Below are 144,179 nucleotides of genomic sequence, written 5' to 3' on the forward strand. Positions count from 1 at the left end.
AAAACGAATCATGTATAACTATACTAAAAACAATCTGCAATCTGAAGAGACTATAAATACGTACAAATTACGTAAAATCAGTAGCGTAAGAAAAATATGTTGGATCTCGAAATTAATATGAAATTGGGTGTTGCATATCAAACAAATTGATTAAATGAAGTGTTATGTTTAATCGGCTGTTAATAGCCATATCAACTATTGTGATATGTTATTGGCGACTTAATAATTATATTTTATTAAAATTTCTTCAGTACTGTTTTATAGAAGAAGAATTAATATAAATAAGTGTATGAATGAAATTTATTTCTACTATTACAAGGAGGTTGTTACATTTTTATTTCTAGTTTCTTACACTTTATTTCTTACACTTATACATATATTCTCACATTGAGTTCTTAATTTCTATATTACATTGCTATGAAGAGAAATTAATATTAAAGTATGATCTAGTAACAAAACATTTGTTTCAGGTAAGATGAAGCGATGCACAATTTTTTTCGTATTACATGTATGACATAATGGACCTTTTTTTCAAGAAGCACGAGTGAGTTAATCTTGTGCGATTTATCTTGATTCGTGAAATTGCCTGCACCTGCCTTGAAAGGGAATTAAATGTGTGGCGGCACTCGACCGCGGGAATTTCCAACGGCTTCGCGACACAAAGCGCTATATCTTTAAAGCGTAAGGCCGACAAGCCTAATGTACCATCGATATCCCTACGATTCTTTCGCCGAATATTTGGAAGAATGCATACGCGGCATCCGTCGCGGACTTCTAACAAACGCGCGCGTAGTGGGGATATCGAGGGGCAACAAAGAAAAGAATCGGTGTGGTTTTGAATCAAAAGATTCATTCTGCCCCGAGCTGCGAAGTGCGAAAGTCTAAGCGAAGCAAACACAATTAGAGAAACAAATAGTCGACTCTTGATAGTTCAGTGCCAATCGTTATTTGTTGTTAATTGTTAAGAGTTTAATAAACGTTATTGTTGAAAATTTAGAGTATTTCTTGTGGACACCTTCACCGACGGTCACCTCAAATGTTAACTTGTTTTCATGAAAATTATATGTCATAATTAAAAACGTGGGACATTTATCGTTACAATAGTCCCTTCAAATTGCTTTTTTTTTTAAATGGCAAATTTCATATCTAGTTATCCTACATTGTGATACATTTATTTAAAACATCGATATTTACAATTATGATCAAATCAACCGTTTCAAATTTATCAGAAATTTACAAAATACATAGTATTGACACCATAAATCATAACCGCACTTCTATACCTATCACGTACGTTAGCCTGGTAACAAATATTGATTTACGCTCTAGAATGCTAAAGGGAGACTATTGTTTGAATTTATTGTATTGAAAACTCGAAACAATAAAAATAAAACAGATATATATATTTAAAAATCGGACGCCGTTCAGTTTTATTTCGTTCTAAGCAAACAAAATCGTATATTTTTACCTTTTAAAAATTATTATTTTTACAGTATGAATAAAGAAAATATTAACAAAAAATATATTTATAATATTTATCGCGAATACAAACTTACAAAAATGAATAGTGGTTAAATGTACAATTAATGTCAATAAATACTGTGACTTATTAGTATAACGAATAATTGATTGTTTAAATAGTATAATGCCCTTTGCAATACTATTGCAACGCTATTGAAGTTTCAAAATATTTTGTATTACGTACGTAAATACATAATAACGGTGGCTTGCTGTACAAATATCGTGTATTCAATGTAATGTTTTCAGGATATAAACAATTCTAAAAATTCAATGATACCTCATAATTAAATACGTACTTCTTGCATTGTATTTATCTTTATCAATGCTATTATAAAATTAATTGCAAATTGTGCATTGATCCCTTTTAGGAACATAAAATGTCAAAGATAGACGGTTCTCGAAAAAAATTCTATACATATACATTAAATGCAGTAAATTGAAATATTATTTTTGCTAAATTTATGAAGCAGGCATACATAAGTATCATTTTTATACATCATAAAGAAGCAGTCAAGAACTATTTGCTGCATAGAAAAACTGAAATTTTACAAAATTTGGATATAACATTGTGTCATAAACCATCGATATTACGTAATACATATATACCATTCAAGTGTTCTTTTGTGAGTCACTGTAAGTTTTCGATATTATTTATCCGTTTCTCAAGCTTTGTAATGTTTCTAACGAATTCTTTCCATCATTTCATCAATATCCTGTATTTCATATGTCAACACAATCAAATACTCCTTTTGGAAAGCTACCACAGGCTAGAAACACCTATCTTACTACTAGCATCTGCAAGGAAAACTGGCGGCTTTTGAGCAAAAAATTCACGAGAAAAAGCCACCACCTTCACCGAATATCTACAAAAAATATCTAAAACCAAAGAATCAAATACACTCGCAAATAGCACAATTACGAACCTACTCGCGGAAACAACCCCAGAACATTCATAAGACATAAAAAATACTACAGTAAAAGAAGTTAAGTTTTGTCTGCGATAGACATTAAAATTAGAAACATCTCCACTTGGACTTAATTAACGATAAAATTATTAAAGAACTTTCTTCGAAAGCAATCAGGATGCTTATAATATAATCAAATTTAATGCTATACCTGGAATTAAATATTTCCCTACCTACCCCACGCTGCCCTATTATATGGACAGTTTTGGGGTTAATGTACCCTGTGGAAAGGACAAATTTTGATGGAAAATCCAGATGGCGCATCAAGTAGGAATCTGCAATTTATTCTTATCAAAACAACGTGTAGCATAGAAAGTAAAAAGCAGATATACGTGTAATATATACAAATTTATTAACTCGTTATAATTTATTCATTTATTACTTATTTAAAAAAGTGTGTTACAACCGAATGTTACAACCTTCCGAGTGAGACAAAAATTCTGTTCTATCCGTGTTTTTCGCTCGTGAGCTTTTCGTTCGCAGTCGGACCATGAACCTTTGCACCATAACATACCGCAGCTAAACAATGCAATTTTACCATGACTATAGATTTTATTGAATTACGCGAATACAGTGGCTACCGATATACAACGATTAAAGATTATGTTCAATTCTATGAATTGGCAATGTAATTAATTACAATGGTTATATAATAAATCACTTTATGTGCATCGCCGTGTATGTGTTTGAATACATAGGATTGGATATTATTCAGCTTGTTTTGAGACCGTCGGTCTGACAAGTCTCTGAATCCTGCCCGCGGTATTGGATGTTCGTTGTTCATTGGTAAGATGCAGATGTTGGCCATCAGCCGTTTGACAATCTCAGTGGCTGTCCTTATTGAGATGATTTTGGTAACGCCATCCTTGCCTTGAAGCATCTCGGTGATACGGTCGAATCTCCAACGTGAAGGAAGAAGGCAATCCTCCTTGACCACCGCTATAGTGCTCAGGCAAAAATCCTCTGGAGTAGCGATGCGAATAGCATCCACGAAATTTCCACCGTTGTTAGAATGAATTTCTCCAATTTATATAGGATAATTTCTAAATTTCTCTGCATACAATGAACCAATGGAAAGAATTTAAGAATGCGTCTGTGGACTCGTAAACATCGACCGACTGCAAAGGATCATCTCTCCACAAAAATGATCGTTGCTCGCGTGTTATAAGAACTTGATTATACGATTATACACGTCTTAACGCAGTGCTCTGTATAAATTCTCTAATTTATCGTCAGCTGTGCACAATGGACGTTTGAGCCTCTCAGCGCTAACAAACGATACAAGACGCGATTGTAATTTCTGAAGGTCGCACTTATTGTTAGTATGTTCGTTCGAGAAACGCCTCCAAATCTACTAGTTTCCATGCGGCATTATAGTTGTCGTCGGACATTGCCAATGCTTTAAGCGTCCAGATCATCCTCTCTTTACTGTAGACTTTAAATATAAATAGTGAAATTGCTCAATGTTGCTCAAAGATTCGTTTTGATTGATCAGCGATTCAAAGTTATTGCGGAAGTAATCGCAAATGATGCGTAAAAGACAGTGGAATGGACGGTAATTTTATAGTAGCCGGCTGCGGACACTGCAGGAGACGCACTCGTTTCTAATTGCCTGATTCGCGCTGTTAATTGCGAGAGTATCTTTGAAACGAATAACCACCTAGATATTTCCGAGTCTCGTACATCAATTTAAAATAAAGATCTTGAAACTCTTCCGTTAATAAAATGTGAGATTCCTCCTCCTCACTTCCCTCTTCGAGGTACGAATGAATTTGTTGCTGAATAAACAGAAAGCGATCCATCAGCGGTGCACTCTTAACGATCCATTTACAAATGACCTCGATAGGCGCAATCTTTCCTTGCGTTTTCCAAAAATTATCGAATCTCGCGAGGGCTGATCTAATATGAAGGCGTTCAAGTTTCAGTAAATCGAAACCGAACCCCCTTCTTAGTGTAGTCATCGTTCAACGCAAAACAAGCAATATACAAAACTCGACGATTCACTGCAATGCAAGTTCGTGAAGATGTTTGTTTGTCAACGACTGCAGGCTCCACACCTAGCTACTGCGATGTGCCTCGTCTTGAGTTTCCAGTACGCTGATTACCGATTAATATCCCTCTGTCAACTGATCTCTGGATCCGGCATGTGCTTCCTTCGGATCTGACTCTCGAACTTCTTGCACGTGGTCTCTGACTGACTTTGCTTCTTCTTAGCACACTAGCACTATGAACCAGACTGACTCGTCACACTGAGTATCGACCTGATCGCGTCCGAACAAACTGGAATTGTGAGCCGGTTGACGAAGGAAAGTAGTTTATAAACCCACCCCCAGAAAGTAGTTCTTCAGTCCCACTCCATAACCATTAGTTTTCGTAAGATGGAAAACAATAGTTATGAACGACTGATTTCCCCTATTGGCCGACTACCGATCGCTTAAAATGAGGGTGGGGGAGGATAAAGATTTCCTTAATTCACCGAGTGGTTTACGACACTTTTGAGCCTTCAGGAATTTTCAGGCCTACACCCTTCTTACACCCCATTCAGCAGAGTCATAAACCCTTACCTTTCCAATTGTCTTGAACAATTACCGTTCAAATATTGAGGAAATTAATCGCATATTCATAAAATTAGGATTTAGCATTAAGAAAGTTTCTTATTCTTGTAACGGCACATGAGACAGAGGATAAATAAAATTATATTGTTGTTTTGTATCCGGACTGCAGATCTTGTATCAGATTGCAAGTAATAGTCTGGTCAAAATAGAAATTTCAAAGAACAGAAATTCCAACGGAGCTAAATTTTGGTAGAGAACTTGGGTACACCAGTAGAAATGAAGGGTGAAAAGTCCCCATTGATCCCATGTGTGCTAAAAAAGTTATTCAAGGTTAAAGTTAAAATTTTCTGATTTTTTAAATTTTTCTTGAAAACGGTAAGTTTTATCGAAAATATAGCCCAGACAAAAATTGGAGATCATAAAATTATCTACAAAAATGTTCCGCATATTTTTTTCTTAAGAATCACCATTCCTAAGATATCGCCATTCTAAGAGTTGAAAGAGTTACAGTCTACATGATATGCACATAAATACCACATATATACATAGTCAGGCACTTAATATAAATAAATATGCCTATTCGTATCTCTTATATCTTCAAACCATACAATTCTGAGAATATACACTCAAAAGAAACTCAGTCCCTTAGCCAGTCCCTTCTATATACCCGCATGGCCTTGATCAACGTCTGCCTACTCTATTGTCCACGTGACGACGCTCATGTGCCTGCTTTTTTAAAGTGGCTTAAGTGAAATACTTTTGTGTTGAACGTTTCTTTCGAGTGAATACATGTATTTATTTCTAGCGTCTACTATTACGCTTTGTACCCATTAATATTTTGAAGAAATGTCACAATCGTGCTTTATTTGCAATAAACTTTTGACGGAAGATGAAATTGTTACAGTTAGTCGTGAAATGAAAACTTTGATCGATGCAAGTATCGAAAGAGGCGATGGATTTGTTAATTATCTGAGAAGTGCAAAGTCTGTAACAGTTCACGTGGATTGCCGAAAATCATACATCCAGAAAAGTTCAATTGCTGCTATCAAAAGACAACATGAGGATGGACAAGCTACTACATCAAAAGTTAATCTACCTCGTACTAGAGCACGAGTAAGTAAATCCGACTTTTGTTTTAAAAAATATTACTTATTTTGTGGCGATGAAGCGGATGAAGAGGCTGAAAAAAATCACTGCATCGTCGACAAAAAATTTATAACGTTGCTACACTTTCATTCAAAGAATCCGTTTTGACAGTAGCTCAGGATCATTCTGATGACGTGTATGATTTAGTTGTTGCTGAGGCTAAGTATCATGACAAGTATCAAGTTCAGGCATGGCTAGGCAATTAACTAAACCTCGAAGACTGGGATTGGAAATTAACAGTCAATATTTTATTACATTTTATATTATACTTATAATACTATACTATAATATTACATATAATATTATATTTTATACCGATTCAAACAATCCTCCCACCTGCTCCGGAAAAACTCCTAAACACTATTTTTTTGCAATTGTAAAAAAGGTTGTAGTGTTAAATGTGGCTGTAGAAGAGTAGGGTTGTCGTGTTCACCAGCGTGTACTAATTGCCAAGGCCAGTCTTGCTCGAATGTTCAGTCGAATCCTATAGACGAAGATCTGTGTGATATCGATGAAGAGACAGCTGATTCATGTTCAGTTGAACAATTTATGGATATCCAGCAAGAAGAAGAGGAAGAAGAAGAAATCGAAGAAGACATGGCTGTTGAAGTCAAATTTGAAGAGTATGAATCAGATTAAAATATTAACATAAATTAGAACTACAGTTTAAAATAATCACCTATAGCACAATATCAATATCACTAATCATCTTGCGGTAAATACAGTATTTTCCCATAAAGCTCCGTCATAACAGATCGTGGAAGAAAAAGCGCCAAGTACACTACCTCATAGGTCGTGTGGAAATGGGTGCGTATCATGTAGAATGTAAGTCCTTCAACTTTTAGAATGGCGATATCTTAGGAATGGTGATTCTTAGGAAAAAAGTATGAGAAACATTTTTGTAGATAATTTTATGATCTTCAATTTTTGTCTAGGCTATATTTTCGATAAAACTTTACTGTTTTCAAGAAAAATTCAAAAAATAAAAAAAAATTAGCTTTAACCTTGAATAATTTTTTTAGCACACATGGGATCAATAGGGAATTTTGGCACTTTATTTCTACAGGTGTACTCAAAGTCTGTACCAAAATTTAGCTCCGTTGGAATTTCTGTTCTTTGAAATGTCTATTTTGATCGGACTATATGCTATATACGCAACATAAGAAGAATGTTGAGTTGGCTGTATCGTACTGACCTATCTCATTGCTTCCAATAATGTCAAAAGTGCTTGAGAAGATGGTATTATCTAGAATACTGGATATCATTTCATAAAAAGGTCTTTTTACGCATCAATTTGGCTTCTAGAGAAATCATTCTACGATCAAACAAGGTAGGTAATAGAAACAAGATTACTGAAGCTATAGAACAGAAACAATATTCTACCGCCACATTTCTCATCATCGAAAAGTTTGATAAAGTAGAGGCCTGCTATATAAAATAAAACTAAACCTTCTTATCGCCTTTTATCATGTAATAAAGTCTTATCTCAAGACCAGAACATTTTTGGTGAAAATACAAGGCAGTATCTCTGACATTCACAAAATCAGACCTGGCGTTCCCCAGAGTAGCGTCTTAGGCTCATTCTGTACACCTTCCTATACCAGTCGATAACTCTAGTGGTCCAGATAGTGCACTATTCACATTTGCAAATGACACAGCCATAATAACCACTTACGATAAGCCCGTGGCAGCTTGTCATTTACTTCACAAACACATCGAAACTTTGGACTTTGGCTAAATCAACGGAGAATAATATTAATTCTGAACAAATGCAATCATATTATTTTCACGTTAAAGAAAGCCAGTATACTTCCCATTATGCTCAACCATACTACACACCATACTACAAACTAAAATAGTCATTTAGGTTCATATCTGAACTCCAAATTTACCTGGAAAAATCACATTTACGAAAAGATAGGACAAACTCAAACTAAAAAGGAAAGTATGCAGTAAGTAAGTAGTATTGGTTTACTAGTAAATATTTCAAACTCGATTAAGCATTCCGCACACGAAAACACACCGTTGCTATATAAATCAATCATAAAACTTTCAATCTATAATTCTTAAAACAGTAGTCAATGCAGGTTTGTTTTCGCAGCGTGAAGGTTACATGTGTGGACTTTTTTTCATTAATTTTGAAGCCCCATTTATGGAACCACTTTTCCATAGCGTCGAGACCTCGCTGGAGAGTGGATGAGGCAATTATCGGGTTGGCGTGGGACGCTAATAGCGCTGTGTCGTCAGAAAATGTTGCTATAGTTATTTCTGTTGATATTGGTAAATCGGCAGTGTAGATGGAGAATAGAAGGCGTCCGAGGACACTGTCTTGGGGTATGCCCGCTTCTATTGGGAAAATTGTGGTAATGGCGTCTGCGTATTTAACCATGAATTGCCTATTGGTTAGGTAGGACTTTAGCATGGAGTAGTAAGTGTGTGGTAGGACTTTTTTAAGTTTGTAAAGAAGCCCTTCGTGCCATACTTTGTCGAATGCCTGTTGAATATCAAGAAATACCGCTGAGCAGTATTTTTTCTTTTCGACGGTTTGGCTGATACTGTGTGTTATTCGGTGGATTTGCTCTATTGTGGAATGCTGCTTCCGAAAGCCGAATTGATGATCTGGCAGAGTTTTCAGATCCTCTAGAAGTGGAAGGAGTCGATTCGTTAGCAACTTTTCGAATAGTTTAGACAAAGTGGGTAGAAGGCTAATTGGTCGATAGGAGCTAGTTTCGTGTATTGGTTTTCCGGGTTTAGAGATGAGCGTAATTAGTGACGTTTTCCAGGTTTTGGAATAGTATTCAAGGCGAAGAATTGCGTTGAAGATTGAAGAAATGAGTGCAATCCCTTTTACGGGTAGTTCCTTAATTGCTTTATTACTTATTTGATCATGTCCCGGTGCTTTCCTGGGGTTCAGACGATGGATTAATTCAGTAACCTCTAGAGAAGTGAAAGGTTTAATGGGAGGAAACATTTGGAAGGGAGAATGCAGGTATCCTGTTATTTCCGGAGCGGTATTGGAGGAATGAGGTTTAAAAACGTTGGATAGGTAGTTGGCGAACAGGTTGGCTTTTTCTATAGAGCTTCGTGCCCATCCGCTTTGCGGACAGCGAATTGATGGTATTATTTGCGGGGGACGCGTGAGTTTCCTGGAAGCCTTCCATAGTGAGTAGTTGGAGTCGGCAGAGGGGGACAAATTGATGAGATACTTTTGGAAACAGTCATTTTTGTATTTTTTAATAATTTTGGTTAACTTCCTGGTTGCGTTGTTTAGTTTGTATTTGTCGTCCGGTGTTCTATGGGTTTGCCATACTCTTCTTAGTCTTCGTTTTTCTGTGATTTTGTTTAATATGTAATGGGGATATTCGTGTTTGCTGATAGTAGTCTTAGTAGCCTACTAGCTACGCTAAGAGAAATATTATGTCGGGTTGTGTAACTAGTACTTTCGAATTGATAACTGACAAACACATAATGGAACACATAAAAGATTGCACTGAAATCGAGGCACATCGAGTTTTGAAAAAAGACTGGTCAATCACAGTTGTTGAGTTACATAGTTTTTTAGGAATTCTATATGCCCGGGGCGCATATGCTCAGGCAAGCTTCTTATCTATGGTCGAAAAAATGGGAACCCGCTTTCTTCGCAAACACAATGCGCAGAGATAAATTTACAGAAATTCTGTAAATACGCTTTGACAAAAAAAAAAAAAAGTAAAAGTCCTCCTTCTAAGCACCAAACATACAGGTGTACGAATAGAAGATAATTATAAACGTGTTCCAGAAACCATTGCTTTTTACAATAAAACAAAGTATGGTGTTGACCAAATGGCACGCAAATATAGTTTGAAAGCAAGGAGTTTCCGATGGCCCCTTCAAGTCTTTTTCAATATTTTGGAATTGGCAGCGATAAACGTGTCACGTAAAATAAAAAAGGAGTAGCTCAGACGAAGAGAAAAATAAAATGTAAAAAAAATAAAGAAGGGAATGTATTTCTTGACACTTAGTTTACACTGATTACGATTTGGTTCTGAGCTCCAGCCGTGACTTTCCAAGACTGAACTTCTTACAATTTGACTTTCAGTGGGATCTTTTTCTTTGTCACCCCAATATCAATGTCAATATCCCCACTACGTCGTAGGCATACGTGACCGTTGCCATGCACCCCTTTCTTCTAGAACATTCGGCGGAAGGACCGCTGGAACATCGATGACTCACTAGGCACTTCGGCGATATACATTGTCGCCAAGTGCCGCCACATCTTTACCTCCATCATCGGTCCATCGGATTTGAAGGGTGCCGGTCGTGACAAACGTGTAGATATTATATAAAGAGTGCGCCAGACCGAAAATATCCAGAAAGGAGTTTATATTTTGTTTAGCCGAGGGATTAGCCGGAGAAAACAAGGAGAACATTTGCCAAAGATCAGACGCTTCATTTCTGTCACCTTCAACGTCAGGAGAGCGAAAAAGTTGCCAAGTAGGCTTCTGCAAAAAAAATAGAAGCACTAATTGTTGTATATATTGCAAAAAGATCGTGTGCGGAAAATGCACAAACAAAATTCAGTATATTTACAAAAAATGTGCTCAATAAATATGATTACCCTATACCGTTAATATTATCGTTATCTTTTTCGTGATAATTTTGAAAAAAAGACTTTTTACTTATTAATAATTTATTTAAACGTGAAGTCTAATAATGTTCAATTTAGACTTAACTTGAATAAATCGATTTTTTAAAGAAAATGCGTATTTTCGTTTACCCGTCAATTTGACGGGTGCTCGTAGAGATAGGTATATAAGTAACGGCCATAAACCGAGTGTTAATAAAGAGATTGAATATACACAAACTTACAATAGTTACGGTATGAACGGCTACAGTTAGGTGTATAGCGGTTCATAAAAGAGTTTTATCGTATATTATATGTCGGAGATGGAGAGACATCGGAGCCTTCCGTCGAAACCAGGAAAAAACCCCTAATATTGTAGTTTGGATTCCACCATAGCCGTAGTTAAACAATCACCATCCTTCAGCCCGATTGTAATTGCCTGCAATCTATGAAAATGAGTTTGGGTTCGAGGTGACAACCAGTCACCGAACGTAGCCGCGATCAAGGGACGAACATTTTTCTAACAAAGTCATGAAAAAGTCTATAGCCCTCCATAAAAAGAAATAGTTGTAACGGCACTCGACAGTAAGCATACTAACGGTTTCTGTCTCATAGCTCGTCATAAGCAGACCCTATTCTATGGGTAGGTCGATTGCCGGTTGTCGAGACATATTCGCAAAACATATGCAGCCAGCCTAATGACCCGTCATAAACCTTAAACCTTAATTAACGAAAATAGGCAAACAGTCTTTTCGGCGAATGACACTTCCGAAGACTGACCAATTAACAATAACGGCAATTTCCCTCACTCTCCGAACGAAGACTTGTCTCCACGAATATAAAAGACCTGGTGCCGCTAGAGAGTGGGGCAGTTTTCCTAAACAGCGTCACCGTGAGAGCTTCGAGTACGATTTCATCGACTAAGGTATCATTTCGATAGAGTGCTTACTTCGCGTGCTAACTGAGAGTACCACCTAGGCGTTGCCGACGAGTAAAGAGTAAAAGAGTCCCGTTGACCGCGGATTCGTTATCGAACCTAAGACTATTGTCATTCGCATCGCGAGTACCTAACCGCCGCAGTTTATTTGTCAAACCTCACATCTCCATACTTGTGTCAATAAACTCTGGATCATACCTTGACAATGGCTACTACTGGTGAAGATTCGTTGCTTGCCCACACCTCCAATCCTACTGCCACTCCGACATATATAACAACAGCAACAATGATAATAATATATTTTACTATTTACTATATATACTACTTTATATGTTTACTATTTTTGGTAAACATTCATAAAAAAAGTCACGTGTAAAGCTCAATATTTTGAATAATTGCTTCCTATACGTATAACCGGCGATCAGCCTTAGTTATCGGGTTATATCCAAAATTATCCTGCTGCTTAGTCTCAAGTTTTCAGGCTGGATTTGGTTAATAATAATATTAATCCAACGCTTTGTGCATCTTATCGATATTGTCGATATTAGTTGGAATATGTTAATGTCACTAGCAAAGGTGTTAATATAAAAACGATCGCATAAACAGATCTCGACACTTGCTAGGGAAAATCGTTCGAAAATTGGATCGTGTAAGATCAACATAGAGATCAATAAAGTTCTCATTCTGCGAGACAGACAGAGATGAGTAAGGTATCTCTGTCTGTATCTGAAACTTTCATAACACATCACGTATACGCAGACCGAGTACCTTGTCTTCTATGTAGATCTTTATGATCCATTTTTGTGACGGTTTCTTCTATGCTTTCGATACGAGTCTCGAGATCCGTTTATACGATCGTGAATATAAATAATGTTGGCCGGATTAATATTACTACTGACCCAATCCAGCTTGAAAACTAACGCCGAGCGATATTTCTGCATATAACTCGAAATCGAAGAAGAGTCTTCTCTTATCAGCTTGCAAGAAAATTCTTAGCTTATAATGTAGAAAATTACTTATAATTTAGAAATTAGTAAACCTGAAAATATAGAAGTTGTCAAATAAAACAGTTTTGCAAAGCTTGACAATTCTATTGTCAATTCATTATTGTCTCATATTTACTTCTAAGAGTCAATTTAATTGCGTCGTAGCATTCTACTATACATATTATGGCCTGCGGATTGGCTTTGTTGCGTATAAGCCTTCAGTCAATGTCACTGATCATTAAGCATAACAAGAAAGAAAGAAATGCTATATTCTGCAATGATGCGGATATCCATACACGGCAAAACACTTTCTTTATTCTTCCTTTACCTCTTTCATTCCGTTCAAACTTCCAGATTGTGCTATAAAAATAGAAGAAGATAAATGCTTCCACAATTTTATACTCTGATCATCACTCATCTTTTATGTAATCAACACATATTTTTAACTTTAACCCATTAAAGCATAATAAGTGCAGGTTGAATAATACGTTGCAGCAGTCCACTATAAATTGAAAATAGAAAGGAAGTATTGTAATTTGAAAAAAGGAAGCTTATCCCAATGCTTCGAAATATGTACACATTTCAATATTTTCAAACTTTACATAGTTATAATATCTAGATGAAAGAAGCGATAGTAACGAAAAAAGGATTAGCTTTTCTTTTTATAATCACAATATAAATTCAATAGAATTCAATTATGCGATTTAACTAAAAAATAATTGCAAATAAAACTTTTATCCTAAAAATCTTTGTTACCTTGAACAGATCCTCATTCCTAATTATAATTAAGACGGTATTAAACAATAAGTTGGAGTTATGAAATACATTTGAATGCGAAAAAAGATGTAATTTTTTAAGTATAACAGTAAATATGTATGTTGGAAAGCAAAAAATACTGATTATCAATATAATAATATCGCGTTTCGTCTCACTTTAATCAAGAAAATTTTAACAATTAATGGAATGTTTATTACCAAAGAAATTTTAAATTAAAAAATTTCGTCGTTGTATTAGTTTTTTATTTCACTGATGCAAGGGCGAAATGCACGACTCTGTCGTGTGACCCTTTCAAGTGACCGAGATAAAGTCACGGGAACAGGGATGATACAATGACACAATGGTACAATGGTGAAGACTGATGACATTCACAAAACAGTCTTATCGTATCCTGCCGGAGACGGGAGACCGAAAGTATCCACGAGACCAGATAGTATCTCTCCGACAAATAAACAAAAGGTAGCCGACCTGTCGCAACGCAACCTGCCGCTCTAATCTAACAACGTTCGACCCGCTTTCATGGGTTTATACGAAGTCTGAGAAATAATGAGAATGAAATAATTACACTCTTTTGGGTTAAATAGGGAAACGGATGAACAATTCTTAGGTGTGCTCTGATCTTCACCGAATCCATATGGGTGTTTTTGTATGTCTCTTTTTTCAGTGCTTCGTCGCGAATTCCACGATAATGCACCAAGCCCTTCATGCATAGTTATAATATAAGAGATTTCCCTGTTAAAAAATTCATTGCAATCCTCCAACGCCCACTTTAAATCCCGGCCTGACACCTTGCGACTCTTTTTTATCCCCAAAATTAAAACCTGAATTAAGAGATCGCCATTTCGGCGCCGCGATAAACGCCCAAAGAGCTGTGACGAAAGATCTGAACATGATAACACGGGAAGACTCCAAGCATTGTTACGAAGAATGACAGAAGATTGTGTGCGTTCTCATGGAACATACTTAGAAGGGGATAACATCTGTGTGAATATTTTTAATAAATATCGTTTTGTGGTGGATGATTTAACGCGTTGATTTAAATAATGACGAGACGAATTGATATTTGATATCGTCAAATGTATTTAAAATTATTTTAAGTACAAAGTTAATCGTCGTTCGCTAAATATACTCGCTAAGGACGCTCGATATACGTATATTAGGTAATGCTTACGTTCGTTCAATACTGACTGTCCTAGAGAGCATGTTCGTTTATTTATACTGGTCGGGGGAGTACCGGAAAGTTTAAAATCGACTTCAGTTGACGGCTGCACGTAGCGGCGATATTGTTTTGTCCGGAGTTTGTTTATCGTTACGTTTCGTACGTCAAGACGGTGCCAATGACCCGAGGCAAAACAACATGAGTCACCCTCGATTCGCCTCGTCCTACGACTCATGTGCCGCTACAATTTTATAAAATAATCCTTATTGCTTTCCAGACAGACCTTGTATCTATAATTAGTATTAAGAAATCTATCTCCATCTGCTGCACGTCATTCGGCTACGACTTCTCGAGAGAGCATAAACAAATTGACATTTACGGCCAGCTACCTACATCATCGAGTACAAGGTCATAATTTAGGTTTAAATTAAAATTTATGATTCCCATCTTACGAATGAAAAGATTCGCTTTACCTCTGACTGTCGCAAACACGTGGCAGACCAGTTTAAGGTGGTGTTTGATGTAAGGTGCCCAAGAAATACTCGGCGTCGTTCAAAAATATAATGTATTTAACAATCAACAATCTTCGCCTTCAACTAGTTTCGTACAAAGCATATCTTACCGAGCATATCTTTCCGCAACTAAATTTTTAACAAATTCTTCGAACTTTTACCTTTATTCTTTCGCTATTTCTGTCTCGCCTTTTTGTAAGTCTGCTTAAACATTCTTCGAATAGGGAAGCTAAGGTGTTTGATTTGAATGCTTTTGAATTTGCTGTGCAAGAGAAATCCAAAATACACATTTGTGAAATGAATATTAACTTATATATGATTATACTTATCAATATAAATTTTAATAAAGTTCTCCTAGACCCATCTTTATGATTTTGTGTTTGTATTTGTATCTAAGGATTAGTATCCAAGGATGCAAAAGATCCAAAAATATAAAAATAATTGTTCTACTGAATGTAAAGGATTAAATTTTTTTTAATGGAGGGGTATTTAAAGACCGATTACCAAAACCAATGAATTTCAATGGAAAAAAAAGAAAACTTAATTAAGAAATTGAAGTAAATCATCTTGTCTCGTGAGAATCATTAAAAGTGTCTAATAATAATAAATTATTACGTTTATAAATTGTCTGAAATGTTATATAATTATACAATTAGGTTGTTGTAATTGGAAAAAATACGTCTCATTTATCACGTTGGTCTTGCTGCGAAAATAAGCTGTTTTCGATATTTTTATTATCATCATTTATTGTGCACTCGATAGCCAAAAATGTTGGCTCAAATACTTTTTTCGTTACGCCACCGCAAGTGGTTGAAAAACTGAGTCGCATTAGACGGTACACCCTGTATATTAATCGTTATAAAACTAATAATAAGTGTCAAGATAACTATGGAAAAGGCTACTGAAATGCTATAACTTTTCTGACGTCATGTCCCATTTTCTTTCTCCCGATTCTTGATTATATCTTTTTAAACATGAGTATTATAATTTGATATATAATGTTATTGAGATTTACGAGAGTATCAGATACGTGCCAATGTAGCTATAATGTAACGCCTCATGCGTTTATAGTTCACATTTACGTGTTCTATTATTTATTATTATTATTATTATTATTACGTGTTCCTTTTCCCCTCCTTCTACATGAGTCAATAATAAACTTGTTTTTTTACCCAGTTTATTGTTAATAAAAATTCAGCGCCAAAGCATCGAATAATTTCGTCATAGGAATTTGTACTTGAAATCGTTTGAATGTTTATAAAAATGTTAGGCGGACGAATAAAATGGATATTGCTGATTCACAGATTTCCAAAGTTTATAGTACAATACCTATTCTCAATTGAATGTAAGACACTTTGAAAAATTCTTTACAATAGTAACAAATTGTTCTATTGTTTTCTGCGAACAAAGGCAACTACTCGTGCTTCGCACAATCAACATTTCGCAAGCTTCGAGAGATGAGAATTTAGTGGAATTACAGTACAGCACAAAGCAAACTGGTCTTACTATGCTATCTCATACAGTTACGTTGAATATGTTCATATATTGTACATACATTTATGTCATATAGAGATTGTATTTTCGACCAATCGCGGGGAGACGCAATCGCGAGGACAGACGTCAACGGGAGTTGTAAATTCCCGTTACGATTATAGCAATCGACACTACGAATTGATCGATCCCCTGATTTCGGTTAAGACAATAGGGGTGATTCAGTTAGTATAACATTGTGATTCACAGAATTATAAATTATATATTTCCAACACTTAATTTACACTGTTGAGTAGGTATAAATAGATAACTTGTCGCACGAAGATAAGATAGATACGCACACTAGAGCAAGGCTCTTATAATTGAATTTAGTATGTTAGTGGACGTAGCACTGTAGGATATTTAATAGAGGAGGTGAATGTTCGACAATGCCGAAAACCGACTTGGATAGTTGACGTGAATTACGCTCCTCTGGCGTTGTGCTTAGACTTAGACGTTAGGTGTTAGATTTTGTACTATGCTGGTCGCTCTTATGTTCATACGGAAGAAAGTTCGGTGTGGGTGTACCCCTTTGCATGAAGAACGCGGATTCGTTGTTCACACTTTTCATTAGGAAGTGAGGGTAGGGATGCTTGAAGGGATGAGTAGGAAGCCTCCTACCATCGTGGTTGGTAGGTGACCTTGTTCATGAGAAAAACCAGCTTGTTTTGTTAGATAGCTGTTCGATTTTTCCTAATAGATGCGTACCCGCTTTCTCCGCGTTTTTAAGTGCGCCTAATAAACCCAAGGACCTCTCTAAAAACCAGATGTGCTTCGAAAATATTTTTTGGCTTAAGAAATTCTTCAGGACAAAGGGATTGACTGAAGACGCCTGTTGATACAATACAGTGACAGCGAAAGAATATATTGGGTCCTTAGGTTTATTGAGGGTCGGAATGACGTTACGCAGGCCGTTGGCTGCGTCCGGTCGCGAGGGCCGGAATGCATACGTTTTAGGCGACGCAATAGAGATTATGATTTTAGTGGCCTCATAAATATTGGAGAGACGAGGAACAAAATGTAGAATGAACCAATTTATTTATAAAATTAAAGAAAAGACTGCTATTATGAAACAAAGTGTTTAATTCCTTCCTTAGGCTTCATAAATGACGATGACAGGAGAAAAATATAATAGCTACATTTTTGTTAATTTCCTAATTTTAATGTCGCTTTATGATTAAACAGCATTAATATGATATAATTGAAAATGAAAGTAACTTGATAGATATAACGACGTAACTCTTAAAAATAGCTGGTGAGTTGATGAAATTTTATGGAAATTAAGATCGCAATTTTTAAGAGAAATATTTTAGCACTTTCGATATCGTAATATTATGCCTGGCAATACTTCTAAAAGTAGATAAAAGAATACATGTTTAGTGTCAAAATCAAATATTAAGACAATTTCGGTAATATGGGATTAATTGTCGACATAGTGAATTCTAAAACTGCTTATAAAATGTAGAAAATGTGACTTATCATGTTTGTCCGTTCAAAGGAACAAAAATTTTGTATATTCATCATAGTTTCAATTGCTGAGAAACGGCTACTGTTATTTATAAATGATGACTACTTAGTAGATTGTAATGGTCCGATAGAGCGTCACCCGGACGAAGCACCGCGACTCAATAACATCGAAGCCTTACGCTCTTTCAGGTATCGCTAATGCTCATCCCGCCTAGGATCTTCAGCGTTTCTAGCGTACAAAAGTGCAGTGACCAGCACTTTGCGAGCATGCAGATTGGCCATTTTTTTTTTGTTTTGCGTTCGCTAAAAAGCAATCAGCGATAAGCAGGAAAGCGATATTTCTGGATCTCCTTTTCGGGCCTTGTTAGACGCTCGATCGAATCCCACGTGGCGTCGGACAGACTGGTACGAATCGTTCAACCGTGAATATCAATCAGAGAATTAGCTTCGCATGAATCATTCAAAACGACTAGCTCCGCCTCGTCCGTGCCTTCGAATCGTTAACATCTCCTCCATCGGATGCGAAGCGAAGAAACATTACGACCTTTCGGTATTTGGAAGGAGCAGATTCATCTGTATTTCTCGACTCATCAACATCTCCAATCATTCGTGGAGATATAATTGTCCAATCAACCGAAACGATCAGTTGACACTTTTGTGCGAGTTCTTCAATTATAAACATTATCTTTAAATATTTGTAAAACGAAGCATCGCTTTAATCAGTGAACGATCAATGAACGGTCTCGTGCGAGTCGTCGATACGCGTTCACGAACGAGTATCGTTAACCATTCAGTCGTATAACGTTCAGTCGTATATCGCATCGCAGCATCTTATCGTACAATCATTCGTAGTAAGCGTTCGTAAATCTCGTCTCGGTAGTCAGAGATAATTTGAAACCTTCTCATCGGTCGGAGACGTACGACGCTTGATTGTTCATCGCGCATTCAATCACTACTCTCTCTCTCTCTCTCTCTCTCTCTCTCTCTCGTGAACCAGTCGTCCAGGGTTATTAATTCGACGGATGACAAGTTACAGCGCACTGTCATCGATGTCGAACACACACGCACGTAATACGCACGCGAAACATGTTCTTCCCTTGTAATTTTCAGATATATTAGCAATTTAGGTGACAGCTGCATATAAAATACAGGTAGATGAGAATGAAAAAAAGTTATGTCTGTAAAGTTATCAAGTTTTTAAATTGCAGATCATATAAAGTATTTGTAATAAAACTGTTCGTTTAAATTTCAACGCTTGCCAAATTTTCAAATCAATTTTTACGAAAGTCTGGATCAAAGATTTTATTCAACGCTTTTGATCTATTCTTGTATAAGATATCAACCCCTATATGCTGCTTACGGAACAGTTCCAGTAATCTCCTGTCTAATATTAATAATTTTACACAAGATCTGATCAAATAGCATGTACAGGGTGTCAATAAATTATTTGTTGGCTTTTAGAGGTGATTCTACACTTTCTTCGGGTCGGTGGAAATCTGTTTAAAAGGTGAATCGCAAAAATGGAAGTATTAATTTCAATTACTTATTAAATAATCTATGTACTCTAAGAATTTATAATAAATAAAATATGTAAAATCAATATTAGTTTGATTATATTTCTACTTCCATTGTCTGCCCACATATCTTTGTCCCAACTGTACATGAAAGTATTTTTAACATGTACATACTATGGTAAAAACGCAGAATGGTAACTCCGGAAGTAACTTCAACTAGTCGAGCAAAATTCGTGTGCAAAAAACTACTTGAACTCGATTCGCTGGAGGAGTTTTTCAGTACGGTGATCATCTCTATTGGAGTCGATAAAACGTAATGGTTTCCGACCCATCTGACCGCGTATGTGCATCATCCATCACTCATTGTCAGCCACGCGCTACTATATATATACAAATATATCAAGCGGACTAAGGATTCGCACTAAGACCCATGGGCAAAGTCCTGATAAATTATCTCGACGACTTGGAGAATGTACCTTTGACCGGTGCTATCTATCTTGAGATTTTGTCAGATGATGTTTGAGGCTGAAGCTTTATGTTTCGAAGAAATCTTGTGCCACTATAAACTACAGACTTCTCTTTGGAAGATTATCCATTAAGCTTTTTATGACACATAATTTGGCCATTTTATGCGTATAATAAATTTACCGTGTCGTTGTCATATCTGATGGGTCATGTTATGATTATGTAAAGTAACAGATATAAATCCGTTATTTTTTACGATTATTCTACCACTTTGGAAACTTTTCCATTACACCTTTATATGAAAAGAAGGGTTTTGATTGAAAAAAGAGAACTGAACTGTTTATGTTCTTTCCATTCAAATAATTTTACAACGACCGAAAAATGCAGGAATTAGATACTGTAACTTTATCTTCATTGTCTCTTTAACATCAAAGTAAATATTCGCTTAAACCATAAAAGAAATAGTGGTTTAGATTATCAGGTCTGTAAGTATGAAACCGGAATTTGCCTATAAATGGCCCTAGCTGATAATGTAGTTATGACTAAACTGCGTCATTGATGCCAAAAGTCTTTGTTGACATCTTAAAAACATTTTCGACTCAAAACAATACAAGTTTCATACAACAACATAGTTTGTAATAGCGTTGAACATGTCGAATTTTGTGCCTGGAAACTACGATTTGCGGACAGCATTGATTTTCTGTTACCATTTGAAGGCCGTAATAAAACCAGTCTGGACCTACGGAATCCAACTATGGGGAACAGCAAGTAATTCCAACATTGAAATACTCCAACGCTTCCAATCGAAAACGCTAAGATCCCTATTAAATGCACCCTGGTATGTTACCAACGAAACAATCCACCGTGACCTCAAGATACCTACAGTCAAAGATGAAATACACAAGTCCAGAAGCAGATATAACACAAGAGTCAACAACCACCACAACCCATTAGTCACCCAACTACTGGACACGACGGACCAGATCCGCAGACTAAAAATAAAATACCCTCTAGATTAAATCCTTAGTTTCTACTAGAACCAACAATATAAAACTATTATAAGCCATGTCATTGTATCACGCCAAATTAAGTTACTGAAAATTCTCAACGAGAATTGATTGTAAATATTCTAAAAAAAAAAAAAAAAAAAACCGCCCCTGAGAGAAAGTTGCTAACGGAAGATACCGAACGTGAGAAAAACTAACTTTCCCGTATCTTCCCGTAGTAGACAAAAATGTAAAGAACACTCGAAATAAAAGATGCTTGTTTGGTCTGAAGGACCTTAACCATGAAAATGCCAAGATTTATGGTGGATCCTTAAGAATATTGAGGATACGAAGCAAGGATGTGTAGATATCTGGTTGCTATCTTGCCCTCGGTGTGTGGCCTGATTTCTGATGTGGATTGACATGTGGTTGATGTTACAATACTACAGCAAAAATTCTGAATTTAGATATACTAGTAAAATTTATTGTACGAATCCAACAGAGTAACTGTTCAGAGAGTTATAATAAAAAGGGCGCTGAGTGCTGATTAATTTTAAGAGTTCTTATACTAAGGTTTGGTCCCTGTGGAGGGGTTATCGTCGGGTGTATATCAGACGCGGCTATTCCGTTACTATCTGATTATTGTTTTGATGACTGTGGTATGCAGGATGTTTTGTCTACCGTATTACTGTTTCTGAGCTCATGACAGTATCGAAGGGCATATAATTTTATGTGATCATATGTTTTGTAGGATAGAGGACATATGGAGATCAACTTTGCTTATTTAAATGACATTATATATTCTCTATTACATGTGCGGATTCTCTGGAATATTTTGCGTAAACAGGTTTAAGGAACGATATTAAAGAAATTAACAATTCGTGAGATATTTTAAATTGGTACCTTCTTTCTCCTCCACTGAATTATTGAATAATTTCTAGTTTATTTCTACGTTTTTTAATTTGACTGCTACTAAAACATGTACTTGATGATTTCGTGTTACAATATATTGCAATGTAATGCGATCAAATATTAAATTGTTGAGTGATACATTGAAAAGGTTGCAATATGTTTAATATGCTATTTAGAAAGCGAATGAATGATTCTAACCGTTTGTGGCGGCACTCGCCGCGGAATTTCCCAACGGCTCGCGATACAAAGCGTTACGCCGTCAAAGCGCAACACCAACGTGCCCAATGTACCATCGATATTCCTACGCTTCTTCCGCCGAATTTTCGGAAGAACACACACGCGGCAGTCACCGCGGTACATCTAATGAACGCACGCTAGTGGGAATATCGATGGGCAACGAAGGGAAGAATCCGTTCGATCTGGAACAAAAGGACAGGCTGTCTTGAGCCGTGAAATAAATAAGTCGTTAGTGCCATTGCGTAGCAATTATTTGTCGATCATATTTGTCAATTGTTATTTGTTGACTCTGTCTGTTAAATCGTTTGTTAATAAATTGTTGTTCATTGAACATCAAGAGTCGTTCCTTTAAATGCACTATCACCTACGATCCACCTCACGTTGTTGCATGTGTCTAAATAAGATATAAATAAAATACAAAATATTCTGTACTTCTTAAAATATTTCTGAATCGGAAATATTTTTCATTTCACATTTTTTAACGTAACGATCAATATTACACTGCCAAATCAAATAAAATTATTTTTATTGCCATTGAATTTATTTCGATTTATTTCTCATTTATTCCAATTCTTAATCCTTATTAATAAATAAAAGATTGTTTGGGTTGTGCAGCCTCGCATGTACATAAGAAACAAACTTGTTGCATTGGACCACCGACATTATGCTTTGAACAGTAACACAGAAGGATATTTCTATAACTTAATAGCATGTTACATTCGTAATAAAAGTAGATTTATGTCCGAATTCGCAGAACAAAGTTTCTTGTGACGGAATCGCTAGTTGAATCTTATATTGAGAAATGCAACCGCCGAACAGTTTGCTTATGCAAATTATTCAAGCAAGACTTATCCAGGCTGTTGATTTGAATGCAATATACAAAGAAGCGATTAATAACGAGTGTTCGAAAGATCCAGTTATGATTTATGCCGATGAAAGTATAATACGATGACCAAATAGATTCATACGAAGACTTGCGTTACCGTCCGTCGAATATTGCGGAAAATTTTGCGTTCCGCATTTTCCTTGCCCCTTGAGAAAAGCACTACCGTGACTCATCAGCGAATGAGAGAAGAAAGGAATTGAATGAGAGACGAAAGTGGCGTCATGTAAGCTACTTGATTATCGATGATATATCAATGGTATCTTACGAGAATTTGCGAATAATTCATTTAAGAACCTAAAATTTATTTGGTGGCATAAATGTATTTCTTTTTAGTAACATCATGCAATTATACTCAGTGTTCAATGTCAGAAGGACATTGGTGTTTCGTGTAATCACAGTGATGTGCCGTAAAAATTAATTTACGACATCAATTTTTACGCTGCAAACTCATCATTAATATGAGGCAAACGAGCGATACAAAGTTTATCGACCTATTAAATAATTGATGCTTTTGTGATGATACAACTTCTCAACTAGGAATAGTATACGAGCGAAGGCGAGCTGCCCTAATCGTAGAATTTGAGGATAGTGCGGATAGAGGTAAGTACATTCCCGACAGAAAAATTAGTGGACAGATATAAGACAAAAATATTCAATGAATTAGCGAAATCACGTCGTATGTACATTATTAATTCAGTAGACTGGCTACTATGGCAGCAGATGGCTACGTTCCAATATCTCTGGTAGTAGCAACATTTCAGGCAACGAAAGGTTATAGGTTACCCATTATCCTAAGTTGGGCAGTAACCGCATATGCATTACAGGGGACTACGCTAAACAGGGCTATAATTGATCTTGGTAAAAAGAATTTTGCATAGAATCAGTGTGAAAAGTTTAGATGTGCGAATATACTTTACCTTTGAAGTAACCGCATAAAAAGGAGATTTAGGTTGAAAGAGCGTGATACGATTGTAGGATTACAACATATTCCTTATTAGGAATACTACTTATGGATTACATTTATACAACACAAATCAAGTGTTGTTGGGAGTATATGTAGGTACGTAATTAACAATGAGTAAGCATGCATACACTGAGACTTTTTAATATTCTTTATTTTTCCATACAACCATTCCTAGTTTCTTCGAAAAACGTATGAACGCAATACAACAGTGCTACGAAATCTTGACTACCAAATATTTGAATAATCCCTGAGCACGCGTTCTCTCCTCCTTTTTTTTATTTCCTTCGTGAATTCATTTCCCAATATCGACAAAGGTTACAATCGGAGCAAATAAATGTGTCCATAAAATATCTCAGTTAATATTATATTAACATTACGCTTTTGCATAACATTCGAATGAACGTGGAATATATTGATGATGCACGCTATCATCTCTGTCGTTAAATACAGTGACTGCAAAAGGTATATTTACATAGCCGTATTTTCGGATTCCATTTCCATAATAACAGATTTTTCTAATCATATAAGTGCTACTAAATGATACGAAATTTATTATAATTAGATGTAATTAATAAATATATAAAAGCAATAATAAAAGTAGTGGTGTACAAACACTTTTAATCACTATACGTTGGAAATATCGACGATTCGAATAGAGTATTCAGTATTGTATTGAAATATGTTGTCAAGGCAAAAATTTGGAACAATTTTCCCTATAGCGTCGATTGATCTTATTTCTCAAGATACTCGCACGAAAGTTTAGTCCAATTTACGTTACTTTTATATTTCTCAACCTAAGTCATTTTCAATGATCATGTCTACTCACATGAAATAGAGAAATCAATGAGATTTGGTTTAGATAATTATTCGCTAACCTTATAACGCTACTGTGAAATAAATTAAGGTATTAAATGATAAGACTGGTATAATTCATATTAAGCTTTATATTATATTATCATTATTCGAAATTGGAAACACTCCAGCTATGATATTGAAAAATGCAACTATTCGATTATCAAAATCATACCGTTGTCGAAACAGAAACTTTGCGAATATCTCGAAAATTAAAGCCGAGTGATGGTAATACGTTGACCTTGACAATACATTCCAACAAGATCATTGAAATCGGCGAGGTCGCCCGCTTCATAAATTATATTTGATTCCTAAATTTACAAGAATATATCATCTATACTAACAACTGGTCGTTTTGGAAGAATAAAATAGTTTGTAAAGTTCACTTATTAGGGCGCGGCCGAATAACATACACGAGGAGTGGCCAAAAAATAAGAATAAGATATAGAATAACATTTTTTCGTCCGAGCCTGAGTTTTCGAGAAGATTGAGTTGGAAAATTTATCAAATATATTTTAATTATGGTTAATTTCGAATTGAACAGGGTTAAATAATCGGCAGGAGGATATTCTACGCGTGAAAATAAGTTTAAAACGTAGAATAACATTTTTTCAGAAAACGCTTTGTTTCCGATGGAAATAAATTTCAAAATTTGTCATGCGAGTGTTCTAACAATAAGTCAATTTTTAACTAAACGCATTCAAACTTTACTGTCTTGAAAACTGAAGCCTTAAGCGGAAATATTTGATTCTACATTTTCTACTTATTTTCGTACCTAGAATAACATCCTATTAATTGTTTTCTCATATCCAGTTGGTAATTAGCCCAGTTTAAGTACACTGAACAAATTTTTAAACGACTTTCTTGAAAACTAAGCGATGTATGAAAACATCTTATTATATGTTTTCTTTTTACTTTCTTATAAGGAATCATTTCACACCCGTTTCTAGAATAGAGGGGTAAAATAGTTAAACACGTCTACAATTTGCTATACACATATAATCTTGTATAAGGTTAAAAATTAGAAGGGACGATAAAAGTTGACTAAGATGATAGACGAAATAGACATTATCCAAGGGAGAGCTAGGTACTATTCAAATTTTTCGAATAAATATTTATCCAATATAATTATCCGAATCAATTTCCTTTAATCGAGCAATTCATCCGAACAGTATTTACGTACTATTTTTTAGAGGCCCGAAAATCACAGTAGTGTAAGTCGTTAGTCCACTACTAGTCTTCACAAAATAATGGTTTGGATCTACTACTACAACAAATTTGTTATATTCTTTCAAGTTATGAAAATGTATCGTGGAAGAGAATCGAGTTATTTAATCGTAAAACATAGTTACTTGTGAAAATAAGGGGATGATACATTTACAGATTGAAGTACATGACTAAATTCAAATTCTCGAAATCTTGACCTATATAGCGAATAACAGAAGTATTCATCGTGTTAAAATTATACATGTAATAATTATGCAAATAATCATTTGTTATATTACAAAAATGAAAATGGAACTTAACATTTTAAGAATTGTATTTTATACAAAATATCCATCATAGATCGCAAGTATTTTTATAACAGAAATCATAATAATTTCTTGGTTTATATATTTTTATCAATGAGATCTTAAATATCGTTCTTTTTATCTTCGTATAATGGAAATTCTTCGTATTAATAATTATTCGGAAGTAGCATAAATCGCATCATTATCAAAAATATATCGTCTAAAATGGTACAACTTAAAATATGAACAAAAAGTTAACAATCGTGACACACCTTGCATCATCATCTAGAGTGTGCTTCTTATTTTAATATTCTTTTTATCACTCGTTTTTAGCCACAAAAATAGAATACGTATTTAGATTTATTTACCAATGGTAGCATACCCAAAACATGCTAAAATCATTTTTCAAAAGTGGCATAATTCCAAATATATCGATAGTTTGCACTTGCGTTTACATTCAACTGAAGTGACAATAGTCGAAATGGAATTGCTCCATCTAGATCTAACTGAAATCTAAAGAAACGACGTAATGCTAGATAATATAATTTTTAAAATAAATAATTATATCAACGCGGACGCGTTAGACCACCCAATAAGTTTGTACCTTGAATAGACATTTATTTAGATCTTTAAATTCTACAAAAAGTGGGATCATCCCTCGCTCCATAATACTTTTCTATTCTTCTAGCAAGGACGTGCCATCATTACAAAATCTCTTTGTTTTTTCATAAAAGTTTCTTTTAATCTTGTCTTTGTCTTAAATGTAACTAACTTTTAAGATCAAATCATTATCTTTTTAAAACCGATCAAATCACAAAAAATAATAATCAAAATATACCTCAAACGCGGTGCGATTCAATTTTATATATCGTTAATAATAATTTGTTTATTCAGAAAGATCGAAGAGAATTTAAAGTATTATTGTCGATATCATTGCTCGTATTTCAGCCATTTCTATAAACTAGAAACTATAATTCTGATCGTTAAAAATTATTCATTCCAACTACTAAAGTCTAAAGTGTTATTTAAAGTAGGAGAAACAGCACCATAATCACTGTCGAGCATCATAATAAAATTATCAAGATAAAAGAACAACATTTTGTGTTTCTGTAACGTTCTTATAGCGATAACACAAAAAATGCGATTTTTTTAGTTTTTTCACTTCTGAAGCAAGTTTGCGATATGTATATTGGTACTTTGTTCATTCACGATGTGATATAAATAAACGTTTGTCCGAATGAATTATTATAGAAATACGTTTTTATGTGATGATAAATACTTATACGAATAAATTCTTATTCGATTGGGTATTTATTTCTTAGTTCCAAAAAGAACTTTATTCTTTATTTTTATCCGTTATCTGTTATCGGAATAAAAATTTACCTAATACTGATTCGAGGATAAGCTTTTCTTTTCTACAAGTATGTTGAGCGTTTCTTTCAAAAACGACGCATATTGGATAGGATTTTATACATTATCCAGGGTTTATGATAATGCAATGTTAATTTTTCATATTCTTTACTGTTCGTGATAATAGTTAATGATTTATACTAGAAACTTGTAGCTTTTGTCTATTGTTAAGTTTTTTAAGAGTCTGCTGGTTCCATGAGAAAAATATGAAATATTGCTTTTAATAATTAACTTATCATTAGTTTATAAGCTTTAATCAAATGAAATATTAGATCATCCTACGTAGTCGTTGTTTTTCATATATCAGATGAAAATAAAAAATTACCTGTTCATAATCGATCGGTGATGAATCTTTCCGTACTTTCCTATTAAGATTTTGATTCCAATTTTTTAAAACTCCGATAATAAGAACTCCCATTGTCGCGATCTGAACTCTAGTAACGATACTGTACTTTAATAATAATGTAAATGGTACTAAATAAAACATGTGTGTAATCGCATGTTAGTGACAACGCATTTTTGTGTCGATATAATGCTATTAACTTATAACGCTATATAGTGTTATATAATAATATATAATGTTATAATTTATAAATGATTTTAATATAAATAATGAATATTATAACGAGGGAAAATTTTCTATCGTAATACTACACACATGTTTGGGTGTTAATATTGGACAGAAATACAAAATTTAATGATTTTATTTATATTCTTCAGCTTTTCCAAAAATTTGTTTGTTCGGCACTAATACTTTTTAGGCATAAATAAGTTCATAGATTGTTGTAGGAAATGCTATAACGGGTCAATTACTTACAATAAAGTTGATGCTTGTTCGGTTTCATTAATTCTCGAAAATTCAAACTGGCACAAGATTTACGACACGGTCGGAGACGATTGTTTATTTTTGAGAGAAAACTTTAACTTTTTACCATCTGGGTAGCAACACTCAAATAACACTAAAGTTTAAAGTAATTTCGATAAAAAGCATATATTTTCAAATTTTGTATTTTCGCCTTTCTTTGCCTCGATAGAAAATTAGGAAATAAAAATCCAATTGCAACAGTATTTCATGATCAAAGAATTTGTCTCTCAGAAATTGCAGATTCGCGCGCGACTGTCAGTTGTTTAAAGTGACTGGCTACGTACCGAATAACTGCATAGCACTTAGCCCAAAGCCTCGAAACAGCAGAGTTATCTCGCATGTGTCAAAAAGAACAAGTAGTAAATAGTAATCCGTCAACGTCACAGAAATCGTTCTAATTTCTTAAGATTTTCATATTTTTGGAACAGTTTTTAATGATTATTAAACATTAATTTCATGAACAGTAGAAAACATTATCTGAAAAATAAAATTTGCCGTTTAAAGAGTGCCATAATTCGTTGAAATGCGTGTATCGTCCATTTTGGAGTTTGGAATGGTCGATAAATTTAAAATGCATTGTTAACGAAGCGTTGCCGAGAATAGAATGGGGACGAAATCAAGCACCGATTTGTATTCACCGTAAAAAGCACATGTATCATTCATGAAGGGACATTAAGCTAACCGAATATGTAAAATGAATGTACAAAATGCATTCGATGTAAGCAAAGAAACTTTTATATCAAACTTTTGCACAGATTTCTATTAATTTCCAAGTGTTTAAACGATGCTGCATTTCACCGTGTTTGTTATACATGTATGCTATTGTGTATGTATAGCATGATAGCATTTAGGTATGCGAATTCATATTCTTATGAATATAGTTAAAAATGAAATGAAACCTGGGTAGAGAATTGTATTACTTACTAAATATCATAGTATGTATTTTATATATTTGTGCATGTCATGTGCGTTCTGTATATTTTCCAGACTTTGAATATAAATGCATAAAAATTTGCAGTATACCGATGAATATTTGAGACTTTTGATGAATAAAACATCAAATTTCAACAAAATATCATCACGAAATATAATATTTATTGCGAAAAGAAGCTGTAATTAAACCGTGAACGTTGCACATAATATATACAAATATATAATATATTCAAAGTATAGTATTCATTATAATGATTGATGGATGATATAAATCTCTGGTTAGATTCTACTTTTTAAATTATGTTCATAAAAATATGAATTTGTATGAACATTCGCATTTTGACTAGCTATGATATGACCAATAACTGAAATATATCCAAACTGAATGATGTTATAATTATTTATATTAAACAGTTGGTAGATAGTTTATAAATTACAATACTGTATATGCAATTATCTTTGAATTAATTGAAATTTTCTCATTATAAAAAGATATAAAACGTGTGTTACAAATGTATTCAAATTAATAAAGTAATTTTATAAGTGTCGCAGAACTATACATATAATGAATAAACTTCGAATAATTACAAGGAATCTTACAAGGAAAGCTTGTTAGAATGATAAGTTCTTGAGTTTCTTTCGTCACAAATTCCCATAACAATAATCACGGAAAAAGTATTTAATTTTCTTTACAGCTTTTTTGTTTTATTCGCTTAGAATTTGAAACACAAAAGTAATAAACGACTAAACAATTTTATTTTCATTTTTTCAAAGTGAAATTTCGTACCAATATATATCGTTCAGTCTACATAAAATTTTCCTGTGTTCATCAGAGAAAACAATCGATTACAAATGGAAAATGATATTATCTTCAACGTACAATGAATTGTAGGTATATCATTACTCAAAAGGAGGTGAATGCTTGCTTATTTTTAACGAAATTTAGTTACGAGACTACAAATAGAAAAATCAAGAATGAATTTACTGTTTATTAGAAGATAGTAGAATGTTATGATACGATAAAATTTATGTTTAAGAGTTAAATACGTAAGAAAAATATTGACATGCGTAAGTGTCAAGTGTTATGCATACAATAGTTTTGTTATTTATTTGGCAATTTATTATTCTCAGGTTGTTTGAGTTATAAACAAGATAAAGAAGATTTTCCCAAGCTGACAGAAAGATTATTCTGATTAATTCGAGCAATAATATTCAAAACTGATTGACATTTCAACGAATCGTACATTTAATTTTAATATAGTATTGATAAGGTTTTAAATAAACAATTAAAATTTTATATAATATATATCTCTTGGTTCCACGAAAAGATAGTATTACAAATAATAATATTCTTGTATTGATAATACAAATCGATCAAATTCTTCATATGTTACTTAAGACCCGCAGTGTACACGTAAATTTTTTTATAATTATTATTTAAACTATTGTTTTTCAATTTAAAAAGAACGACAAATTTGCAAAGTTTACGTAAAACGAAATTTTCAAATCCAAATATAGTTGACTTGATGCAGAGAGTCATTGAGTGACAGAATGACTCAGACGCTAACACTATTTATAGAGTACTGATAAAGGGTGATAGATGTCATTATTTGCTTGAATTGTCTCATTATTTTTTCTGTACTGTGTTGTCTATGGTTACGGTTTCAAATAAAAAAGTGAAAATTGTAAGAAATGCTATAGTGTATCAAACGTCTAATTATAGTACAAAAATATTACGTTGTCCGAAAAGTTTCTTTCGTTTCATAAGATGATAATAGATGAGCAACAATTTCTGTTTTATATTATTTTATTGAATTAAATACGATCCATTTCGTTCTATTTCTATTACTATGTTCGTGCATAATTCGATAAAGTAATATAAAATAAAAAACATTGTGCGTCTATTATTTCCTTATAAAACGAAAGAAACTTCTCGGACAATCTAATAGAAATTAGCTTACACGTTGAATGTTACGAAGGTTTAAAGGATTAATGGAATACTTATTGAAAAAATTTGAAAACATAATCTAAAAAAGAGTAGCTAACAATACGTGCAGGTGTAAACCTTCCTTTTACAGTTTAACTTTTCTCCCGAGTGTTATGATTTTCATAATAATACAGTATTATGAAATATACATAATAATACAGTATTATACAATACTTCCTGGACAAATGATAGCATTTTCTTCCGACTCATATTTCATGGAAGTGTTCTCTGACATTGTTATTCAAGAACGGAGATTTCAATTGGTATATTTTCCGATAGAAATTCATAGTACATTTGATTTATATATGCATAATTTTCGCAACTCACTTAGGAAGAGTTATACGTTTAATTTAAATTGACGTTAACTTAAAACGAATAATAATTTATCTCGACGATAATTGTAAATTTTAAGCGAATAAGTAATAATCGTTTTAGCAAAAACAGATAACCGAATAAATTGCGATCGGGTATATTGACGATACGAATCGTAATTACACAGAATGTCGTTTATGAAAACATTTTGCAACGATAGAGGATGTAAATATCTGTTCTTATGGGACACAAAACACAGTTGATATGAAAATTGCATTGACTTCTCTGAACATTTAATGCGTTCTCATAATCCGCGATCGTGATAATGGATACATAGCAATTAAATTGGCAATGAATTTTCAGAAGTATTTACGACAACCAGTTTATATTGTCCGCGAATACTGCACAGGCGCGCGTAGTCTGCAAAACTGAAATACATCTGTTCTCTTGGCACGTGGAGTTAAATTAGAATATATTTTTATTTTAAGATTTCATTTATTTGCGACAGCACACAATAATAAACTATATACGTTTTAACGAACTAGCTAAAAACCCGACACAAACTTCAAGAGTCCGAAGAGAACGAAGCCATAGGAGTTACTGGGATGAAAAATAAGGAAATAGAGTGGAAATACTATCGAACATTATCTACACGCACATGATATCCACACTAACAAATCTGCTGGTTGACTCAACAGAGGCAGTTGTAAATGTAATGTAGTCTTTAAAAGAAAAGATTTCATTTATTGTAGTATTGTAATATCGCGAGGAAAAAGCCTAATTAGAAATCGATCAAAACAATGTCGTCTGTCCCTCGGTTATTAGTTTACATAGGAAAAAAGCCAATGTGACTAAAATCACCTAGTTCTTGCGGAGCGTTAACAGGATGGGATTAGAGAAAAGAAAAAAATAACGCTAATGGAGGGGGAGAAGCGTTGAGCGGTTGATCGAGAAGCGTTGAGCGGTTGATCGAGAAGTGAGAGTGAGTCGAGAGGTCAGAGTTAACCGAGGAGTCGAAGAGAAGAGTTGTGAGCGTTGTCGAGTTGCGTGAGTTACTAGCGTAGCTGAGAGATTGAGTTGTTGGCGTTGCTCAGTTGCGAGAGTGATCGAATTAGAGTAAAACTGTTACATTTAGTTCCATATTAAATAATCATTGTTTTCTGTCTCATTAATATCTGTATAACTAATTTATTGTAAATAAATTACAAATTATAAATAGTATCAGGATAAGTTTATACCTAATATTTTCCACGATACTACAGTATCGTAAAAAAAAGTCTGATCAGAGATCGATCAAAACAGTGTCGTCTGTCAGTTGTTAGTTGTTAGTTCAGTTGTTAGTCTACATAGGAAAAAACCCTATGTGACTAAGGTCACCTAGTTTTTGCGTAGTCGTCATGAGATTAAAGAGAGGAAAAAGATCGCTAAAGGAGGGGGACGATTTTGGGTTCAAAGAGCGTTGACCGAGAGGTCAGAGTGTGTGAATCGAGAAATGAGAGTTAGTCCAGAAGTCAGAGTTAGTCGAGAAGTCGAAGAGTAGAGTTGTTAGCGTTGTCGAGTTGCGAGAGCGGTTGAAGTAAAATAAGATTGTTGCATTTAGTTCAAGTTAAACGACTATCGTTTTCTGTCTAATTAACATCTGTTAGTTTATTTATTGTAAATAAATTATAAATAGTATCAGGAAAAATTTATACCTAAATTTCCCCGATACTACATTATGATATATACCTAGCTAATGTAAATGGAGTTGACTGTAGGCTTTTATATTCATAACCGAAATAACAGGAAGTTTAAAACTTACTAGCAATTCTCCATTAACTAAAACAGTTTGTTTGGATATCATTCTTAACATTGATACGTTCTTTCGGTCATTTTCGATCCAACTGTAATTTTCTAATGTTAGAAAATGTGCCAAGTCTGAACAAAATATAAAAAGATTTTTATTGGTATACACGATTTTCTGTTCCAATTTTATGTTGGAAATCTTCTTCAAACATTACAAAACCTTAGAAATGAAAGTAAAATGAAATATTCACACGTTTAAACATTAAAATAAAATTTATAGGAATCCTGTTTATCGTCTACAATTCTGTAAAATCTTCCTTGTATTATTATAAAAATTCAGTAAAGTGGAACTGCTTTCTCGACTCTCATAACTCTATTAAGTGATTGCAAGTATTTTTTCTGAGATTCGAAATCAGTTTGCGAAGATCTTACTTGGTGAATACATATTTGGCAAGTAGAATGAATGAATGATTAAATATGTATTGTAGTATTCAAAATCTATGAAGTGGACTTAATTTGGGATTCGAAGTATATATCGAACGTTATATCCTATCACAAGGTGGCGCAAACCTTGTAACGGAGATAATTGTCCCTGTTTCGTGTTCTCTTCAACGCCGTTTTTGCCAGAATGCTTGGTAAATTCTAATATCATAATAGGACCAAAATTGTAATACGTGTTAATAAATTTATATCTTTTCAACAGTCGTCTAAAAAATTACAATTCCTGAAAAAATAGTTCGCATCTTCCTTTATAAATTTCTTTTACTACTTTCTTAGATTATTACAATTGTTTGCTTCAACTCTTTCGGTGTTTGAACGTCGAAAATCGTTGTTTTCAGCCCGAAAAGTATGTGAAATTATTCATTTCTAAAATTCTCGTGGCGTTGACAACGCGTACACTTTCAAATTCTGTTGTGATTATTTTGTTACACGGTGTAAATTTATTCAGACGATTCCTTCACACAGAATGACATGACCGAAAGAGCCAAGTATAACATTAATAAAATATATTTTTTATCATAGAATTATTCTCGGAATCAGACGCCTTTGAATCATTATGTACACGGAGTTTGGTTCTTTCGGAACTTTATGAGTCGTACGTTTTAAAGGAAGGAGTATTTTTTAATTTCATTTCTGGAACATTATACAGTCGGTATAAGTGTTACACTTAGATACGATTTTATATAAGAATTTCTATTTATTACCATATTGTGATTGAATGCGTCATATGCATTCAAGTACCCTTCGATACCTTGAAATTGAAACGATGATTAATTTCCCTAAATTTCAAGTATAGCATACATATTCTCCCTTGATAAGTCATACGTTTAACTTTCTCACACTACACGCAAGTAGCCTTGTATCCGAACACAACGTCAGGAGTTTTGCTGCAAGACGGTTGGTCCAATTGATAGGAAGCATTTTTATTTCCTTTGGGTGTGCATTTGGGAAATATCTGCTGCATCGCCGTTTCACATTCCGCTTCTTCGACGGACGCCTCCTCTTTCACGATTTTCTCAATGTTGTTGCTGCTTAAACGCCGTATCATTTGATTGCCTTTCGCTGCTTCCTCGTCTTTCTCCAGAAAGTTACACATGCTGACGCGCCTCTCCCTCGACAAGGATTTGCCAAAAGAACAATTTGGCCTAGCCAAAACGTCCATTCTGTCAAAATGGTAGGCGCTGCCTGTGCGATCTCTCTGCAGCGGATTGGCCAACACGTCCATTCTGTCGAACTGCCAGATTCTTCCGCCACGGTCTCTTTGCAACGGTCTGGCAAGTACCTCCATCCTGTCGAAGTGGCAGACACTCATTCCACGATCTCGTTGCCACAATTTCGAGGAAGCATCGAATTGACAGACACTCATTCCTCTGTCTCGAAAGACAGGCTTGGACGTTTCGATTCTGTCTAACTGACAGATACTGGTCTTTCGTTCGCGTTGCAACAATTTCGTCGACTCGTTGGCTGACTTCAAGTTTTTTAACGTATCCTGTTCACTGCACGAGTTGTTCTCCGAAAACATCAAGAATTGAAGATCGAACGCGCTTTTCGTGCGACGTGGCATACCTTGAGCGCCAGGGAGCAACGACGTATTAGATCCAATGAACACGCTGTTTTGCCTTGGTCGTACTTGACCCGAAGCGTAATTTAATTCGTGTCCCGCCGGATAGTCCCCACAGGGTATGTTACATTTCGAGAACGTGCGCCGATTCTGTGAACAAACGAACCAATGATTTACGAATCGCTTTAATCAACGATCGGAGCAGAAAAATTTTGCTCGATCGAACGTATTTGCGTATTCTGCGTTTACTGAGATTTTGCGAAACCTTGAAACATGTTGTCAAGGTCATCATTCTGGACAACATTTCCCTGTACATGTTACCGCCGCTCAACCTCAGTTTCCGAGATATTCACAGAAAGCTTCGATTAAATTTACTCTCCACTACGCTATGGTCCCATTTTTATATAACACAACCTAAACTTAACTCATTGATGCTAATCTTCTTTAATATAAATAACAAAATATAGATTTATATTTGGATTATAGGGTTATAGATTGGGTTAGTTTAATATCTAGCTAGCATCATTTCATTTTTATTTCATTCGATTTTATCATAAATTCGATCACTACAATTTATTATTGCTTATATATACCAATAAACATATTTTTGTATATAATTCAAAAACTGAGACCGTGCGTGGTAATCACTAGGTTGCGTACGGTGGATCGTGTATATGCTTTGTACGCATTACTTTGGTTAATTTATGATGAAAATAAAGTGTCCTATTTTATATGTCAATAAATTCATTCTGTTTTTATGTGTATACAATATTAAAAATGGTTATCTCTCTCATCGATAAATCAAATTTAGGTTGGATTATAAATATAGAGATAAGTTGTTTAGAATGATGACCTTGGTAACATATTTCAAAATCGTTAAACTTGGTGTGATGCGTCCTAGGTCCTTGGGTTTATTACACGTTCTTAAGAATTACGGAAAAAAAGGGTAGTGGCCTAACGGGTAGTGGCCTAAAAGGCGGAGATCTACCTAACGGAAAATCTGAGTTTCCCTATAAACAATGTCGCCTAGAACCCAAGTTGGTAGGAGGTTTCTTCCTCCTCTCTTCCTTCCTAACATTGGTCCTAACCAATCGACATCGCGGATCATTGCCCTCACTTTCCTAACTAAAAATGTAAGCAACGAATCCGCGTTCTTCGTTCAAAAGGCATACCCATACCGAGCTTTCCTCCGTAATCACATCAGAACAAACTTCAGAGTTTTTCCTATGGCTCTCACAGTATCCAGAAGTCCGACAACTCCTACAGTTCTCACGGGCCTAGAGTTCCTTTGGCTCTTACAGCTCCTATAGCTCTCACTCTTTCATCTAAGAATAATCCTTTTCTTCGTTACCTGTATCGTAATCAACGGCGTTACTACTTTGTGTGATTGTATAAAGTGTTGGAAATATATATTTTTATAACTCTGTGAATCCCAGCGTTATACCACAACAACCACCCCTATTATCCTAACCGAAATAAGGGGATCGAACTATTCGTGGTGTCGATTATTATAATCGTAACGGGAATTTACGACTCCCGTTGACGCGTATTCTAACGACCGCGTCTCCCCGCGATAGCTCGAAAATACACCTTTTCATCTTTGAATATTTTTCATGTTTTGAAACACTTTCCAAGTGTTTATTCGAGTTTTGAATAAACGAACTCAAAAGTAACTCACTTTTTACGGCAGTTGTTCACTATCAAATTTTAGTTTGAGTTCAATTCAATTTTTACCACCTTTTTCATAATGTAACTTTGAAGTTAATCGATAGTTTAGAAATCTAGCGGATCGCCAAGAAATAAATATCGCCTATCTGTAGTGTAGATACGTTGTACGTACATGGACTGTACTGTATGAGATGTTCGGTCCTCCTTGAAAGAATTGTTCTTATTTTTAATTGATTTTCATTTCATTATAAATAAATTGGTGTTGAGAGAGTATTCCATCCCTATAAGAACCTTACAATTGCACAGGCCACCTTATTTTAGCGTCTCAAATCAATTTATTTTCCATTCTAGTTTTCTTTGAATGACCTTGTAAATATTGAAAAGAAATAAAAGATACTTGAAAAGCTAAGAAAGAAGTGTGAAACTGTTTGCAAAAATGGAAAAGCTTGCAACGTTTGAAGATGTACGATTAATAACATTAAAACACAGAAACATTTAATTGAAAATTATTCAGGTGTTTCGTGAAGTAGAAAAACTTTAATGAAATTGAAAGATAAATATCTAGGTTCTGATGTATAGTAGTGGTTTCCATAAATCAGCAATAAAGGGATGATATTATCTATGTGTGATATTATATTCATATTACGTAACATAAAGTCTTGAAACTTTAATGAATATCGTTATCGATATTTTAAGTTCTCATGCTGAAAGAAAGATCAGAGTGAAAGTAACGATGCCTTCTTATTTCGAAGCGTTTATGACATTAGAAAGATGACTTAGGCGGTTTGATGTCAAACAGAATACAATTCAACGCAGCTCAATGTATTAACACATTTGGATAAAGTATAGTATTCCGGGTGTATCTTAGGTCAAAAATGAGAGTTATTTTTTTCGCGAAAATAAACGCTTTTGAAAATTCAGCTGCACGAACATTTGCTCGACAAAGATCTTAATTGTAGAAATCTGCGTAGGAACGTGATCGTACAGAGAGGTAAGCGGTATGCGGTTAAAGCAAGTGGTGGCACAGACAATGTCAATGCGCCAAATGCCAATTTTTTCGCTTACCGTTTTCTACTTTCTGTGCGGTCACGGAAGATAAAAAATACCCCGAAACTAATCCAATACTCGCTATTCAAATGCATTCAAAGTAATCCATACCGTAAGTTAAGAGAACGAAATTTCAAAAAATAAAACGTAAGAACCCACGAGGAAGTTACACGTCAACAGGTTGATCGAAATTTTGTATGCCTTATTTTCGTGAAAAACGACCTTCGTTTTCGGCTTCAGCCACCTCAAAACCCCTAAAAGGTTTCATTCCAGCCGAATATTTTGTAATCCGGACACTATACCACAGCTACAGATGTATTTAATTTAGCAATAAAAAAGATATAAGATGCCTAAATAATTAAAACAAAAAGTACGTTTGTATTATATTGCAGTATTTTTTGTAATTGTTTTTATATGATACATAGAATATTAATTATACGAAAAGACGTGCGTCCTACTGTCCAGAAATTCCCTCAACGATCATGTTTCCCTATTAAATCGGATACTGGAGATTCTACTGTAACCAAAATTATAGCGTACCTTATTACACGAGTATAACATAGAGTATCATAAGAAAGCATAATATGCTTTCATACGTATGCTTTGATAGTATCTGGGGCATCTCGTAAGATATTTCTGCTGCAAAAAGTGAAAAACTAGCGCTGACAAATCTGAAGCTTCAGCTACGCTACGATATCATTTGAACGTACTATTCAACTGAGAAGAGGATGTATGCTACGTAACTCAGTTGATGCTACTTGCCCATAGGAGTAATATACCATACAAGCTTCACGGAACACGAATAGGGCGTATAATATGGAAATTTCTTCGGACGTGTCGAACGAACCTTCCGTTGAAACTAGATATCAATAATTTACATTCCACCATTTCGATTGAAAAAAAGACGGATGTTCTTCCTCTATCGCAACTCGGATACATCAAGTCCAAGTTAAAGATAGCCCGTAAAAAACCTTGTTCAGTAATTAAAATAATATTGCTTTGAAAAAAAAAAATGTATTTTTAATTGTGAATTGTGTTCACTGTGAATTATTTATGTAAAATAGAGTAAAACCTCCCACATCCGAATCTGTAGGAAAGAAAACAATTTTTTAATAATGAGACTTTCGGATAATAGAACAATCGCTTTTCTGGTACTTTCAGATCAAGAAAATTGTCAGCTTGTTTTAATATCTAAGGAGTCCATATTTTTTGGCTAGTAAACTATATAAGTTTTCATCGTGGACAGTTGTTAATATTTATACAAATTCATGTTCTTATTAATATAATTAAAAAACTGTATCCCAGGTAGACATTTGTCTCACTTATCAAATATTGTAAGGAGTATTACACTGAATATTTTATATATTCTCGCATACTAGGTACAGACATTTTATTTCTCTGTGCCTTCGAATTTCCCATAAACGCATAAAAATCTACAGTCTACTAATAATATTTGTAGTATCGGAGGAAAAGCCTGAGTAATTAGTAAGGTCTATTTGACCATGATATACCGGAACCAGGTATAAAAGGTAGCCGTTAGTGAGTTTAGTGTCGCCGACGTTGTCGGGCTTTAGTGTTGCCAGCGTGGTTGGAGAGTGTTGTCAGCGTTGTCAAGGAGTGTGGTCGGCGTGAAAGAGAGTCGTTGCGATGAGAGGAGTTAGTGACGAATGATGACTGCGTGTATATAGACTGACGGAGCATCGTGCTTGATTTTGTATTGGCGTGAACGATATTGAAATAAACCTACCGTTACCAAACTTACTAGTACGCTAATTCTTATTTCCTATATATATAATAATATTATACTATAATATATAATAATATTCTGATACCCTTAGGGTTACAGTTGTGGTATCCGTCACCTTACTGTCAACTTGAAGTTTTATCAACGCACTCGTCCGATTCGCCTTTCATTCGCCGCTTTATCGAAACGGCTCTTAAAATATTATTTCTCTCTAATTTCTATAGACAAAACTATTTACATTATCAGTAATATATCATCCAAACAGGAGTACTTGTAACAGAAGAAAACATTTTTTACCATTCGTTTAGATAACGGAGAATGGAGGTTCGGATATGGCAAGCTGTATTCTATCTTCAAGCTGTTCTGTTTAAAGATTAAAGTGTCTTTAAATTGTGGGAAATGATGAAATTCTAAGACAGCACAAAATATACACGGTATATACACTCTATTATACATATGCTTCTACGAATTCTAAATGTATAAAGAATACAAAATGTACCTAATAAATGTACCGTTAGGTTACAAGTAAGAACAAATAAACTCCGGGCAAAGCAATTTCGCCGCTACAGGCAATCGTCGAATGAAGATGAATTTGAATTTTCCGATTCTCCCTCGACCAGTATAAATAAACGGACGCGATCGCTAGCGATTTAGCATCAGAGAGTATCGAAGAGTATCGAACATTATCTACAGAGTATCTCCGAGTATTTATCGAGTTACGCGACGAACATTAAGGAGTATTTATTCCGCATTTTATATTTTGTACTAACGACTCACGTATACGGCTGTACATTTATTTATTCAAAATATATTTGACGGGTTGCGACAGCAATATCTCACTCTCGTTATTTCGTACTATCTATCCTCGACTAATCCTCCGCATACATAGATACAAAATATCGAAAGTAAAATATACATATATTCTTGATTGTCCTAACTCTATTTAAAACAAGCATATAATTAAACAATCATATATGTTATTCGTATAAAGAATAGAAATTCATGATAATGATAAAAATCACTCGTAAAGCAACAAATATTCAAACCTTTTAAGTTGTAACTACGCAAACTTCATAAACTTTAAACTCAGTTTTTGACGATATGTTACAATATTTAGAGGTTAAAAGCATCTCTATTTAACATTTGTTTGGTCTAGTTATGCTTCCGAAAATATGAACGTGTAGAAATCATGAAGCATGATAGTTTTAACAGGAATATTACGCACGATAACGTTGACGCGATTACTGCAAGCCGGCTTTGACGCAAGCCCACCGTCAGGAAAAGCCGGCTGACAAAAAAATAGAATATTTGTGTTAACTGATTACATAACTATAGCAGACTAAAAAGTTCTTTCAAATTTATAGAGAGACTTTGAACGTTAATGTTAGCACGATATTTATTATTTGATATTTGATTCTTAGTAAAGTATTTACAAGTCATAAGTCATATTTAAAAATAGTAGATTATAGTAGTTTAAATGTACGTAGGAATATACGTACAAAGGAGAAAAATATATTATTACTACGTTATCAATAGACACTACTTTAGATGCATAAATTACTAGCTCCATAGGAAACATAGAAAATTGAAGCTATGGTTTTGAACGTGTATTAAGAATACATCCATAATCAATAAATCCATCTTTTAATCCGAGTAATTCCTAACATATTTATATTTCGTGTATTTCGTGTGATTATTACTGCACGATGACATACCCGTATTGCAAGTAGCAATATATAAGAAACGAATATTTATATGATGTAATATAAGATTGTAGATAATTATAAAAAATACATCATTTCGGTTAAAAAAAGACTAATCAAGTAATCTGTTTTGCTATGAAGAAGACTAGTGTATTTACACCTTCTGACAATAGGCGTAAACGGTTCCTTTTCGTCGTAACAATATTTCCCCACTTGGAACATATCATTCTATCATAACTTACGTTGCTAGTATAGTTAGATAATTTTTAGCAAGTTCTGAAATTGCTGCATATCTATTTTGCCTTTCGTCACTTATACAGATCCAAATCGAAGCGTAATTCTGGCTTAACCATTTGTGTTTCAAACTTAACATTTGCATCATATAGTGGCTCACCAAAACAATATATACTATACAAAACATTTTGAAATTTCATTAGCACTGTAATAGGACACGACTATCGTCACTATATTGGTAAAATTTGAAACGAATCTGAAAATAAATATAGAATTTGGAAAATATCTATTGCAAAGATGACCAAAGTATTTGGACATTCAATTATTCACTACATTAATAAGCCACAATGTGTAGTAATGAGAGGACCTTTGGTATCAATTGAATGTTTAAAACTAATATTCATGCCATGTATTAATATTTTGTTGTGAGCGACTGTTTACAAACGTCAGTCCTGTAACTCCAATATACATTTTCTAATTGGTTTCAAATTTTATTATTATAATAACGATCATCGTGTCTCGTTACAGTGCTAATGAAATATCAGAAAGTTTCGTATAATGCACATAATTATCGTGAACCGCTGTGTATTTGTTTCGCAAATTATTATACTTTCTTAAATATTCGGAAATTTTGTTATACGTTAATAATCACTCGAAATGAAATACGAATATGTTAATACACGTGTACCTGTGTATTAAGAACACGGATATATTAATCACTTTATATACCCCATATAATATAATATAATATAATACAACATAATTTAATATCATTATATATAATTGTATTTACAATTCCGATATACGTAAAATAGAGATCTCCAACAGAGAGGAACAACTGCTGTTTTTTAATATTTAATTCGCCATTAACTTATACACATTGGTAATGTTCACATATCATTTACTTTATTTAATTGAAGCTTTCGAATGCTCGAGAACGGTTATCGATCATATGATCGAAAACACATACCAAAAGCAAAGCATAGACCGAAGAAAGAAAATGCGATGGTGCGATCGTAGGTTTCCGTTACTTGGACGTGTGTTATTGACGAAATCTGTAGAATCCAGTTTCTTGGAGCCGCCAATTTCAGAAATAGCCCACTAGTCTTTTCTATCTGAGGTTATATTGGATAAAGCTACTACTGCCACGTACACCTGATTGGAGATCGCAGAGGTTGCGAGGAACTGACCTTTTTATATAAGGTGTCTCCGCAATCGTGATGCTACCGGGAAGAAGTGATTTCTCACGAAAAATAAGTCGAAGAAATTGAGTAAAGTTTTTGAGAAAAATGTCTTTGAAAACCTAACAAGATATACGTGTGTTGACTTTAAGTTTCAACTCGAAGGACTTCTGTTTACAGGATTGCAATAAATCAAGGGCGTATTTTAGAGTTGACAGGAATATCGAGAATATCGTTTTCCTCTTCGAAAAATTAGAAAATGCAAATAATAAGCTGCGACGACTTAGTACAATTTAACAATTTAGTTGTAACAACGCAACTGTGCATGCAATATCATGATCCATATTTTCTATATTATTAAAATTAATATTAAAAAGTAATAATCTTATGCTTTTATTTATGAAAAGAGCCTAATTTATTATACGTGTTACATAAAACATTTTAAAACCTCATTAGCACCATAACGAATGCAATTGCAATAACTATATTAGCAAAAATCTGAAGATATATACATATAAAAAGTAAAAAATTAAAATATAATATGAATAGTCACTTTAAGCATACGATAAGTGTTGAAGATGGACCTACTGAGCACCGAAAATTATTAATTTTCTGTTTACGTGTTTTTATTCTCTTTCTAAAATATATACTTCTACTAAATATTTTGTAACTTTTATAGTTAAATAGATTTATTATATTAATTAACATTATTATTTTATCTATAAATATTGCAAAACATTTTGGAATCTCATTAACACTGTAGCGAAACACAACTGTAATTGCGGTTAGTAAAATTTGAAATGGACATAGAAATATAATAGGTTATAAGATATTATTTATTGAATATTATACGAATAACCGATTATTTACTATATTAATAAGCCACAATAGTGAGACGATCGTTAGCACTAATTCTATGTTTAAGACTATTATTTATGCTGTATATTAATTTTTCACTCAGTGTATGTTCGCAATAAACATCTTGTCACTTCCACATACATTTACTGAATGACCTCAAATTTTAATATTGTAGTCACGATAGCTGTATTTCATTATAATACTAAGGAAATTTTAAAAAGTTTCGTACATTGCACATCATATATTCATGAACAATTTTGTGCCAAGTATTCCTATACTTTCGCGAACCACTGTACGTGTACAGGGCGAAATGATTTCTTTAGAAAACAGACCAACATGTGCAAAAATTTTATTCTGCAATATTCCCGATTTATTTTTCACGAGGAATCACTCTTTGCCCAGCTGTATTATTGTAGCCTATGATACCTCAATGTAGCTATATATGATGTCTCAATTCTTTCGGGATTGTCTAAAATGATCCTGCCTTTTCTAGCGTGAAATGGAGTGAGGTAATTTCCACCACCCCTATGTTACTGCGTAATACTTCTTGCTTGCACTTTTTGGTGTTTGTATCGACGATAGTAGTAACAAAAATATTCCGGAGGCATGCATCTATTGAAAATGAAACACGTAAAAAAAAGACGACAAATCTAAAGATAAAATATGCCAGATCCAAAGACCGAGAACATATCAATTCTTATTTTCCTTGAATTTGAGCGAAGATTTTGACTTACTTTTTTTTATCGGCATATATTTTATATTACATTTTATGGAAAATATAGCGAGGAAGCTAATTAATTAATGAGATACGAGTATAAAGTATAGATAATATCAAAAATTAAATAAGTTAATTTTGTATGCATATATACTTTTTCATTTTTACTAAAAGTTTCCTATTAGAATCATTGTATTAGGTGATAGTTCTGTTCTTGTTTGTAGCCTACCCCTAAATTCATATATACATATATTTATACGCATATTTCAAGTACTTTCGAAAAGAAATATGTAAGAGCGAGCGGAGGTTATACGTACATATGTGTAGGAAAAAATTGTTCACTTTGATAACATAATCCAAGGCCATTGAAACCGATGAAGTCGCCCCTTTTCCCAACAATTACCAGTTTCACAAATTCGCACGTCCGATGCTTTATTGCAAGCTTGCCTCATTCGTAACATGCAAATATATGAGTTCCTCAATTAATCCGGAAATCATAGTTATGCATTAACTTATATATGATACACAGAATTTTTTAATTTCTTCATCGTCAGTCTCGATGACACGAAATTCATATAATGCGAAGCGTATCTCCTGCGTAATAAGAAGTCCTATCGTATTTAAAGAGGTTAAGTAATTACGTTGTGACTTGACCTGTATTTCGATGTGATCTCTGATCTCTTGCTTGAATAAATGTGAATCTGGATACGTAGCTGACTATGATTTCTACTAGTTACTTGCCCATTTACAGAACACCAATCATTCAAGCTTTAAATTGATATTTAATAAATATTGAAATAATATAAATATTTAGTAAATATATAACAAATATAAATATCTCACCAATTAGGCACGACTAATCACCAAATTGCTTGCATAATTTAATATAACTGATTGATTTGGCTTTACTTCTGCCTATAGCGAATAAGAGATCGTAATCTCGGTTATAATTCAAACTGTATGAACTGTATCAAGTTAATTGATTAATCATAAATGCCAATATGGTAACACGTACACAAGGGCTTCATAAAGGATTCATCGTTTAATCCTAATCCGACATAGCTGGTACATTGTTATTACGGACATCGAATGTTTCATTTTATAGCGACCAATCAAGGAGGCTAATGATAAGTTGTTAATGATAAGTGGATTTTTATGCGTTTATGAGAAATTCGAAGACGTAAAAATCAACGCAATGTACACAGTCTACGAAATTACATAAAATAGTTCAAGAAAAGTATTTATTGCGATATTTAGTAGATGAAATCAATCAATCAATTTTTTTTTAATTTAAAAATGCATGAAAGCATAAAGATAAATTATCTTTACGCAGAAATGTAATCTTTCCCTCGTGTTACACGTTGCGATCCACGACGATCTATGCCAAATTTTGTAGAATTACTAAAATAAGATAAATTTTATGGACTAAAAAATTGTTAAGAATGTGAATGATTTAGAAAACGTAGACAAAAAAAGTGAGCAAATACAATATAATATTTTTTTCTAGCATTAAATGATAGATTTTGATATGATTTTCTTTTTTTTTTTATTTATTTCTTAATATTCACAATTTGTCCCTTTTGGACATTAGGTCGAATTTTTTAGTAGTTATATTATCATGTAGGTGGGTACCCCCAGCGGGGTACCATCCTCGAGTTTGCTAGGTCATATCCTTTATGAGGTCTGCTGGGTGCTTCCTTTTTAGCCTTCTGTCCATGTTTAAACCCTTAGAGTGCTGAATACTCGCGGCCTACGCGATCCGTACGGACGGCGCGCAGCTAGCGCTGACGATCGCTGTGGACGGAATACTTTTACGTTAGATTGAACTCTATTGATTGACTATTCAAAGCGTAAATCGTAATAAGTTAGAGTAATTCTTTTGCACGAGATTAAATGATTCAAGAGCGTTATTTTTTAGTATTAATTATTTATTATAAACATTGAAATTTCCAATTAACTAGAAATTGGGTAATAAACTAGAAAACAATAAACTAAGAAACTAAATTTAGTAAATATAACACAAGTCAATAATTCAGTTGTGTGTGCAAAATTTCAAAACAATTATCGATACATAATCCGACATCGCATTTTCTGCATTCTCTTATTTTTCACACAAACAACACATTTTCTTCTTGATAATTAGATACGACTGTCCGCGAAACAGGTAGACAACTGTTATAACGAGGCATTATTGGCATTTGTTTACTAAGGAATGCATTTATATTTATCTCACACAAACGTAGTGGTATTACTTCTGCGTAGGTGTTCGGAAAAATTGACAAACGCATACACGCGTCCTCAGTCCACGCCGGGCACTTACAGAAAACGTATATATGTGTCCTTAGTCCACACCGATAGCTTTCGCCAGACGCGCATATGCGCCCATAGCACTCTAAGGGTTAATCGTAACGAGAATTTACGACTCTCGTTTACGCGTTATCTCGCGATCGCGTCTCTCCGCGAACGGTTAAAACAATTCGAATATTCGATTTTAGATTCGACGAGCAATCGTCAAATGGCGAAAGAATGCTTGTTCATACCTTCATTTTGCTAAATTTTACTAAAATAGGGAGAAGCGTTTGCTTGCTTGGTCTAAAGTCTAAAGTGCTCCAAACACGCTTTAAAAGCAGAGCACTCTGAACTTTGACATATTCCTTCAGCAAAACATTTTGTTTCTTCAAAAATCACTTTGCCATGGGAAGCGGTTGCTTTCTTACGCTTATTCAAATCCTTATTCTATCGACGTTTATTGGACAATTCTGACTTTATAGTAAACATGATAAATGACATAGATTCTCAAGGAACCGATGAATAGGTCAAAATTATATAATCATACAAAATAACGATTCAGAATACTGCTATAGGAAAATAATGGATTAGCAATTGTACGTAGATTAATGTTTACAATCGTTTGCACTTAACGCCATGAAATTGTATTGTTATTATATGTTGAATAGTATTGTTATTAGGAATTAGTGTTGTTATTGAGAAAACATTATTGTTGTGATATTGTTGTGGTGTTCAAGAGGACAAAATTCTCGACGTTTCTCTGAAATTGCAGTTATGTCTTTCGAAGGCCGAAGGTCGTATTGATACATGTTAGTGTTAGATGTGACAATCCGAGCCATGAAAGCCGAAAGATTTTTACAGTCCTCTGATTTACATATCACTGAGTAAGTTTTAGATGAGTTAGATGGAATTGGTAGAAGATTCATAAGTTCATACGTTAAAGCTATTATGATTGTTTTCATGACTCGTAAATGGTTTGTGATAACTTTCCGATATTTGGCGCTTTTTTATGGTTATACGACTCTTACTGATCCTAGTCATTTCTGACGCAATCTTAACGATTCTACTGACCAAAGTTCACATTAATATATTTATTAAACAGGAGAAACATTTGTTATCCTTCATCTTCTTCTATTATTCGAAATATTGAAATATTTGACAAACAAATTATTTGATAATAAACCATTTCTCAAATAAGATTTTGGAATTTATTAATAACTTTAATTTGGTGTTACTATTTGATCCTTTTATTTATTACATTTTTTCAAATAAATGTACTCAAACCCGGATGAAATCAGTATTTTTCCAGAGAGTTAAAATAAAATTTGGATATTATTCAAATAATATATCTGAACAATGATTATTCGAATAATAGATATATTATCTTATTTGGTTAGTTGTTATTTTCAAATAATTGTGCGTTAGTTTATTTGAATATGAAGTAATTTTCCCTAGATTATTTTATCACTTGGCTATCAAGTGAAATAATTATCCTTTTATAATTTTGTACTCGAATAAATTTTTAATTAAGTACTTTTCTAAATATTTTCTGATCCTTTTATATATGAATATTTCGGACTGCGTTACGAATACAGATTTCGTTACAACGACTCACACAAATTATTTAATATTTAAACAATTTAAAGAATTTAAAGAAACAAATAGAAAGTAGGAAAATGGAAATGCTGCAAAACTATCGAAATATAAAGGACATTTTTGTTAAATGTAATATTATGCTACTGTGTGCGACTCGTGTAAGGAGATTCTACGTATAAGGATTTATTGTGACCAATTAGAAGTTGGTTCGTTCAAATAAAATACGACGAAACGCCACGACAATCTCTTATGTCAAGTTATTTATTACTTTATTTAAATGATTTAATTATCTCAAATAAGGAATTATTTGAAAGTGTTTTATTGGAATTTTACACAAAACAAAATTGCTTCTTCTATGTTACTTCTAAGATAGAGATAATAAATTGGTTGTTCATAATAATTACTGCTTTTTATTTTATTTTAAATAAAATACTTTTCACGTAGATAATTTCCAAGAGTCACAAGTACGTTGCAATAAAATTCGAATAAAACTAAATATTGGTAATATGTAATTGGTTAATAAGATAATGAATTTTGATGTTGCTGTCATATAAAAAACAAAAAGCTGTAACTTATAAACCCTTCCCTTATAGTCTACAAGTAAAATATGTGGGTTACCTGGAGTTGATTTTGTTCAATCGTAGTACAACTTTGTCTGTGTTGTTGAAATTTCGGTTGATACGGCTCCAACATTCTGATCTTGCCCCATCGATTGAAAAATAACGCAATCGCCGCAGCCCAAAGGAGAAGGACCAAAACAACAATCAAAACCTCTTCAGCTCTGACTATAACAGCGTTTGGTTCCGGAATGCCTGTAGCAACATCATACAGTATTATTTTAAGTTTATTATTGTCTTTATATATTGTCTATTTAAACAGAATGTATTCAAGTTATAAAGGTACAATGCGTTACGAAAGTATTCAAACATTTATCACAAAAAACTTGTATGAATATATTATGAAACTTTTTGAAATTTCGTTAGCATTCTGACGAGACATTACCATCGTCACTATAATAGTAAAATTTCAAACCAATCTGAAGATGTATCTGAAGATGTATTTACAATTAATGGAGAATGAGTATACTTTGACTTCGCAACATATTGTGATTTACTAGTATAACTAATATAACTGACTGTTCAAATATATTGTTGATCTTTGCGAAACATATGCTTCGAATAAATATTTTGTACATTATCCATTTTTAGGTTCGTTTCGAATTTTACTAACGTAATCACGATAATATCTCATTATACGTAATGCTAATAAAACATTTTGTGTAATATGTAGAGGGTATAAAGAAAGTAATGTGATCCTAAACATTTAGTCCAGTGGAGATTTGTAAGAAATTTTGTGCAAAAACAACTTGACATGGAAATTCAATGTCAAATTCCTGGAAAAAGTTTCCTCCTGGAAAAAATGTTAAAGTTTTAATAATTCTTAAACTGGCTTTATTCACTTTATTCACAATGTGTTTACATTCTGTAGTCAGCAAGAAAAGTAGCATCTATCGATGCAGCTTTATAGTTCAAATCGGATATCCTCTTTTCTTCTTTGTTTTCTCTTTGACACTTTCTTTCTTTTCTTTTTTTTTCTCGCTATTTAAACAACCCCGAACTCGCATTTCTCGCTTCAGTCAAGTTTCTCCCCAAAGTTACGTTCTATGTAAATTCGTTAGTAAATATACACGACAAGGGCAATAATTAAGGGCTGTCTTTCTCTAAGAACACGGGACCGATTTCATCTTCAACGTGGAATTAAATGTTGCAATATTAATTCTTGATTACCAAAAAAGCTTAATCGCTGAAAACTGTATTCCCGCGAAACGAACGTCTTTTTCCGAACGTAATTATTGTTTTATTACATTCTTTTGATCGTTCTTCCTTTAAATGAAATGGATAGATAAATATATATTTCGATATTTGCAATCGCACTCCACTATCATTCGCAAATAGAAGATGCTTATCACGCACACACACACACACACACGCCTTATACTATCAAATAGAAGTGTATCGAATCTGTAGCAACCCATTGGCGTTGAAAGAGCACACGTTTGACTTTTTGGCTCTTTTCTGATAACTTAATTTGTCAAAACCCATTTTTGATACCAGCTATAGCACAATAGTTCTTCCTAGTTAACTTTTCATTTACTGCTTCTTGTGGTTATTTCATAATATGGACGGTGTATTTCTTCATTTAGATTCTTAGAATCTGTTGTCAAATTTTCAGACTTCCATCTGATTTTTCCCTAATAATTAGATTGCTTACCTTGCTACTTCCATTGTCGTATGTGCTTAGTTCTTTCTCATTTTCTAGCTCTTTTAAATGGTGTCGAAGTTTATCTTTTATAACTTTTGATACCTTTGCTGGTAGTTTTGAGATACGCTTCCTCCCTTGCGTTAAAACTATATCATAGGTCCGTGGAAATTCTCCTGTGTCTATGAAAACGTGTTCGTTTTTTTAAATAAATTGCTCTATATCACTGTTTCTTTCCTTTATGTTGTGCACTGCATTTAGTATACCTAGCTGTTTGCATGTTTCTAATCCTAACAAGTGTTTTATTTTCTCTTTTGTTACTGTAAATTCTAATGTGTACTTATTTCTTTTGTATCTATCCTAAATGTAATCTATCTGTCTTTTATTTGTATTTCTTCTAATCAGTCTTCTACTTTATATTATTTATATTTAAGTTGCTTATGGTAAAGTTACTTCCGCCGCCCGCCTGACTTCTATTATTTATCTTTACTGTTGTCACGCTTGCTCCGCATGACTGCGCGAAATGGTTGTATTTTCCACATTTTCCACTTTTTTCCCATATGCTGGACACTACCGCGGTCATGTATCCCATTACACTTGTTCTGTCACGAACTCGTGTCTCTAACCTGCTGCTTACTCGTTGCTCCCTAAAACTTCCTCTTCCGTAACTAATTTTTTCCTCTTTTCTTCTTTTATTACATCTCTCATTTGTGTAGTGATTCTTTTGGTATATCTTTTATGAGTTACCTCCTTTTTTTTTATATTTTAATGTACTTAATTAAGATTCCCAGTTTTAGACCCTGACATTTTAATACCGACTGTTACAGCGCTCTGTCTGCCATATGATAAATTATATCGTCTCTTATCATCGAATTTATTAGCATATCATAATTATAGTTATCCCCATCTTCTTTGATTGAGTCACATAGTATTGCAGTGAGTGTCCTTTTTCTCTCTTTTCGCTATTAAAGAGAAATCTCTCATACGCCTGGTTCCTTTGGAACTCAACATAGTCCTAGAAAGCTTTTATTTTCTCAGGTTCTTCTTTGTCATCCCCTTCTAGGTTAAAGATTTCAAATGCTTCCATTTGCTCACACTCTATTAGGTGGAGCAATGTTGCTGCCTGTGTCGTTATGGCTTTTGTTCGCCTCCTTCTCACTATCATGAATAAGTCAAAATCTCTTTCAAATTTTCCCCAGCTTTCTGCTATATTTCCTCCTTAGAGGAGTGTTTCAGGTTTATTTATACCATCCACGGCTACTTCTGTGACGAGTACACCCTCTTATTCCTTTAATGGTCACTATGCTTTCTGTGTTTTTTATTTCGCGATTAGGTTTGCCTTATTTCAGCTTTCTTTTGCTTTTTTCGGCAGCAGTATTTATTTATTTTCTCTTCCTTTTCTATCTTTTTTATTTACTTTTTCCTTTTTATTATTTCTCTCTTCTTCTATATTACTACTATTTGTTTTCTTATTAGCACACGTTTATGTTGTAATTATTTTTCTGAAATACGTTAATTTCTACCTTTCACCGACCGTTCCATATTCTGCCATGTCCTTTCGCTCGTTCTTTATAGATGGATTGCAGAAATAAACGTAGATTTTGATATTTCCAGTTACACTCTTTATTACTCGTTCTAGACGCACGCTTCACGCTCATTTCACTCGCAATTCACCACGCACGTACACACGCACAAGTACATCTATTACATTTACGGCAAAGATATCCTATGGTGTAAGAGGAGTGAAATATCTTTCAAAGGTGTAGAATCACGTTACGAGCCTCTTTATACCCTGTGCATAAAAAGTTTCTACAAGTGTCTGAATATTTTTGTGATCATAGTGACGTAAAAATTTGCCAGGTATATTCGAATACAATGTATACACAAGATCATCCACCATTCCAAAACTTTCCTTCATAAGCTTTAAAGCTTCTCTAAACATTATTAAGAAAATTATTAATGAGTCAGAAAACTCGATAAACAAAACTCGATCAAACACCCTTTGAGAATAATTTTTTTAAAATTGAACCAAACGACCAGATTTTTTTTTTTTTTTGGAGAAGTTAGAAAGATTAGTTTACTGGATGACGTGTAAAAAATTTTGAGAAAATTGCAATTGTTGTGCCTTTTTTACAATTTCACCGAAGGGTGTACTATAATCTATGTACTTACTATCTACTATATACAGACATTTGTATTTATCTTGATAATTATAGTATGCGCGCGTGTTTGTGTCGTTTGCTTGCTTACACCTATTATCTGTCAAATTAATATTTGCCAACAGATTAAAAGAAGTGGCTTAGCCCCGAAGCGATGGATTATCTACGAAGATCGTGCGATGTGTCCGATTGAAGGCAATGTCGCTCCGGAAAAGCTCTTGACTCGAGCGTCGTAACAAAGAAACAGAAGTACGAATCGAATACTCAAATATAATATAAGCGTTGCTGAATAATGTATTTGATCTTCTCCGAATGATAAAGCGATGTTAACAAGTTGATTGTCGAAGCGATTCGATGCGAACGGCTCAGAAACCCGAGCGATCCTGCGTTGCTCGATTCGACCGATCGTTCGGCAAGACTTGAGTGAAGTCCAAAAAACATGTATCTTGATTGATTGGTTTCCTAACGCGAGGAAGGTTCAATCGGTATACTCGTTAAATGGCATATACTCGGCAAACTCGTTAACACATACAGCCGATGTCTATGCGTCCGAAGCGTGGACAGCTCTTGGCGAGAAGCTCACGGCGAGAAGCTCACGGCGGGAAGCTCACGGCGGGAAGCAGATAATCGATACCTGGACGAACGTGAGGCTTCAATTCGAAACAATTAGGTAAGTGTCACGGAAATTCCTGCGAAAGGCCCTCGACGGATCGGGCCATTACAATTCGCTAACGACCTTTCGGAAATAACCGCATTTATGACACGTTCGGCTGTTGGGAACACTGTGGCTATGGAAAATTACAAGTATTGTTACGATTCCCGAAAGAAATTGTTTTAAGTGCTAACGTCTTGGCTCAAAAATTGCCTCGTGTCTTTGAAAGCGTGTGTCGTAAAATTGCCTACGAGATTCTTTATGTTTTTTGTTCCTTCAGACGGAACAATACACGGAAAGAAAGTACATGTTCTTTGCTTGACAGAACGTTTGTATAATAGAATATTCCGATAGTAAATCTGTGTATATCGGAAGTTCCATTATATTTCTAAGACGAAACACTGCAGCACTACGATTAAGGAAAGGATTTACTTCTATCAACAGAGACTTAATAAAGTCCAATATTAGTTTCGCAAGTGTCGTAGTGATAAATTAATGGCGTGTGGTATACGTAAAAGACTTTCTCGTACATTTATTATTACTAACAATTATAGTAAAATATCATTATAACCTAACCATATCACTTTTTCTTATAAATTTTGTCAACGACATCAGTGCGTTAAAACCTGCGAAATTTGGCAAACGAGTTCAGCACAACGATCCGGATCTGCGAGATAGAATACTGCATCGTATTCAAGAAAATGTGCACCACCACATTCTATCAACGCGGTGCAAAAGCACTTAGCCAATTTGGCTGTTTTGGAAATAGGTGGATACTCGCGGTCGGGACAATTGCGGTACGTGTGTGATTTTGCTGTGGACACTCGCGGAGCCAAAGGATTAGAGGAAACATTAATCCTCTCTACTCGGAAATTTCACAGGGCGGTTTTCCGTATGCTCTTATGGATTTCCACGAATAAGCAGATTTAATCTTCGATCTACCATTTGTTCTGCAAAACATCGCTCGGGGTAGTTTACGTCTCTGAATACCATGGTTTTTTTCTCTATGACTTGTACGAGGTAAGCTGCCACCCATGTGTCGTTCGAATTGAGGATCGCTGTGGGCCCTGCTGCTTAGGCTGACCTCCTTATGTTCGTAAGGAGGTTTGCTCGCGTGGCGGGGTACTTCGGCCGATTTTTAATTGTCTATAACTAAGAAACGAAGCCGAAAATACAATTTTTTTATTCTTCGTTTCCGTCTTATTTCGGCGTCAAGAATCACTTTTCAAATTGTGAAAAATCCGTAAATACTCTGTATTTAGCTACGGACCTTCTAATCGTCCGACCAAATACATTTCCATGTTTATGCATTTATAATTTTTTCAAAAACTGCAATCTCCCCAACTATCGAAGATATTACAGACAAAATTTATCTACTCTTTATCTATACAACTATGAAACTGTAATCATCCAACCAAATATATTGCTTTAACTTTATTCATATATTTAGAAATTTCTAAAAAGTTGCAAACTTTAAAAATTTAATACACTAACGAAAAAGCACCACGGAAAAGCACGGAGTGATACGGAAGAAAGGTTTATAACTTTTAGGTTAGATAGTACTTGCCAAGTGATGAAAATATGTCCTTACTAACATAAGTCAAAAAATTATTAACTCCAAAATTATAAACAGTTTTTCGTTTCAGTTGAAGCGAGTGAATTTCTCGCTACGGAAACTATCGGAAATAGAATATGGAAACAATGGACTACCTTCTGTTCTCATTTCTTTTTTCCTGGTTGCAGAAGGTTTTCTACACGTCCTTCTTCCATTTCCACGCACGCTTGACGCCTAGACGTGTAGTAATTATTTCACTCGCATTTTATATTAAGACAGAAAATCCATCGTTTCCATATGACGCGATAGCTTCCGAGACGGAAAATTTACCCGCTAAAGTCGAAACAAAATATTGTTCATAACATTGGAACTATTAATTTCGCGACCCATGTTTATTAAGACCTTTTTCATCATTTAGCAAGTAGTATGTAACCTGAAGTCAACCTTTCTTTATTTCACCCTGTGTATATAAGGCAGTATTTTTCTCAAGCACAGAAACAAGGTTATGACAAAACGTAATATGTACAGTTCTCTTTCTCCGATGAAAAGATATTACGAGTGAGGTGCCTTTACGCCAGTGGCGTCTCTCCTGAGTTTATTCTATTGTAAACATTTATATAACTGAAAGAGGGACTGAGAAAAGGAATTCTCTCTGGGTTTTAAAAGAGTTATGTTCGAATTTATATGTTTCGATTAAAAAAATATCGTTTATCTTTAGGGGTTTCTTTAAAAAGTGTTCTCATGAAACAGAATTTTTTGAATCTGTATAATAAAAGTTGCATGAAAAAATAAGGTACTTTAGAACGTGTAAAAAGGATTTCATAAGATAAATAAAAGAACCAAATGCAGCGTCGCTGGCGCGTGTAGTTGAGAAAATATACACGTTGAAAGTTTGCGTTATTCGTTGTCGAGACTTGTATTATTTTCATCGATATTTAACTTCATTTGGCGTGATACAATGACATGGCTTATAATAGTTTTATATTGTTGGTTCTAGTAGAATCTAAGGATTTAATCTAGAGGGTATTTTATTTTTAGTCTGCGGATCTGGTCCGTCGTGTCTAGTAGTTGGATGACTAATGGGTTGTGGTGGTTGTTGACTCTTGTGTTATATCTGCTTCTAGACTTGTGTATTTCATCTTTGACTGTAGGTATCTTGAGGTCACGGTGGATTGTTTCGTTGGTAACATACCAGGGTGCATTTAATAGGGATCTTAGCGTTTTCGATTGGAAGCGTTGGAGTATTTCAATGTAGGAATTACTTGCTGTTCCCCATAGTTGGATTCCGTAGGTCCAGACAGGTTTTATTACGGTCTTATAGAGCGTAATTTTGTTCTGCGTGCTTAGGTTGGAGCGACGGCCAATGAGCCAATAAAATTTTTTGAGTTTGTCCCTGAGTTGTTTAGATTTGTCTAGGATATGTTGTTTCCAGGTTAATCTCCTGTCCAGAGTTTTGTTTTTTCTATTTAGCGTGATAATATTCAGTAACGGCCTTAGCCTCTTATCCGTTCATTTCAAATAGGAACTATTATATATAGAAAATATTATAATTAATAAATATTAGAAATAAATAACATATTAAGAATATCAATTTAACTGTAATAATTATTTAATATTATTGCAGTACTATTTATTGAATACTATTCAATATTTGTTATAGTAATTGGGAACTTTTTTTTATACTGGTGAACAAACTATCTGTTCTATTTAAATTAAAACATTTTATTTCAAGAACTTTTTTTTAGCTGTCTCATCGGAACTTATAATGTGGGAAAGTGTTCTAAAAATGTTTCACGCCCATGTTTTAAATAGAACCTATTAAAAAGTTCCATAATTCTTTCGATGCTTAAACTGAAACAAACCTCACACAAGGTGTATTCACAAATGCTTGATAACAAAAGAAATAAATATTTCTCATCACGGAAAATACTATCGAATTACATGCAGTGGTTTGAAATGGTATATCTTCATATATATTGTAGTATGTACTGTAGTGCGCCGTGATGCTTCCGTTAACAAAGACCTTGCTAAATCAGCATGTAATTTCATGGCACAGGAGATAACAAAGGTGTACTGTATAGAACATCTGTGCTTCCCTGAATAATTCAACTTCCGATGGTAAACTAATTTATCGTTAGACGATCGATACAAATGAAAGATGCAACGATATTTAGTTGATTACAATAGGTAATGAAAACCTTATATGGAAAGGTTATTATATTTATTTCGCAATGATTCGTTATAGTTTTATAGTTTTCATTTATAAAAGATTCAAACGATAAGGTTATTAGACTGTTTATGCATTTATAGAAAATTTAAAGAAAACACTAAATATGCAAAAATGTATAAAATATCCAAAGTATAATATTTATTACAAGATTTAATAGATGAAAGAAATTTCTGCTTAGGTTCTATTGCTTTAGTCATGTTCATAGAAATATGAATTTGCATAAACATTTGCAATCTGTTTATCATATACATACATATATTTAAATACGTATTAGTATAGATAATATTCCAGTCAAGCAGCAATCGGTATGCAGCTTCATGTTACAGTATAAACTATGTTATACACACAACGTTTCTGCTGCGAATTTAAAATTAGAATAAACAAATTTTAGAGAAGCGATAGATCTTTAGAACATAATTTTTATGTTCCGTAACTTATAAGCAGTTATTGTTATTTTAGAGAAAGAGGAACTATTGTGACAGCTGACAATTAGTTGGTGGGACACTAACGATCAAGGTGACCATAACTTTTTTAAATGAGATCATATGATCTTATTTGCTATTAAAGGCAGTAACCAGGCAAATTTAAGTATATCACATAAAATAGTATTTCTTCGATAACTTCTTAAGAAAATCAATCTAAAATGTAACAAGCTTCCTCATCAAGTCGATTCGTAAAATTCACAAGTTCTGTATAAATTTTTTACACATTGACGATTTAAACAGAATATATCCAAATTTTAAATGTACAGTGGCTCATGAAGATATTCGTAGATTTATCACAGAATTTTTTATGAATAAGTATTTTGTGCATTATGTGAAACTTGTTAGAATTTCATTAGCAGTACTAACTTAGCACTGTAATGAAACACGTCTATCGTAATTATAAGAGTAAAAATTTCGAATTACATTTGTATATGGTCTTGTATAACCGTGTCCGAAAAATATACATGATGTAATCGAAAGTTATGTACAAGTGGGCATGGGGTAACTTCTTACGAAAAAGTAAAAAGAAAATATAGAAGAGAATATCTTCGTTCGGAGCTTAGTATTCGAAAAAAATCGAGTTTAAAAATTTATCAAATATACTTGAACATGGTTAATTCCGGACTGGGCAGGACTAAATAATCGACAGGAGGTTATTCTACGTGAAAATAAGTTGAAAATGTGGAATAAAAATTTTCCATAACATTCGTAACAAAACATGTTCAAGCTCTATTTTCTTGAAAATGAAGCTTTAAATAGAAAAATGTTATTCCACGTTTCTTAGTTATTTTCGCATCTATTATAACATCCTATCGATGATTTACTACTATCCAGTCGGTAATCAGACAAATTCAAATATACTTAACAAATTTGCGAACTTGAATTTCTCGAAAAGTAAGCTTCGGAGGAAAAACTTTTGATGTATATTTTTGCCTTATTTATTGTATATCCATTGATGTGTTTGCGAAGAATATCCTGTCGAGAGGAAAGATTTCACGCGAAGCAGTGAGAAGAATAATGCGCGAAGAATGTCAACGTTCTTACAAGATTAATCGTGTGTAAGAATTTCGTAGGATGAATTATGTCGCCCGACGAAAATTTTGTCGCTGTATGCTGAAAAAGTTAAAACGTATAGAACGTTAGGAAGAAATTTGGCAGAAATTCTCACCTCATGACAAAGAGGTTCGATCAGAACTGCTTGGACAGACCCGAGTTACTTCATAACTGACTTTAGCATGTAAATAAAATCAATTTGAAAATTAAAGCGATAGACATTACGCGTTCACGATTATGTACATATTAACATTGACGTTATTTTGTGTCTGGCTTTAAAATATGAATAATTTAAGGATTAACGAAGCTTTAAATATTTTTTCTCTTGGAGAACATGTTATTTGCGACGCGTGATGAGTTCTATACGATGCGATAGAAAATATTTGACCTTGAAAATCATGATCGAGATCAATTTTACTGTCCAATTTTTTAACAGGTCTCCACCGATCCGACAACGTAGAATCACCTCCCAAAGCCATGACAAAGACTGTTTTGACACCCTGTACATATTATAGTTAGAAATTTTCTATATTTCACCGTGAAAGCTGAAATAGATTGAAATTTACAGTCGGATCGCCTATAACGTGGGTTAAAAATTGCGCCACTGTCTCCGTATAACGGGACTTAAGAAGTTTCTGAAAATGGCTCATTTCTGATATGAAAACGTGTTGTTTACAGCGTAGTATATTGTAGAACAGTTTTGTCATATTAAAAAAAGACTTCATATTTATTTAGTCATAGCTCTTTGCGCTCGTGTATTCGTATAACGCAAAATCCGTATAACACGAGACGTATATGTCGCGTCATGAGGGACTTAGCGTACTACTATGCCCCCCTCCCCTCTCCCTCCCCTCCCATCCCCTCCCATCCCCTCCCTAATAGGCTAGCAAACTGTCCTGTTTTTGCGTCCAGGTTTTCAGGACATAAATTAAAATATCGTACATAAGCACAGCGCAACAGCGATTTAAATTTAAGGCACAATAATAATCTTAAAAAAAAAAAAAGAAAAAATGTAATAATGCATGGCTACGTCGTACCGTCGCGTATCGGTACTTTTGCCTGTACCACCCTACAATTAGAATTCAGCGTTTATTCTGGAAAAAAAATCATGTAAAATAAAACAAAAACATGTAAAATCCTGGAATTAATAAACAAAGATTAAAAAAAAAAGTACTACTATGCCATAACATTTAAATTTTGTATTTGTGTTTTTAACGATATTATTTAAATTATCCATAGCGTTGAACATTTTTTAGCCCATGAAATTTATTTCACGGTAACCACTCTAAAAAATTACTTGAGTTAATCATTCCGATAATCATCGTGGCTGTCAAGAATGTTGGGAATCGATGCATATGAGCGACATTACAGCGTACGTATTCATATGTTCTTAATCGTGCAATGTCACTCGTGTGCATTGCATGATTAGAAACATATATCTGCCGAATCGCACAGCGATTCATTACATGCATGCTGATTATCGTGCTAGTCGTCGCAAGACAAATGAAACGTGCCATTTCTCCTAACACACGTCGACATGTCCTTTCTGTAATTTCATATTTTTCCTATTATTTTAGCATGAATACTGCGCGCATTAGTGTCTGGTATATAATGACACGAAAGAGGACACGCGCATCAAGCGTTAAGAGGAAACAAGAGATACTACAATAGTTAGGATTTTCTGTACGATAGATACGCACCTGTCTACACATTCACGTATAGGGACACATTCGCTTATTTAAACGTGCTGATTCAATAAAACGTGAAAAGGTCAATTTCCCCACGGTAAAATTTAAAGATATGTACACTTGTCTCTTCGATCTTCTGCAATTTCTCAATTTGAAATAGCGAAGCGAATCGCGGATCAAGCATGATTTTCGAATTATGTACAAATAACGAGGGTTTGTCTCTTGGGTTTTTGAACTCACCATCTGGATAGGTCGAATTTATTTCACCGGTGACGTCCAATTTGAATGGTGTCGATCCGACGATCATGTCGTCCGGAGCTTCCTTCAGCTCTAGTTCGATTTTTATCACGTGCCCTAAACAAACCACCACGATAAGATATGTGTACAATCGTTAACGAAGTAAGCTTTTAGATCAAACTTTTACGATACTTGGGTGACATTTTTTAGGTTGCCCGGATTTCAATCATGTTTTTATTAGTATGTTGCGCTTTGGCCCGAACATTGCACATTGGTTTCATCAATATTCCAGCTTACTTCATTATCTGACTAGCGAACCGCATACAGTGGCAAAAGTATGGCCCGCAAAAGTATTCGTATATTTACCGCAAGAAACTTCAATGTGTATATTGCGCGTGTTATATAAAACACTTTGAAATTATATCAACGCTATAATTTGGCGCGACTGTCACGATTATATTGGAAAAATCTGAACCCTATTCAGTCATATTGTCATGTTATTGCTTTCACGGGAACAGTCGTGTCAATATTACACTTGCACTTTGCGCCAACGTTTCGTAAACATTGCAGTCTACTTCTTTAGAGCAGACCTGAAACTGGTTTCAATACATGACATCCTACCATCGTAAAAGCTTGAAATCTAATATTCAGTTATATTATTTTTAGAAAGAAGTTCTTCCAATAAATGTAGCGTGCTTCATTAATAAAAACACATCGTGCTCTATGTAAAAAAATGAACAGAGGGAAAATGCATTAAAATCTGAACGTGTAAAAATATTAAAATATACATAAAAAATTATGTTGGAAATAACCACGAAATAGTTGACATCGAAGGTTAATAGCTAGTAGAAGACGCGTAACAAAATTTGTTTGCAAATAATGCTTAAATGCTTCGCATTAAAATTAATTACATTATTCCCTTAACGATTGGTGCGACGTGTGTGTACAACGTGACATTCGCGAAGATGGGACGGTAGTGGTAGATAGTGGGTTAATATTTTTGTACATGAATTTTGCTATCGTAAATGGTTTACAATAAACGTAGGTTTTCAGTATTTCCCGAAGAAGACCGTTAAGCAAACAAAATAGTCTCTAAACTTCTCGCCTATATTTATTTGATTAATGATGCAACAACAAAAATGAAATATTCAAAGAGTTATACATATTCAGAACGATAACTTAAATTTCTTCTTTAGATATGCAGAGTGTCTCACACAATTGTGACCACGCGATTCTGGAACGACAAAAAAAAAAAAAAAAAAGGTGGAAAAAGATTTCATAAAACAGAATTAAACGTGTTGACAAATTGTTTATGCCAAAGATGTAGTGTTTTAAAAATTTGTACGTCGCTTATACATTTCTAAATAGAATTCTAAAGATTTTTATAGGTAAATCGATGGGCTTTTTGATTCTCCACGGTTGGCGCTTAGTTTAAAAAAATATTGCAATTTTAGCGTATGAAAGACAAGGAAAACATGAACACAAGAGTATTTCTCCGCGTCTTTCCGTAACCACCATAATGCAAAGTCTTACAAAATTTATATTGAGATATTTTTTAAACTAATCGCCTTTCATTCTTTTCTTACAAAGAATAAAAGATCCATCGATTGATGTATAAAAATTTAACAATTCTATTTGAAGAATGTAGATAATCTGAAGGTATTCGAAAGGTACTTACGGAATGATTACGCACACTAAACCATATATTACATGATACTATTGTCCTGTTTTTGCGTCCAGGCTTTCAGGACATAAATTAAAATATCGTACATAAGAACAGCGCAACAGCGGCTTAAATTTAAGTTACAATAATAATCTTAAAAAAGAAAAAAAAAATGTAATAATGCATGGCTACGTCGTACCGTCGCGTATCGGTACTTTTGCCTGTACCACCCTACAATTAGAATTCAGCGTTTATTCTGAAAAAAAATCATGTAAAAAAAATATGTAAAAAACCTGGAATTAATAAACAAAGATTAAAAAAAAATATATATATATATTACACGATACTGTTTAATTTCGTCTAATGAAATTCTTTTTTATCTTTTCTTCTTTCCTTTTCTTTCTTTTCTTTTATCTAATAGTGAATTGTTCAAATTACGTGCGACACTCTGTATATATAGGTAAAATTATTAATTCATTTAATTTATTGTTCTCTAGTTTGTAGTTTTTCTTGTATTCTTGCCTTTATTTAGTTCGTCGCGATATTATACTTTGTATCATGACTCCATTGAAGCACGTAACTACCCCCTACCCCTCCTTAAATAAGGTCCTATCTAAATGTCCTCATCGATCATTTTCTCATTTTTCAAAGTACGTTGAAATATTTGAAGTGTCCTTTACCTTTAAAGTAACGTTATAATGTGCAGTCTATTACGAAATTATAACTAAATGTTCGAAATTGAAGGAAGGAAAACGAAGATGATACACAGGAAACGATAAAACCTTGTTTTTCTTTTTACTTTCGAGATGATACGTTAAAGGAAAGAACTTACTAACCAATTTGAAAATTAGAATATTTTTCAAGCATCGTTCATTTACTTTCGTTGCTCCTCTTCCAAATTCTGTTCTTAAACTGATTAAATGTTAATAATGCTGTGAGAAAATGTAGAAGATCACCATACTCGAATAAAAGTAAACAATCAGTATCGTAAACTCTACAAATAATAGTATTAAATTTTATAAGCATAATATAAATATTTGTTGAACAATATTTTATGGCTCTTATTATTTACATTTTCGACCCCTCTCATGAGTTTTTGCATAAAAGTATCTAAGAAATTCTTCTATGATTAGGTATTTCTAATGATGTGATATTTCTCCTTTTCCTTATTATATTTTATATGTACTGACATGGCTAAAATATTTTCTTAAATACCTGTCTTAAATTTTCATTGGTGAAAACTACTACAAAGTAAGTGTATTCTATAATATTTCACTGCATTGAACTTTTCATATTGCTACAATGTAAACTTGCAGTTAAGATACTCTTGACCACTATGTTATTCATTTTTAAATTTGCATTTCTATTTTTTTCAAATTCATTTAAATGGAAACAAAGATATAAATAGCAGTATAAAAGACAATTTTATTACGTTATATAATTATTAGAGTTTTCGTGATAACTGTTCGTTTCATAAAGATTTAATAGAAACCATAAAATGATATTACATAAATTTAAAAATGAAGTTGATAATTTTGTTGAAATAAATATTGACATAGGAAGATTTTAATGCATAGAAAAATATTGATAATTATTGTCAAGTATGTCGATTAAATTTATTGCAGAGGTAGTAGTAAGAGAGTGTGTGTGCGCGCATCATGAGTGCTTTCTAATTGGTTAAACTATGATTGTGAAGCATGCGAGAAACGCAATTGAATAAAGAGGGTGATTGTTAATGTTAATGTTTAAATTTCTTCATCTAACTACTATACAAAGAATGATATAAAGAATGTGATAAAACAAAATTCAACAGGTTTGTTAAAATTATAATTAAACTTATTAAAAATTTCAATTTCATTTTTTCTCCAAGTAAATCATACTTTATATTTTTAACTTTTAATTGTATGTGTATACATACCACTGCGATCAACATCCAGATTCTTGCCAGATGATACCGTGTCATGTTCTTCAGATCGATTTCTTCCCTCCACACTGACGATCAAGAGATTTCTACGTTTCTCTGTAACCGCAAAAAAAGACATAATGAATGTAAGGAGCTTATACAAAAGTTTAATGAACTAAATAATGTGACTGAATCTAGCAACTGTCCTTGACATTAAAAAATACCATAAAATATAAAGAAAATGTTTTTCCATATTTTTATAGTTTTCCACAAAACCATATACATATGTATTGATCTTAATGTTTCTATGAATTCTAGTACTAACGATTGTTATCAAGTGTATTTCGAATATAATACGATACACGAGTACGTAAAATAAAAAATTTTTATGAGATAAATGAAAAATAATAAACATATTTTCACACTCATCTATTAGGACTGTTAAAAAGAAAAGGATTGTTACAAGGAAAAAATATACAAAAATGAAAATAAAAATAAAGTATCATTACTGTAGAATACGAATGTATATGATGTAAAAATCGTGTATTTGTATTATACATGTGTATCGTATATGATATTAAAAAGATACTGTATTAAATTGAATCGATATCATGAATTAAAAATGTACGATATTTTCTAGAATAACGTGGAAAGATGTTTTCATATTATTATATTTTTTACACAGTTCTCTTTTATTTATTATACATTTATATATAGCACAATTCAAGTGGCGTTAAGTTAGGCTTAGAGTTAGGTTTAATAAATTTATAATTTATTTATTTTGCCAAACATGATTCGTTTTCGTCAAAAACAGCTAAAAGTATTATAGTTGTAGTTTGAATTTATCGTTTTCAACGTATTTATTATATGTGCACCAAAATACAATAAATTAGGTAGCCATTAAAAGATATTAAGGGATTAATGTAATATTTTATAGGGTTAAAAAAGTTCGAGTGTTGTTATATCAACAGTTTCACTAAAAAAGGTAATGTAAAATTCATAATCTATATCAAATATTAAAAACGTATTAAAAGTATAATGTTTCTTATACGATTTTTGAATAGAACTATTGATCGATAAAAATCTACAAAAGAATTAAAAACTCTTACGAGTTCATTAGAAATTATATAAATGATTACATGATTGATTATTATACATAGTTTTCGTAAGTAGCTGTCAGTTACTAAACCTCTCTCGAAAAATTCGACAAAATAAAATCCTCACAACCTTCTCAGAGGATTTTAGTTTTCGTTTTAGAATTCCGAATAATCGAGGTTAAATTGTATCGATTATCTACCCACTTTTAATTTAAAATTTACATAATTCTGACGTATAACGATTTCAAATAATGCTTAAGTATAACGATTTCATCTAATTAAACATACTTCCAATCGTCTTCCCGTTAAGAAAAATTCTTATTTATACCACGAACGATTTGGTACTTTGTCTATATATTTTCAATAAATAAAGATCGTAGGATATAAATAAAGGTCGTAGGAGAAAAACATGACGAGTACCATGTTGTAGTTTTTTATGGTTTTACTGCTACTTCATGCTTAAACAGAAAGATTTTAATAATAACCGGTACAATTGTAAACAAAAGAACCAATTAAATTCAAGGATATAAGTTTTTGAAAAATAGATGATATCAAAATTCTGCGCATCAATAAAGTTTTGTAAAAATCAAGGGTATAATTATAAAGGTATAATTATTAAGCAACATTTATATTATATTAATTAAGAGATATTTTGATGCCTTTAAAATTTTGTTGTATTTTTAATAATAAATTAATTATAAAATTTGCAAAAGATAGTTTAAATGGATAAAGTTCAACAATTAGCAACAACTGAATGTTAAAACTGTTCCCTATGGAAAATAGCACGTTGAATTTCTTGTGTTTCTTCCTGTAGTCTTCGAATACGGTGGCTCGCAAACGTTGACTCAATACTTCTTACGAATATTGTAAAACATTTTGTAATTTCATTAGTATTGTAATGACACGCAACTGTCATGAGTATATTGATAAAATTCGAAACAATTCTAGAAATGTATACAAAAGTTACAAGATATATTTACTACAAGTACATATCTTGCAGAAATCACAAAAATAAACGAGCTATACTTATTGTATGCTGTGGCTATCACAGTGTATTTCACAGTATATGTACATCATAGCAATTTTTTACTAGTGGTAAGTTTGCAGTAAACATCATGCAACTGGTATATATATTCGCATTCGTCATTATAATGTAAAAGAAATTTCAAAATGTTTATGTAACACATACGGTATACACGTAAAAGATTTTTACGATAAGCGTACGAGTACCTTTTCGAGTCATCGTAAACATATAACTCACTGTAATTGTTCTTACTGAATCGAAATCTGGAGCTTGTCTGCTTGGAGAAAAAGGAAAAGAAAAATACACTCTTTTCAAATATATATTATTATAGAGACCTTCGTCTCTATAATAATCGTACTCATTTCTTTATTTCGACAAGAGTTTAGACAACCCACTTAACCGTGAGAAAGGAAACGTCTAGTGAATCACAGTCTCGTATTTCTAGAATGGGGGCTCGCTTACCACTAAAAGCTCGATAGACAGTGGATAAAAGGCTGGAAATCTGTGTAGAAGAAGGATAAAACGAAGATAATTAACATCAAGGCATCGTCAGCTTCTTCCATCTCTCCTATATCCTTCTTTATCCACCAGAATGGGAACGTTTCTTTCTTACTTGATATCTTTTCTTGCGAAAAATGGTGAAGTCAATTTAGAAAATTATATTGTGTCCTTGGGCATTTTAAACAGGCTCAAACTGAACTACACGTTGAGTGCAAATTTTCTTACTTTAAACGTGGCTCTATGTGTTGGCTCTATGTTGGCTCTATGGCTCTATGTGTCGTACCGTGCTTTAAGATATATCACACTCAATTGTATTATTAATTGTTAAAATAAATTATTGAAGTTAAAGTATGTGCATCGTATCTTTAAGAAAAATTACACTTTAATTATCAAAAACATCGTTCCAATGTGCTTGAGTAGAGAACAGCATTGCAGTGCTGTATGGTTTACGCGTACTTCGCGTCAAACTCTGCCGTACAAAGAAACAGCTCTGCGCAAAATTCAGCCGTACGTAAGAGGTTAAACGTTTATTCTTCACAAACTTGATACTTGACAAACAATATGCAAGTTACATGTACACTCTATCATGTTTGATGAGTATGAATTACACGATGTTCGATGGTTTGTGAATGAAGAAACTTTTTCCGGCGGTCACGAGATGGTTTCATGTCAGTCTTTAATATATGTTTCGAAACGGTGGCTAGCAATAGAAACGAGGTTTTGCTAAGCTTGCAAAATGCTACTTAACGCAGCTTTGAAACGAGGTTACAAGCGTCTCGATGCTGATACCGCGGTATCTAGTGTTTTTGAGCATTTGGATCAGTGAACATTCCGGGTTGTAGATCACAGAACATTTTACTAATGTTTCTCTTGTTGTAAGTAATAACTCACATTGAATAATTAATTAAAGATTAATTAAACATATCGTATTCATGAAGTACTTTTTAAGAGATATTGCAGATGTGCATTATTGTAAAAATAATACAAGATAAGAAATTAAATTAAATTTAAATGACAAATTCTACTTTCAAGTATTCAAATTTAAGATATTATGAAACTTATAAAATATGTACGAGCTTCATATAAAAATAGCTTTCATATGCAAAACGTCTTGAATGTTGTTAATTGAAATAATAAATTTTCATATATTTAATGCCTTTGCAATACCACTTTATTTATTCATTATCTAACTAAAATTTACGTCATTTATTCTGCCAGCTGTAAATTAAAAGTTTTTGTAATCCACGTATAATCTTTAATCATCCTTATTTTGCTTAAAGGTTAGTGATAAGTACTAACTACTTACTTTAATTGAAAAAGAAAGCCGATCGATCGGCTTTTCATTAAAACGATTGGAGAGGTGACATTGTGCCAATACAATTAAAGAAATTACACAGTAGATACCACGCAACAAAATTGTATGAAAAGTATTTAAAGTATTTTACTGTTTTAAAAAGTATTTTAAACAGAAAAAGTAACTATAAAAGGAAGATACTTTTGAGAAAATCTTTTATTATTGTTCTAAAAAATATTCAGCACGAAATTTTTGGAAATTTTTCTTGAAAAAACCTTGTGTAGTAATGTCACCAAAAATTTAATGAAATTAACACGAAAATATTGGTCCCCTAGTAGCGCAAATGGCGTACATTTTATTCCGCTGAATCTTTCTCCTATTCTTCTCACAAAATTAATCGACACTATAATCTGAAAATTGTATGCATGTATTATATTATAAGTCATTTTCCGTAAAAGTTTATACAATCGTATAAAACATATTAAAAAAATAATAGTGCGTCTTCCGTTTGCCAAGAAAAAGGTATTCTTAATTTCGAGTTACATTATTTCAATTATTACTATTAAAATAATTAAAACGTGTTGTTTTATTTCATACTTCTTCTTCTTCTTTCTTTACGTTTTACGTCGCATCGACTACGAGGTCATTAGCTGGTCAATGTTGGGTCAACTATTTGAAATAATTATGAAATAACTTGTTCTTTGGAAGTATATTTCCAGTAATATTATTTCAGAGATGCTCAGATCTGACGTATATTCGCATTCTTCTATTTTTGCTGTTTATACCATGAAATATCACAGTTTCTTCTTTTTGCATGATTTTGACGATTATTTCTTGTGCCACGTTTGAAATAAAAAACAATAACAAAATAATTCCTTCTATTAAATTGCTGTTATTTCAAACGAATCGGTATTAATTATATTTTCAAATAACAATATTAAAAATGCTATGATACGAGATAAGATGAAACATTTCAGATAGTAATTTCTTATCTTAATTCCAAATACAATTTGCCAAGTCTGATCGATACTCGCGTATGGGCATATGACTTAATAATTGTATAGAAACCTCGAGTCAGAGTCTCCATTGATATACCAGTTTGCTTGGTAGCCGTTGTCCTACAGAAATGCTAAACTCGTGTCGTTATCTGTGGCCTCCATGATCGAATCGTGCAAATTGCTTCCTTCACAAGGTTGTAAATCTCGAGCTGACCTTGCTAGTACACAATTCTATCACGATTGTTGACTGCCATACTAATATTGGGCAGCTGGTTGTAAACGGAGAGTAAGTGAATAATGCTCGGTAGTCAGCTGTGTGTGTTTGTTTCCCAACAATGGAGTATATGCATCGTTGTTTCTGTCCAAATACTAGTTGTTGGCGCTTTGGTACATGTCAAAAAATTCGTGATAATTATCAAAAGTGTGACGATATTCCACACGAATCTCTGTTGTAAAAACACAGTTACCTATGAACACTAGAAACTAAAGTATTAAGTTTCGAGTTACCTTTTGTCTGTGTCGATGAAATGCCCTGAAGAAGATGGGACACCTTTGCCGAATGACCTGCAAGGACTTCGATAATATCGACTTGACCATGAAACAAAATATCGAGGACGAATCAAAATTGACATTTGGAATATAGCCATTACACGAGCAGATAAAATGTTTCGAATGCTTACTGTATCTATCTTATAGCCGGTGGCTAGTTCGAGGTAACACATCAAGAGGAAAGTAGCGGAAAATAAGTAAAGAATACAAAAAACTTTCGGAATTGAGATGAGTTTGCTTGTAGATAAATCTGAATCCAGAATTTGGTACAAGTAATGATGGAAATATTGCTCGCTGATTTTTCACGTAATCTTCATGATGGGCATCCACCTAATAAAAATATATTTTTTTTCACACGCACTGCTTAGAGATTGCGAAGAAATTTATGAAGTTATATGGGTGATATAACCTGCCAACGGCTGTACATAAAATATTGATTCATTTCTTCCAATTGGATAACTGGGAGGAGAAGCACAAGAAAACCGCAACAAAGATAAAGAAAACAATAGAAGATATTTTCCATAATTTGCTTGTATCCTTGAATCGATATAGTGTAAGCAATATAAGAGGAATATAACCCACAAAGGCAAAAAGATATCCCAAAGATGTCATTCAGTTTTTTGATATAATACTTGGCATCCTCAATTTGCCAAATTTGTCAAAAATCGTGCAAAATTGATTTTACAGGAGGGGAATGAGAATGAAAACAACAAGAAGAAGAGTTAACATCATATAGTAAACATTAAGAAACTATTAAATATACATCAGAATGTATTTTACATTTTTATACTTGTAGGTAATTATCAACGTTTCTATTTTTTATATTTTATCAAAATTATTTTTATACCTAATATTTAACGTTAAAAAATATATTATTGTTGTTATTTTAGAATCATATCTGCAATTTATTCCAACAATCTATCTTAGGTTTAAAGATACTACTTTCGACCAGGATTTCGACAAAATTTCCCACTATGAGACGGGTCGACTAAAGGGCCGATTAGCAAGATATTTTAGTAAGTCGCTTAGTGTGTGAAGGCGAAAATATGGTTGACTAGGTTTGTCGACGGTCGACTAGTCGACTCGACCAATTCTAGACGACCGATTTAATCGACCCGCCTGTAACCGCTCTTATGGGAAAGATGAAGATCGTTCGGAGCAAGGCCCGGATTATAGGGTGGATGATCTCACCCAAAACTACCCAACAGAGGTCGGTCTTTATTTACTGAATTATTTTCATATCTTCCTCTCCGTACCTCTTCATTTTTGTGCTTCCCGACCTGATAAATTGTTTCTAAGGCTAATAGATGTGCGATTTCTTATAGAAAAAAAGCAATTACTTGTCATCCCGTTATCTTTCTATTACTGTTTGAAATAATCAAATATTTGAAAAACAAATTATTTTCAAATTATCAAATAAGATTTTGGAATTTATTTTCAAATAAAGATTAATTTGCTTCTTAGATTTTAAACTTTTCGAAGATTAGATTATTTGTGATTCTTCAGCGTGTGATTCTCTCAATTTATTTGTTGTTTCATTTGATACAATTATTTATCTTTTTTTTGTGTCATTTTCGCTTTAAATAGAAAAAGCACATTCTCGTGAAACATTGCAGAGGAAAAGTGGACATAATTTAAATATAGTATCTGAAGAAATGGTTATTTCAGTAATATATCACTTTAAGTGGATTTTGTAGTCATTTTAATTTTTTAGTAGTATTGTATGAACGAGAAAATGATTTGTTTCCTAATTGTTTCGTTATTTGATAGTTAAATGAAATAATTTTTCATTTTTTGGAATTAAGAATTTGATATAAGAATCTAATATAGTGTAGAAAACTAGAAGAATACAATTTTTATTTCGGATAATCGAAAACTCGTATAATACGGAAAGGTCTAATAGTGTTCATAAATAGTATAATAAAATTATAAGAAACATTTTGATACTCTACTTTACATGTTTTTAGGTTTAATTCATTATTTAATCGGCTGAAAATTTGATTAATTGCCTTCACAGTACCTGACGATTTACGCTTCCGAAAAAAATTTCGAAAAAAATAAAGTTATGATAAAGTTCAAAGCTTCTCGGAAAATATAGAATTTTGATTAAACGGGACTCCGAGAACCAAGACTCCACCGTAGTAATACATTTTTCACTTTATTTGTTTTTTGAATAAATATTCTCCGAAATAAGTTCTATTTCGACTACGTCAACTGCGTCTACAGTAAAGATTTTCTCAGATTGCTCCACGTATACACAGCCTTGCACATTTATTATTCAAGCGTAATTGAAGTGGAGACCATTCAGTAAGCAAATAGTATTCTCCTGTAACAAACATTGGCTAATTTTGTTTGAAATAAAAATGAAGTAACAATAACTTGAAATAACGATGTTATTTCAACTAATTTCTTATTTTCATTTTAAGAGCAACTTATAAACTGTATGTGCAACTTGTGTAATTTTATTTTATATCACGGACGAATAAATTCCCCAGTAATATTATATTCTATATTAGCTAAATTTCGGATAAAAATACTTTTATTAATATTTAATTTAATACAGAGAAAGGGATCAAGCTATGATAGCGAGATTCAGATGCGGTAATGAGGAAAGAGTCAATAAATTCAGGGTAAAATCAGAGGATAAGAACTGTAGATTACGTGGATCAGGAGAAGAGATAATGGAAAATTTTATTGAAGAGTGCAGATAAGTTGAAAGAGAACAAGAATTAAGCAAAAGGGTGCTCATGTGAGCACAAGAGGAAGGAAAGAGATGGGCGAGGAAAATAACAGAAAAAAGAAGGAAGTTCGCTAAAGTACCAGAAGTATTCGGAGGTTTTTAAATATTTCAAGTACATCAACTATAATAATTAAATAAGTAAATTATAATAATATGTATATGAACCCTGACTGTATAGACATAGCCACGTGTCAATCCCTTTTCAAGACCGAACAGTAAAAAAATAAAGTTACCTATTCAACATTTATTCTCAAAATTGTTCTCATTTCAGTTATCCTTGAACATCTAATGAACGCATGGAACTGTATTGAAAATTAGGAGAGCATATCAATTTTCAAGGAAACAAAGAATTCCGAGATTTTTCCTGTATCTGAATAGCAATTGACGTATCATAAACCCACGGAGTCCCAATTTCTACGATTAGTTTTACACGGAGATACAATGGCTACAAAAAATATTTTCATTCCATTATATTTATTGTAGCGTTTACAGTAGCTCGCGAAAGCAATGGTACACTTGTCGACACATTTTATGAATATATTACGTGTATTATATGAAACATTAAAAAATTTTATTAACGCTGCAACGACACTCAACTATCACGATTATAGTGGTAACTATACTGGAACAATTTTGAAAATGTATGCAGAAGTTGCAAGATATTTAATACAAGTACATATAATAGTTTGCAGAGACCATAAAAATATTTAAATGAGCAATTATAAAAGAATCATAAAACACTATTTTTAACATTTATTATATGGTTAAGATGTCTGCTCATACTGTACATTAATTTGTTTGTTAAATATAAGATTGCACTATCTTGCAGCTTGTATTATATTGTCAGTTTGGGTTCCAATTTTGCACATATGCTCATGTCAGTTCAAAATATTTTATATGTTATGCATCATATAAAGGAAAAATTTTCTGTGGCAAGTGCACCTAGGAATATTTTTGCGAATCACTGCACATACTAATCAATTAGGTCCAAGTATATTAAATTCGGTATCGCTCAATAGTATTTTCATACGAGTTAACAAATTTCATACTATGAAAATGAAATATGGAAACTGACAAAAAACGCTTCACTGAAATATAAAGCTATGCGCAAATATTTTTTCTAGCCACTCTATATACATAAGTACATATATCATGATACGCGTCCTAATACACAGATACTCGTGCGAGCAGAGTCCATCAGACTAATTCGTCACGCGGATACGTGTATCGCGATACGTGGATAATGATTGCACATTAGGATGAGGCGAGATACGATTCCCGTAACCTATATGTAGTATCGCGACACTATATATTTATTTTCTGTACTAACTTACAATCAGAGGTAAACAGTTTTCCCTATTTACGTAATTTAACGCGTAATTATTTCAAGATAATCGGATAATGAATATGAGCCAAATATTTCATTCAACTATTCTCGTACGATTATATCAAATATTGTACTTTCATTGTTTGCGATTAAAATTTATACAAAATATAGTATCCAAAACCCTAAAATTATTCATTATTTTATTAATAATGTAATGTAAGGTATTATTTGAAAATGGTTAATCTGATTTTTATATTAAATACTATTTACTTTGCACATAAATTATTTCGAAAATAGAAATAATAAATTAGTTTACGTATCTGTTTATTCTTCACCTTCAAGCACACTGAGGCTTGGCCAGGTTTAATTTACAAAAAGAAGACTTATTGTTTTATCTGTTTGAATATTAATTTCATTATTATCAATGTCCTGTCATTTTCGACATAGCAACATAACATTCTTATTCGGCATAGCAACAGCGATCACTCAGTGTCGATTTACACCACCCATATTTTGTCACAAGAGCTCGATATTCATGATTAGTGTGGTAACTGCCCAACTCCAATCGATTGATTCCCTGACATAGCAATTGCCCGATACACCATATGTATAAAAGCGCCAAAGAAATCAATAGAGAGTTTCAGTTCTCATTCAGCATTCAATCAAGCGCGTAATTATTATCTCTTTGCGCTTTGCTAATCTGGAAATAAGTCACAAGTTACACATTTTTTAAGTTTTTATTTGTTTCTTAAAAGGATGGAACTTTCTAACAATCTAGTTCGCGTTTCAATACGTAACATAATATGAGCACAACAAACTTTATCATATTCGAACTATTATCTGTAATTAATAAAAAAAATAACCTACACACAAACATGATTTATACTTATTCTCAATAATCATATTATTCTTTCATGAATCTTTTCGTGTATTTGTTCGCGAATCTACTTCACTTTCGTTGATACGCAGAGTATATTGCAAGTAGCATAGAAATTAGGACTACTTACAGTTGACTTGAAAATGAACGCGTTAATAAGAGTCTCGACTATTGTTTATCGTTTGATCCTCTTTAATTATTTTGAATCGCGTCAAGTGACGGCGTTATTAACGGTTGGTTTTGGTACAATTAGTTTTTGTGACTATGAACGTGAGAGAGAATGACTGACCTACAATTTTAGGAGGATTCTGAATTACTAGAAATCACGTTGAGATAAGCATTAGACAACTACGAATAAATCGCGTTGCAGAGGTGTCGGTCGAAAATCGACTGGGAGAATTCAAATCCCAATCGATATTTTCTCGAGTAAAGCAGCGTAAAACGCAGAAGAAGAAGAAAATGACAGCGTAAAGTTAAATATATCCAGAACTATTTCTTGGTATTTTTAGTAAAAGTTACTTCGAAGTTGATAAATATATCAAAAAAGAAATTCATTATTATTATATTTTAAAGTTACTCGATAGTTTTAAAAGTGATTTTACGTTATTGAACTCGGCTTTTAAAAATTAAAATAACAAACAGATATTCCTCTAATGGCTCGTGTTTGAAAATTGGTTTATGCATTGAATTTCACGGATCAGTTTTCACAACATATTGATAAATTCAATGAAAGTTGTAATAGTAAAAACTCCAATACACAATAAATGTAATAATGAATTGTAATTTGTAATATTACAAATATTACTAATACGGCACGATATAAAATCTTTTAGATTTAGATCTTTTAGCGAAAAACAGTGGTGTCGCTAAGAACCAGGTTGTCAGTGACCATTGGATTCCTGAGAATATATGAGCTCTCACGTACGTGGTCATGGCAACCAGTGAGTTGTCAACGACCATGAAAGCACGAGAAACTGGCCGCAGCGAGCAGTTGGTCGCTACGACCAATGAAGTACATTAAATCAAGTGCATGTGCCCACTAATACCTCCAAACAAGTTTATGGAGCTGTTTCTAAAGCAAAGTCCGGGTAATTATTCGCATAATTATTGTCAAACTATCAGAGCCGGTTCAAATATCGTGGCAGTCGATTAATGGACTATTTTATCAGTCTCGTCTCCTTGATAGATTCTATTTTTATAAACCATGCATATATTATATGGTTCATAAAAAGACATATACGTAATAATATACGTTAATCATGAATTCTTAATTTTAATTCTATTATTAATATTAATATTGTTGCATGGGCGCTGCTCTTCTTCCATAACTTTTGTCTGTTTACACTAATAATAAGCTATTTTAAAGTAAACAATATGGTGCGGTACAAATCGAAACACGTTCGCATACGTTAACAATAAGTTATATTATACAGAGTGTTACATCTAAGTCAACTCCCGCGAAGATTTTCGAAACTATTCGTGATATCGAAAGATGTTTCCAACAAAAATTAAATGGATTTAAGGGGGACGTAAATTGATGTCACTAGCTTTTAGTCAGCTTAGTTTTAGTCAGAAAGGATTTAATTTAATGGAATCGTCTACTTAGTGCAAATTTAATCATTCAATTATTGGGAAATTCATTGTCAACTTTAATTTACTCAGTTTGTATCATTCAAGAAAATCTCATTACCAAACTCAATCAAGGTGCTTGGATCAAGGCAGTCCAATCTCGGATCAATTTCTAGAACTTAGTTTCTGGTTATCTACAACAATCCGGGGATGATCAGAATATTCTATTTTGACCATCCGCTCCTCGGCAAAGGTGCTCATATTAATTATGAAACGAGGACGGAAGTGTTGACTTATTCGTTGACCTGTTCTTGTTAAACTCTTCTCTCGGAGAGAAGGAATCAATATTCAGTTTGGATATTTATTTTAGTGATCTATGAATTTGTATCTCGCGTGTACTTTCACCCGTTCGTTTGTCCTCCGGCTTTTGCCGCTGGAATCTACATGGTACAATCGAGGAGATCCTACGCGAAGATATATGTCGAAAATATAGAATAAGCTTTTATCAGTTGAGTCGCTATCTTCAAGGAAAACCGACTTTTGTTCGGTATATGTGAATTTGACGAGTTATCGATTGGGTATAAGTAAACCGCCAGCAGAAAGTTATTCTATGTACTCTATGTGCGAAAATAAGTGAAAAATGTAGAATAATATTTTTCCTTTTAAGATCACGTTTTCAAGAAAACAAGGTTTAGTTAAGAATTGACTCGGTACACGTGTACGTTGATCAATTTTGAAATTTCATTTTCTCAGAAACGAAACATCCTACGACAAAAGTTTATTCTATATTTCTAACTTATTTTTACACGTAAAATAATCTGTTATCGACTATTCCCTCGGAGCGTTTTCGTGTTATCACGTAAAATTACTTTCTTGCCAATTGTATCAACCGACACACACTGTATATTTATACTAAATATATTGTAATTTCTATATATATTTTCAGATTCGTTCCAAAGCAACACAATCGCTATAGTCGACTCCCATAACAATGTCAATGAAATATCAAAATGTTTCATACGACACATGCAATATGTTACATACAAGTATAGTGTTTGAGTACTTTGGCGAGTCTGTGCATACCGTAACATTTTATATCTCAAAAATTCCGTTATATTTAGTTAATTCGGCAGTACTGCGTTTAATTGAAAACATATTGTCAGTGATAGTATGGTATATGACTTTGCAGCTACAATGTATAAGAGTTAATTTGAACCCTATAGGTTCTACTGTATTTCATATGACGTTCAATACTTGCCTACACCTTTGTAACAAAGAGTTTCTAACGATATTTCATATAAAATTCCTTTTTAGATTATGTTCTTATGGTAGTTGATCGGCATAAAATGGAAACACCTTGTGTATAGAATATACTCCCATTATAGTTATTCCCATTAATATTTGGACACCCTTTATAATAGAACTTTTTGAAAATTGCACGAAACGATTTGATTCTTTTTAAGAAGCTACGTAGAAGGATTAATTTACTAGGTGGCGTGTGAGAAACATTTTGAAAAGATTGCAATTGGTCAGAATCGTGAAAGAAGCGAGGATCGAAAAAGTTATGGAACTTTTTAATGAGTTCTACTTAAAACATGGGAAGTGCAATTTTTTTAGAAAACGTTCTCACATTATAACTTTCGAAGGAAAGTTCTCGAAAATAAAAATTTTAGTTTGAATAGAACTCATAAAATATAAAAATAAAAACTTTTCTATAACAGGAACAGGTATTTTGTACATCAATATTAAAAGAGTTCTCAATTATTGCAGCAAATACTGAATAGTATTTAATGAATAGTACTACTACTAATATTAAATAATTATTACAGTTAAATTGATATTCCGAATATGTTGTTTACTTGTCTTTGAAATGATCAGTTAGGAAGGTAAGGCCGTTACTGAATACACATATGATATTTATGTGTGGATATTATTCTACGTATTATATTGTAGAATTGCTACGTATCTCAGTTAATTTAGATTATAAAAAATGTAAATCGGAAAAAATTTTCCGAGCGACCTTTTGAAATTTTTCAATCGCTGCAGACATATGCGAAAATTCAGGCTGTATGCTTGTTAGAGCATACGGTCCTTAAAGTGCTATTATAGAAATTATATATAATTATATGTCATGTTTAATTTATTGTCGTAATTAATATTATACACAATATTAGGTATAGAAACTTCGTAACTGCAGATTAAATTAACAATCAATGCATGAAATACACAAAGCCTAAGGCGATAATTCTACATGGAATAATTACAATAATTATAGACTATAGTACATCGTCGGATCCAAAAAGAATAGATGCCTTTATACGAGGTCTGTCCGGAATGTAATGAGTATCAAATAACTACGTTCCTTTGTGTTACCTGACGCAGATGGCCATTCAAGGTAACCTATGTTGCATAGAATATATGAAAGAACTTTCCTCCGGTGTATTTCGATCTTCGCCAGATCCACATGAGTATTTTTGTGTGTCTTCTTCCCAATACTTTGTCGTGAATATCACGATAATACACCAAGCCATTCATCCATAACTCTGAGAAAGTTCCCGATTAAAAAATTCATTGCAGTTCTTCCACACCCACTCTACAGCCTCGTCCTGGCATTTTGCGACTACTTTTTGTCCCCCAAATTAAAAACTAAATTAAGAGGTCGCCATTTCGGTTCCGTGGAAAATGTCCAAAAAATCTATGACGTAAATGCTGCACATGACAACCGGGGAAAAATGCTACGAAGAATGGCAGAGAATCGTATGCGTCCTCAAGGAACATACTTTGAAGGAGATAACATAACTTTGTGAATATTTTCAATAAATATTATTTTATGAAATAATTCTCATTACCTCCCAGATAGACGTCGTACATCAGAATAAGATTAAAATTTCTGGAAAAAAGAAGGAAGGCAATTTGATTCTTGTAAAAAAGTGATTTTTTTTTAAATGTCTCGCACATTTTTTGATATCTTTTGTTATTTACGATTTATAAACAATTACATAGAGGATTGAACACACTTGGATGAAAGGGTTGATTTCTCCCTTAAAATAAAAAACGGGCTCGAACGAATTAGGTAGCTCTGATGAATACTTGTGCAAAGTTTTATCAAAGTCAACGTGTATCGGTCGTCGGCGTTCCCTTGTGAGCGAAAAGGCGTTGAAATAAATTTTATCTGATATAAGGTCAAAATTCGATATAAATGAAAGATAAGCGAAAACGAAAATATTCAAACAGCCTTGGAAACTTTTTATCTACATATTATATGAAACATTTTGAAATGTTATTAGTACTGTAACGAGATACGACTATCATGATTACATTGGCAAGATTTGAAACGGATTTGGAGATGTATATAGAAGTTACAGAATATTTATTGGAATTATATTGGCAAACATCACCAAATATTACATTAATAAGTTACAATATTTGTGGGAACATTTTTAACATTAATTGTGCATATAATTAGCATTAATTAGCAAAACGTTTAGCTTTTCACTAAGTGTTTACAATCTGTTTACAATATATCTTCACAATAAACATTTTGTAACTTTTACATTCTCCGATCGGTTTCAAATTTTGCCATTGTAATCGCGATAGTCATGTTCCATTATAGTGTTAACGAAATCCCAAAAAGTTTTATGTACTTCGCTTAATATATTCATAAAAGTTTTCTGTGGCAAGTGGTAGAATAATTTCTTGAATCGCTGTATAATGTTTCAACAATTTTGTGAATTGCAAGTAACATCAAAAGTCTGCAGATACTTTGTTCTGAGAGCGTTGCATGTAAATAGAATTTCAATTGTCTCATTTATCACCCATAAATCGTTTAGTCTGTTTGAAATAAAAGACTTTCGAACTGATTGTCTGGCTTGCTCATCTCTGCGAGTGTACTCGATTCAGGAAGTAGCTACAAAATGTCAACGAGCCTGCTTTATCGATAGATCTCTCCTGCCGTCAGCAACAACAAGTAGCTATCGCCTCACACAATAAAATCGATAGCACACAAGTTCTACGGACGAATAGTGGCGCGTTGAAGCTTATATAAATCAAGTAATCTCTCTTCAAAGTGTTATATGTACGCCACAAACTAACACGCATTTTATATTTACGTATATCGTGACAACTCCTTCCGTTTATTGTTAAACATTAATAAGAAATGATGTCATACTTCCTCTAAACAAACGTGTACGATGCAAAGCAAGTGTGAGAAGACTTTCAGAATATCGAAGCTTTAATGCCCGGGAACGTCCTAAGACGTCTATTGTAAATTGAACGTTATTAACCGGCGACGTGTTTAGACGTTATTAGAAGCTGATGTAATCAAAATCACCGTATGACATTTTTAGAACGTTACATCGATAATCTATTCATTATGAAAAGTACATGTTCAGATTCTATTTCGTTACATTTATTTTACTTTTTACACTTTGCCTCTTTGCAAAGGAAATTTTCTGGCGCATGAGGTTATTCCGGTGAGAGACCCATCAACTTGCCAAGTTAACTAAATTACATGACTTAAACTAAATTATAAACAGAGGAAACTAAAGTAATTATAACAAGCCGCACAACAGTAACAATCAACTATACTGTAATGTACGTAACTTGGAAAAATATAGGAAAGTTGTTGAAACTGTAGAAGTTTCGCTTTGTCCCTTCAACCATTCGAGGCTAATGCAGCCACGAAAAGATATGCTGTAAAAAACAAAGGTCTACCTACAAAGGAGAAGGAAATAAGATAAAACTCGTAAACCGAAGACAGACTAATAGAAAATGCGTAGCTTTAGAAAACTTCGGGTGATCGTATGTCACGACCCATCCAGAACAGAAATAACGGAGACTCGCGTCACTTTAAAAATGGAGCATCGCGAATTTTTTAGCGAATAAGAACTGTCCCATGAATTTTATGCAGATATTTTGTCTGATTGTCCGCCCGATATATGTGCTAGAGATTCAGAAGATGATAGTTTTTCAGAACGTAGCTGTGATTCAGACGATGGCAAAGACCATCAAGAAGACGGAAAACTTTTCGAAAATCAGGTGTTTGTTCAGGAACTAATACACCGATCATTAAAGTGTTTTAACGCAAATAATAATCATAAACAAAATTTAACATACACAAAGGGAAAAACACTGACTAATATTTGATATACCAATAAATCACATCAAATTTATCTTAAACTTCTTCAGGTTAGATTAGAAAAATTATAGTTTGTGAAAAATTATTTTTATAGTCACCCAAAGACTCAGTTTTGGGTACCACTTTAGGCTCTGAAATAATTATACAGAACATTTTAATTGCTTTCCCTAACGTTTAAAAAATTTTACTTAAGGATGCTGTTCGCGTATTTTCGTCTAATGTTTAATTTATCAAAACATTTAGATTTATTTCATTCTTTATTAAAATCGCTAAAAACACAAACACTTTGATTTATTCTACCGATTCGATGTTATACTCGAAGTAGATACATCACCTTGATTAAAGAATATATCTGATGAATGCTATTCATAGATATCCACACATCAAAGTGATATGAAACGCGAGAGGCAGAACATTCATAATTCGCTAATAAAGACGTCAACTTTATTAAAAAACATAATAAACATATTATAGAATAGGAATATTAGATTATAAATTTTACATATACATACATATATTATATAATACATTTTAAGCAATAAGACATATCAACCAATTATATTTCATTTTTAATAAAATTTTGAAGATTCATAATCCAGCTAAAAATATTCTACACGTATTTTTTTTACCAGCCATCATTTTCGTTCAGGAAGGGAACAGCTCTTAAAATTAGAGGTTGAGAACGTATCTTTTGAAATATCCAGGATATATCTTCCAATGAAACATTTTCTTTTTTACAAAGATCTATATATTTCATTTTCGTAATATTACACTTTTATAATCAGTCAAGTTAAATTATTATGCAGGATATAATTAATTAGTATGTAAAATCTACAATAAACACAACGATACGCATACAGTAACCACAGTATATTTCTAAAAGTTGCAAAAATTATTTACAAGAATTTTAGAATATTGTAATTACATGTTGGCAACTATTGAATTCTTTAGTTTAAACCTCACTAAAAAATTTGAGGTGTGTTAAAATTGAAAGAAGAGTGAATTTCATTGAAATCGATACACTGTGCAACAAAATGATAGCCCACTCAACATCTTTCCCGGTTTCGTAAAAGACGAAAGTTTTTGGTTCGCAAGAGTTATGGAAAGAAATACGGGCGCAAGTTAAAATCGGTCAGGCAAAATAATAGCACACTTGAAACCTTTGTGTGTAATGTAATTTAACTTGTAGCGGCACATGAGTCAGAGGACGATGCGAATCGAGAGCGACTCGTGTTGTTATTTTGCCTCGGGACATTGACACCGCCTTGACCCACGAAACGTAACGATAAACAAACTCCGGGCAAAACAATGTCGCCGCTACGTGCAACCATCGAACAAAGATGAATTTGAATTTTCCGACTCTCCCCCGACCAGTATAAATAAACGGACGCGATCGCAAGAAAATGAGTTACAGTCAGTTGTCGATCAGTTATCAACCAGTTATCAACGAATTATCAGCGATCCTATTTTACTACTTATACACTGTACGAGCGTCTCAATGAATATAGCCTGTTACTAATTTATTATTTTAAATATATTCGACGATTTCAACAACAAGCAATAACATTTAATAAATCTCACGTCCAAACATCCTACGCAAGTCCTCTACACGCTTATACGTAATATAACTGGTGCTACTTCCCGAGATATACACAGTAGCATTTTTTAGACCTTGGCTTGAGTTTATATCAAATTTTGCTCGGGTAATAAATAAAAAACATAATTACAATTCCTATGAAATTTCATAATGCGTTATTGATAGTTTACGAATTTTTGCGTAGATTTATATTTTTGAAAATATAATTAAAAAAAAAAATAAGTCGTCGATAGAAAATTATTTTACCTGCCAAACGCTATAAAAGGTACTATAATTTGGATTTTTTATATATTTTTTTTCAATCGTTTATTTCGAGAGTGGTATAAGTACATCTTTGAATGCTTCGAAATTACGAAAACGTTAAATTTACATGTACTTTAGTGTTATCTTTTCATCTGCAATTTATCTGTTTTAATCAATTGAAATTTCATTAATTAATGATATTGTATAATCATTTATTTTGAAAGTGATGTAGATACATTTCCTGTAATCTGAGTCGGGTTACTAATAACGAAAAACAAATAATAACGCATGTAATGCTATCCTCTCTATTAAATATAATATTGCACGTGCGGCTATGAACAAGTTGTTTAAATTCCTCTCAATAATATACTCGTAAATTATTATTACGTTTAAAGTACATTATTACAATTATTAGTAATAATATTAATATTATTAAATTAATAGTAGGTTTACATTAATATCGGATTGTTATAAAAGTGTAAACTTAAGATCGAAGACTTATTTATTTCACACTTTAACGCGAAACTAAACTTTGCAGTAAATTTTATATACTTCAGATCCTTCGTCTTAATGAAAAGAATTACGTTAAAATTTTTACAATATTACAATATTTACGCGTTACAATAATTGAAATATATATGTACGATATGATAAAATATGATGCGGTTGTGGCGTAACATACCTTCCGTGTATCATGAGTATTTCAAAACACTCGCAGATAACAATCCAAAAAGAAATAACGCTCCTAATATATGTATATTGAAATAATATATCGAAATGAGATAGTAGTATATTGTTTTCTCTGTTCTTATTTATAAAGAAAAGCGGATTAAAACATAAAACATAAGCTTTAAATAATTAAAATTTAATAAATTGTATAATTTATAATTTTGAAATTGATACAAGTTCATTCATGATCCTGAAAAAAGATATTGGTCTAATTGATTCTTAAAAAATACTATTGTATAACAAATTTACATCTACTCAAACACATAACGACATGGAAAAATCAAGTAGGCTTTATCGGGAGTTTTTAATCGGCGCAAACACTTTAATATCTCAAATCAAACTAAAATAGTCCTATACCATTTTCAAGATAAGCAGTCTATATCATGTACATTTTGTGCAATTTTGCGCTTTCAAATTTCCTATAAATGCATAAAGATCCGCAATCTGGTTATTAATTTTCAATTAATTTTGATTTTTTCGTTTCGTAGTGCGTACTTACGCCAAGACAATATTTACCCCCCAAAATTAGAAATTGATTTAGCTCACTTTCAGTGTAAATCATACAAAGATCACTATTCTTTTGTTTACAATGAGTGCACAGGAGAGAATGTAGATAATCAGCTGAAATTGAAGTCAAACACGTACTATGTAGCAAGTAAATACATATGTATATATCTTATGCTAAGTGTAAACACGAAGCTTTGACAGAACTGCTTACAATGTTGTAAGCTCCAATCTAGACTGTTTAACTTTACACTTTGAAATGCACTTACCTTCGCTAAGTGCATTTCAGATTTCAAAATTGCAAGCGAAGCAATTCCCACTAATTATGCTAAAAATACTATTACTCCTTCTGATTCTACCTACTAGAAAAACATTTTTAGATCCTTTTTCGACTTGATCTTTTCAGTGAGTAGTTCTTATAATCTTAATCTACGTAATTTTTCACATACCACGTATTGTATGAATATTTACTATGCAACGTGCTAATAAGTTACAAATTTTTCGGGCATATATTATTTATTTAAAAACATTAATTAATTGGAAACGCCATAACGCAAAAATTATGACGTAATTATTCCGTATATGACATATTTCGTATTTCGTTGTTCAGATAGATATAAGAACAGAAATATATGTATCCACATATGTGAAATAGAGGTTGAAAACGGTTATGATATCATCTTAAAATCACCTTAAAACAGATATGAAATTCCATTCTTGGAAGGAACCGAAGTTTACCAAAGTTTCCGTTTAACCTATAATTTCGATATTGATTCTTATATCGCTCTCAGATCATTTATTTGCAAAACGTTATCATTTTCAAAACAGTTCTAGAATCGATTTTTGTATCAGTTTTACACTAATTGAAATTTTATGTTCGGTAGAAATTGTACGTTACATATTTATTATTATTTAGTTTTATGCAAAGTAGCAATATGCAGTAAGATTTTGTTTTTGAAATGTCATTCTTAAAGAATCAGTCGAAATAAATAAAGGTTTTTATGGATATTCGATCATATATTTATGCACAATTTAACGACAGTCTTATACGTATTTCTAACGGTATGAATAATTTTCGATATTCAACTGGCATTAAAAAAACTCTATCTAATATGGAATGGGCAAATATAGTTAAATATGGTAGTTTAGTTATTTGCAACAATCATACATCGAAATGTTGAACTCTGCAGCAAAACATTCGCCACGTGCCTAGAAATCGCACATTAGCCACTTTATCCATATTTTTTTCACTAAATATTTTATCAGATGTTATTGGAAAAAAAGTTCTTGGTGAAATAAATGCTCTAGATTTTTTACTATTGCATTATTTCATGCTGGGTATACTGCCCCATACTTTCTCATTTTTATCTAATAATCAAGCCTCCTCTTGCACTGAACTATTTTATACAGTAGAACGTCGATATTAATAAGGAGACAAACTGGTTTCGATAACCAATTTTTCGAATAATTGGACTAGATAAGCAAAATTTGTAAATATGTCGTAAAACGACTGAAAATAAAACGCAATGATAAACGTAAACTTACACTAACCTTAAGTTAAAGAAAAAATTAGAAAAAGCATAATATAAAAACTAAATTTATCATGCTTTGATATTGCCATTTGGTTCGTGTCGTATTCTTCCTAAGATAAATATTTGCACCGTGTCTGTTATTTTCCGTTCTTTTGCCCATCTTGATAGAATACCTAGTGCACTTTTAGCTGCGCAATGCAGTAGACGACACGGAGTCCTGCCGAGTCGTCATCTACGTCGTCATGTTTTTTATCAAGATTGGATGAAATAATTTTTTCATCTCTCGGATTTTTGTTATTTATCCCAACCATTCTTGAATATCGTTCTGATCACAATTCTCAAATCCAGATAATGTCGTCTGCCAAATTATGTAATTCAACATGCTCGGTTTCAGATGGGGTGACGTTGTCGTCTACATCGTTGCGTAACTTATTCCAAGCTCGTCTGAGGGCAGTTGCAAATAACAGACGCCATTCTGTAACTTCTCTTGAAACTTTGAATAATTACCGACTGGATATGAGTAAACAATCGATAGGATGTTATTGTAGAGGCGAAAGTAAGTGAAAAATATAAAAAAACGTTTTTCATTTTTAAGACTTTATCTAAAAAAAGAAAAAAATAGAGTTCAAACATGTTTAGTTAAGAATCGATTTAATACTTGCATGCGTATGATTTTCAAATTTACTTTTTCGGTAACAAAGTGTCTTGAGAAAAATTTTATTCTGCATTTTCGATTTATTTTCACACGTAGAATGACCTCCTGTCGATTATTTAGTCCTGTCTAGTCCGAAATTGGTCATGTTCGACTATATTTGATACATTTTCAAACTTGATTTTCTCGTAAACTAAGCCTTCGATGAAAAGAATTTTATTCCATATTTTGTCCTTATTTTTTCACAAGGAATCACCTCGTGCCCGCTTGTACATGTTATTCGGCGGCACCCTCTATACATGTATATGTAGCGACACTCGACAGTAAACTTTCCAACGGTTTCTATCTCGGCATGGTTCGCCCTGTTGGAGAGGCAATTCGAGGTAGCGCAGATCACGGACGACGAAATAAAGTTCGTGCCTAGCTAAATGCTTCGACAGTCGGCACTTACAAGATTGACAGTCGAAGACCTAATGACGAATCCCCCAGCCACGGGGCGCTACGAGAAACTGAAATGCGAGTTCATTCGCATATTAACCGATATAGACAGTGTACGGGTAAAGAAGTCGGTGGAAAGCGAAGAGATGGGCGATAGGAAGCCATCTCGGTTTTATCAGCACTTTAAAAAACTCGCTAGCCCCTCCACGCCCGATGGTTTGATCCTCACGCTGTGGTGGAACCGACTACCCACCCGCATCAGGCGCACCCTTGCCGCAATCGACGAAACTAATCCGGAAAAGTTAATGCGGCAAGCGGACCTTTTAATAGAGGAATTTGGAGAGGATCACCAGCGTACTGCCCGAATAACGACGGTAATTGATCCACCAGCTCAAAACGTTGGAACGAACGAATTGCTCGCCTCTCTCAACGCGTTAAAAGACGATATGAACCAAATAAAAGCCCGGATGAGTGCGCTGAGTTTCAATCAAAGTCCTCGTCGGCGATCGAGAGCGAAAAGACATAGTAGATCAAAATCTAGAGAAGGATCGCAGAATCCCGACCTTCGTTATTACCACCTAACATATCGAAACCGCGCACGAAAATGCCAGTCCCCTTGCAAATGGACGCAGGGAAACAATGGCATTTCATGGCAGCTGACGTTCAAACGCCCATCATCGGCGTGGACTTTTTGAGCCACTGTGGGTTGCTCGTGGATCCGCGAAATAAACGACTCCTCGACACGACAACCCAATTGTCATCAAGGGGATACGCTACCACGACCGACGAAGTATCCATAAAAACCATAATCGGTGAATCGGTCTACCATCGACTTTTGGCGTAGAAAACTCGACACGGTGTGGTACACCACATCGAAACCACACCCGGCCACCCGTCTACTGCAAACCTCGTCGCCTCGCACCTGATCGACTCAAACAGGTTAAGGCGGAGTTTGAAATGATGATCGAGCAAGGACTGATGCGGCCATCGAAAATCCCATGAGCATCATCCCCGCACGGCGTACCTAAGAAGGATGGAAGCCTGCGGCCATGTGGTGACTATCGTGCGTTGAATGCCCGCACCGTACTCGATAGGTACTTCCCACCACATATCGAAGACTTTGCGCAACATCTGTACGGTAAGCGAATCTTTTCAGAAATCGATCTCGTCCGCACTTACCACTAAATTCCGATCGCGCCCGAAGACGTCAAGAAAATCGCGATCCGACACTTTTCGGACTTTTCGATGCAGCCAATATGATATTTGAGCTTCAAAACGTCGCCAAAACGTGTCAAAGATTCGTCGACGAAATCACGCGTGGTTTAGATTTCGTTTACGCATATATAGACGACTTTTTAATAGCCTCTGAAACCGAAGAACAACACCGCGAGCACTTGCAGATTTTGTTTGAACGCTTAAACGATTACGGTGTAGTCATCAACCCCGCAAAGCGTGAATTTGGTGTGAACGAAATCACATTTTTGGAACACATCGCAAACGCGAACGGAATAAAGCCGCTAGCCGAACACGTTGACGCCATTGTGGAAGTACCGCTTCCCGCGATCGTTAAAGCTCTACATAGGTACCTCGGTATGATTACCTTCTACGGACGTTTCATACCGGGGCCGCAAAAATTTTCAATCTCTCAACGACCTGTTAAAAGGAGCGAAAAACGGCAACGCGCCCATCGAGTGGTCGGAGCAATCCGAAACTAGTTTCCGCGAGTCGAAACGCGCCCCCGCTAATGCCACGATGTTAGCGCATCCGATTCCTGGCGCGCTCGTCAGCCTCGCGGTAGACGCATCCGACTATACATTAGGAGCGGTCCTGCAGCAACGCGTCAACGACTCTTGGCAGCCGTTCGGTTTTCTTACTAAACCATTGCGCGCAACGAAAGTATAGCGCGTACAGTCGCGAACTACTCGCTATGTACACTGCGGTCAAGCGATTTCGACATGCCATAGAAGGGAGAAATTTCATGATTTTTACGGACCATAAACCCCTTACATACGCGTTCAATCAAAAAAAAAACCCCGACAAGTGTTCGTCACGATAATCCCGACACCTTGATTACACCATCGACATCAGGTACGTAAAGGGGTTAGATAATAACGTAGCCGACGCATCGAAGCGATAGGAAAGTCTGTGTGGATCGTCAAATTCTCGCCGCCGCGCAAGAAAATAACGAACTACGCGACATCGTCAACTCCGGTACATGCGCGTTACGATTAAAGAAGATACGTTTCCCTGATCACGACGTAGAAACCTATTGCGACATATCAGGCGACATTGTACGACCGTATGTACCAAAATTCTTGCGGTGCGACGTATTTAATTCGCTCCACGGGCTTTCCCATCCAGGGATACGCCCCACTCAAAAACTGGTGACGATGCGCTTCGTCTGGCCGTCTATAGACAAGGACTCCCGAATTTTTTTTTTTATCTGGTAGAATTTTTACAATCAATTCTCATAGAGAGTTATAAGTGAATTATTTTGGCGTGGTACTGTAACTTGGATTATATTTCGAACACATACACATAGACATTATCGTCGTGCAATATTCGCAAGGCTACCGATATTGTCTAACGTGTATCGACCATTTTTCGCGTTTGCCCGAAGCCGTTCCTATCGTCGATATGGAAGCGACAACCGTTGCCTCGGCCCTCCTCTCTACATGGATAGCTCGTTTCGGTCTACCTTAAAAAATAACGACCGATCAAGGACGCCGGTTCGAATCAAATCTATTTAACGAACTATGCCGGTTACTCGGTATTAAGCATTTGCGCACGACAGCCTATCACCCCGCGTCCAACGGGATGGTAGAGCGCCTGCATCGACAACTGAAAGCAGCAATCAAATGCCACGATACGAGCAACTGGGTAGAAATCTTACCAATTGTTTCATTAGGCATACGAACTGCTTTCAAGGAGGACCTGAACGCAACGGCAGCCGAAATGGTTTATGGCACCGGCATACGATTGCCGGCCGAATTCTTCGTACCAGCGAAGCAATAGGCCAACTCGGAATACGCGAATCGTTTAACATCCGAGTTTCTCGACATCTTAAGCAATCATCATCCTATCTTGTATCGTGCATCGCAACGCATCGACCAAAAGTCGAACTTGTAACCTCGAATCGCGAACCGCTAATAGTAATCGCGAGTTCTACGCATAGTGTACATATAGAGTATATGTCAATAAATATATATCGTTAAATATGCTCAAACATTTCTTCCGCATCTATCACGACCTATCCACCTCATATACGTATCTATAATACCGATGACAGAGTTTGGCTCTTAAATCCAGGCAAACTCTGTACAATATTAAGTTGGTGTGTCTAAAATATTATTTTTCTAGAATTTAAGTTTAGGAAATTTGTAAACATTGTTTTTATCTGGTAAAAAGTTTTATTTCTTCGCTATTTCTTTTGTGAGTACCGCAATCATATAAAACATAGGCAGTCTACAGTCTCAGAATTTCAAACTTTTGTTTCCTTCGCTGTTGTAGCGTACCGACGCGTCACAGACTCCAGAGTTTTTGCGCAGAAATAAGTTTTTAACGTTTCTTTAGAACGGATGTGAGATCTTAAAACTGAAAGGAAGCTTTGCTGCTGTGCCAAATTCCATCTGTGTATAAACCATAAATATAAGGAAAAACGAAAAGCAGTTATGTTTCCACTCCACTTCTGACGAAGCATATTGGGAAGAAAAGTTTAAATCTTCAGAATGCGGAACGTTTGGAACAAGAACAATTAGTCGAAAATAGTGACTCAATCGAATCAAAAGTGAGAATGAAATGTTCGATTAAACTTTTGCAGAAACGAGTTTCAACTGCGTTCTAAATCACATTGCATAAATTTCTCACAGTTTCTACTTTTTATAAGCCTCTGAATCATCTTTTAATATAAAATCGAAACGAGAAAACGCAAGGTGTATAGATAATCTTGGTTCAAGCCGAAAATGTAGAGTGATAATTTTTGATGCGATACTTGGTTCTCAAGAAACTCGACGATGAAGTTTCGGTAAGTACGCGTGCAATTGAGAGGTAACGACATTTTTCTTCTTCGCACTTAGGTACTGCGTTTGGTGGTACAAGTAGAGTGGGGGCAATTCCCCATGCAAGGAAAATCGAAAATGTAGAATAATAATTTTTGACATTAGCCTGTTATTATAAAATTTCTGCGTATCAAAGGACGTGACTTCTTTCAGTTTTAAAACATGCGCTAACTTATCTTTGATACAACGTATAGTAACAGTCATGTAATACTAGAAATATATTTGTTTTTCTCGGTGTATATGATCATAGATTATTAAAAAAAAGTATAGAAAGTTGGAAAAATAAAAAAGCTAACACCACACGGAGTTCCCAAGCGGTTACCCATCCAAGTACCATCCGTGCCCAGCGCTGTTTAAAACTTTCGTTTTTTTTTTTTTTTTAATCTTTGTTTATTAATTCCAGGTTTTTTACATATTTTTTTACATTATTTTTTTTCCAGAATAAACGCTAAATTCTAATTGTAGGGTGGTACAGGCAAAAGTATCGATACGCGACGGTACGATATTATTGTAACTTAAATTTAAGCCGCTGTTGCGCTGTGTTTATGTACGATATTTTAATTTATGTCCTGAAAGCCTGGACGCAAAAACAGGACAGGTTTAAAACTTTCGTGATCAGACGAGAACGAGTTTTTTTTTTATAGCGTTTATTGACCAGTATTTGAGTATTACATCTGTATGTTGTTCCCAATAAACAATGAACTTCGGTTGTCGGGTGGTTTAGGCAAGAGTACCGATACGTGACAGTGCGACATAGCCATTCAATTACATTTTTTAGCTTATAATTTATAACTTAGATTTAAGTCGCTTATATACGATATTTTCTTCCTATCTCTGTCCTGAAAACCTGGTCGCAAAAACAGGACAGTTCGCTGGACGAGAACGAGTTTACTCAGCGCGGTATGAGCGTTAGCTGAAATCAGTAGTTCTGTTATTTAATATTAGTTTATAGAAAAATATTTAAAAAAGCATACAAATGTGTGTGAAGATAGACGATATTTGTATACGTACATCCAGATGCGTAAATTTTTGCCTGGCTTGGTTTCCAAGAAAATGAATTGTGAAGTTCCATCATCTAAATACGCGTGCGCTTGAAAAGCGACGAGAGTGAAATGGACGGAGCTTCATAATTGATTTTCTCAAAAACCTTGTATTAAAAATTGCTTTGTGCAGGTAACCACGCCCTTTCAAACGCACGCGAACTTAACTGAACTGTATAGTAGATTTTTTTTGGAAAACACAGCCTAATATCGAAAATTGTCACTTTACATTTTCGACTTGGTCTTGCATGGCGTATCGTACCCTGTGTACTGAGAACAGTTTCTTCATATTTTTATCTAAATTAGAAGAATTTTTAAAGAAAAAAGGGCATGAAAAAGAAAAGACAACGACCAAAGGGTTACAGAGGAAGTAGAGGGACAGATAGCTAACATATAGATATTTGTGATTCTTCGAGTTTCAATCGTGTTTATACTTTTATTGGTAAGTTTTCGTGAACATAGCAGTTTACTTCTTCAGGGAGGTTTGAAAATGTTCAATGCAACAATTGATATACAAATAAAAACACAATTGAAATCCGAATAACCACAGATGTATGTCATTCAAACAACGTGAAAGTTTCAAATTTAAAAATCAAATTAATCGTGTTGGAAAATATGAGTGATGTCGCCATTAAAATTTTATACCTTGAATTTTAGTAAAGAAGTCGTCACAACAATCGGTGTAAAAGATGTTAGTAAACAGTATTTGCTCATTCTATATAGAATAGTAAGGTATACACGACACGAAAATTTTGCAGAGAGTGCTATAAAAAAAATGTTAAACAGTTAAGATCAAAAATTGGTAAGAATCGGATCAAAAAGGTGACCACCTATTATCCAGATTGTATTGATGAGCCACATTTATGTTTAAAGTGTTTTAACACAGTACACCGTTAGATGCAACATTTGAACTCATTTTTTTTATCGATGTTCTAATAAAAATGTTTAATTGTTCAATGGAGCACTTTTTATTTCAAAGTATCTTCTATTTATCGGTTATATTTAAAATGTTCTAACTGTCAATTTTCATTCAATTTTTACAATTGTAAGAAGTTCAAGCGCTTCGGTTACCAATGATCAACGTGACGTCACAGGAGAAACCGTGGCCAGCCAGTCGTATATGACCAACGTGGCAGTCAAAGTGCTAATCTTTACGGTACATAAAAATATGTTGTAAAAATTTATGAAGATACTTCTTGTTTAGAGCAAAATGAATATGACGAAAGAAAATCGCACGCCACAAAACATTAAAGTTGAATATAGACGAGCGAATGTTTCTGGTACATTATGTTGGTGCAATGTACTTGATAAAATAACGTTCATCGTTATACAATGTATGTACATATAAATATACGTATGCAAGTCGATCCAACCATCGGGAACATCAGTGTTACAGGATTTGTGAAATTATTTGAGATTCGTATGACAGAACGAATGATCAGCCTGCCAACGTACGATCTTTTCGGCCTAACCGGTGAAAAATGCACAATACTTTCAACGAAATTATTTGTTAGTTATTTGTTAGCTTTCTATAAATACGAAAACGTGAATAGAGAAAGGAGATCCTGTGGCTTTCGCGGCTAGCATTGTCACACTTAAAACTATTAGACATGGCATTGTTTTGGTTAACCTTGTTGCGTTCAACATTGTTGGAGGTTTCAGTGAGTAAAACACGTTTCGCGGGAACAAATTCCTAACATTTCCCGGAAGTCTCAAACAGCGTGGAACGCAGCAGGATTAACCGTAACAACATTACGATTACATTTAACAGTGTTAAATGGGAAAACGTGATTGTCTATTAATACAAAAAATATTTAAAAAACGGCCGATTGATTGATTATATTTCCCATAAATGCATTAGCGATAGGGGGTTAGATGAAATCGAGTATAATTTTTTAATACAACACAATATCCTTTACAATAAGTGCTGAAAACGTCAACCGTCAGCATCAATGCAAATGAAAACTTTTCTCACCGCGTTGTCACCACGATCCCATTAATGAATGCAGTCTCGCGCATAACATTGCGTTTAAATTCTTCCAAAGCGCGTTTAAATATAATTTAAAATTATACATTCGTTGCATTATACATTTCTTTCGTTCATTTAACTTTATGTAAATTTTCATATCGACAAAATTTGAGAAACTGTTTAATCGGATAACATAAGAATTATTTAAACACCTTTTGAATACCTCTGGACTCTCGCAAAACCAAATGAATGATCGATGACGAATGATGGTACGATTTCTATAGCTAGAATGCCTAATGTGTGTGACGATCATGTAGCATGAAAACATTTTATCCTACATTTTTTATTTAGTTTCGCGCGTAGAATAATCTTCTGCTGATTATTCAATCATACACAAACTTCGAGCTCGATTTTCCCGAAAACGGAGCGTAATATGAAACAATTTTGATGTACATTTTTGATTTATTTTTTCAACGTAGAGTCGCTTGCTTATATCATCGCTCCGATTGTATTATAATTACTCGAATATCTTGCATAAGCATCCGCGAACGGATGTGACTGTTCATTCGTCACGAAGATGCGTGATATATTACCATATCATTGAATTCGTCTCTTTTTATTTTGAGAATATGACAAGAAAAATAGATGACGCTTTTTAAAAAATACAAAATGAGTTCTATTTTTTCATAAAAACATGATAGTTTTGAAAGTATTCCTCGCATGAGTAAATTTTTTATTTGATGTAAATTTTTGCTCGAAATACTTTTTTATTGAGCTACAGAATCAAGCACTTTATATATTTATACACAGTATAACAACGTTACAAGCTTTAAAATAATTTAATTTAGAGATTTAATACAGTGTTCATGGTGCACAGTATTCGTATAATTATATAAAAGACTTTGAAAATGCTTCTCATTTAATTAACATTTCATTGAATACGTCACTTCATTTTTAAAACTTCATTTTGGAAAAGAAGTTATTTAGAGCGCATTCAAGAAAACGAAGACCATGAGAGTAATTTGTAAATACAAGAAGAATTCCATTCTAAGTTAAAAACAGTGGTAACTGACTTGCGTGCAAATGTAACATTGCGATATAATTAGAACGCACTCTCACAAGGAAAGTTAGAGTAACCCAGGGATAAGAAAGATTTTTTATTCCTGGGTTACTTTATTTAAAAAAGATTACTTTGCGTACAAGTAAAGTAAACAAATAAAGTTATTCATAATAAATCTCTATCCTTCTTTGGTAACATAATTCTATCTTAAGGTGTGAATCACGCGTTAACAGAAATGTAGAATTTTAATTAACAAAAATCGTATTGTTTTATTGTGTTCGATAGACTGCATAAAAAATATTTTTGGAGAATCATCTTTCCCTCCCAACGATTACCTACAAAATTCTTTTGCTAAACATGTAAAAATATTGAAAAAGAGGATGTAAATGTTAAAGTATTCATTTTTATTAATAAAAACTACTGCTATGTTGTAGTAATTGAATTCAATATTAATCATTTTCATGTAAATAAATTTAAAATAGATATAAATTACTTAAGTAAATCTGGCGTAATAAAACCAGTTTATTAAAGAAAATGAATTTTTCAATTTTTTTTAACACCCTTTACCAACTGTTACCGAATATTGCAACATTCACCGAATTATGACACTAATGGAAAATAGGATTATATTACAGATGGCATACTTTACCTGTACACAAAGTTTCGTAGTTTTTTAAATTCCTGGATCGTCGAATCTTCCTTGTCAGCAACAAATAAGCAAGAATTTTATCTCGAATGTTAAAAAACTGCCATTTATTAGGAAATCAAGAATCATAATTATGTAAGGTAGTTCATCGCTATTTTTCATAAAATAGTATATTCTGCATTTATTGTTATGCAAAATTTATTGTATTTTTCCAAGTAGTAAAATTGCTTTATAACTTAATTATTTATGAAATTAGAGGCATAATATTTTTAGGATTAAAATACTAAATCCAAATTCTCAAGATTTTGTCTTATTCCCTTATAATTTCTAATCAGTTATTTAATGTGCATGAAAGCACCTGTATGGCCATTTACAGATTCGTAAGTAAATACGTATTATTTTTATGATATCAATAATATAACCTCGATTTTGCCATATTGAATTTGAGTTAGATATATTTGAGTTAGGTATAATGCCAGAAAGAAGATAATTACGAGAGATAAAAATAGCGATGTTCAAATTAAAATCATTTTGAAGGAAATAAACGAGATTCTAACGCATTTATATCGCTTCAACCATTAAGATATAATACAGGACATCAATTATACTTGATTCAAGCATTTCCTGCAACGGTCACTGATTTACCAATGCTTGCAGATATTACATAAATTCTTTCTCAATAAATTCACGTTCTCCTTTTGATATGTCTTCGTTCCTCTTTAAATGTTTGATATCGTGATAGGTAGACCATATTATTTACCTATCTTTTCGTAGAAATAGGAATTATGGGAATTGTTTCCGAGAAACATTTACGTAATAATGATCAGAATAAATTCATTTTACATTATTCACAATAAACTACTCCGTTTATTTATTCGAATAATTTAATAGAATAATAATTGCAATCTTCGAATACGAATATAATACTATTAATTTATCAATCAACTAGCTTACCAAAGAGCAATAAATTTGTCGACGATTGAAAAAGGTTAATTACAAAAGTATAATGATACAAAAATATAATAATTAGATAATAAAGTTTGAAACTATATTTCATATTTGATATAGGTTGTATATACTTACTTTGTTCATCTGCGATATTATGTAACATAAATAAATATTTATTCAAACAAATTTTTATACGAATAAATAATTCGGATAATATTTTTACGCGGATATTTGTTCGTATACGAATAACATTTTATTCGAGTAAATCCTTGTTTGATCCTGGATATAATATATTGCATATGATTTGATCGTAACAAATAATATTATATTCTTCATATTTATCCGTTCCAAATGCAAATCCAAATGAAATGTTGCTGAATTCTGCTTGGTTACTATTGATGTCGCTCATAACTCATTCTAGAAATCGCCCTTCATTGCAACTAGAGAACATCAACGTTATTTGATGCTATACTAAATCAATACCAATAACATATGTTTTTCACTGGATCTGTTTTCATTAACCAGAAAAAAATCCTTTGTATTTACACGACATAATACATTGGTACATTTGGCATTTGTGTTACATATATAGAATTGAAGAAACGTCTACTGAACTTGACAAATGGATTCGGATCAAACTGGAAAAACCGAATTGCACTCGACGAATGAACATTTATATAGCACTGAAAGAAGTATAGAGATATTCCACAAAAGAACATCGTCAGTAAGCACGAAAAGTGAATCGATGCTGTAAAATAAGTCAAAAAGAAGGCAATGAGTTGTTAAAGGATACTGTGCTGTTATTCAAGGTGTCGTATTCAAGGTGACGACATTGTTGAAAAAAATAGTTGAATAGAAATTAGATTGAATAAAATTAGAAATCTACAACTAACAATTTGATGAATTCTATACGATTTATCTATTACGTTTTTGTTTTTTAAGATCATTTAAAATCTATTATGCATTCAACGTATCCAATAAATTGCGAGGTCAGTTTCTAGCACTTTATTTTTATCAAAAATAGTTAGGTCTATACGCGATGGATACTCTACCCTCTCCGACTATTTTTTCCATGGAAACTTTGGGTATTTTCGGCAGTGCATTTGATGGGGGATTCATGCCTCGTAGAAAGTTGTTTATTGAAAATAACGGTTTTCTCAAAAATAGTTTTACTGTTTCCGCATCATAGACCATGCTAGCCGTTTGCACGACAGCTTTTTATTTATTTATTTTATATAGAACTCAATAACAAGACGCGTAGCAAATTGAGACCGAAGCTGTCATTTCAGATTTGAAATTTTTATTCTTCTTTACTCATCCATACCTCGAAAACTAAAGACATATATCTATATCTATAAAGAAATATAAAAGATATATGTCAAGAAGGGAATCTTTACTCTTTCAGTATTCAAATTCATTCCCTAAAGTACGAACATGCATTTATAACTCACTCCGTATAAAATCGCAAATTTTAATTGCTTACTCTAGAAAAACAAATACATGTGACTATTTTTATATACCTTTCAAGGCAACATTCGTTAATCATTTTCTGTCTTCAAATGTAAACATCTTTTGCCAAATCTTTTCATTCAGCGTATTCGATACTTTCTTAGGATTCGTCGCCAAAACTTTTATTAAATTTACTTCTTTAAATTGCAAAAAATTGGACGAAGAGAATAATCTTACAGAAAATATGTTTTTCAAAGTATCGACTATAATTCATTACTTAGTTGACATATGTATTTTTGTTAATCGAACTAATTTGCATATTTCACTCTCGTGGTTTGGAGAAAAACAGAATTGGATATGTTTCAAGATATTCTTCAAAAATAAGATGCAGATAGGCTTGCTTTATCAATCGAAGATTAATTGATCAATATTTATTTACGTCCATTAGGTTGCCTTCCATCTCTCTTTAGATCTTCTTTTTTTTATAACTCACTAATTACGATTGTACAAGACATATAAAAAGTAAATGTAAAAACCATCATCACGTGATTCTACTCCTCTGGATCGGTGGACATTTTCAAAAAGTTCATGTAAAATTAACTTTGAAGAGACCAAAATTTTCTTATTCCTACCTATTCTACTCATCATGTGAATAAAAAAATCTCTAAGGAACCATGGACAACTAAAGCGTTCTCTTCGAACAAAATATTAAAGTTGGTTAAAGTTTCACTAGTTTTTGAACTCACTTTGTTCGTAATGTGCTTACATTCTGCAGTTAGATGCAGGGAAAATAGCATTTGTTGTTGCACGTACATATCCCAGATCTAGCATTATATATCCTTTATCTTCTTTTTTTCTTTTTCTCTTTCTGTCTATTTAAACAACCTCGAACTCGCATTTCTACATTTTCATCAAGTTTTTCTCCAAGATTATATATTGGCCTTGTATGATAAAAGCCACATTCAATCGGATGTGGTAATTGTTGACGGATATAAACTGCTTACTTGAACTATAAACAATTTCGTTTCCTAAAGAAAAATTCACTGCAAGTTGGCGAACCGGCAGACTGCGGTGAGATGGAGTACCATCACGTGTGAAATAGGTAGCATTACATGTCATCGGTGAAGACAAGTAGATGAGACTAGTAACATGATTCCCAATAATTATTCATTAAATCTTTCAACAATTTTATATGGATTTTTCTGAGCCCATCCTAGCATTTTGTTTATTAAGGACGATACTACTTAAGAAACTGTTCTCATTTCTAAATAACACGCGTTTCACGATGCAGCTTGTGCAGCATCCAACGGAAAAAGCTTCGTCGAACGGGATAGTCATGCGACTAGAGTGTTTGGCTGCGGCAAATTTTATGAAATTGCATATATACTCATCGTATTCGTCGGATTGTTAGACGACTGATTCCCGCTTGACGAATTATTTTAGTTTTACTTTATTTCATTTAAAGAATTATTTTAAACTCAACAGTGAATAAACAGGACCAAAGCGACAATTAATCTGCTCTTCTTCGCGTCAATTCTTGCGGGGTTGACCTGCTTTCGGATAACGCAATGTTAATTCTTGATCACCGAATTGTTAACATAGTCTTTTGCACGTAGAAATCTTCCATTATTCCTGTATTCTGACATATTTCACGAGCTAATCTGTAATTTCCTGCTGTTTCGCAAATAGCGCACTACTCTCTCTCATTAAATGTGAACATATGTATATGTAAACGCACAATGAGTAAATTATGTTTAAGAATAATTAAAATTTTAACGGTTAAGCTGCGATCCTTAGATGATTCCTCAAAGACTCGTTATTCTCACGATGAATAGAATACGGTGCAATAAAAATAGTTTAATCTTAAACATCATGCTCAAGGTTAATTTTGCACGAATTCTTTTTTACAAATCTCCACCAATCCAGAAGTGCAGAATCAAGCAACAATGGTTTTCACACGTACTGTTTATTACACAGCCTGTCACAAAAATATTCGATCAACGCAATAAATAGATTTGACTGTAAGATTCGGTATTTCAAATAAATATACAAAGGATACAAAGGATACAAAGATCTGTTATGCTGTGCCACAACATAGTTTCTAAGTGACTAAAATACAAAATGATTTTATATTTTTTGCTTGTGTAGATAATAAAAGAGAAACGAAAAAATAGCGAATTCTTGTGGTCAAACATGATCGAACACGATATACAATTAAACGCATGAAACTAAAATAATATTTTTTAATCTCTCTAATAAATGTTGTGGCATATTAAAAATAATTATTTTCAAATAGTCAATATTGTTGCATTATAATTTTTCTATAGAATATTCTTTAATTCTTCCTATAAATTTTGAATAATTTCACAAACTTTTTCCAAACATTTTGCACGTACGATTTACAGCTTCTAACAATCGTAAATTCAGATCCTCAAGAATTATTCTCACAAAATACTAGGTCGCTTCCACGCTGTTTAAATCTTACTTATTGCCGCGAAAACGGTAATGAAAATTGGCCAGTCTGTCGTTGGCACTCAAACTCACTCTTATCTATACATATACTTTCGCCGCGGCAGCTCAACTATTATCGCTGAAGTACTGGCATTTAGATCATCTTTCTGTAATTAGTATCGATTAAACGAGCCCAATTTCTTCCGTTTTCTACCATCTTTCGTTTTTTTAACCAATTTCATATCCCTTTCCCTTTCCAATTACGATGATGATGATGATGATGATGATAACACAGCCGAACCTTGATAACTCCAATCTCAAGGAAAGCGCTATAATCTCCTAATATGGAGATTGTATCTCATTTGTTTATCATGCGTGTTACATAAAACATTTTGGCATTTTGTTAACACTGTAATAAGACGCGATTACCATGATTACATTGGCAAAATTTGGATCCAATCTAAAAAAATATACAGTCCAGCGTGTAATAATGATGGTGTCATTGGATACTAACATGGAAATGACAATATTAACAAAGATTGCGAAATCTTGAATAAGTTGGCTGTATGTGCACCTGATGCTTTAAATTGATGATAAAACAGTTCCAAAGGATTTGAGTACGTGGCTCTTTGTTTTTGAAAAATTAATCGAGAAATGTTGTTCTTGAGCAGCAATTTCTTTGGTTTTACACGTCTTTGTTACAATTTCCGTCTGCAAAATTGTAAAAATATGCCGGAGCGCTATAACAAATAAAAATAATCGAAAATTTATCAAAATAAATCGTAAAAATAAAAAAAGAAGCATAATATTAATATTACGAGAATTTATAAAGTAGGATATCGACAAACTCATCAAGTTCTCCAGAACGAATCACTATACACTCAAATATTTACGGGGTTGTTTTACCTAAATCTAGATCAACCTAAAATATCAAATACACATACAGTAAACTCATTCGAGATTGCGCAGTTGTCACGTAAAATAAAAAAGAAATTTAAAAGAAAGAAGAAAACTTTATTTTTTCTTCGTTTATACACTTATAACGTGTATTATGACGTGATTTACGTTACACAGTCATCGTCGTCTCTTTGTAAGATCTATTGATATTATAAACGATTGCGTGTTTAAATATTTTTGTAATCTCTGCAAAATATATACTTGCACTAAATATCTTGTAGCTTGTGTACACATTTTCAGAATCGTCAGAAATGTTATCACTATAATCGTGGCAGTTGCGTGTCAGTAGCGCTAATGAAATTTTAAAATGTTTCGTACAATACACGTAATATGTTGTGTATATTCCATTAAATTTTATATATTCTATTACATCTCCAGTTCCTTCTTTAAATATATTCTATTAGATTACCCAAATAGGACTCACATTTTTAGATGAAATCCGAACCAGTAAAAGTGCGTTGAAATAAGCACGATATAGTTACAAATACATCGAGTTACGGAAACGCATGTAATAATTAATTAGTCATCTTCTTTAAAATATTGATCTTACTTTGATGTTTCTTTAAACTTTAAAGTGTAAAACTGATTGTTAATTATTAATTTTCGTTTACCTTACTTTTTTACTAGCTGCTTTCTTACACCACGGCTCATAACTATACAAATAAACAATACGTGTAGGATCAAAATAGATTTATAAATATTATTGATATACATTTTATCGATATACAACACATTGATATACAAATATTATTGCATAATTACCAAAAATATGTATCGTATATTATATATTAGTATACGTTAGTGCCTGATGTATCTACACAATTATTTATATACTGGTAATAATTTGTAATTATTACATCATTACACCATTGTTTTATATTCAAAAACGTAAAACGTAAAGAATATTCGATATTAGAAGCTAAAATAATTAATCCTAAATTTGAAATGGATACAAATATTTATGAATATCGTATATAAAACGAGAAAACCGAAAGTTAGATTTTGCAATAAAGATAACTTATTGTTAGTGTAAAGTTAAATTTTGAATAATAGTACGTATATTCGAGCTAAAGGAAGTTGTTTATCGTAAAAATATTTTTGAAAACTAATTTACGACTTCTGTTAGATTATAAAGCATTCATAAACGACTAACACAATTGCGACCAACTTTTCCAATTGATTCTTTCTAGTTTATACCTTACACTTTACACAGTAGAATATACACTACAAATCATAACTGCACCTTTGTGCCTGTCATGTGCGTTAGTCCGATATCCAATACTGATTTACGTTAGAATGCTAGAGAGACTATTGTTTAACGGTATTGAAAATTCAAAAGAATAAAATAGCAATACACGTACATATCTCGGGGGAAATGAATGCCATTCGATTTTATTTTGTTTTAAACAATGTTATTAAAATCGTGCACCTTTATCTTTTTGAAAGTTACATAGTATATTTCTTATAATTCCTACAAACAAAAATATATTAATAGTAAGTGAAAGAAAAGAAAAAAAAGGTCAAATTCTACAGCGAATGATACTCGTTTATTTTTCAACAATAAACACCGTTCTTGACGTACAAGGTATTGTGTGAAATTCTCTATAACACACAAGATACAGTAATAGTGGAAAATGAGTATACTTGGAAGCTATACATGTTGTATAAATTGAAAATTGATGGAAAAGATATAAAGTATATAGGAAAACAAATTGATAATAAAAAGACGTTAGTAAATCTATAAGTAAGTCAATAGTATACGATCCCTTTGTTTGCAAAGTGCATGCTCAGTTGACTCTCACTACACGTTCTGCGTTACAAGGGATCCATAGCGCAAGAACTAAAACACATTTTTTCTACGCTAATTCTACATAGAAATAACTGTCACGCAATACGTAAAATTCTCCTTATCATGTCAAAGATAATGCGAAACTATGATATTCGACTCAATTCAAAAACTTAAACATTTGTTGATATGGCACGAATAAGACAATTAGCGAACAGGAAGCAATCGTAGCAAATCAGTTACATACAAATATGTACTGATCGTGTTTGTTTGCCTTGTATATTTCGCACAGTAATGTGCTTTTGCATCTCTAAAATTTACTCACACACATATTCGTCTCAGTGGCGTGAATAATTATAAATTGAACCCTATTTTTTGATTTTTTCATAATATTCAAACAAAAATTGATAAAATCGTTTATATAATTCATGTAATACAATAATATGAAAGATCAAATAACATCATAATATAAAAAAAAAAAGAGGATACAACAAACAAAAATTTTCTTCTTTTAAAATCTGGAGAAAATTTAAATTTCCTTTAAAATTGTGTTTTTAGCTATGAAAAAATAAATTCAATGTTAATTTTGTTACTTTTTCATTCAATGTTTACTGGATTTTTCATTATATTTGATTACTTGTTTTATTAATCCGCACTATCCACTAACGTATAAAAGTTTTATTTTGAATATTCAACCATGCGGATTTTATTTCTCCTTCAAGTTCAGCGACGTTTTTCGCTGGTGGCCTTCTAGCGATCGTAAACTTTTCTCGATTCTCGATCGGATTCGGATCAGAACGTAATGCTGACCATGGTAAAATAATTCTATTCGAAAATGCTGAAACCACTTTTTTCTAGCGAAGACTACATGAATAGCAGCATTGTCTTGTTGAAAAATTGTTCTTCTGTCTTCAATTTCATGTTATGATAGGCAATAATTCGTCATCTCGCATCTCTTGATATCCTATAGCGTTCAATCTATCCTTTACGAGTACAATTTCACTTAACATATCCAGATACGATCAGCGGTTTCTTGCAAATATCGAACGACTAATGCAGAAAATGTGTGTGAGCTTATAATTATTCGTAGCACTGTACATGTGTAGAGTCTCTTTAAACAATTTTATAATCGTATTATAAGAGTATCGCGTTACGATACGGAAATCGTATAACGCGTTATAGGGCATCTAATATTGTACGTACATAGGATAAATTGCATGTAATATAACGAAACCAAATAATCTGACTTTTATTCAAGCGGCTTGCAACGCATCTCAACGAAGCTATTGGATTTTGGTTTATGATGAGCAGTAATAGTGAATTTACGCAGACTTCGCCGACCATGGAACACTTAATCAAACGAAATCCATAAAAACGCAAAAATAAAAAAATTTTTAACGAGATTTAAAATGGTTATCTCGAAATTTAATCTAAAATATTATTACTTTATAAGGTGATATTGCGATAAAATGTAATTGTAAATGTAAATGTAATTAAAAATGCACAATAACCGTACAAAATGTAATATAAATGTACAAAAACTACCGTATTTCTTCCATTAAAATGTCAAAATTCTGTTAAACTAAATTTCGAGAAATTGCTTTGAATCTTACTTAAACTGTTGCAAAATTCTTTTGCTCATTCAGAAATGAGTAAAGAACGTAAACCAGGATAATTAAGGATAAAGCATCTTGTGATTTTAAGTTACAAACTCTTTTTGGTATAAAATCATTCTCGCTTCCCCCTAAAAAAAGATGATCTCTTGTATCAAACCTTTCCATTACCATATCTTCACCGATATACGCACTTACGAAAAATTTCATGATAATGTTTCTTTCGTTACAACAGATGTGTAACAGCATGATTCATATGCAAATATAAACAAAACATTCTCGAAACTCGAAGATTAGAATATTCGAATATAGAGGTATCGCGAATATAAAGCTCATTCCCTAAGGAAATAAAAACTTTGTCAGCATCAGTGAAATACAAAACCTTCCTTACACGTCCTTTTCCCTAATGCGACTTTGTACCCTGAAACTCAAATCCTGAATCGCTGATAAAAGCTGCGAAACTAAATGTTCTTCGCGTTGAATAAATTAGTTTCAAATTGATGTCTTGTAATATTTATTAATAATTTACTGACATTCTTCTTCTATGAAAAATAAATAATGCGACGGCTAGAATTTTTAAGACAAACCAATCTTTTTCAAAAGCTATAAAGATCAACCTATGATGTCAGTTGAGCTATAATTTATTATACTACGCGATTGCATGCAATTAATTTAAAACGAAAGTGTACTTTTTATTATGTTCAACGAGAAAACTAAATATAGGAATTTACAATACCTATGCTACATACAACACTAATTTTACACAAAATGTTTATAATAATACCTATTTGGATGAAAAGAAAAAGAGAACGATATATCGAAGCTTAGTAATTTAAAAATATTTCAACAATTTCATTACATCAGTTTTATAATAATTTTAAATGAGTAATTTCAAATATTTATAGACACACGTGAGCCACTGCAATTTCATTGTCCAATTTTTTGTATTATTTCTATCCTCTAAAACATATATTTTGCTTCCAAGATTGATAAAAAGCTGAATCAAAGAAAAGCGTTTTCAGAAGAAACCCAAAGCCTATAACTCATAAGTAAAGAAATAACAGCATTTTATGCAAACCCTGTAACAAATGTTCTAACCCGTTAATACGAATAAATATTTTCCAACGCTTCCATCTGTCTACCCAAGATATCCTTTTCATTACAATTTCTATAATAGGAATTAGATTAGTAATACTAATAAAATAAAACGTTTGCTACTATGAATTTTTAAAAAACGCTTCATGTCTAGAATTTAGATTACAATTTATGTATCGAAACAGTCACTCGATCCAATTTTCTCGATTCTGTAATACTTGGATCAAAACGTACAAATTCAGTGCGTAACTCTTACAACGATATTTCAAGAAAATAAAAGTATCCAATTATAGATGGATATCAACGGACGAATGCGTTTCTTGCAAGTTGTATTCCTTCCCTATTAAGCTCCCCTTTCCCTCTTCTTTCAAAGGCTTCTTTCACTTTCGTCGATCGCATAGGTAATCATGCAGACGTGTATCAAGATACAAATTGCACGTTTGCATACAAAGACGTATAAAATGACATATAAAAATATTTTGTTTAGCTTTGTGTTACTCTTATTATTAGCTCAAAGTTACATCAAATTTGGAAATAAAGTTACGTTTCAGTTGCGGTAGTTCTTCGAATAGTTTATTAGTATGGCAAAGCACTCTTATCGTGTGAAACTTTACGCCATTGCACTTTAAAATTGCAGAAATTAAGCAAATACTTCTTTGAACTACGCGACAAATGACATTAAAAATGCGCAATATCGATGATGAGATGCAACTTTTGTAAAAACTTTTCGACTTTTTAAATAATAAGATGAGATTCTAGTTGTCAGAAGGGAAGCTCACAATATGATGAAATCCATCGATTTATTATCGAATGTAAATTAATTTGTTCTGTATATAAAAATAACCATTGTCACAAAATGCACAATTCTGTGATTTAATTGAACATTGTTTCTCTGCAATATAAATAATTGCATTGTAGATATCGTTTTGCATTGTAGAGATAGCGTAATATGTATGGCGAATATTTGATTTAAAAATATCAAAGTACGTATATCAAACGAGGAAATTCAAGATACTGGAGTATTCTCTTGTTTTCCTGGAAAAAGACAAACGTGGACGCGTTATGAGCCGTGGAATTTGAATCGTCTCTTACCTTTGTCAGATTCTGCCAGTTGTTAGATACCGCAACTTCTTCTTTTCTTGAATCAATCGATGTTACTTGCCGCCAAACATAACACGAAAGAACGCGAACCGACCGAGTCAGAAGAAAAGAAGGAACCAGGGAAACGAAGCGAAGCCGCGGAAGTTCTCCACGTGACTGATGGAACTAGGTGTACGTCGCCGACGAGGAAGCTAAACAGAATACCAACCAATGCGCAAGTCCTATCCTCTCCAATGATATAGATATCTACGCTACCTTACACTCGCCAAACACCTTCGTTCTGTGTTTGCTTCTTTCATTCGGTTTGAACTTTGAAACTGCGTTACAAAAATAAAGTTGGACATTTTCTATTTGAAACGAAAATAACGAATAAAGAAGTCAAATAGTTAATATTTATTTAAAATAAAATAGCAAACGAGTTTATTAGAAAATATAGTTCTTGCAAATAAACAAACTCCTACGTGAGAAATAAATTATTTCTAAAATAGATTCTCTCAGATAATATCAGAGGATAAAGCGCAACAAATAATTATCTTTAACGCTTAAGAGAAATACCATTCAAAGGTATTTGGACATTTGCTTATTTTTGACAAGACGTTTCAGGTGCGAAACTAAAATTAAATTAACCTGCAATGATTTTGTTCGCCATAATCACCATAGCTACGTATAATAATATATTATAACTCGATTAAATTAATTTGCGCAAGACAATATTAATAATAAAACTGGCGTTTGTAATTGTCATACTTTATACAACTATTTTATTTCTTGATAAAGTCTTTATCTTCAGATTCTTTAATTTTTTAAATATAACACGATTATGTATTATACATGATGAGGTAGATAAAGTGTTACAAGCTACTGCAGATATTAATTTAAAATTTTTAAATGTTAAATAGCAGAGGGGCTATCAATTTAGGGTGTACGATATTGTGTGGTGAATTTTTGAGGGTGTTATCTGCATTTTTTAAGAATAGGATCGTATATTAATTTTTCTACATTCGGAAAAATGTTATCGAACCTAACAATTTTTACCTAAAACATCTTTTTTACTTTGCATAGTTAAAGAATTATAGCGGAAATTACTCTACGTAATGGGAGCTCTACGAAGATGCCGAAGATATGAAAAGAAATGTATTCTACTTTGAAAATAATTTTTCAAAGAGGTCAGCTGATTTAACACCACTTAATTTTTTATGGGGCTACGTAAAGAAAAAGGTGATGGCAACGTCACCAACTACGAAGGGGACTATGAAAAGGAAGATTCACACCGCCTATAAATCCGTAACTCCAACAATGTCATCATGTTCGTACAGCTATTATCACAAGAATAAATGCATATTCGGAAGATAATGGACAACTCCTTGAAGATATAAATTTCAAAGTAAAATATATTTGTTTTGATATCTTTCGACACCTTCACGGAGCCCCTTTGTGTAAATTATTTTCTCCTATAATTCTTTAACTATGCAAAATAAAAAAAAAATACCGAAATAAAAAAGGTAAAAATTGTTAGCTTTGCTTTTGGTGACAAATATAGCGCAAACAAGTCGTTTTGCGCTAGAATACACGCGTAATTTTGTAAAATAATATTGAAGTATTCAAACTATCGTATCTCTGGCGATACTGAAGATATATAGATAATTAAAAGCGCGTTAAGCTCCGCTTCTAATGACAAATGCAACGTATATTGGTCGTCTCCTTTTAGAACTACACTGGATCTCGTGTGTTACAATGCGCAATTTTGTAAAAAATGATTTAAATACTCAAATTAACGTATCTCTATTGCTACTACAGTTATGAAGACAATTAAGGGCGTACATCTGTCCAAATATCGAATAAATGATACGCCTGCTACCAGTAAATTAATATATATTAATATTAATATCATTGTGAAAAAATGGGGGTGGCACCGTTCCCGCCCCCTAAGAAACTCGCGCACACGATATCTTACACCCTAAAATGTTACCCCCATTTACTATTTTGCCCATTATATTTATCATTATTTACCATTTAATCTATCATTTTACAGCTGAAAATTTCAGTATTGATATCAGCAGTGGCTTTGGAGGAGACAGCTTTGAACATTTTATCAGCCACGCTCTGTACATGTCGGAAATATATATACATAAAATATATGTCGGAGATGAAAGGACATCGGGGCTTTTCTTTTGGAATTTTTGGGAAGATCCCCAATACTTTAGTGTAGACTATTTATTATAGCTGTATTTAAATAATAAAACTTAGAGGTAGTTGTTATGATTCAATCCGATTACGTTTGCCCGAGATTTGTGACAGTGGGCTTGGGCTCGAGGTGACACAACTGGTCGCCGAACATAGCCACGGTCACGGGACGAACGTTTTTACCTAACAGAGAAGTGCCAATATTGTGCGGCACACGTTGTATTAACAATCAAACCCCGGGCCGAAGCAATGCCGCCGCTACGCGGGGCTGCCTAGCAACGGCTGTTGGAATTTTGTTGGTATCCCCGGCCAATATACAACAAACGACACGCGATCGTAAGGAGAGGAAAATTTTCATCAGTCTTTTATTTTTGCGATCACCTTGGAGAGTCTGCGAAGAAATTAGCAGATACTCCGAGAAATACAAATCAAGAATAGCAACACACCCAAACTGGTTAGCTGCGGAAACATACAAAACCATAAACATGGACAGAAGACTAAAAAGGAAGCACCCAGCAGACCTTATAAAGGACATAACCTAACAAACACGAGGATGGTACCCCGCTGGGGGTAGCCACCAACATGCTAATTTAACTGTTAAAAAATTCCACCAAATGTCCAAATTGGACAAATTGTGAATTTCAATAAATAAATAAAAAAAAAACCTTGGAGAGTTTTCACATCGTCTTTACGTGCAGTATTATACCGAGCGTCACAGCAAACGTTACTTTGTGCTTCAAAATATATTCTACGTTTAACAAAGAGTTACCCCATTGACCGTGGATTCGTTACTGAACCTAAGAACATTGTCTTTAATATCTCGAGTGTCTAATCACCACGGTTATTTGACAAACTTTGTAAAAATCAATATTTATACCAGTAAATATAATCTCTATTGTACAACAACGATTACTAGTCCGAATGTAGATTCGTTAGACACCCGTAAATCTAACGCTAACCCGACATATATATACTGAAAGTCGTGAAAGACTGCATTTTTGACATTTGTATCCGTTTGTGATTTATAGCGGCGTTAACAGATTTTACATAACTGGCATAAATCTTTAAAATGTGTTGATTAAATTTCCATTACCAGCGTAGATAAAAAATTGTAAAACATGACCTTTGCCTTTGTCTTCGCTATTCCGATTAAGGGACTATTCTAGTTTAGAAATTTAAAAAAAATTGAAAAATTGATTTTATATTTTCAAAGTTTAGACATTCAAGAGTATATTCTCAAAGGGATTTTTCAAAATTCCACGTATTTACCGAATTACAGCGATTTTGGTGACGCGGCAACTAAACTGGTCCGACCGGAACAAATCGAACAAAAAGGGAAAAGCTGTGGCTGAGAGCACCATTGATGAATTTGTCCATGAAAATCCTCCTCCAAGTGACGATGTATTGAAAGTTATAAAGCCAATCTATGAAAGTTTGTCTGCAAATACCTTATTAAAACGATGTTTGGATTCTGAAACTCAGAATAATAACGAATCGTTAAATTCCTTGATATGGATTTTTGCTCCGAAACGCCATTAAAATCGCTACTTTTCTCGCTGCCAGTATTTTTAACGAAGGTTTTATAACCATTTTAAAAATATCGAACGTTATGGGAATCACGATTGGTCCAGAAGCCCATTGCGTTCGCTGTCAAACGGGACGAAACTCGGATCGAACGCTCTGAAATCCGACTTCGGATGCTTCAAAGGAAGTCAAGACTGCTCGTCTACGCGAAAGAACTTCAGAGAATGAACATTTTGAAGTGGAGGAAGGTCCATTGTATGGAGCAGGAATCGCCGATTGAAAATATCTAAGTATACTATACCATTATATGAGTAAAACTGCGTGAAACTTTACTCGAAACTTTAAACGCGTTTTTTTCGAAACTACTTTTTTCAAGTTGGCGTGCATGATATCTCAAGTTCTATCGAACCGATTTATTTGAAATTTTTTGTGAACCTTCTCTATACATCCCTCTGTCGCTTATTAGATAAAAGTAAACAATTTTAAATTTAACTATTTTTAAAAAATTTGAAACTGTTAAAAAAATACGTGAAAAAAATTTTTTCTTCAAACGGCCATCATTTTGTGAAAAAAATTTTTTTTGACTTCTCCGACGTAAGCGCGATAGCGACATCTTTACTGATTAAGAATCCGTTGGATTTTTTTGTTTCAGATGACCAAAAGGGTTGGAACCATCCATGCCAGGACATTCCTTTTTTGGACCTCCCCCCCTCTTTACCGACCGATAACTTTTCGAGTTTTGAATTTTTTATTTTTTTATGTATTCTTAAAATATAAATAAGCGAATGATAATTATAATATTATAATTATTATATTAATTAACGAATAATAAAAAATGGATAGTAAAAATATTCTTTGTTTTTTTTACAGAGCTCGAAAAAACGCCCGAAATTCGTACCTCTAGACTAGAATACCCCCTTAATCGCAATTCTTTCAAAAAAATTTTTTCGCGTCATCTAATAAACAAATCCTACTAACTTCTGAAAAAGACTCAAGTCGTTTGGTTCAACAGTAAAAAAGTTACTCCTCTAAAAAGCATAAAAATACTTTCTTCACCCGCTACATATATATAGATATGTAGCTAATAATAATAATGTATTTTTCCTATCACTAGAACGTTTAAGGAAACATATCTCGAAGCTTGTCTTTGAAACAATTTCACCGAAATTGTACATGTCAAATAAGATGACAAATATTAAGAGGCTATGCAACTATGTCGGTTTCAAAATATCGAAATTCTTTCTTTCTGCATCTTTTTAAAGTTCGATATGTGTAGAATACTATGGTAGAAGGGTATTTTGAAATTTTTAAGAATAGCGAAGTTACAATACTGAATACGACAGCATTCTTTTATTTTAGCGAAAGCTTCGCTTTAAACTTTAAACGCGTTTTTTCGAAACTTTGCTTTTCGATGTTGCATCGAGCAAATCCCCATGTTCCGCCGCGCAACACGTCTGCTCTCCATCCCGCGCTGCTTGACAGCCAACGGTCTACGTGCCGTCCTTCGAACCTTCCATAGGCCCAAGAACCCACCACAAAGTTGAAATCCTAACTGCATTGTTCGCATATATGGTTTAAGTCAATCTGTTTGCCAGAAAAGACTTTCTAATTCTAGAAGTGTTTTCAGTTGGTTTTTTAGAAGGGTCCTTGGGTTTATTACGCGCTCTTAAGAATTACGGAGAAAGCGAGTAGTGGCCTAACGCAAAATGGAAATGCCTACCGGAAAAGCCGGGTTTTCCCAAAAAACAAAGACATCAAACTAGCAACAGTAGTAGGAGGTTCCGTCCCCTCTCATCACTCATCAACATCGACTAACCAATGGACATCGCAGATCGTTGCCCTCACTTTACGAACGAAAAGTGTGAGCAACGAATCCGTTTTCTTCACCCAAAAAATCACACCCACACGAGCTTTCCTCCGCAATTGCACGAGAGCAAAGAGTCAGTTCAAGTCATTCGGTCAAGTCAGACGGTCGAGGTCAAGCAGTCGACGTCTATTCATTCGGTCATTCGGTTGATTCTGTTGATTCGATTCAGTCAAAGTAGGATCTGATAAATCGCTACGTCTACTACGACCCGAGAGCCTTCATCTATCGGATTGGCAGTCAGAATCTGAACAAGATCAAGGCAATCCCCATACTCAGCGACGTTACTAGTGTGTGTGATTATACGAAGTTGTTGGAAAATATATAAGTTATAACACTGTTAAGCACGGAGTTATATCATTTCAACCACCGCTATTGTCTTAACGGAAATCAGGGGATCGATCTACTCGCGGCGTCGATTATTATAATCGTAACGGGAATTTACGACTCCCGTTGACGTGTTTCCTCGCGATTGCGTCTCCCCGCGATTGGTCGAATTTACATGGTCCTTCGAGCCGGATCACGTGCCAGTGTCAAGTGAAGTGACCACACAGTGCCACGTGTTCCCATTGAATCCAACAGCGGAAGTGTATCACTCCATCAAGGTCAGTGACGTCAGGAGCATCACCTTCGAAAAGAGATACCCATTGGTCGAGACAGGCACCCAGGCAGCGTCCCGACGTAACTGAGTAATCAACTTTGAGAAGGTTGCAAATCGGTCCACATCACGAATCATGCTGACCACGTCAAAAGTTAATAGCATACGCCGAAAACGCGATAAACTGTTCGAAGGCACGTTAACTACTGTAAGGGAAGGCATCGATAGATACGAACAGTCAAACATGCAAGAGATTGCATATTTGAGATCGTATCAATCTATACTTCAGGACGGGTGGAACCGATTTCAATCGCTCCAAAACGAGTTATATGAACCTGAGGAAGATGATTTCGCCCAACAACGAGAAGCGTTCAAACTTTACCTTTCCCTGGTCAATAGGATAAGGGAGCTCATGGAGGGTAAACGACCATCTACCCCGTCGACCCCCGAGTGTAGCATTGAGCCATCTAATAATGTCCAGACAAATGACAACAATGGTCATACTCCGCCGACGGAAATCACCGTTTCAACTCAAATGCCGATCCCGTCGCATACCACGCGGAGCTCACCGCATGACACTCGCAACGTGTCAACTGCCCGCGATCTGACAACCCAAACTTTTCATCCGATTAACTTAAATTTTTACACGGTATTCTTTAACATTATCTGCAATATAGCGTACAATTTTTGTGATATCTTAATCAGTTGAATTTTTATAAACGTTCAAATTTGATTTTTTTTCAGCCAAAAAAATAAAATTTTGCTCTTAACAAGCCGCAACTTTCTTAATTTTCAAAATTATAGAAAAATCACACGCTACATTGGAGACAATCTATTTTTGTATAAGTTCGCACAAAATTTGTTTACTTTTTACAATCCAACCATATTTGCCGCTGGATGTACGCAAACAAGCTTCCGCTGGATATGGAGTCAGATAATGTTGTGCCACTGCGCCATTTTGTAATTTTGTGTAATAAAAAAATATGAACATAGAGTTAAGTGTCGCTTAAAGATCCCTATAAAAATCTTGATCCTCTACCAAATACTTGAATGCGAAAAACATGTTAGATTTACCCTACCTTTTTTAAGCTCCCAAGATTGTATATCCCTTTATTAAAATTTATCTTTTAAACATATTATTATTTAAACAATGTTATTTAAAATAAGTAACATGGTAAGTATCAAATAAACTAAAACTTATTATTCTATTAAGATACAAAAGATGCTTCGAATTAATAAATATTATACAGTGCTAAAACCCACTACATTTTTGAAGGGTTAAAAAGACGTCCTGTAATTTAAAAAATACCATAATATTAATACTATAGCACTAAAATACTAACCTATAAAATACTTTTATCTTAACAGGAGGACCTGTATATTTACACAGGAATTTTTAAAAATATGCCTTTTTGGCAAAAAATTTTGTTATGAAAATGTCTATAAAATACTTTTTCAATCAATCGGAAAATACCTATGTACTTCAGTAGCTTTTGTCAGGCAGGAAATGAAAATTTCTGGTAGTTTGTTAATACAGAGAGTTCGGAAATATATGGAAAACCGATTTACAGCTCAATTTCAGGAAACTCATTGTGCAACTACTTCGACATCGTTATTTTGTTGAAAATAAATAAAAAAAATGTACCTTTCTCTATACGTTAACATTTATATAATAAATCTCATAAAAATATTTTCTATTGGATTATTTAAAAGAAAAAAATTGCTAGGAAAATTTCCTGATTTTCATACGTCCAAAATGCTAAGCATCCTTAATATAGATTTCTTAAAGTTGTATGAATATTACTAAAAAACGATGTACTGGAATTCGATATCGATTTATATTCACTTTGGTACACAATCTACGATCTTATATTAAAATCGTTGATAAAATTCCAACGGTGTTATATTCTGGTAACCTCAAAGCCTTTTTTACTTCTAATAAATGAAAAGCTAACAGCAACAATACGAAAAGGATAAAATTACAAATCCATTTTCGTCAATTTTTGTGGTTTTTCTGTCAGTTGGCAGTTTACAAAGAAGTATTTTAATATGAATATATCCAGTTGGAGAGGGAGTAATCTAATAGCACCCACAAGCAAATACGTCAATGCGTCAATGCGGACATGGACCGATATGGGCAAAACGAAAGAGTATTTCGTATAATAGGTTTTTAAAATAAATGTATGGGAAGAAAAATAGAGAACTATTTGAAGTTGACGTATTGGAAAAGTGTGATCTTTAATCTGAAATTCAAATTAGCTTTAAAAGTAAGAGATGTGTATTACGAAAACTCATAGTGCATTAAAAATTATATATAAAACTTACTAAATTTCTTGCTCGAAATATTTTCCTAACTAATAATTCAGAACTGTATTGCTAACATAAAACTGTGCATGTACTGTTTGAAAAATAATGATCAAAATCGTTAGTAGCTAACTACTAAGACCTAAAAATTGACCACTTGATTCTTTTTCTTCTTAACCACTTCTTTCCACTCGTCTGAGTAGAAAATTAGTTGAGTCGAACTATGTAATAAAATTTCTACTTTATTAGTTATTAATTTATTTATTTGCCTGTTACATATGTATCAAAATGATTAAAATGTTAAGTATAGGAAATTACTATAAAAGAAGTGTATTAATATAACCAAATATTTTGTTTCGTATTTCAAAAATTATATGTCCGTTTATTAAATAAATCAATAATGAAATAAATAAGAAATAAAAGTAAACTTGTAAAAAAGCCATTTTCTCTTCGATTTCATTGATTTTGAAATATATTGCGAAGCTCTACATTTTGAATAATTATTTCCTGCGCACATAAACGGCAGTCAACTTTAGTTGCCGAGATACTGGTAAAAGTCTGCTAGACATTAAATCCTGCCCATGTGTGTGTATCCGTGACAGACTCGCAGCATAGCCAACACGTACGTCGCTTCGTTCGCAGCTTGGCGATCTGTTATCATCCATCAACCATCGATCTCCTTATCTAAATATTATACTTTTCAAATCTAAATAAACAGCTTCTACGGAAATCTCGCTCACAACTGCACATGCAAGTGTTTCGACTTGTGACGCAATACAAAGTAAATAGTGTATGAATAATATACATTTTATGTTTTTATATATTTGTTACTATCGCTACTAACAGTCTCGTGTGTGAGTAATTGCGAAAATATTTGTCATTATTCATTATTAAATTTGTAATTATTTTTACAATTAATCTGTTACTATTTCACGCAAGCGTTGGCCGAATTGACAAAGGTTTTTTTTTTTTATTTATTTATTTATTAAAATTCACAATTTGTCCAATTTGGACATTTGGTGGAATTAATTGACAAAGGTAACTCAACTCCAAATCCAAAACATTGACGATATTTATTTTTCATTGGCTGATAACAAATATCTTTTACAGACTGTAATGAACTGAGTCTTTGTCAAAAGGATCGGCGATATACTTAACTCTCATTTATACATACGTACTATAAACAAGAGATAAGAATTAGGTTCGGGTTACCTTTTATTTTATGCAACCAGTAATTACATGCATAGGAAAAAGTTTTTCAGAATCATATCCGCAACAAAATATTACAAAATCATCGAAATCAGTGAGGAGGGCAAGCTTCTTACCATAATTATCGTTGATTGACACAGGACAATCATTATAAAGTTTATTAAAAAATCGAGAAATGAATTAACACATAGCGTAAGATTTAATATACACATGTATAGTTAATTGTAATATTAGATTCCAAGGAAATTGCAAGCGAAAACCTTTTATATTTTCTTAATTTCTAAAAATGTTTTGGTTGGAAAATTTTGCAGTAAAATTTGACTCGTAGTATTCTAATAGCAAAAAGAAGGTTTTGCATTTAAGAAATTACTATTTAACAAGCTTATACTTTAATTCATACAATCGAGTGAAAAATGAGCAATTGTTGCAATTGGAAGATCAAAATAAAAATTGGAGCGTTAAAATTGGAGTTCTAAACACTTATATCATAATGCGGTTGAATATAGTAGAAAGTAATTAAAATGAAAATTTAGTTTAGTCAATTCAAACCACTACTATGCTGAATCGGTATCGGAGGTCGGATGGCCTGGAAAACGTGGGACACGAAAAAGCATCGAATGTCACGTTTATACTGTCAGAGCAACTATGGTCGAGTCGACTATAATTGGTCGACTAGACCTGGTCGAGACGTGATACTGATATCAGTGGGTCGTTCAATCACGTCCATTTAGTAGATTGGCGACTCGTGCAGGTACCCGTGATACCTAGCACTGTTTGCTATTGTAAGCGGCGCGTAAAGTGGTCTCCTACTCCAATTGATTTTGGGTATATACGAACACGCTAAAATGCAATTAACTGAATAATGGAATTTTTATACGGAACATTCTTTTTATCAGACTTGATCTTAAAAGATATTTAATAAAATATAAATTTATTACAGCTTTTCTACACGCGAGAAAGACTTGTGCTACAAATGAGATTTCTTTAATTTTTCTGTTCGTTATTAGATAATAAGGTAAAACCAATAACAATTCCATTTTTACGCTACCTTTATATTGCGCAAAAAATTGCAATAGTTTTGCACGATCTTCATAACATGTTTACGAAATGTTCTCCATTTTGTGTGAGACAATAATACCATCTGTTTTCCAATTGAAAAATCTTTTGTTCGGATTTAGAAAGTCGAAAACATTTGTTTTCCTGTGATTTCGCATACATATACACTGACTCGCGAAAACATTCAAGTACTCGTAAAAACAGATCTGAAGTTTTTTGGAAAGTTTAAAGAGTTACGTTGCTAGATGATGCGTAAAAAAATTTTTTTTTAATTTGCAGTTAATCGAAGTTGCATTTTTATTTGAGCATACAGTGGAAATTTATTTAGTTATTTTTGAAGGCCATATTATACTTCAGATTGATTTTCCTAATAAGTTGCTATGAAAAGATAACCGTGCATTATTTTTCAATGCCACCCTCAAAAAATGACAACACCATTGTAAACCGAAATCTACAAATCAATGCTATGATATCAAAAATATATTGTGCTACTTAAAAAAGTCAAGATGTATATCTTGTTTGTCTCGCGGCGTGGCTGTCTAAATAATCCTGGCATTTCACGCCTATTTTTGTTGGTATTTTTATTGGTAGTGGAGGGTTGTTGCAAGATAACAATAAACTCGAACAAGTTCAGTAGGTTCGGTTGGTTTAGTAGTAGTAGCGATTGATGGGAAACCCTAGTCAAACAGAAAACCTAAAAAGTTGGGTTCATTGGTCGACCAAACACAACTACATTTTCACTAACTTATACCGTTGAAATGCATTGCTTTTACTTTGGCATCTAGTTGCATTTACTCGCTGCTTACTTTTGTAACCACGGTTAGCTTCACTCATAGTTATTTTCTTCATTCCACGTTCACACCGCCTTTGCCGTCATTCTGTTTCTTTCCTTGGAAAGTAGAGCAGCCAGCACGTACACAGACTGAAATACCAAGATAATCTTGAGGTTATAATAAACTCGTTTGTCGCTAAACCGCAACGGAACTAATCTTCATCTGCATATGGATGTATATGGTTAAGGGCCCAATTAGATTATGACTTGACTTTGTTAGAGCGGAAAACTCTAATGAAAAACCGAGGTTACAACCGACTCGTGCAATAGCGTAAAGGTAACTTCAAAATGCAACGGAGACCGAGTTTTCGTAAGTTGAGAGTGTATGGTCTCATTTGTTAAGTTTTTGTTTGAACAAAATTTAACAGCGTTATAGTACGTTTCGTGCTCGTCTTTATTCAGCCTAAATACTTTTTTTGGCGTATCATTGGTGTCCCGGCGATGTAACATGTAACAATTCTTGACGACAGAAGGAATTAAAAAAAGGAATACGGTTTTGTTTTGCCGATCCGAACAAGATTAGTTCGAATCTTAGCAGAGATTCTATTTTTGTAACGAATATATTTATCAATTAAATATATGTTAAATTATACTTTATATTTTCGAACGAAATTTTACTGATGAATCTAAATTATTATATCTTTCATTTATTAGTTACATAAACATTAAGGTGACCTCTCAGCGAAAGAACTTATCGCATTTCCTTTAATCGAAAAATAATTGCACAAAATATAAATAATACTACCATTGATACGCAGTTTGTCGATATCGACGGCGATGCTGATTGTGCGCTATCTATGAGATGTTTTACCCAATTACTATATCATAATGCTGGTTCGTTATATCGGGGACGCGCGCGTATTCCTCCTCGTCTAAATCTTCTAGCTTCTCTTTTGGATGACGTTGAAACAAATTCTAAGCGTCGTTCAGCTGGTAGAATAATAAGGCGGCTTATCTTGATTATTCGTTTAGTCGTTTCGATACGAGCGTGAAGCGGCCGACTTGGTAGCCTCATCTCCGACGCACGGAGCTAATGTCGTCTGCGGTTGCTATTGTTGCAGCGGATAGTCGATTGGCGATAAAAAGAACGAGCTTACCTTGTTGTTGCGAAACTGGAACTGCTTCGACGCAGGCTTGCTCCAGCGGCAAGTTGTTGCTTGTTACAAGGCGTGGCTTTTCGCAAGATGTACTTCGTGGTATAGGTGTAGTTGACCCTCGTAATGATGCGAGTCTGAGGTTGAACTTGTTGGAACTCGTTGTGATAATGATTGTCCAGCTTGGACGTGATGGATTCACGTGGCACTGTATGGTAGTGGGTGTCACTGGTGTGGACTTTTCACTTGACACATAATCCGGCTCGAAGGATCAAAGACATTTACGGGACTTGAGAGTCCTGATTGTTAACCCTTTGAGTGCTGTGGGCGCATATAGGTGTCTGGCGAAAGCTATCGGTGTGGACTAAGGACATATATATGCGTTTTCTGTAAGCGCCCGGCATGGACTAAGGATGCATGTGTAACGTAAATCACGTCAGAAACCAGGACACACACACACACCGCGGGGAGGATGGTGTCCCGATCGGGATACTTCGAACCCGATGGACCGATGAGGGAAACACATGGCGACCTTGGCGACAATGTATATTGCCGGAGTACCTGAGGATTCATTTATGGCCTAACGGTCCTTCCACCAAATGTTCTAGAAGCGTAACAACGGTCACGTACGCCTACAGGGTAGTGGGGATAATGAGGGAACAGATGTCACCGAAAGAAAAAAATATTGTAAGAGCCTCAGTCTCGAACGGTCACGACGAGAGCTCAGAAGTGTCTTATAAGTATATAAACGAAGAAAAAAATAAAGTTTTCTTCTTTCTTTTAAATTTCTTTTTATTTTACGTGACACATGTATGGGTTTTTCAATTTTTCCGAACACCTACGCAGAAGTAATACTATTACGTTTGTGTGAAATAAATATAAATGCATTCCTTACGGCAGTAAACAAATGCCAATAGTGACTCGTTATCGTTGAAGTGGTCACCACTTGTAAGAAAACTCTACATCTGGTTTTTTTAGTTTTCTCAAGCACTGAATTTTTCACACACAACTAAATTATTAACTTGTGTTATATTTATTAAATTTAGTTTTCTAGTTTATTATTTTCTAGTTTATTACCCAAATTCTAGTTAACTGTAAATTTCAATGTTTATAATAAATAATTAAAAATAACTAAAAAATAACGCTCTTGAATCATTTAATCTCGTGCAAAAGAATTACTATAACTTATTACGATTTGAGCTTTGAATAGTCAATCAACAGAGTTCAGTCTAGTGAAAAAGTATTCCGTCCACAACGATCGTCAGCGCTAGCTGCGCGCCGTCCGTACGGACGGCATAGGCCGCGAGTATTCAGCACTCAAAGGGTTTTAAAATACTAAGATTTATCCTCCTTAAATTTGTTGAGGGTCTGAGTAAGGGTAGGTGGACATCTGGTGACCAGACAACGAGGAGGGATGGTTTATGTCATGCGGCGTAACAACCATCAACGTTTTTCTTCAAACATTTATAAATCTCAAACTATTTTTAATTTTATGCTTTTTACACAAAACGTTGTTTCGATCTTAATACAATTATCATCCACGCGAATTTTAGAATAAAGTTTAATGCGTAACAAGTTCAGCGCGTTTATTCTATATTCGTTAGGTTTTCTTAATCAAACCAATCAGGATACTCTTCACGACTATATACTTTCTATCATGTCGGCAGCTTCGGCAATTTCCACGAGGTTTCATAATTTTCCGGAGAAATACTCACAATCAAATAATTGAATATCAACTATTGCGTTAGAGTTTGTGAATTTGGTGGAAAGCAACTCATTAATTTCACATTCAACCGATGGGCGAGTTTCTGAACACGCGATATTGCTTCCTTTACTCGTACATGTATATAAAATTCGTTAATAAAATATGTCGAAAAACTAAACGGTACATCGTACGTGTAGGATTTGAATCGAAACGCTGTTTTACACGAAGCTTGGAATAATCATTCTCCATAGAATCCTGATTACTTATTTAAAACCAGGAAATTCATCACTTAGCTTATAACTGAAATACACCTCATAGTTAAGGGAGATCCGAGAAAACAAGAGAACTTCTTGATTTGATTTTTACTGCAATGAACAAATCGCCAATCGCCAATCATAAAAATCGTAATGTATTGTATAACTGTAACAACTACTTCTCGGTCGAGGTAAAATGTTGAGAATCGGTTTACGATGTTTTCTTTCGGTAAGCTATCGAGTAATCCACTGTCTGGTAAAATTGGTTCAAGGGCGCTTTTGAGTTCTTTATCCTGCTACACTCTTTGCTAACATCGTTATTATTACAATTATTAGAAAAATACATAAAGGTGTAAAAAGAAAGGTTTTCGTGTGTAGAAGGAAGCGATCGGTAATGATCGGAGAATTTATAACGATTTTACAGAAAAAAAGTAGAATAAAAAATGTAGATACTGAGAAAGGTAAAAATTCGTGGCTCTAAAAAAGTATGACTTTTCTATTAAATAAATAAGAAGAAAGAATTTATACCGATCCGCTACCATAAAAATGAAAGGAATATTCCATATTCTTTTGAAAGTTAACGTATGGACAGATTTTAACTTTATAGATCTCACTTTGTAGGTCTTTTCAACACCTACATATTTCATTCTAAACTTTTTCCTGTAAAATAATCGGGTTCCTTCCTATCTGGCTCGGCCACAAGGTTCATCACAGAGTAAACAGAGATTATCCGTTTTATATTTTGAAAATATTTTCTTTATTATTTTATCAGCGAAACTTTTATTCAGGACTCGGATACCTCCTACTTTCCTGTTCGTATTGATTCATGTTTCTCATGCGTTTTATAAATGTCAGATAAGACATTTTTTAATGTACTTATATCTTTATTATTTAAAATCAAATAATCTTTACTAAGTGGCAGCTGACATTGATTGACTTCCAAATAGTGCCCTTGATAACAAAAATATTTATTAATGTTCATAAGTAATAGTAGTTAAATTATAATGAGCGGAAAGTCGTTTCGATGAACAAAATTGCTAAATTCAGAATGCTGAATTTATGCTTCAAACCGTTTTTACTGCTATAATAAATACATTTGGCCAAACAATCAATAAAAATATATATTAATTATAACGCGTCATTAAAATTTTTATTAATATCTTTCAGACTATCTTATTAATTAAAAAATATGTTAATTGAAAAATATGTCAATCAATATCAATCTCGTAAACAATTATAATAAGAAATGATATACTTATTTATGTAACGAATAAATGAAAATTGTTGTTAGGATAATAATAATAGATTTATAAGAAGATAACTAGAAAATAAAAGCAATGGAAAACAATTTATACTAAATATAAATAAGTACACTAAACTCACGTCTGATAGTGTACGTATGTTTCCTCTGATATTCAATCGTTCCTACCATCAGGAGCACATTGGCGGATAGTGCAATCGTTGATCATCAGAGGCTCTTATCCTCAGTGTCTATTTTATTGGCTGTGTTTCGTCCATAAGCGTCGATCTCTCTATTCATTCTTGATTCTGTACTTTGCCGGTAAGGTTGGGATTACGAAATGCATTGAGTGGTAATACAGACATAATACAGAATGGACTTGGCACCCAATGTTTTTTTCTTTCCAAGGTTTACGAGCTCTATAATAGGTCATGGTTGTATACACAGGTCTAGAAATTAGAGCGGAGGGGATAAATCACTTATGAGTCAGAAAATGTTTCTGAAAGTAAGGTGCTTCGATCGATTTGCGAGTCTGTTAGGCTTCGTCGAGTGACGCGCCTTGTGTCTGCAATCTGCAACACGACCGTGTCTGCAACTGAGCTCTATTCTTCTTTATAGATCTACATTTACTGAAACAACATTCTTCTGTATGTTTACTTTGATTATGTTGAGAAAAGTTATGAAAAGTAGTTCAGTTTACATACTTTACCTTCAGTGGTAAGAACGGCGAAAGTAGCGTTAAATGTAAAAGCTCAACAAGTCGATCGAAAACCATCCGAAAATAACGTCGCAAAAAATGAACATGGAGTGTTTTGTCTCTTGCTTTCTCAGAGACGTTTATAACATATCACTCATACGCAGAACGAGAATCTTCTTGTGCATGTTTATATAATCGCGATCTTTCCTACGAGAATGTTCAGGCCTATGTATACGACCGTGCTCTAGAGTTCCCTTACCATTTTAGTGTCATTCCCAATGTTACCGATTCAGTACAGAATAAGATTGTAGCGTTTATAACGGTAGAAATTAAAATTAAATTTTAATATGAAATTACAAATAGGGCATAGGACAGAACACCATATACGCGTAAATGAAATTTGGAATTCTATACTTTGATCAATGTGTTAATATGTACTTATATGTTCATTCTCAAACGATCTTCTAAACTAATGATTTTAAATAGAATACATCATACTTTTAACTTTTTCGAGCTTTTCTGTATTTTGACTGCCAAAACAATTTTTGGTTTCCGGAACTATTAATGCTTTTCCTTTCTTCTTACTCATAAAAATTTAAGTTTCTTAAATAATTATGTATTTAATGGAAAAAGTTGCTCCTATTCTTTACAAATTATGAATTACCAAATACAGTTTTATTTTGTAGATTATCAAATGAACATTTTTTTTAAATCTGGAAATATACTATCATTTTGTTTGAAATTTATTTAGCAATATGTCAAATTTCTACACATAAGTTGTTTGAAAATCGATGCCAAAAAGAACTAGTAAATTTCACCCTCCGTCTTAAATCGTTATGCAATTTGGATTCAATAAACTTTGCAAGTAACACTACCGAGCCACTTTAAATTTTAAGGAATAGATTACTTCTTCAGATTTTTAAACATAATATTTCGTATATTTGTATATCGAACATTTATTGTTCAAATATTGCACATCCATTTTTAGCGTTTTAAAGAAAAACGGTTTAAAAAATTCAACGGTACTTTACAATTAAGCAAATACTACTTGCATTGCATTTATCTTTATCAATGCTGTTATAAAATTGGTTACAATCCTAAAACAATAGCATCGACATACGTACGCAAATTATAACACTGTATCATTATAATTCATTACTGGCTACTTATAAACATTGTACAATTAGCATGGTCGCGAGATATCAGTCTTAGTACGCGAGAGTAGTATGCGGATCGACATGACTTATTTCCAACCGGTGTGCTTCCAAGTCCAGGGGAGATTGTCCTAGTGGTGCTGACAGCCCAACAGTTTCGTGGATGTTCCTTCCTTTGGCCAGTCATCGATGTTGATCAGACATCCTAAGCGTCCATAACCATTCTCATCACGCTGCAACTACCTGGCCAATCGTAAACAAATTATTACGGGTAATTACCTACGTCAGCGATTACAAAGTCGTAATACTGAAGCTATAGCGCCTGATATTTCTCATAGACAATTTGTTCGACGGTTTCGCGGAGAGACGCGATCGCGAAGTAGCGCGCCAACGTATATTCCCATTATGATTTGATAATCAAAGCTGAGTCGTTAATCTTATTTACGGCATTACAAACAGCCCTTACTATTGTTTGTAGCATCTATAAAGTCTAAATACCAATATAATATTATTAATTCAATTATTTAGCTATCCTAACCAAGCTTACTTCGTTAATTTAATAGTCTACTAGAACCTCTAATTACTTCTATTAATAATTATTAGTTGATCGAATATTACTATAATTACATTCCACTAACATTGCCTTATTTCTCCAATAGGTATAAATTAACCATTGCTAATATTAAGTATGAATAAACCATCCCATAAAATGAACTACGTGCACAATAATAAAGGTGTGTATTGTACGATATTGTCATACTACAACCACTCACCCAAACTCTAATAATAAAATATATATATTGAGGTGGTATGTCATGATAGATGCGGAAGGAATACTCAAATGTTCAACAAAAAGTTTATTAACTATTAACAATCACCAGTCAACAATTTATACGATTCACAATTACGATTAACTATCGAGAGTTTACAATCGCGTATCTCGGCTCGTGTTTGCTTCGCTATGACGCTGAACCTTTCGGTCAACGGGATAGCAAATGTACTTTCATGGGACAGAAACCGTTGGAATGTTTACTGTCGAGTGCCGCTACAACTATTTCTTTTTAGTGATACTTCGTTGGGTTACAGGAGCATCGCAGATGCAACTTCAGCAAAGACACGTTGCTACACGCGTATGGAAAGTCCTTGAAGCTTTGGCAAAACGGATTGCACGTGCCTTGATCGTCCCATTGGCATCGGCAGGAAAGAATTCGGAAGGATTGCAGACGCAACCTCGGCGAAAGACAAACCATTACAATATTCACATTTTATCACGCATTCTAAATGTTTCTATCAACATCGAAAAGGTATAAGAGAAATCAAGACACAGCGTAAAACGAAGCAGATAAGCAGCCATCAGCAATCATCAAAATCCACGTTCTCTCACGTATACTGGCGGAAACCGTAAAAAACTGCCGCATTGCGATTCCCACAGGAGCGAACTGTCACGTGACTGTCATCCCATTGGGGATGTAATTATAAATAAGCGTAGCGACACAATTCAAAGCAGAATAATTGTTATCAGTTCGTTCAGTTAGAATTAGGAAATAATCGTTATAGAATAATTGTTATTAGTTGGTCAGTTCGTTCCAGTGAGAATTTAAGAATTACGAATAATTGTTATTAGTTGTTTCAGTTCGAATTTAAGATAATCAGTAATTATTATTAGTTGGCTCAGTTCGAATTTATGTAAATTATCGAATAATTGTTATTAGTTGGCTCAGTTCGAATTTAAGATAATCGGTAATTATTATTAGTTGGCTCAGTTTGTTTCAGTTAGAATTCATCATATCATAGAATTCAGAATGCGTTTTTAATGCTTTTTTTATTTCATTTAGTTGTGTTTGTTGTTCGCTAAGTTCTTTTAGTATGCTTTTTTCGAAGTCTTCAATGACGTTTACCGTTGGGTTGGGGTTTTGATTTGCGCGCGGAGCTTTATTTGTTAGTTATGGGGGTTTCTCGATTGCCTGGCTTATGCTTGTGCCTTGTTTTATTACGTCCGCGAAACTTTAGTTCGGGGACGTATTTACGGCTTATTTGGGCGATCCGTTCGGTTTTTGTTTTTTCGCTTTGATAATTCTTTCGTTGAGCTTTTTACGTAGCTCAACGAGTTTTGGACATCCTTTGAATGATGCGGGATGCCCGAAGTTTTTGCAGTTTACGCAGTAGATTTTTTTCTTTTCTTACTGCATCTTCTTTTTTTATCTTACACTCGCCTGGTCCGTGCGGCTCAGTGCATTTTACACAGCGGTAATTTAGGTTACAGTTTTGCGCTGTGTGGCCTATTCGCTGGCATTTGTAGCATTGGGTAATGTCGTTCTTTTTTTATTTTTTCCACGATACTTTGAGGTATTTCAGCCGGTTTATTTTTATCAGTTTCCCAATATTGCTATCGGGGGATACTTGAATTATGTAGATTGGGAGCAATATATTGTTCTCCCTTGATTCTCTTGTCGTGAATCGTGATACTTCTGTAAATTGAACTTCTTCTATTTTTAGGGCTTTTAGGTCTTCCAGTATTTCTGCCTCTGTAAAGCTATTACCTAGCCCTTTTAGTAAGTAAGTGTGGGATGGCGCTAACCACTGCGCTGACGTCGTCCGACACTAATTAGTGTCGAGTGGTGATATTTGGCTTGTCGAGTACCACCACAGTACCCCCTTGCCAGTGATAACGTTATAATCTTAGTGTGATAAAGCGTCAGCCGATTGTTGTCCAATCCGTGCGGATGTTGCGCGAAGTCTTCAATGTGGCGGTGGATACCTATCAATACGGTGCGAGGCGTTTCGCGTACGGTCGTAAGCCTCTGTTCTATTTTTTAGTATGACGTGCTGGTGGTGATGCCCATGAACTTTGCGATGGCTACACATCACTCCTGGCTTGATCGGTCATCGTTTCGTACCCAGTCACCTGCATGCGTGAGTCGGCGGTGAGTGGTCGAGTTTTGCCGAAGGAAGAGCCGTTCCGTGTTCGTCGTAGCGGTAGGTACAGCTTGCCACATGTCTAGATTCGCGATGATGGAAGTCTCAGTAGTGCTATCACGGTCACACCTCAGTTTCGTTGTCGATCACGTCGGGGTCACCATTTGAGGTGCGTTATATATTGTTGTACGTCCGTGATAGTCGTATAGTTGCTGGGCTTCATCCAGAGTAATTGTCGCTAGGGGCTGTAGAAGATGTCACTGCCGGGGGTACTGCTGATTTTTCCTCATTTTAGTGCGTGGAAGAAAAATTGGACTCTGGTCGCCGGGATTCTTGCGATGGCCCCCAAGGGTGTTGACGCAATGTGATTTCTGCCCAGTGCTTTGAATGTCAACGTGAAGAAATTCAAAAAAGCGCGGGTAAACGGCGGGAGTAACTATGACTCTCTTAAGTCAATAGTTACTCGGGGGCAGGCGGGATATTGGTCTTGCCTTGCCCAAGTCACACTCCTACCTCCTCGGGGTACCGCCGGTAACACGCGCACGTCCACATCAGCGAGGGGTGTATATTCCCCCCGGATGTGGCGGCGCATGGCTAAACGGAGTGTGGCGACGAAGGAGCGAAAGACAACACCTTAAACGGTCCTCCGTAACGGCTGTTTGGAGCCGTGAATAATGGAGCCTAAAGTAAATTAAATTAAACTTGGAACTCGTTCCTTCGCCCAGTTGACGACCGGAACGACCAAGGACACGATTTGGATTACGATCGGAAATCTGCATCGACTTCATATTTAACAATAAAATTCGATAATAATGAGAATAGTGCCTCGGACGCAGCGCCTCTCAGTCCCGGAGGCGCTGTGGCGGATCTATCCGCTTCGGAGGGGACTACGGGTAACGACCAGGCAACATCCCCGGCTATGAGTTTGATTACTGTGCCGCTCGTGGGCAATCGGGTTACCTGTCCAGAATGTGAGAAAAGGGAAACTAACCTTTTCTTTTTAAATCTGTCGGACCTGGACAGGCATTTAACACAACACCACCCGGATGCCCCGATCTTTTGGTCTTGTATTAACTGCGCGAAATGCTTCCCAAAGCTTCATGGGGCTAGATGCCACATACCTAAGTGTGGTGGCGCTAGCAGCCAGGCCAGGACAGGAGAGTTTCAGTGTGAGGCCTGTCCCATGAGCTTTGGATCGCGCAGAGGGCTATCCACCCACGAACGGCATGCGTACCCTGCCGTCAGAAATATTAAAAGAAGGGGAGCGGACCCCCCAGAAGAAAATACAAAATCTTGGAAAGTAGAAGAGGTAGCACGCTTGAAGGGGCTATGGGAAATATTCAAAGACCATAAATATCCCAACAAAGAAATCAGCAAATTCCTCACCACAAAAACGATAGATCAAATAAAATATCAAAGAAAAAAGTTAAACTTAATTGGTGCGGAAAGCCCCCAAGAGGCTATCTCATTGGCAACAGAGGGAGGGTGCGATCTCGTTAGTTCAGGCAATGCCAGTTTTGGCTCGCCTGTAGGCCGCAACGAGAACGAAGAAGAGCTCATCCACGAATGGAAGCTCTCGCTAAAAAATGAAATAAATAAGCCAACCGAGGTGCCCCCTATTTTAAAGGAGGTTTACAATCGGCTGATGTTAATCTGGGAAGAGCACCAAGATGATCGAGACTCTCTAACGGAGAGTCTCGATCACTTTATACGCACAGCTCTATACGAGCTTATAAACAAAATAAATAAAAACCAAATGGATTTAAAAACTAAAAGAGCAGCTAAAACAAAAAGCCCAAAAAATAATAGAAACTCCAGGAAGCGATTCTCATACGCTCGTTGCCAGGAGTTATTTCACGAATGCCCAAGGAGACTGGCTGATGCCGTGGTCAATAACGATCAGGCATATCTCGAACCAGCCAGGCAACCTCCCGGATCAGAGGAAGTGAGGGGGCTCTACGAAAAGCTGTGGGGACAAGTGGGTTCCACGTATGTCCCGGCTCCAGTTACGAGAGTCCCCAAACTATCCCTATCCGAGATCTTCCCGCCGATAACGGCTGAGGATGTGGGGGAGAGAATCGGCAAAATAAGAAAGAAAGCTGCAGCAGGACCGGATGGATTACAAAGAGATCACCTAACTATCCCCGGCCTGCCTATCATAATGGCAAAAATCTATAATATACTTGTATATTGTTCTTATTTTCCCTCCGCATGGAAGGAGAATAGAACAACTCTTATTCCAAAAATAAATAAGCCATGCAGCCTGGTCGAGAACTGGCGACCAATTACTATTAGTCCGATTCTAGGCCGAATCTTCTCCTCCATTATCGACGGGAGGATAAGAAGAGGCACTGTATTAAATATGAGGCAGAAGGGCTTTACATCTGAAAACGGATGTAAAATTAACATCGAATTATTAAATTCTGCCTTAAACTATAGTAAAAGAAATAGCGGCGGGATATTCACTATTGTGGATATCTCGAAAGTTTTTGATACAGTGCCTCATGCAGCCTTAAAACCTTGTCTGGCAAAAAAGGGTGTGCCCGCCCTTATCGTCGATTTGATCGACGAAATGTATAAAAATGTAAAAACTACTATAAAAACTAAAGATGGCGGGGTCGAGATTATGATCCGCCGAGGAGTTAAGCAAGGCGACCCCCTATCGCCCTTACTCTTCAATTTATGCTTGGAGCCACTGCTGGAAGAGATCGAGGAGCAAGCCAGTGGAATAAATGTTAGCGAACATCGTAAAGTATCAGTTCTGGCCTTCGCAGACGATATCGTTCTACTTGGAGCGGACGCGAGGGAAGCGCAACACCAAATAAACGTACTTACTGACTATCTGCAAAGCCTCATGATGAATCTATCAATTGAAAAATGCCAAACCTTCGAGGTTGTGGCCAAAAAGGATACCTGGTTCATTAAGGAACCTGGACTTAAAATCGGGAATCAAATAATGCCTACTGTAGATCCCGACGAGGCTTTCAAATACCTGGGCGCCAAAATTGGTCCCTGGAAAGGCGTTCATTGTGGTGTAATTGTTCCAGAACTTCTGAGCGTGGTGAAAAGGGTGAGGAAACTCTCCCTCAAGCCGGGCCAGAAGCTGGAACTTCTAACTAAATACATCTTCCCCCGCTACATTTACCATCTACTTGTAAGTCCGCCAAGCGATACCGTCCTTAAACTACTAGACAGCGAGGTCAGACAAGAAGTTAAAACTATCTTACATCTTGTGCCTTCCACTGCCACAGGCTTCTTTTACACTCCAAAGGCCTGTGGAGGAATAGGAATACCGAGGTTTGAACATATAATCAAACTCGGTACCCTTAAAAGTGCAATAAAAATCGCAAACTCGATCGATCCAGCGGTCGCTGGCCTAATCGATGATGCAGCCATAAAAAAGTTAAAGCAAACGGCCAACTCCTTGCGGATCAATTGGCCAGCCTCCTTGGAGGATATTGAAAAAGCTCGTAAACGTCTAAGGAAAGAGCATATCAGCCAATGGGCTGATTTAAAATGCCAGGGACAAGGCGTTCCTGATTTTATCAAAAATAAAACTGGCAACCTGTGGCTTGAGGACCATAGTCTACTCAAGCCATCGAGACTCATCGATGCCCTTCGATTAAGAACAAATACCTTTGGTACAAGATCGGTGCTGGCACGGGCCGACAAAAATATTGATGTAACATGTCGAAGATGTCGTGCCCAGCCCGAGACCCTTGGACACATACTCGGGCTATGTCAGCACACTAAAGGCTTAAGAATCAAAAGGCACGATGAGGTTAAATCCCTCCTCGAAGGAAGATTAAAAAGTAAAAAGAACAACGAAGTATTTGTAGAGCCGACGATTAAGGCCGGAGGCAGTTTATTTAAACCAGACCTCGTAATTAAAAACGGGGAAAGGGTTCTCGTGGTCGACGTAACTGTCCGCTACGAGAACAAAAACTACCTGGCCTTAGCCGAAAAAGAAAAGATAGAGAAGTATCGGCCATGCCTAAGGGCATTAAAAGAAATATTTAACGCCAAAGGAGGAGAGATTCTTCCGGTGGTCTTGGGTAGTAGAGGCACTATCACGCCTAACACCGAGAAAGTCCTCAAGCGATTGGGAATCGCTAACAATGATATAAAGACAATACTCTTAAATGTATTAAGAAGCTCGATAGAGCTGTGTAATATATTCATTGATGACTGAAAACACGATAACGATTATGAATCAAAATAAGAAAGTAAACATCCCAGAAATTGTCTACGTCTTATTTGTTATCTATTTATTTGTTTATCCAAAATTGTACATATGAAATTATTCAATTATTTATTTGTTATATACACCAATCTTTGTTTGTCTCTTGTCAAGTGTTACCAGAAATTGTCTAATCAATTGAGGTAACATTAAGTTTTAAAACCTTACGAGGGGGTACCTCGGAAGTGTGAACTTCAAGTCATAGATTATAGCCAAATGCCTCGTCATCTAATTAGTGACGCGCATGAATGGATTAACGAGATTCCCTCTGTCCCTATCTACTTCCCGCAGGGAGGGCTCGCTTTGCGAGCCTATGGGGGCTGGCAAACCCACGTTCCCGCAGCCAGGGGGACCGTCGGGACAAGCGTCCCGCTTACGCGAGTCCCTATGTACACCGCAAGGAAGGTTGCCGGCGGAGAGAGGCGGCCTCACTCTCTCCAAGGGGCCTTGGGTAGTAGCGCACCCACGATCCTGATGCCAAGGGTGAGACCGTCGGGGAAAGTTCAGGGGTTCGGCGGCGCCCTGTAAGCCCCGCTTACGTGAGTCTCATCTGGGTCTGCAGAGCTCGGTTAGCAGGACGCCGGGCCGGTAGTGACGTGGCCGTACATCCACACGATAGTCCCACCAGCGATTTAGGCTGGTACCACGGGCGGGTCGAGTTACAGCCCGGAGGGAGTAGCGACCCCTCTGCTCGGCCAAATAATGGGTATGGACTCGTGGTGGCAGTGGTTGATGGCCAAGATGCTGGCAAGAGGGCCGAGTTAAGGTGTTCGTCCTACACCGAATGACCTACGGCGTGTGAGCAGCGTCCCACCTGCTCCGGTACCGTCCCGGTAGACGGTAGGCGAAAGAGAGGCGAGACGGAAGAGAGGCGAGCCTGCTCATTGCCCTAGGAATAGATTATGCAATAAATTAAGAAAATTAGCCTCGTAATAAGCGCCAGATTATTCAAACAATAAGTCCAACGATTTTGTCGGAAGTTAAGGATCTAATCATTCAATTGTAGATTTAGATCGGATTATAACATATACAATGTATTTAATATATATTGACAATAATTAAAAAATTTGGAATCTAACTAATTTTTAATTTAAAAATTTGCTTTTAATGTAATTCTAAAAATTAGCATTTAATGTTCAACACAGTGTTTGATGTAATTTTTAAAAAATGTAAAATGCATACACTGGTTGTACGTAATGATAACAATTCGAAAATTAGTTTTAACCATGCCATCGCTAATCTTTTTGAGACTAATACTTAATGTCATAATTTTGCTAAAATTCTTAACGCTATATTTAACAGAATTTTTAACATCGTCAAATGTAAACACTGATATACGAAAATAATAAAAAATATATTATTTCGTCTGTTCTTAATTGAGACACGAAAATCTAATAAGAACCCAGTCTATCTTTTCTACCTTCTTGAGATCTACCCAATATTTTCTGCTGATCCTTTTTCTACGACGCTAGGTAGTACTAAAACATACTGAAAAATGTATTTACATTTATCTTGTCTGACTGCAAATAGCAGAATAAATTTCGGTAAAATAACTCTTACTCACTTAACTAGTCTGTTATGTCTATGTCAACTGTATGCCGAGGTATGCTGATCTTAAGTATAGAATGTAATTCAGCCTGTATCTTATCTGAATTTGACTTGGAAACTTGACAAGTATGACAGTTCTCTACGAATTTACAAACATACTTCGTCATTCCTTCGAACCAGTAATACTCGTACAGCTTCTCGAGTGTTTTATCCCAATCTAAGTGCATAATTGATTACCTTGGCGCGCATGATTAATAGCAGATCACCTAAAACCTCTTGGAACAATAGGCAAGCAGAGAGTTCTATCTTTTCTTTGTATTTCACGATAAAGGGTACCGGATTGTAATTTTGTAATTTGTTAAAGATTTCTGAAATGTGAGGATCGCGACGTTGTTCCGCTAATACCCAATCTTCTAAAACTTCGGCCAGATTGATTACTTTCTCTGTAATTTTGTTAATTTTAGTATGATCTGTTGAGAAACGCTAAGTTGGTATGATCGCTAGTTCCTATAAGCTAAGTTGGTACGACTTCCAACGACGCTCTTTCGTCTTGGAACTCGACCACGTGTTAATTGATCTTGAGAAAAGATAATTACGAGTACTGGAAAACGATGACGGAAGCTTCGTTAGTTTTCCTGGGCTGCTAGGATGCCGTAGAGCCAGGATTTACGCCAGCAGAAAGGATGAGGACAGACTGCATGAAGATGGACAAGAAAGCACATGTGCGTACATTTTCCGGCATGTACACCCCGAGTATCTTGGAGATATTAGAACCTTGAAAACAGCAAAGGAGTGCTGGAAGGCATTGGAAGATGTTCATGGGAGATCTACGTCGATTGGCATTGTCTTATGCATGCGGGAATTGGATACGATCGAGAAGATCCCTGGCATGGATATGTCCGCGTACTGCGGAAGGATACAGGATCTATGCGACAAGCTATCCAGTGTAGGTATAAAAACTAACAGTCGCTTACACACAACACACAACAGACACTTAACTGACGGATAATATTGGATAAGATCCTGTTGGTGTTTTATATATTGGCGTTGGTTGTTTATCATGACGACTGGCTTTGTTTGGACGGACTTAGCGGTTATATGACGAATTGGCTATGTCCCTGGTTTATGCGATATTTTTTATATAGTATGGATAAGTTCATCAAGGGGAAGAAAATTACGGCGCAGGGGGTTTCGGAGCCTCCAGGTCCCATCGGTGTTTCGAGTAGTGTTCCAGGCTCGACCCGACGGTCATCTAGCGACTGAACAAGTGAGGGGAGTACGACCACCTCTCTCTCTCGGGTAGTACGACCGTGGAACAATCTCATTCTGTGAGCGACAATGAGGGTGGTAAATTAAGATTAAGTCGCTTAAAGACAGGCGTTGGTAGAAAGTCCACCAAACCGCAAGAGGATTTGATAGATTCGGAAATGTCGGCAGATTCGTTTATGGACGAAAGATTTCGTGATGGTCTTGACATGAGCTAAGAAAGAAAGCGATTGTTAAATTATTGGGTCAGTGCGATATGGCAAATGGGAGGAACAATAAGGAGGACGACTTGGACGAGATTCGAAATATCAGTTGGTAGGAGAACGGAGATCTGGTAGATGCGTTGAGTGGTAGTGATATAGAGGTGCTAGTGGAGTTTATCAGCCGCGAGTTAAAGGCGAATATTAGAAAAATTAGGCGTGTTTACAGCGTTTACAACTACCAACGTCTCTGGTTCATACGAATGATACCTTGATTCCGGAGGACTAGTTTTCTTACTATAATATTCTGCTACTTTGTTTTTACCGCCAAACTTTTTTTTTTTTTTTTTTTTTTTTTTTTTTAAAATTCACAATTTGTCCAATTTGGACATTTGGTGGAATTTTTTAACGGTTAAATTAGCATGTTAGTGGCTACCCCCAGCGGGGTACCATCCTCGTGTTTGTTAGGTTATGTCCTTTATAAGGTCTGCTGGGTGCTTCCTTTTTAGTCTTCTGTCCATATTTATGGTTTTGTATGTTTCCGCAGCTAGCCGGTTTATGTGTGTTGCTATTCTTGATTTGTATTTCTCGTATCTGCTAATTTCTTCCTTGACCGTTGGCATTCCCAGGTCCCTTCGTATATCTCCGTTTCTGACGTACCAAGGTCCGTTTACTATTGTTCTGAGGATTTTAGCCTGTATTACCTCTATTTTGTTTATATGGCTCATTGCTGCCGTCCCCCATAGTGGTATTCCGTACGTCCAGATTGGTTTTATGATCGTTTTATATATTTTTAATTTATTTTCTATACTTAATTTGGATTTTTGGCTTGTTAGCCAATGCATTTGTCTCCTTGGGCACTGAGGTGTCGCGAAATTTACCTCCACACGCGGGGTCTGTCGGACGGGGTCGAGCCGATGGGCGACGACGTTGAGACAGATGGCGCGTCAGCCTCGACATGAGGGCGGGCGCGCCGGGGCTAAGGGTTCTCGAGGCCGTCCTTCCAAACTGTGACGTTTGGTTAGATGGAGCCGCCCCCCCCCCTGACTTACCGGGCACGGGTGCTTTGGCGAATACTTGCACCGAATCAGGAAGGAAGCGACCGCGCGTTGCCACCACTGCGATGCGAGCGTGGATTCGGCGCAGCACACGTTAGAGTTCTGTCTCGAAAGCCGACACCTACAACGCGTCGAAGACATACTGGTGAACCCCCCCAGCCACCGAGGACTATGAGAAAATGAAAAGTGCGCTTATTCGCGCGCCAACCGATACGGACAACACCTGAGGTTTAGATTTCGTATTTGTGTACATAGAAGATGTTTGAGTAGCCTGTGAAATCGAAGAACAACACCGCGAACACCTACGGATTCTGTTTCAACGTTTGAACGATTACGGAGTAGTCATCAACCCCGTAAAGTACGAATTTGGTGTGAACGAGATCACATTCTTGGAACACATCGTAAACGTATACGGGATAAAGTCACTAGCAGAACGTGTTGACACCATTGTAGAAGTACCGCTCCTCGGGACCGTTAAAGCATTACGCAGGTACCTCGATATGATTAACTTCTACCGACGTTTCATACCGGGAGCCGCAAAAATTTTTCAACCGCTAAATGACCTTTTAAAAGGAGGAAAAAAGGGCAACGCGCCCATCGAGTAGTTTCGCTAGCTTCCGCGAGTCGAAACGCGCCCTCGCTAACGCCACGATGTTAGCGCATCCGATACCTGGCGCGCCCGTTAGTCTCGCGGTAGACGCATCCGATTATGCAGTAGGAGCGGTTCTGCAGCAACGCGTCAACGACTCTTGGCAACCGTTAGGGTTCCTTATCAAACCGTTGAATTCCGCCCAGCGAAAGTATAGCGCGTACGACCGCGAACTACTGGCGATGTACACCGCGGTCAAGCGTTTTCGACACGCCATAGAAGGGAGACACTTTATAATTTTCACCGATCATAAACCCCTTACGTACGCGTTCAACCAGAACCCCGATAAATATTTGCTGCGACAATTCCGACAGCTAGATTACATTGGACAATTCACCACCGACATAGGTTACATTAAGGGGCTAAATAACAACGTAGTCGACGCTCTGTCACGCACCGAAGCGATAGGAAAGTCAGTGGACCATCGAACTCTCGCCGCCGCGCAAGAAACCGACAACGACTTAAGCAACATCATCAACTCCAGTACATCAGCGTTACGGTTAGAAAAAATACGTTTCCCTGATCACGACATAGAAATATATTGCGACGTATCGGGCGACACCTCACGATCGTACGTACCGAACTCCTTGCAGTGCGACGTATTATTTCGCTCCACGGACTTTCCCATCCAGGGATGCACGCCGCTCAAAACCTGATGACGACGCGTTTCGTCTGGCCATCCATAAACAAGGACTCCCGAAACTGGACACGACAATGTATCCCGTGCCAACAATGTAAAGTCATCAGGCACGTATCTTCACCCGTCGTGGTCGGCGTCAGAGTGGAGGACACGATATGCATCAGCGGGTACTGTTCCCCTAATACGGAGCAAACAAGAGTCAGGCCGGCTACATAGCGGAACTGGAGGCGACCATAAGGGAAGGGAAGAGAAGAAAAATCTACGGTTTGAGGCAGAAGGAGGTTGGAGTCGAGGAGGACGTATCTGCTCGATGCACTTACTAAAAACGAGCTGATGCCGATAAGGACGACGGGAGCTTATTCTTTTTGCAGGAATACAGAAACAAGTTATCCAGAATATTTGAGCGCGAGCAGACGAATAAGGCAGAGTTGGAAGAGGGGTACCGTTATGGATTGGTATTCTGCCTCTGACCATTGTTATTTATTGCATACATTTTTAACGTATGGGAAAAAACAGGCAGGGGGTGGGTAGTCTCAGTTTTAAATATTCGACGAAAAACGTAGACGAGGGTAAATTCCTGAACAGTTTAGACAGAAGACTAAATTTTACGGATCATGACGACGCGACACACGGAGACCGATTCCAAGAAGGATTGGAACGCACGTGTGCCAAAGAAATAAAGAGGATTCTACCGCCGCGAGGGAGGAGGAATATTAATTACTGGTGGAACAACGAATTGCCCGAGCTGAGGAGGGCAACTTTGAAATTAAGAAGAAGAACTCAGCGGGCAGGGGTAGCTGATGGAGACAACGCTGGCCTGGTAAACGAGTTTAAAGAAGTGAGAAGGAGGTTGAAAAGAGCGATCGAGCTCAGTAAAGACAAGAAGTAGAGGGAGTTCTGTGCAGGAACAAGATCCCTGGGGGGGGGGGAGGCCGCGACGGGTGGTCAGAGCGAAGATGGCACGACGCGGACCTCCGGAGAGCCTTAGCAGGGGCAGGGTTGCGAGGATCCTGGACGACCTTTTCGTCATCAGTCGAGGAGAACAGATGGAGGAAGAGCATAGTGTTCGCTTCCATGGACGCAAGATGAGGATCTATACGACCTGCGGGTAACGGAGGGATAGATTGTCAAGATCATCGTGGAACAACGGCCAGGGCGGCTCCTGGGCCTGTTCAATAGTATATATAGGATTGGACGGATTCCGGTGGTGTGGAAGGTGGCGAGGGTGGTTCTTTTGCCAAAACCGGCAAGGGATCCGTTGCTGTCATCTTCCTATAGACCGATTAGCATACTGCCGGCTTTGAGCAAGGTTTGGAAGCATACCTGCAAAAATCATATTGAGAAATGCCTAGGGAGGGATCCCTTCCACATCGGAAGAGTATGGATTCAGGAGAAGAAGATCAACAATCGATGCGTTAGGAAGAGTTTGCGGGATTGCCGAGCTGTGCCGGAAGAGAGGATTGGTTTGCGTTCTGGTCGCTCTTGACATAAAGGACACCTTCAATATGTTGAGATAGAGGAGGATATTGGAGGAAGCCAAAGAAAGGCGTTTACCAGGCCAGTTGCTGAGAATATTGGACGATTATCTGTCGGATAGGAGAATAATTGCTCACTGCCGAGAGGGGGATATAAGAAGAAATATTTACGCGAGGCTGCCTCAGGGGTCAATCTTAGGACCACTACTGTGGAATTTGGTCTACGATGGGTTTCTAAAGGCACTGGAACCGGTTAAGGATGTGGATGCGATCTCGTTCGCGGATGACTTGGCCCTGGTCATCACGATACGGAAGACACATGAGATCGGGGACAGGGTCCGTGGATTGGTCAAGATGGTCGCCGATTGGTGTAAAGACGCGGGTCTTCGGCTGGCGACGAAGAAGATCGAAGTTATTTTGCTGACTGGGAAATGCGTCCCTAAGGTTTTTAACTTGAACGTAGGTGGTGGAGAGATCAACATAAAAGAAGTTATTAAATATCTGAGGGTGACACCTGATAATGCCGGGAGATACTCCTCGCACTTGGAGCAAGCGTGCGATAATCGTAGTTGCTATCAGAAGCCTCCTGCCTAATGTGAATGGACCTACCGACTCCGCGAGAAGATTGTATTCCAGAGTGTGGGAGTCGGTGCTATTGTACGCTGCGCCCATATGGGCATCTGCCCTAGGTATGGCTAGAGATAAGAAGATCGTGATCAGCGCCCAGAGAGCGGCGCTGGCGAGGACGTTGACAGCGTAGAGGACAGTGTCGCACGGGGCATTGTACGTGGTAACGGGCGGTATGCCCATACACATTAAGGCGAAGCTCTGGCGGGAGGAGTATGAGGCGAAGAGAAGACACGAAGAAGAGGTGCAGGGAGAGAGGCACGACTTGGTAGAGGATAGGAAGAGGTTACAGCACGATGCCGAAGGCAGGTGGAGGATCGAATGGTCATTCCACAACCCCGACAACTGGACAAGGAGATTGATCAGAGACCCTTTGATCTTCGTAAGAAGGAGGAGGAGGATCAACCATGCGATGCAGATACTTACCGGTCATGGAATTTTCAACCAGTACCGGTTTAGGATCGGTTTACCGGGTTAGGTAGTTACCGGTTTTAGATCTAGGAATCGAGTGGAGCATGGATGCGGATGTGACATCAATCACATCGCAACTTACATCATCGATAAGACATCGATCCCTGAGCTTCGGACTCCTTTGGATACATCATCACCGTATATCATCATAGCCTACACAGAAGCTATGACACACTTTAGTCCACATCGTAGATAAGACACCGACCACCGACCTTCGGACACTTTTCCACATCATAACTTACACCGAGCCCCCTCAACATTCCCAAACCAAAACATATATAAGCTGAGACTTCAGTCAGTTCCAGCAGCCTGAATATAAAATCTATCGTTGTGTTTACCATTTTATCAATTGTGTGGAAATAAAGAGTTTGATGTTCTGTTTGGAGATCGACATTATATTTTTTGTAACTTGTTTAATGTATTTTACGTGACACGGACATCGTCGCGAGGATGGCTGAGAATGATCGGTCGTGGCAGAAGTTCACAGAGTTCTGCACGCGGGCGATGATCGCTAGGCAAAGAAAGGAGGAGGTTGAGACGCGCGATGGACGGTCCAGAGGAGAAAGAAGAAGAAGAGCAGCGGCTGGAGCTAGATAACAGGAGCAGGGTACGTTGATTAGAGGCCAACCCGAAGTATTATCGAATGATCGTGCCGGATTGGAACCTCGAGTACTTCTGGAGTGGAAGGAGGAGGAGGGGTTTTTAATGGGTATAGCAAGTTATCTGTCGAGTCCCACATAACCCATGTAAATTTGGTACGGAGTATGCGTAAGAGCATTTTCCCCTCCTCCGAAAAAAAAAGAAAAAAGATAGCTGCCTAGAAGATAGGAAGATTGTAATCCGTAACAACGGAGGGAGGACGTTGCGGACTTCTAACAAACGCGCGCGATATCGATGGCCAACAAAGAAAAGAATCGGCGTGGCTTTTGAATAAAAGAGATTCAGTCTGCCCTTAGCTGCAAAGTGCGAAGGATTATGCGAAGCGAACGTTGAGAGACGAGTAGTCGACTTCCGATAACCTGCGTTAAGCATTGTTTGTTATCAAGCGTTGTTAATCGTTAACTATTGTCAATCGTTGTTTGTTGTTAATTGTTATTTGTCGTCAGTTGTTAAAAAGTCAATAAACATTTGTTGTTAAACATCTGGGCATTCCTTCCGCATCTATCACGACATACCACTTCAGAAGAATGCCCCAAAAATATCGAAAGAAGAAGAGAAAAGGAGGTCGTCCCCGACGAGACTATGGGAAGAGTGGAGCCTGGAGTTTCAAACACTCTAGCGACCAAGGGAGCACAAGCGGCTGCCATGGAGTGGTGCCACCGGCAGACGAAGTGGCCGATCAACCAGGAAATGAAGATTGTCCCATTGGCGAATAGAGTAACGCTTGAGAAGAAGAATATAGATTCAATCACTAGCGAGGAATAACTGATCGAGGACATCTTCACAGAACTAAATAAAGAGAATGATAAATGGATCATAATCAAATCATTAAGAACTGCATCAGGGGTAATGTAACGAGCGGTGATGGTAGTATCCGCAAGTACTGACCCGCGTGATAACACAATAATTACAATTAAAACCGGATTGGCAGTAATGACAGCCAGGGTGTTGCCAAGTATCTTAAGATGTTTCAGATGTCACGTGTTGCGGTACAACGCACCAAGATGAACGGCGATAAGCTATTAATTTATTAAGCGTATTAATACGTAATAATACACTAGTGCGCCCCTGTATATGCGTAATTGCATTTTCCCCTTCCCTAAATAAATAAAAAATAAATAAAACAAGGGCCCTATTTCCAGGTTTTCTTTTCCAGACTAAACCGATGAATCAACTACAACAGTAGCAAGTAAATGATATTCAAAATAACAAGGATGATGAAATTACAGTAACGCTGTAATTCCAGAGGACGATCTGGGAGTAGCAAAGATAAAGATACCTAACCCCAACAAAGTTGTTGGAGTGGATGATATACCGGGGACAATAGTTAAATTAACAGCGCAAAAGAGAACAGGGGGACTCTTTACCATATTGAATGAGATAAATAAACAGGTAAGATCTCAGGAAACCAGGAAGCACACATTTAAGATCTTGATAGAGAGGAGTGTAGATCTCGACTCCTTCTATATCAAGGCTGATCAGGCTTTTTCCAAGTAACCACTTTTGTGTAGAACCGCGAACATATCGATAGGCCACGTAGCCCAGCCCATTCGAATTTCCCGTCCCCTCTGGGCTGTCAGCATTTCCACTTTCTATTTGGACTGCATTTCATAGGGTCTCCCTCAAATTACCTTTTCACGATACTACAATATGGGCAACGTTAATCAATGTACATCGACATACTGTTTCCTAAGAAAGTCTTTCAAATGATAGCGTAAGCTATTTTTTGGGAGTTTAGAATTAATCAATTAATTCTTATATTCTGTACAAATCAGTAAAAAAGTAAAGAAACGAATGGCCGCTTGGTCATCTGCGGTATATAAAACTTTGTTTGACCAATTGAAAGAAGATTTTCGCCAGACTTGTGATCCAACTTCTACTTCGACTATCAGTTTCAATGAAATCTGTTTGACAGGGAAGCTGCGTGTCATTCTAACAGGAATTAGGAAGCTCTTAACCCTGTCCGCGTGATTCTGCGTGCATAATAAAGTAACCTACTTTATCTTTCTTTTTTTTTCGGGATAGATCGCTGGTCAAATATAGGTCTTAAAAGTATGCTGGACAAATATGGATTTCACGAATAGAAGGACTTTTCCCTAATGAGTCATTATTTATCTGATCGTTTTCGTCGTTATATTTCTTTTGATTCTTAATACTTTTATAGGTATTTAATTTTTTAATATTTTAGTAGCTATTATTACCTTATTTATAATTATATGGACTTTTATTTACTTAATATTGATATAAATTAATTCTATTGTATTTATATAATCTAATATCTGTGCTATATTAATTATTTAAATTAGTATTCTTCGTTTATTAGTAGATTAATAATTTCAATCATATAATGAAAATAATGTTTTTGTTTCGCAATGAGTCACTGTTTCACTGAACATTTTAGCCGTTATATATCATATTCTCCTCCGTAAATATGTTTATATAATTATAATTTAATTTGTTTTTATTTAAATTATAAGATATTTTATTTATTCATCTCTATTAATTAATAGATTATAATTAATCCACCGAATTTAGCTGAAGCTTTTAATTTATTTCTCCTTTATTAAGGATGACTCATATCTTGAATTCTTTTAATTTTACTATACTTTTAAAGATTCTACCTACACTACACGCACTTATTATTAATTCTAGATTATTAAGTTGTCATTTACTATCTAAATTTATTCAAATTTATTCATTTGTAATTTCGCATCGCAATTTCATGCGGTTTATCTCGTCTAGCCATACCTTAATACTTTTATATTTATTAACACACGTTATCACTTTTATTATTAACTATATCAAATTACCAATTGATTCATTCACTTATTTTCAACTTTAATGCGGCTTTATTTCGTCTACCCGTACTTAGGCATTTTCTTTTGCTTATTAAACACATCTTATTACTTTTATTAATCGTTATAGTAAATTACTAATTGACTTTTCCATTTTATTGTCAACTTTAATGTCAAATA

The 144,179-nt window shown here is 34.7% G+C and overlaps 1 protein-coding gene, 2 long non-coding RNA genes and 1 pseudogene across 8 annotated transcripts; 2 read left to right on the top strand and 2 right to left on the bottom strand.

Annotated features, from left to right (window-relative positions):
- Positions 1–5,634: 5,634 nt before the first annotated feature.
- Positions 5,635–6,395, top strand: LOC125386196 (annotated as a pseudogene).
- A 27,515-nt stretch (positions 6,396–33,910) lies between these two features.
- LOC100650272 lies at positions 33,911–107,909 on the bottom strand. The gene is made up of 5 exons (XM_048411225.1): positions 107,731–107,909; positions 64,774–64,875; positions 61,196–61,309; positions 49,493–49,686; positions 33,911–35,989 (listed from the first exon to the last, which is right to left on the bottom strand). The coding sequence occupies exons 3-5, from the start codon at positions 61,260–61,262 to the stop codon at positions 35,120–35,122; spliced, it is 1,131 nt and encodes a 376-aa protein (XP_048267182.1). The 5' UTR covers positions 61,263–61,309; positions 64,774–64,875; positions 107,731–107,909; the 3' UTR covers positions 33,911–35,119.
- LOC125386164 lies at positions 68,155–73,208 on the top strand. 6 transcript variants are annotated; one of them, XR_007226062.1, is made up of 4 exons: positions 68,155–68,255; positions 70,046–71,017; positions 71,112–71,431; positions 72,785–73,208. It is a non-coding gene; the product is annotated as an uncharacterized LOC125386164 (long non-coding RNA). The 6 variants fall into 6 exon arrangements; XR_007226066.1 differs by having other exon boundaries at positions 70,211–71,017; XR_007226064.1 differs by lacking the exon at positions 68,155–68,255 and having other exon boundaries at positions 68,918–70,385; positions 70,466–71,017.
- An 8,704-nt stretch (positions 107,910–116,613) lies between the features above and the next one.
- On the bottom strand, positions 116,614–121,018 carry LOC125386191. The gene is made up of 3 exons (XR_007226144.1): positions 120,056–121,018; positions 119,285–119,400; positions 116,614–119,172 (listed from the first exon to the last, which is right to left on the bottom strand). It is a non-coding gene; the product is annotated as an uncharacterized LOC125386191 (long non-coding RNA).
- Positions 121,019–144,179: the final 23,161 nt, after the last annotated feature.

Source organism: Bombus terrestris, chromosome 13 (genome assembly GCF_910591885.1).
Source record: "Bombus terrestris chromosome 13, iyBomTerr1.2, whole genome shotgun sequence".
NCBI classification, from domain to species: Eukaryota; Metazoa; Arthropoda; class Insecta; order Hymenoptera; family Apidae; genus Bombus; species Bombus terrestris.

What these genes read in the sequence shown, in the direction of transcription:
- LOC100650272 (XM_048411225.1), bottom strand. Translation starts at nt 61,262, where the DNA reads ATGATCGTCGGATCGACACCATTCAAATTGGACGTCACCGGTGAAATA. An exon ending in AAATTCGACCTATCCAGATG is followed by an intron (nt 49,687 to 61,195) that starts GTGAGTTCAAAA and finishes ATGTTGCTACAG; the next exon opens with GCATTCCGGAACCAAACGCT. An exon ending in TTGAACAAAATCAACTCCAG is followed by an intron (nt 35,990 to 49,492) that starts GTAACCCACATA and finishes GTTTGTTCACAG; the next exon opens with AATCGGCGCACGTTCTCGAA.